Source organism: Xenopus tropicalis, chromosome 5 (genome assembly GCF_000004195.4).
Source record: "Xenopus tropicalis strain Nigerian chromosome 5, UCB_Xtro_10.0, whole genome shotgun sequence".
Lineage (NCBI taxonomy): Eukaryota > Metazoa > Chordata > Amphibia > Anura > Pipidae > Xenopus > Xenopus tropicalis.
Window position 1 is genome coordinate 108,766,256 of NC_030681.2, and position 144,179 is coordinate 108,910,434.

Consider the following 144,179-nt stretch of genomic DNA (forward strand, 5'->3'; position numbering starts at 1 on the left):
TTGACTTTCAATGGGGAAATTCAACCTGCTGCTATTCTCACAGTAATAACACCAGGGGTAAGAAAAGTGGCAGAGCCACAACAACAATCAGATTTCACCTATTGATTTTTATTGGTTTGTTGCCAGGGTTACCAAACTTTGGATAGTCAGTCACTGTGGTGACTACGCATTTAAGGTTTTTTGTATTTTTGTAAGTGGGTGGAGCCCCAACAGCCAATCAGATTTTACCTATTGACTTTAAATGGGGAAATTCAACCTGCTGCCATTCTCACAGTATTAACACCAGGGTCCCAAGCTTTTCACACTTGGTCTCTAGGAGGACTGCAGTTTTAGTTTTGAAAAGGTGGGCAGGGCTACCAACAGCCAATCAGATTTCACCTATTGAATTTTATTGGTTAGGTGCCATGGTTCACAAACTTTGCACAGTCAGTCACTGGGTGACTTCGTACTCAAGGTTAAAAAAAGTGGGAGGGGCCGCCAAAAGCAATCACATTTCTTTCATTGTTTCAGTGGGGGAATTTTAACTGCTGCCATTCTCACATGTTTAATGTCAGGGTCCCCAAACTTTGCACAGTTTGTCACTGATGACTACGCATTTCAAGTTGTTTTTGTTTTTTTTTAGAAAAGCGGGCAGAGTCACCAACAGCCAATCAGACTTACTTATTGACTTTCAATAGGGAAATCCAACCTGCTGCCATTCTCACAGTTTTAACACCAGGGTCCCCAATCTTTTCACAGTTGGTCTCTAGGGGACTGCAGTTTCAGTTTTGAAAAGTGGGCGGAGCCACCAACAGCCAATCAGATTTTACCTATTGAATTTTATTGGTTTGATGCCAGGGTTCCCAAACTTTGCACAGTCAGTCACTGGGTGATTACGTATTCAAGTTTTTTGTTTTTGTTTAAAGTGGGCAGAGCAACCAACAGCCAATCAGATTTTACCTATTGACTTTTAATGGGGAAATCCAAACCTGCTGCCATTCTCACAGTATTAACACCAGGGTCCCCAAACTTTTCACAGTTGGTCACTAGGGGGCTGCAGTGTTAGTTGGGGCGGAAGCCACCAACAGCCAATAAGATTTCACCTATTAAATTTTATTGGTTTGATGCCAGGGTTCCTGAACTTTGCACAGCGAGTCAGTGGGTGACTACGCACCAAGGTTAGAAAAAAGTAGCAAGGCCTCCATAAGCCAATCACATTTCTTTCGTTGTTTTCAGTGGGGAAATTTTAACTGCTGCCATTCTCACATGTTTAATGTCAGGGTCCCCAAACTTTGCACAATTTGTCACTGGGTGACTATGTTCCAAGTTTGGAAAAGTGGGCGGGGCCAACAAAGCCAATCAGATTTCACCTATAGACTTCATACTGTATGTTTAAATTTAAACTGCTGCCATTCTTTAAATATTAGTACTAAGGTCCCTAAACTTTGCAGAGCTTCTACCAGGTAAACTGCGGTTCCGAGGGAGCCACCAACAGCCAATCAGATTTTAACTTATGATTTTCAATGGGGAAATTCAGCCTGCTGCCATTCTCACGAGTATTAATACCAGGTCACTAGGAGTGAGGGGGGAGGGCGTGACGGTTAAGGGGGTGGGGGGAGGGTTCCGGACGGTTAAGGGGTGGGGGGAGGGCGTGACGGTTAAGGGGTGGTTGTGATGGTGAGGAGGTGGGTGGTGTGATGGTGTGGGTGCGTGTCAGTAGATGGGTGCGTATATCTATGTGGGCTTGGGTGCGTGTGTCAGTGTGGGTTGGTATGTCGGTAAGTGGGCAGGTAAATCTTCTGTGCTCTTGCTGCACTTTACATTTTGGTCACTTACCTTAATGGGTTAATCCTCTTGCTGCACTTTACATTTTGGTCACTTACCTTAATGGGTTAATCCTCTTGCTGCACTTTACATTTTGGTCACTTACCTTAATGGGTTAATCCTCTTGCTGCACTTTACATTTTGGTCACTTACCTTAATGGGTTAATCCTCTTGCTGCACTTTACATTTTGGTCACTTACCTTAGTGTTAATAATAATGGTACCTACTGGACACAGAGTCGCTTCGCTGCACAGGGAATTATAAATCCTCTCCTGCTCCAGTTGTTCCTGTAACATGAAAGCATTAGAGCTCAGTTCATACCATACAGTAAGTGAGTGTTGGTACAGTTGAAATGAGGACAGGACATGGGGCCCATCCTATAGTGCATTGGTGCTATTCTCTCAGGAAGAAACCATTCTCACATTAACAATATTTTGCCAGACAATAAAGCTTGGTTTCATGTTGCCGGAGCTAATGACCAGTTCATATTTTATATTTATGAACCACAGACAAAAGTGATGTTGCCAGTAGCAACAAATCAGCATTTAGCTTTGATCATTCCTCTAAGGGGCATCACCAAAATTTCTAATCTACTGATTGAGATTCAGCCTCTTCAGTAGTAAGAAATAGTAAATTAGACCCTGTGCCTATAATAAGTATAAGTGCCTGTTGGAGGCAGAAAGGGAAATTACAGTTGGGCTCATTTATCAACACTGGGCATGATTGCCCCTAGGCAGAAGGTAGAACTATACAAGCAATACTGCCCAGTGTTGGTAATTGCCCCTCTGCCATAGGAAGCATTTAATGCGGGGCAAGGATATAAAAGACAGAGGCCAAAGTCCTGGTATTTATTCCGTTACTATCAGTGACATGATAAGGTTGGTATATAAGGGCAGGTACCTGGGGACAGAGGGGCACAATTCTGTGGAGCCTGTCAATTCTGGGAACAAAAAGAAAGTATTTTATGATGCAGCAAATGTTATCTTTTTATGGGGACTTCCAGTGGGAAAAAGTACCCTGCATACAGTCACTGCCAAACCCTGGCTCTGTGTCTCCCAACCAGACTTACACCCAGCCCTGCCAACCAGCACTAAGATTAAAGACATCTCCAAAGCCCATTTTAGGGGAAAATTCTCCACATTCACTAAAATCAGTAAAAGAAACAACATCCCCTAGTCTGAGGGGCAACATCCAACTATTTATCCCTCTTTTTTAATCTAAAATTAGGGTTATTTGGCCAAAAATCTCTCAGAAGGGCTGTGCTCTTACCTCTCATCACAGTGGCAACCAACGGACTGAACCAACTGTCACACCCCTAAGTATGAAGTCAGCTCCCATCACATGACAAGTGCTGCTATTGAAGGGGAACCAGCCCTAAGATTAAAGGCATCTCCAAAGCCCATTTTAGGTAAAAATTCTCCAAACTCACGAAAATCAGTAAAAGAAACAACATCCCCTAGTCTGGGGGGCAACATCCAACTATTTATCCCCCTTTTTTAATCTAAAATTAGGGTTATTTGGCCAAAAATCTCTCAGAAGGGGTGTGCTCTTACCTCTCATCACAGTGGCAACCAACGGACTGAACCAACTGTCACACCCCTAAGTATGAAGTCAGCTCCCATCACATGACAAGTGCTGCTATTGAAGGGGAACCAGCCCTAAGATTAAAGGCATCTCCAAAGCCCATTTTAGGTAAAAATTCTCCAAACTCACGAAAATCAGTAAAAGAAACAACATCCCCTAGTCTGGGGGGCAACATCCAACTATTTATCCCCCTTTTTAATCTAAAATTAGGGTTATTTGGCCAAAAAATCTCTCAGAAGGGGTGTGCTCTTACCTCTCATCACAGTGGCAACCAACGGACTGAACCAACTGTCACACCCCTAAGTATGAAGTCAGCTCCCATCACATGACAAGTGCTGCTATTGAAGGGGAACCAGCCCTAAGATTAAAGGCATCTCCAAAGCCCATTTTAGGTAAAAATTCTCCAAACTCACGAAAATCAGTAAAAGAAACAACATCCCCTAGTCTGGGGGGCAACATCCAACTATTTATCCCCCTTTTTTAATCTAAAATTAGGGTTATTTGGCCAAAAATCTCTCAGAAGGGGTGTGCTTCTTACCTCTCATCACAGTGGCAACCAACGGACTGAACCAACTGTCACACCCCTAAGTATGAAGTCCAGCTCCCATCACATGACAAGTGCTGCTATTGAAGGGGAACCAGCCCTAAGATTAAAGGCATCTCCAAAGCCCATTTTAGGTAAAAATTCTCCCAAACTCACGAAAATCAGTAAAAGAAACAACATCCCCTAGTCTGGGGGGCAACATCCAACTATTTATCCCCCTTTTTAAATCTAAAATTAGGGTTATTTGGCCAAAAATCTCTCAGAAGGGGTGTGCTCTTACCTCTCATCACAGTGGCAACCAACGGACTGAACCAACTGTCACACCCCTAAGTATGAAGTCAGCTCCCATCACATGACAAGTGCTGCTATTGAAGGGGAACCAGCCCTAAGATTAAAGGCATCTCCAAAGCCCATTTTAGGTAAAAATTCTCCAAACTCACGAAAATCAGTAAAAGAAACAACATCCCCTAGTCTGGGGGCAACATCCAACTATTTATCCCCCTTTTTAAATCTAAAATTAGGGTTATTTGGCCAAAAATCTCTCAGAAGGGGTGTGCTCTTACCTCTCATCACAGTGGCAACCAACGGACTGAACCAACTGTCACACCCCTAAGTATGAAGTCAGCTCCCATCACATGACAAGTGCTGCTATTGAAGGGGAACCAGCCCTAAGATTAAAGGCATCTCCAAAGCCCATTTTAGGTAAAAATTCTCCAAACTCACGAAAATCAGTAAAAGAAACAACATCCCCTAGTCTGGGGGGCAACATCCAACTATTTATCCCCCTTTTTTAATCTAAAATTAGGGTTATTTGGCCAAAAATCTCTCAGAAGGGGTGTGCTCTTACCTCTCATCACAGTGGCAACCAACGGACTGAACCAACTGTCACACCCCTAAGTATGAAGTCAGCTCCCATCACATGACAAGTGCTGCTATTGAAGGGGAACCAGCCCTAAGATTAAAGGCATCTCCAAAGCCCATTTTAGGTAAAAATTCTCCAAACTCACGAAAATCAGTAAAAGAAACAACATCCCCTAGTCTGGGGGGCAACATCCAACTATTTATCCCCCTTTTTAATCTAAAATTAGGGTTATTTGGCCAAAAATCTCTCAGAAGGGGTGTGCTCTTACCTCTCATCACAGTGGCAACCAACGGACTGAACCAACTGTCACACCCCTAAGTATGAAGTCAGCTCCATCACATGACAAGTGCTGCTATTGAAGGGGAACCAGCCCTAAGATTAAAGGCATCTCCAAAGCCCATTTTAGGTAAAAATTCTCCAAACTCACGAAATCAGTAAAAGAAACAACATCCCCTAGTCTGGGGGGCAACATCCAACTATTTATCCCCCTTTTTAAATCTAAAATTAGGGTTATTTGGCCAAAAATCTCTCAGAAGGGGTGTGCTCTTACCTCTCATCACAGTGGCAACCAACGGACTGAACCAACTGTCACACCCCTAAGTATGAAGTCAGCTCCCATCACATGACAAGTGCTGCTATTGAAGGGGAACCAGCCCTAAGATTAAAGGCATCTCCAAAGCCCATTTTAGGTAAAAATTCTCCAAACTCACGAAAATCAGTAAAAGAAACAACATCCCCTAGTCTGGGGGGCAACATCCAACTATTTATCCCCCTTTTTAAATCTAAAATTAGGGTTATTTGGCCAAAAATCTCTCAGAAGGGGTGTGCTCTTACCTCTCATCACAGTGGCAACCAACGGACTGAACCAACTGTCACACCCCTAAGTATGAAGTCAGCTCCCATCACATGACAAGTGCTGCTATTGAAGGGAACCAGCCCTAAGATTAAAGGCATCTCCAAAGCCCATTTTAGGTAAAAATTCTCCAAACTCACGAAAATCAGTAAAAGAAACAACATCCCCTAGTCTGGGGGGCAACATCCAACTATTAATCCCCCTTTTTTAATCTAAAATTAGGGTTATTTGAGCAAAAATCTCTCAGAAGGGGTGTGCTCTTACCTCTCATCACAGTGGCAACCAACGGACTGAACCAACTGTCATACCCCTAAGTATGAAGTCAGCTCTCATCACTGAGCCAACCCATTATTATCATTCTAATTGTGTTGGGTTGAAAACCCCACAGACTGTTCTTCCACTTTGGCTTATTCTGCTTTTTCTTCTTCTGATTCTTAGCGCCCCCCATTTTCTAAATGCTACTCCTCCTACAGTTTTAGAGGTACAACACCCAAACTCCCCACACTTCTTCGCCCTATAGCGGAGCAGGTTGCTTGTGCTTTTCTAAGTGATCCGGCCCCCCGTCTTTTTGTGGCGCCGAACCCCCCAATTTTCCCATTGACTTTGACAGGGAAGATTTTCAAACTGCTGCCACAATTACAGCTTTGAAGCTACACCCCCCAAACTTGAATAGCATAATCATGGAGTCACCCCGAATGAAACAGCGACATTTGTTGGATGACCCCAAAGTGGGAGGGGCCAACAACAGTCAATGAAATTGCACCTATTGACTTTAATGGGGAAATTGAAACTGCTGCCAATCTTACAGCTTTGAGACTACACTCCCCAAACTTGAATCACATAGTCATGGGCTCAGCCTGAATGAAAATATGATGATTGCTGGATGCCCAAAAGTGGGCGGAGCTGTGAACAGCCAATCAGATTTTACCTATTGATTTGGCGGAAATTTAACCTGCTGCCATTCTCACAGTATTAACACCAGGGTCCCCAAACTTTTTACACTTAGTCACTAGGGGACTGCAGTTTTAGATTTGAAAAGTGGGTGGAGCCACCAACAGCCAATCAAATTTCACCTACTGATTTTTATTGGTTTGATGCCAGGGTTCCCAAACTTTGCACAGTGAGTCACTGGGTGACTAAGCATTCAAGTTTTTTTTTTTTTTTTTTTTTAAACCATAAAGTGGGAGGGGCCAACAATAGCCAAATTTTACCCATTGACTTTTATGGGGAAATTGAAACTGCTGCCAATCTTACAGCTTTGAGGCTACGCTCCCCAAACTTGAATCACATAGTCATGGGGTCAGCCTGAATGAAAATATGATGATTGTTGGATGCCCAAAAGTGGGCGGAGCTGTGAACAGCCAATCAGATTTTACCTATTACTTGCCATTCTCACAGTAATAACATAATCAGATTTTACCTATTGACTTTCAATGGGGAAATTCAACCTGCTGCTATTCTCACAGTAATAACACCAGGGGTAAGAAAAAGTGGGCAGAGCCACCAACAACCAATCAGATTTCACCTATTGATTTTTATTGGTTTGTTGCCAGGGTTACCAAACTTTGGATAGTCAGTCACTGGGTGACTACGCATTTAAGGTTTTTTGTATTTTTGTAAGTGGGTGGAGCCACCAACAGCCAATCAGATTTTACCTATTGACTTTAAATGGGGAAATTCAACCTGCTGCCATTCTCACAGTATTAACACCAGGGTCCCCAAGCTTTTCACACTTGGTCTCTAGAGGACTGCAGTTTTAGTTTTGAAAAGGTGGGCAGGGCTACCAACAGCCAATCAGATTTCACCTATTGAATTTTATTGGTTAGGTGCCATGGTTCACAAACTTTGCACAGTCAGTCACTGGGTGACTTCGTACTCAAGGTTAAAAAAAGTGGGAGGGGCCGCCAAAAGCCAATCACATTTCTTTCATTGTTTTCAGTGGGGGAATTTTAACTGCTGCCATTCTCACATGTTTAATGTCAGGGTCCCCAAACTTTGCACAGTTTGTCACTGGATGACTACGCATTCAAGTTTGTTTGTTTTTTTTTAAGAAAAGCGGGCAGAGTCACCAACAGCCAATCAGACTTTACTTATTGACTTTCAATAGGGAAATCCAACCTGCTGCCATTCTCACAGTATTAACACCAGGGTCCCCAATCTTTTCACAGTTGGTCTCTAGGGGACTGCAGTTTCAGTTTTGAAAAGTGGGCGGAGCCACCAACAGCCAATCAGATTTTACCTATTGAATTTTATTGGTTTGATGCCAGGGTTCCCAAACTTTGCACAGTCAGTCACTGGGTGATTACGTATTCAAGTTTTTTGTTTTTTGTTAAAGTGGGCAGAGCAACCAACAGCCAATCAGATTTTACCTATTGACTTTTAATGGGGAAATCCAACCTGCTGCCATTCTCACAGTATTAACACCAGGGTCCCCAAACTTTTCACAGTTGGTCACTAGGGGGCTGCAGTGTTAGTTGGGCGGAGCCACCAACAGCCAATAAGATTTCACCTATTAAATTTTATTGGTTTGATGCCAGGGTTCCTGAACTTTGCACAGCGAGTCAGTGGGTGACTACGCACTCAAGGTTAGAAAAAGTAGGCAGGGCCTCCATAAGCCAATCACATTTCTTTCGTTGTTTTCAGTGGGGAAAATTTTAACTGCTGCCATTCTCACATGTTTAATGTCAGGGTCCCCAAACTTTGCACAATTTGTCACTGGGTGACTATGTTCCAAGTTTGGAAAAGTGGGCGGGGCCAACAACAGCCAATCAGATTTCACCTATAGACTTCATACTGTATGTTTAAATTTAAACTGCTGCCATTCTTTAAATATTAGTACTAAGGTCCCTAAACTTTGCAGAGCTAGTCACCAGGTAACTGCGGTTCCGAGGGAGCCACCAACAGCCAATCAGATTTTAACTATTGATTTTCAATGGGGAAATTCAGCCTGCTGCCATTCTCACAGTATTAATACCAGGGTCACTAGGGGACTGCATTTTTAGGTTTTTAAAAGTGGGTGGGGCCACCAACAGCCAATCAGACTTCACCTATTGATTTTTTTTTTCTTTAAATTTAAAAAGCTGCCTTTCTCACACTATTTATGTCAGGGTTCCCAAACTTTGCACAGTCAGTCACTGGATGACTACATATTCAGGGCTACAACAAGTGGGCGGAGCCACCAACAGCCGATCCATTTCCACCCATTAAATTTCATTGGTTTGTATTTAAATTGATGCCATTTTTTAAGTATTAATTCCAGGGTTGTTAAACTTTTCAGAGTTAGTCACTGGGTATTTGCCATTCAAAGTTAGAAAAAAGTGGGTAGAGCCACCAACAGCCAATCACATTTCACCTATTTACTTTCTATGGTGAAGTGTAAAATGCTGTCAGTCTCACAATTTTTATGCCTGAGTCCCCAAACTTTGCACAGTTGGTCACTGGGGGACTGCAGTTCAAAAATAGGAAAAGTGGGTTGGGCCACTAACAGCCAATCAGCTTTCATCCATTGAATTTTATTGGTTTAAATTTAAAATGCTGCCATTCTCACACTATTTATGCCAGGGTGCCACTGTTTGTCACTGGGTGACTTCGACTCAAGGTTAGAAAAAGGGGGCACACCCACCAACCACAATTTACCTATTGACTTTTATTGGTTTAAATTTAAACTGCTGCCATTATTTAACTATTAATCCTAGAGTCCCTAAACTTTGCAGAGTTAGTCACTGGGTAACTGCAGTTCCAGGTTAGAAAAAGGGAGTGGAGCCACCAACCGCCAATCCGGTTGACTTTCCGTGGGGAAATTTAAATTGCTGCCATTCACACATATCACACACTATTAAAACCAGGGGCCCCAAACTTTGCACAGTGGTTTTTACTATATAACTGTGGTCCAAGGTTAGAAAAAGTGGGCGGAGCCAACAACAGATCAGATTTCATTCAGCGACTTCACATTCAACCCAACACGAAGTTTGTTCTCAAACTTCCCTTTCTAGTTGGGACTGTTTTTCCTTTGTGTTTTCTGAAGGATTATAAAAAGAATGCCACTTTATTATTATCCTTATTATCTATTAGATATTGCAATGACTTATAGGTGAGCCAGGTTGACCATATTTTCCAAAAGGTTTCACTCTTATTTTGTAAGATATACTGTAAAGAGTACTGTAATTCTTTATTGAATTGGGACTTTAAACTTCCAGGTATTTTGGGCTATTATACACAGAGCTAGCCCTATCGTTTCACATTACCACATAAAGACAATTTACATCAGGGGTCCCCAACCTTTTTCGCACCAAGGCCCAGTAGGAGGCCAAAAGATTTTTCCACGGACCGGGGGGTGCGGTGCTGCGAGGCACAAACTTCAGGCGCGTTATACGATGCGCTGGGGGCGGGTGCACATTATACATGCGACACACTGGGGGCAGTGGGCTTGATCGCATGGTTTTTCTGTGCTGCGGGAACTGATGTGGCCCACTGCCATGCGGTTGGGGACCCCTGATTTACATCACATTGGCACTGCACTGAAAATATATTCTGGGGAATTATGTATCAGATTGGCACTGCATCTGGTACTACTCTGTCAGCCTGGGTATAGAAACATGTAGTGGGCATGGTGCAAGCCTGCAAGTCAGTGTATTTGTGAGTCTGTTCATGAGTTAATGACCATTGCATCTGATGAACTAGCTCACCTGTTAATATGCCAAGGCACGGATTTGTTTGCAAAGTGGATAGATGGTTGTGTGGCTCATAAGCCCTACAGTCACACACACACCATTATATAATTACCTCTGCGCAGAATTTCTTTTCCACATCAGGCTACTTAAAGGAAAAGGAAAGGTAAACACTAAGTAAGCTTTATCAGAAAGGTCTATGTAAATACAGCCATAAGCACTTACGGTAATGCTGCACTGAGTCCTCTATCAGAAGAAACACAGGAATTCTTGTTTCCTTTTTTGTGAACATGTTCTTAGGGTATCAGACTTTTTTTTTTTTTTTAGAAAAAGCCTTCATTCCAGGGACCAGTCTTCCCAGTTCTCTCCTCTTTCCTGCTCCCCCCTCCCATAAGAATTAATAAAATTTACTTCCCCCACTCTTAGGAATGTGTGATCTGAGCTATAATGGCTAGACTGCAAACAGGAAGCTATGAACACCAAGCTAAAAATGGCAGCTGCAATCAGAAAAAGCTTCTATGGCGCTTTACTCAGGTTTGGTAAAGCTTTCTGTAGAATAAATATAGCAAGTGGCAAATGTATTGGTAGTAAAATGCCAAAATGACTTTCCTTCTCCTTTAACCCCATAACCAATTCATCTGTCCCATGCTCTATTTCAAGTGGATCAAATCAAGTGGATTTGTTGTATGTTGTCAGTATTACTACTGACACTTTTACCTACTTGACCCCCCCCCCATGGAAAATTTTCTGTGGACACCCATGTTTGTGCCCTTTAACTACAAATTAAAACAATACATGCAAATTAAAAAAATACAAACTGCTTCAGAAAATTATTTGGGTTGCCTTTAATACATTTGGTTGTGGGACCAAGGAGCTTCTCATTCTGCTGCTGGAGATTAACATCAAACAAGATGAGAAAAAGCATTGAAAGGTTTTTGTTTAATAAACTTTATTTTATTTGAAACAGAACCCAAGCGCACATGTATAACTTATAGTGAATATAATATTTAGGACATCACTTATTCATCAGGTGTTGCCTTGTGTCCATAATCAATCAAGTTTTTATCTAATGTCTCATAATGGTACCATGGGCCATCTCCTCTCTCCCTCATAAGACGCCGAGCTTCCAGTTTTTTCAGTCTATAGGAAGGAGGACAATAAAATTATTCTTATCAGCCTACCTGTATTTAAACTTTATTAATAAAATTAACAATAAAATTACATGAGCATAAATGGATCAATGGAAAATACACCCAATTTGGAAATAACTATTATTCAATGAATGTTAAGCAAAATATGTGCATAGTATATTCTGTGGCAAAAACATTATTTGACTAGAAGCTGCCGTTCCGCTTGTTCTGCAGAGGTGGATGAACAAAAACAGGTTTTTGTACATACGGTAAAATCCTTCCTTAGCTTACCCAAGCAGAACCCACCTGCTATACATGGGATGACCCTTGTTTTAAGGGGGACCCCATATGTAATTAAAGGCGCTAATTTTGCCAAGGAACAGTAACCCATTGCATCAAATAAGATGTTTGCTTTTTAAACAGGTGACCAGTAAATGCTACCTGTTGATTGGTTGCTATAGGGTACTGCACCTGAACAAACTTGCCTTTTATTACATAACCCCCATAAATCCTACAGCTTTAAAAATATCTATTTTTAAGTAGTTTCTTCAATAAAGGTAAATACATTTTGGATTTAATTCTCATTTTGTTCAAAGTGTTGTTGTTCAAAGTGAGAACTCTGCAAGCTCTGGAAATGTACTCTCATTTACTAACAACTAAGTGTGAAAATACTTCACTGAAATGTTCTGTTTTCCCAATAAAACCTAATAAAATATTTGTTAACTAGTCACTATTTTACAGAAGACAAATTGTCATTCCGTAGGTTTTTTTGTCCTTTAAGGACATCTTTTACTGTTTCTGTACAATGTAAATTGGGTTTACAGTTTCTAAATAAGTGTGGTCAAAAACAAAAGCACAAAGCATTCAACTGTATACAATACAGTGGGAACTATAGACATGATTTATTCTGTACCGGAAGTCAGCTTTTTCTGCTTCAATGTTGACCAAAGCCATCATTTTTTCATATTCTTTTTCAGGGGAGTCAAACAAGTTGCGGCAAAGCCACCGAGTGATTGGGTGCTAAAGAGAGAAGCATACAAGAAGCAAATCTACAACGTGGATCTAAATTAAAGACATCCTAAAATATAAAACATTACAATCCCACCTTTTAATTAAATAATAGTAGAATGGTCAGTTAAAGGAACATGGAATACTTTATGCTCTCTGAATGCATGATAAAAGTTTTAATTGGATGTAGAAAGGTGTACCTTGTAATATTCCCAATGCTCTGGCACATAACCCTCTGGAATTTCTGCTAGCTCTGCTTCACCTGATAAAATATTAACAGTATTTAGTATATTATAGAAGACAGACTATCAGAACGGATACATATCTCTGGGCTATTTATATAATACAACATAACAGCAAATATTTTCAGATACAGATATACAGGACCTGGGGTTTTCATTATAAGGGGTCTTTCCGTAATTTGGATCTCCATACCTTAAGAGTACTAAAAAATAATTTAAACATAAATTAAACCCAATAGGATTCTTTTGTCTACAATAAGGGATTATTTCTTAGTTGGGATAAAGTACAAAATAGTGTTTTATTACTACAGAAGAAAAAAAACTGAATTATTTGATTGAATTTTAGTCAATAGGAGATGTCCTTTCAGTAATTTAGAGCCTTCTGGATAACTGTTCCCTTTCCAGAAAACAAATCCCTTACCTCCTGTACGATAAAAAAAAGAAAACATTTCCTACTTAATTTTTAAAGGGGTAACAAAAGGTTAACCCTTTATGTGCAGTGTTAATGTCCTTTGGACTCATCTCTACATACCTGTTCTGGAGGAAGAGCACTTATTTAACTAGTTATTCTGCCTTACATAACAAGTTATTTGTTACAGAATATAGTTTCATCAATGATTTTGCTAGAGAGAAGGGAGCTTTGAGCAAGTGTAAGAAATGTAAATTTTTTCCACTGCGTATAAGTTTATAGCTATACATAGGATACAGGGTATTGGCCAGGCCCTGAGATTAAAGGTGGCCATACATGCACCGATATTATCGTACGAAACCTCGTTTCGTACGATAATCGGTGCGTGTATGGCATGTCAGCGAGCCGACCGATATCGCAGGAAGCTGCTGAAATCGGTCGGCTCGCCGATCGGCCAAGTTAGAAAATTTTGATCGGGCGCCATAGAAGGCGCCTGACCAAAATTCTCCCTTCAGAGCTGAATCGGCAGAAGGAGGTAGAAATCCTATTGTTTCTACCTCCTTACCTGCCGATTCAGCCCTGAATGGTGTGTGGCGGATCTGACGATGTTTCGTGCGACCGACGGTCGTACGAAACATCGTGAGATCGCCACGTGTATGGCCAGCTTTAGGGTATATTAAAGGAAAACTATATCCCCATAATTAATACTTAACCAACAGTTAGTTTTTATCATATTAAAAAATCTTGCCAAACTGGAATATATCAGTAAATATTGCCCTTTTACAGCTTTACCATTACGCCAAAATCATCAATTTGTTATGGTGTGTTTGCTCTCTCAAAACCCACCTGACAGGAAATAGTGCAGCAGGAATAAGTGTGGGAGTAATAGGCAGATCTGTCCATTAATTAGCTGTTGTGACCTTAAGGTGGCCACACACGTGGCGATCTGCGATCTTTCGTGCGACCACTAACCTTCAGGGCTGAAACGGCAGATAAGGAGGTAGAAACAATAGGATTTCTACCTCCTTCTGCCGATTCAGCCCTGACGGCAGATTTTGCTCAGGCACCCTCTATGGCGCCCGATTAAAATCTTTTGACCTGGCCGATCGGCGAGTCGACCGATATCAGCAGCCTCCTGCGATACCGGTCGACTCACCGACTTGCCATACACGCACCGAATATCATACAAAACAAGGTTTTGTACGATATTATCGGTGCGTGTATGGCCAGCTTTACATGTATGTGTGCCCTTAGTTTGTTTATGTGCACTGTATGATCCCATCGTATGATCCCAGTGGGCAGCACTTAGCATTCAGACCTACATTCTTTGGGGTATAGTTTTCCTTTAAGAAGGATCTGGGTTCTTATTCTGTCTGGGGATGAAAAGTAGGGGTGAGAGGAACCAGGTGAAGGTGACACAGCACAAGGTTTTTCTGAGCACAGGCCAGATTGTAGCCCTTGTTCAGTGGGCTACAATAATGTCTTAATTTTATTCCTTAAGAGACTTGCTTCTAATAAGACAGATGTGAAGAAGACAAAGACGTGAATGTTTATTAAAAAAAAGAAAAAATCAGTTGCAGTGGGGGCTTGTGAGCCTATTTTTCCCCACTGATTGGCTTTGCGCTGTGGCAGATATTTGCAAGCATCACTTGCAAATCATCCTTATATTAAAATGTTATGCTCTGATACTTACCAATGAAAATGTTGACAAATGTTATAAATGCAGCTGCAGGTACTGCAGTTAACAAAATATAGAATTTCTGTAGGAGGGAGAAAAAAAAAAAAGCAGTTAAAGAATATAGTTTTACTAAAACATTTCGGAGTAAAGCCAAACTATCCAAAGTGAGATTATTCTTATATAGCTCCCAAATATATGTATCAAGGGAACCCCAAAGGGCACCTATTACCAGCAACTAAAATGCTATATATCTTTACTAGTCCTTGGGTTCTTCAAGGACACCATGGATGTTGATTTTACTGAACACTGGGATGTTTTGCAGCAGTAATAAACCATATACGAGACCCACATTATATGTAAATAAAGCCATAAACATTCCCACTGGGTCCTCTATCAAAAGAAACGCAGGATTTCTTGTCTTCTTTTGTGTATACATGTTCTTCTGTCAAACTTCCTGCTCTCAAAAAAATCCTTCAGGGCATGGCACAAGTCTGCTCAGTTTGCTCCTCTCTCCCCCTCCCATCATCTATCGCTCCCTCTCCCAACTGTGCTGTGTAATCTGAGCTACCAGCAGCCATATCTGCAGCACAGAAGCTTCTGAGACCAAGCTAAACTGGCAGCTCCTATTATTAACACAATACCTTTTCCAATGCTCATAAAAATATACACCATGAAAACTTATTTTCATCATATATGTACCAAGAAACACATATTATTGAGTAACTATAAATTATTCTAAGTGAATTGAAACCAAGGCTAAACACCTCAGATGTTTTCCCAAACTTCACTAGTAGAGGAGGGATGTGGGCTATAATAAGCAATAGCATCAAAATGCCCCATGGTGCCCTGAAACAACCTGCTGCAGTAAAAATTGCTAGAGCAGATCTTTACTGGAAGAGATAATTTTTGGTTTAACAAGGTTTTAAGGCTCTAAGGTTTTTTGCTGCCCTTGGTAATGTGGGGAGCTGCCACCTAAGGCAAGGTCATCATGGCAGGAGTGCCAGGCTAGATAGATATTCATCATAAAGAAAAAAACATTGTTGAAAAGCTTGCATACACAATACTAACATGCATATGGTTAAACAGAAAAATAAATAGCTTTGTTAACATTCAATATACAGCTTCTATAGCATCCAATTTCTGTCATTTGGATAATGTTCACAGCCTACACTAAGGAATGGTGAACAAAACATCCCATTTCTTACTAAAGGACATATTTCTTACCAGCAAACGCAGAAATCTCCTGTCATAGAAATGAGAAGGCTGCATTACAAACAGTCTTTTCCCATGGCTACCAAATCGCACAGGCACTGGAAAGCAAATTTGGATACATTATGTAATGGCTGCATGAAATTAGCAAGCTAACAAGTAAGTCGGTAACAAGGATAACTGACTTTGTAATTAGATATACAGCCTTGCACCCGTGTCTACTGAGCAGAGTAGCCAGTGTCTACTGAGCAGAGTAGGCATTATGGTTGAACTTGATGGACGTATGTCTTTTTTCAACCCAACTTACTATGTTACAATGGGAAGGGAGTAGGCTTTCTGTCACTGCACTGGTCTGAAAGTGCTCTGAAGTGACCAAAATGCCTACACAGTACCCAATGGCTGCTTAGACAGCAAGAGCTCATAGCAAGAGCATCAAAGCAGAAAATAAAGTTAACTTTAAGTATGTTACAGAATGACCAATTCTTAGCAAATTTTCAAATATATGTATATATTATTATTATTTGCCCTATTAGTCCGACTCTTACTCTTTATTACTCATTTTTCTATTCTGCCACTCTACAATTCATATTCCAGTTCTTATTCAAACCAGTGGTTGGTATGGTACTTTGAACCCTAGCAACCTAATACCTACTAAAAATTCAAACTGGAGAGCTGCTGAACAAAAAGCTCAATAATTAAACCACCACAAAAATAATAAATGAAAACCAACTGCAGGCTCCTGGCATAATTGATGCTTCAGAATGGCTTTGACAGTTCATGCAATGACAGGAGAAATATTAAATACATTTAGCACGGACGTGGCACTGCACTGGAACCTACTAACACCTGTTGTAGGTGCGTTAATGTGCTCTAATTCGGGGTTATACACAATATACTTGGTTAGAGAGGTTCAGTTCCAGGAGTTTTCCTCACACCATTGTCAAGCATCACATGAGCTAGAAGTATAATGGTAATTAAAGGGGCGCCAAGTTTCCCAGTAAAGTATGCGCCTCACTTATATACACCGTATGCATTAATGCCAAGCAAGTGCCCTCTCAATTTGGACCCAGTTACGCTGCCATTAGCCTGCGTGTCCCTTCTACCAATGAAGGTGACCCTGAGCTGCTCTACATCCCGAATGTTACCGCACCCCCGGGTCATAACTTCGGTGCTTACCGCTCCCCGGCTGCGGAAGACTCTTCCTGAGAACGCACCCAGCAAACAAGCCGCGGTTAGTGAAAGGCAGGCGCCTTACAGCAGCCGCTGCCGAGGTGAGCAGGCTCATCCCCGCCATATTAGCTAAGGGCGAAACGCAGGGATTGTGGGTATTTTACAACTGGAAGACGCTGCCCCGACACCTTTAGTATGGGCACTGCCCTTCCTTTCAGCGTCTTCCTTAAATATCGTGTTTCCCAACTCTTAAATACCTTTACCAGCTGTACCCCTCACTAACAAACTGTGAGAAACTAATTAGGCTTGGCACTTTTAATGTGGTACTCTTTAGTACTGAACTACAATTCCCAGACTGTTTGTGAGTTAAAAGCTGAAAGCCCCAGCTTTATAAGGAATTCGCACGTATATCTGTCTCAGTTGTTTAATGTGTTACAATTATGTGAGTCCCAAGAAATTATTCAACTTCCAGGGACACAGAAGTCAGGTTCCGCGGCTCTTGCCTTAAAGCAGCTCAAACTTCCGGCAGCGGAGCATTGTGGGTGCGCAGCATTCAACCTTCAATATGGCTGCGTCCACAGTAGGTCGGGTGCTGTCTGGGTGCAAGCACCTTTGGGCAGGGCTAGGGGTGCAGTGGTTTGGGCGACCAGTGGGCAGAAGTCTGTGTGGATACAGTAGGTATGTGCATTTGAATTTGTGTGAAGTTGCTAAGCACATTATGCGTAACGCTGATTGGCAGTGGTTACTAAGGGAATTGGCTGGGGGTACTTTGAATGCACCGTAATAGGTGCATAGCTGCTAAGCTGGCAAATCAAATGAAGAGACTGGGTCTCTGATATGTAAGCTATTGTGGGCTCTCTAATATGTATTTCTCTGTCACAGACTGCCCCATTTTCTTATTGCTAACGTGGTGATGATAAATGAAAATAAATAATTATTGGGGTGATAACAGTTACATGGTTTTGGGATTTGGATTCTCAGCCCAAGGTGTGCATTGTTTTCAGTGTATTGTTCTTAATCATTTTATTGTCCTAAGTAAAAATGCCGGTTTTACATTTCTGCTGAACAATTCGGCTCAGGTGATTATCATTCATAAACATGGAAGTCCTTTGCTACTTGCACACTGAGATGACAAAATTCCTGTTGCACCATTTACTATAGCCCTTTAAAAAAGGCCTAATTGAAGTGGGGAAGTTAGGGCTGGGCGATATACCGTTTAATACCGAATACCGGTGTTTTTTTTTTTTTAAAACTATATTCATTTTTCAGATACCGCAATTCCAGGGTGTCAGAGTACTCACCCGTGCGGGCCGGTCTCGCGCGCCTCCTTGTGTGCACGCCCCGTTGTGCGCGTGCGTCAAAGTGCACGTACATGTCAAAGCGTGAACGTCCGTGACGCGCTGACGGCGCCGGTTCTGCGCATGCGTGGGGGGTATTTAAAGCTATCAAACTCCTCCTCCTGTGCTATGTTGTCTGCGGCCTTGCCTGGGAAACTAAGCCTGCCTGATTTACCTTACGACTTTCTGTTGCCGATCCTTCACTTGCCTGACTCTGATTTTCAATACTGCAGTAATTATTCTCTAATTTATTAGGAAATGGGGTTAACACCTAATCATGCATGGAAAAAAAAAATACCGTCAAATACCGTGACACTGATATCATTTTGAAAAATACCGTGATATAAATTTTTGGTCATACCGCCCAGCTCTAGGGGAAGTACAACGTCCATTGAACTGATGGTATTGATTATTCCTGAGGGAATAAGCATCCTTATTGCATGCATGTATTTCTTTCAGATAAATTCTTTAGGCTTTTGCTTTTCACATGGTCATAGAGAGGGCAAGTTAGGATAAAGTGAAATATAAATGTACCAGCTTGAGTTTCAGCCTCTGGCTGTAGATTTTCCTTCCACCAGTGATGCTTGTTTCTTGAATATGTGATCATCAGATCATTTCTGAAATTTAACACTTATTTACAGTTTAATTTGCAGTGGCTTGGGAAGAGACACATCAGAAAGGCAGTTACTCCAGCAGTGCACATCTTTTCACTCATCTGCAGTATGTAATGGACTTGATGAATTCTTTGATGATCCCAAGAACTGGGGGGAAAAATCGGTAAAATCTGGTCAGTAATTTTAATACTTTATTTTTATACAGTAAAAAAAAAAAAAAAAAAAAAAAAATATATATAAACTTCCAAGTAATGTGTGTGTGTGTGTGTAGACAAAATCCCTGTCACTGTACTATTGTACTTTTAACAAAACAATGTAATGTTTCCATAAAATGTGCAATTTGTTTTTGTTTGCAGGTGATGCTTGGACTGCCAAACAACTAAGAGAAAAAAACAGTGAAGATTTGCACAAACTTTGGTATGAAACTTCCACAGTGTATTTTAAGTTTAATTTCAATAGCAGTACAGCCATTAACCAATAACTGTGAAATTGTGTGGGGTCAGCTTTAGTTTTAACATGTAATTTTGTGAAAACTGGATATTTTGTGAAATCTGGATATTTTTAGTAATATGACCAGTCTATCAAACTTTTGTGAGAAACACAAATGTTTTCAAGGGAAAATATACCCCACTGTCCTTTTTGGCATACGCTCATTCAGTTAGAGTTTATGTACCTTTTCTGCATAAGCCATCTGAACTTCCAGAACAGAGATCTCTTATTCCACAGATTAAAGGACATGGAAAGGCAAAGTCACTTGGGGGTGCCAAAATGTTAGGCACCCCCAAGTGACTTTAATTGCCTACCTTTTACCCCGGGTTGGTGCCCCTGTTGGGAGAGAACAGCACCAGCCCGGGGTAGCTGCAGAGCTACCTCCTTCCTGTATTGCCGCGCACGCATGCGCAGTAGAGTGAAAAGCTGAACTTTAATAGAGAAGTCGGCTTTTCACTCTACTGCGCATGCACCTAACTCATAGTCACAGTTAGGAAGGAGGAAGCGCATCGCCCCAGGTACCCCGGGCTGGTGCTGTTTTCTCCTAACAGGGGCACCGGCCCGGGGTACAAGGTAAGCGATTAAAGTCACTTGGGGGTGCCTAACATTTTGGCACCCCCAAGTGACTTTGCCTTTCCTTGTCCTTTAAAAGGAAACCATGATATTCTGAATGTGTCCTCATTGGGACCAGTTTTTTAAAATAAGCCCAACTGAATGAACTTGAGAAAAGGGGGTGGTATGTTTTCACTTTTAAACTGTTAGCTAAAAATATGTAACTTGTATTCTGCTTTCATTAGGTATGTATTGCTCAAAGAGAAAAACATGCTCTTAACTTTGGAACAGGAGTCTAAACGGCAAAGATTACCAATGCCAAGTCCTGAGCGTCTTTCCAAGGTACAAATGTGTTCGATTTAACTTTCCCACACTGTGGACCTCTCTCAGCCAGTAGGATCCAAAGCATCGGATGAGAGAGCACTGCCTGAATGACAAATTGGATCAGATTTGGGGTGAAGCCTTATTAAACATCCTATATAACCAGAAACAATAGGTTACTGTTTAAGGAAACATAATTTCTTATTTTTTTACGAAAAAGAGAAAACCGAGGTTTTGAGGCAGATCTAATAATCTGCAGTGTGCCATGGTTTTGTGAATTCTACATTTAATTTTGCCATACACTCCCAACCAAGTCTGCATCTTATTGGGCTGAAATGAAGGCCTATCCAACCTATGTCTGATCAGGGCCTGGTCAGATATTTATAGATTGGAAAGGCTGACAAATCTGGTCAGGCAAGCACCACATGTGGCGATCTAGGCCTCTACCAAAGGTTATCCATGTCATCTTGATATTGGGTTGGGAATTATAAGATTGGCTTGGCCAGTTTGGACAAAATCAGGCCCTTATTTACCCAGCTTTGTAAATTTCATTCCTTATAAACACTAAACTGAATCGCCACTACAAATACCTACACTAATATTCTGTGTTCTGTGGGTTTTAGAAATGCCCCAGTATGATGTTCATGGAGCTACACAGGGTAAATAATATAATTATGTTTTGTATATAAATATCCAACCTTGTTGTGTGGCAAGAGAGTCCTGAACACCTTTTTTTATTCAACCATTACTTGTTAATTTCATATTCCTTTACAACTGCAGGTGGGCAAGGCAATGCAGAGAATAGACACGGTCATTACTGAAAGAGAAGATTCCCTCAGGTTGCTACAGACTGGTCAGGAAAAGCCAATACCTGGGGACTGGAGAAAAAACTGTTTTGGCGAAACATCATGGTAGGTGACCTCTCTGTTGGCATTGTCAGTCTGAATTTTTAAAAATGATTTCCCTTTTCTCTGTAATAGTTTAAACTGTGCCTTGCACTTGATCTCAACTATGCTGCATAAATCCATATTTGTGGCAAAACCACCACTATTGGGTTTTAATGTTTTAATGAATTTTAGCAGACTTAAGGCATGGTGATCCAAATTATAAAAAGGTCCCTTATCCAGAAAACCCCAGGTCCCAAGCATTCCACATAATAGATGCCTGTACAGTGAAACTACCCAGTGTAATCTAGAAATAAATACATGCATATGAATGCTTATAATTAGGATTGAGTAGTTCTTTTACTACTTGTACTAGTGATGTGTTTATAAGGCAGGAAATATTCAGGAGCAGAGGAGGAATTTACTTCGCCAGTTTGACCCAATCCCACAATGGTCACTCAAAGTTCAACCCATCAGTTTTGGGTCGGCCCGCTCCAATGTTCCCTCTAATTCCTTCTCATCTATGTGTGCAAATTTATGCGCACATTTTGAAAAACTGTGCTCCGGTCAGGATAGATTTTAAAAAATTGTGTTTTCACTGATTCCAACCAATGAGCAATTCATCTTTATCAGATTACAAGTCAGTTTAGTTGAAAACAAAGATCTGATTGGTTACCATGGGTATCTATTGTAATTTAGCACCTATGGTTCACTTATCTAAGACAGGGGTCTCCAAACTTTTTAACTTTTAGGCAATTAATCACATTGATGAGCCACATAAGTATGCAACAAATTTCTGGCGGTTCCTAAATAAGGGCCCCATGTAGAGTGCCATCCTGCAGGACTCTCAGCAATTTTCAGTGGCAATTTCTTTTACACGAACATTCTAAATTCAGTTCACTTGAATGTTCTGTAGAGTGCAAAGCTGCGTTTGAGAATCCTCCAGTGTGCCCCTTAGTATATAATAAAAGATAAACCATGACTTGAATTTAATCTGCCTGTGTCTAAAAGAATGCAGCTCTGCATAACTTTACCACGTATCATGGTGTTAAATGCTCTTTCAAGTCTCCAATACTTCCAGTGTATTATGTCATGGACTTATTTAGTCCGATACGGAATCCTGCTATTTTTCATTTCCATATAACAGTAAGTACTAGATTATTAAAACACAGATGGTTGATATGTTATCTTCTAATCACAGGTACACCTACAAAGAGTGGCCGATGCCTTGGTTTATGAACAGAGGTTACAAGAATAAAAAATTTTTTTCATTGCCCTATGTTAATCATTTCCTTAGGTAAGTGGAATAACTTTGTATCGAGTTTCTAATACAAAAGGACTAATACTATTAACTTATTTCTTTTACAATTTTGATGGTACTTTAGGTGCCCAGCAAATAACAGTTTATTTCCTTTAGGTTGAAGTTGGAAAAGAAATTGCGTAGTGCAGCAAGAAGAAATAGAGCTGAAAGAGAGAAGCAGCTGGACTTGGAAAGGAGGTTCCCACATCTAGCTAATAAGTCATAGTCATTTTGCAGAATATATGCCCAAAATAAAATTTTGTACTTAAAGATACACTGCTTATATTTCTTTTAACATACATGTATATCATACTTTGTGTAAAAGTAATGTGTATGGGGTTTTTTTTTTTTTTTAATATATACAGTGGATTAAAGGGTCAATAAATAGGACTTGTGCTGAACATACTTGTCTAAAAATCTATTGGTTTTTGTAAAATCTTGAGCTAAACAGGGACCTTAAAGCTACTTCATGTTTGGTCCTTGCAAGGTAGAAATTACATTACCAGTGCAGATACCCCCACTGTAATGGACTCACAAGGGAAGGGGGGGGGGTTATTTTATTCTAGTAATTGATTTATCTACCTTGCAATGATCAAACATGGAGGATCTTTTTGCCCTGTTTAGCCCACAAACTAGAATTTAGAACCACTTTTTTGATTAAAACAATAGCCAAATGTGCAAATTCCAGTCACTGAACTCATGATCAAGAGGGTATACTGACCATCACAAGTAGTGATCCCCAACCAGTGGCTCATGAGCAACATGTTGCTCACCAACCCCTTGGATGGTGCTCCCAGTGGCCACAAAGCAGTGAATGTGAAAGCACTTTTGCAGTCTACATTTTCTTTTATAAAATCCAGGATAGTTTTTGTAAAAAATGTACAACTGATATGAATTTAGTAAAAGAGGTTTTTTCCAACCCAGACACCATCAGGAGAACAGGTCAAAAGAAAGAAAGAACTGATGTTCTGTTTAGGCTTAGAAACCTCAGATGACTTTACTCGTATTTCCTAGACAAAGCAACGTCAGAACAGTTCTCTCTCCTGACACATTTTGCATTGTGGGCAGAAAACTAAACAGCAGGTAGCAGTGTTGGTACAAATTCCATTATTATAGAAGTATGTATTTTTGCCAATATCCTGGAATTTATTTAAAAAAAAATGTAAATTGCAAAAGTGTTTATAATAAAAACCATAAGTGATTAAATGGTAGTTTCAGAAGATGTGGTTGATAGATTCTGTTCACTGTACTTATGTGGAGGGAGAAAAGCAGCACTAAAAAGGATATACATTATATAGAGAATAAAATCTCCTATTGTTCAATATATGGCTATTGGGAGTAACAAAGGCGTTCCATGGCCATAAACAGTGCTTTTAGATAGGTCATGGAACTGCCACTTTTACAAAAAGGACATCCAGATCCTTGATCATAGGGCTGCCGTGAAATAATTCAATTTTTTGTATGTGTGTAGATAAGGGCTGTATGGCCCAATGTCTTTGATGTTAGTAGCCAGTGGGCAGAATCTGTCTTTTAAACCTTCAGGTGGCCATAACTATTAAGATCCACTTGCTAGGCAAGGTTGCCAAACTAGTGGATCGATCTCCCAATATGCCCATCTAAGGTGGGTGATTTAGGATTGTGGTGGGAATAGAAGCCATTGAGTGAGATACCAGCAACATAAGGGTGAAGAACACAGAGCAACTAGTAGCAGCTAATTGCCATGGCTACTAAAATAAATGATAATCTTTTTTACAGATACAGTGGATATAAAAAGTCTACAAAAAATTTCAGGGTCCTGTGCTGTACAAAAATGAGACAAAGATAAATCATTTTAGAACTTTTTCCACCTTTAATGTGACCTATAAACTGTACCACTCAATTGAAAAACAAACAAGTCTTTTAGGTGGAGGGAAGAAAACCAAAAAAACTAAAATAATGTGGTTGCATAAGTGTGCACACCCTCTTCTAACTGGGGATGTAGCTGTGTTCAGAATTAAGCAATCACATTCAAAATCATGTTAAATAGGAGTCAGCATACACCTGCCATTATTTAAAGTGCCTCTGATTAACCCCAAATAAAGTTCAGCTGCTCTAGTTGGTCTTTCCCAACATTTTTTTTAGTCGCATCCCACAGCAAAAGCCATGGTCCACAGAGAGCTTCCAAAGCATCAGAGGGATCTCATGTTAAACGATATCAGTCAGGAGAAGGGTACAAAAGAATTTCCAAGGCATTAGATATACCATGGAATGCAGTGAAGACAGTCATCATCAAGTGGAGAAAATATGGCACAACAGTGACATTACCAAGAACTGGACGTCCCTCCAAAATTGATGAAAAGACAAGAAGAAAACTGGTCAGGGAGGCCACCAAGAGGTCTACAGCAACATTAAAGGAGCTGCAGGAATATCTGGCAAGTACTGGCTGTGTTGTAGATGTGACAACAATCTCCCGTATTCTTCATATGTCTGGGCTATGGGGTAGAGTGGCAAGACGAAAGCCTTTTCTTACAAAGAAAAACATCAGGCTACATTTTGCAAAAACACATCTGAAGTCTCCCAAAAGCATGTGGGAAAAGGTGTTATGGTCTGATGAAACCAAGGTTGAACTTTTTGCCCATAATTGCAAAAAAATATGTTTGCATGGTGGTGGCAGCATCATGCTTTGGGGCTGTTTTTCTTCAGCTGGAACTGGGGCCTTAGTTAAGATAGAGGGAATTATGAACAGTTCCAAATACCAGTCAATATTGGCACAAAACCTTCAGGCTTCTGCTAGAAAGCTGAACATGAGGAGGAACTTCATCTTTCAGCATGACAACGACCCAAAGCATACATCCAAATCAACGAAGGAATGGCTTCACCGGAAGAAGATTTAAGTTTTGGAATGGCCCAGCCAGACCTGAGTCCGATTGAAAATCTGTGGGGTGATCTGAAGAGGGCTGTGCACAGGAGATGCCCTCGCTATATAACAGATTTGGAGCGTTTCTGCAAAGAAGAGTGGGCAAATCTTGCAAAGTCAAAATGTGCCATGCTGATAGACTCATACCCAAAAAGACAGTGCTTTAATAAAATCAAAAGGTGCTTCAACAAAAGTATTAGTTTAAGGATGTGCACACTTATGCAACCACATTATTTTAGTTTTTTTGGTTTTCTTCCCTCCACCTAAAAGATGTTGGTTTTTCAATTAAATGGTACAGTTTATACGTCACATTAAAGGTGGAAAAAGTTATGAAATTATTTCTTTGTCTCATTTTTGTACATTACAGGAACCTGACATTTTATCAGGGGTGTATAGACTTTTTATATCCACTGTAATTGATTTTAGTTGAGGCAATTTTTTATTATTGCATTTTTTGGTGTTAGTAGCTGCTACTGAGTAGCTGTGTGTTTTTGCCCTAAATAGTGTAATCAGTGTTTATTTTGTCTATAATTGTTTTGGTCTGCAACACTCATTGGTGGTGCATCAAAATTAAAGGTGTAATTCACCTTTAAATGAAAAGTTTCTAAAAACAGGAGCTTTAACCCACTAAAACTTACAGTAACTGAATTATCCCTTTAAGTATTAAATAGCGGGTCGAAGAGGTACAGTTCTTTTAAAAGGATTTAGAGCCTCATCAAGGGTGAAGACAGGACATTTAGTTGCAGAGATATTTTAAGAATCCGAACGCAGTGATTAAAAGTAGTTTGTCCCATACAACAAATTTGCATTAGTGTATGGGCCTGTGGGCTGAGATTAGTCGCCATGTTCAGACTTTCAGACAGGTTGTAGATCCAGAAAACATTTTTCATCTTTTTACTAGCAGTGATACATACAGGTGGAAGCTGCCATGTCCCCCCTTTACAAAAACAATGTTTCATCTGAGGTAGGCACTATACTGAATCCTAAATATATTTGTAAATGTAAACATGGAGCTTTCAAAAGAAAAAAAAAAAGTTTAACATCCATATCAATGTCTGATATGGCACAGCTATCAATAAGACCACAGAGAAAAAAAATGCTACTTATTTTTTTTTTTTTTCCTGCAGCAACTGCATTTATTTAATAAGAAACCTTGTGGAAGTGAGAACCTCGTGGGAGGCTTAAATAAAATGAAGGTTATTGCTTAGAAAAAGGAGACATATTGTATGCACTTGACTACTGAAAGTTAAAATGAAAATAGAAGGATAGTACTACAAAAAAAAGTCCATTTGTTTCCTGAGTATGCTAAAGCTATTTCAGAAATGGGCACAAGAAAGGAGAAGCCTTCTGAAAGGACTATGGGCATTTTCTCTCCACACATTGCTTTCCTCCTTCTTCATATTCCTGTTTTGAAATCCACATCTGCTGAAATGTCCCCTGTATAAAGAAAAATGCATAAACAAACAGATAGCTGTAACAGGCTGAACAAATGGTCCCAAAATCACAAACTGGTCAAACATTAGGCACGATAATAACTAAACTGCATCTTCACTGAAAAACATCTATCAGCGGCAGCTATAGAACAGAGGATGTTAAACTGTACTTACAAACTAACCCCAAGTGTCACTGGGATATTAATAATCGATGATCCAAACAATTACTCTGGGAGTCAGAAAGTGGACACATTTATTAATAGACAAGGGGTAGGAGCAGAAGTGGGTTTCAGGCTGGCCTGTCTAAGCCCTTGGCTCTTCCCACCTGCAATATCATATCAGCACAGTTCAGGCTTTTAGCATTCAGTCTGCAATCTTTTATTTGTATAGTGACAATGGCATCAGCATGTTGGGTCAACTTTGTCCACCTGTGCATCACTACTGGAGACCTCTAGTAGGGGGGAAATATTTAAGGTGTCATTAATTATGCTTAATTGTTTTGGGTAAAGGAGATCCCTCTTCACCGTGGTACTAATCAAAGGTGGCATATAACCTGTGGCACTTCCGAGTGAATGGAAAGCAAGAGGGATGGAATAGCAGCAGTCATTCTGCCACATGTTCCATTATGGCATAGGGGCCATAATCCAAAACCTCTTTGATCACTGACCAAAAACTGAATTATCTTTTTATAGAAAGAAATGGGGGTAAACAAACAAAACATGATTGTTATTCCTTTGTTTTACTATGCCTATACTGATTTAGGCAAGTACCACTGATCATGCCTTTACAGACAGCCAGAAACGAGTGTGTTTACTCACCAAAGAAGCAAGAATTGAGCCGCCAATCCAGGAACTAAACCGCCTTTCTACAGTTGTGTTATTTGCAATCAGTTTTAATCTCATGCTCTGGAATTTAATAAAAAAAAAAAAAAAAAAAAGTAGTAAAGTTAAAAACGTAACTAGATCTTGAAAAAAATGCAAGTAGGCTAGGGTGCTTAGCTTATAGTCAAGGATTTTAACTCACAAAACAAAACAAAAACTGTTGCGTAATCAATCTGCTTTATCAAAAATATACCCCCCACTCAAACATTCAGCACATAAATTCCCAACAGCTCACATGTATCCTTTCATGTGGTTCTTGGCTGAAACTGGACAGGGCAGTTACAGAATAAGCACTTTGAGTTTCAGCAAGTTAATGCTTACGAAATGACAAAATGGGATATATGATCATGAACACATGAAGGTGGAATTCAATCATTTTAATCCCAAAATTCACTCTACTTAAAACAGTGAAGGTGCAATACCATACAGTACAAAGGCACAGTTTACTAGGATTGTTGAATTGTAAGCAAGATGACAGTTATAGGTTTAGGAGGACATCTTCTAGCATGAACATATATTGCTTCCAATGCATGCATTTACAAATGTGGTAGTATGAATGCCTCTAATATTATTAAAATACTGTATGTATAATAGCTTTTATCTAATCGCAAAGTGAGCAGAGCACTTACTGGTGGCGTTTTCTGTGAAAGTTCTCTCGTTAACCTGTCTGTAAATCCCTGTAATAATGTATTTCCACCTGCCACAATAACACTGCCATACAAACCCTAAAAGAAAATTAATGAATTGTTACAAATAGTCCACTAAACATAGCATCATTTTCCAACACCTTCCATGCAAACAATGTTAATTTTAAGACAGCCAAAGAATGCAAATTGTCACTTTTATTCTTTTAACATTAAGTCATCATTGAAATGGTTTAAAAGAATTTTGCCAAGAATATGTGTAACTTACCGGTCTAATATCAATATCGCACATTCCAACACTTGTAGTCACAACATGGCTCACACCAAGCATGGTATTACCAGACAGCCCCTGGAAAGTAAAGCATTTGCTGACATTATGTTAAAGGGAAAGACAAACAGCTTCACCCAGGTGTAAAGAAAGTTTTGACAGTCTTGCACTAGATATTATAGTTCTAAACAAGGCATATCCAACTGGAACTTTGTAGGTTATATTACATAGTTTCCCCTTTACAACCCATTCAGCAACAAAGTACACCAATCACCTACATAGTCACATATTTTCCCATTGTACTTTCTACATGACTTTTTCAAAGCTGAAGCTGGTGACACATTAAAGTCTCTTCTCAAGGAAGCATTTTCTAGAACAACCAACAATTTGGTAATCATAAACGTCTCTGAATTCCCCAGTCAAAGTCAAGACCTTACTCCAATTCAAAATCTAAGGCAAGACCTAAAAAGTGCTGTTTGCCAACAGTCCCTTGCCTATGTAACAAGCAATTTTGCCAAGAATGGGCAAAAACATTGTAGTTTTTAAAGCTGGTAGAGACTTAAAACGAGTTACACTTGTACTACAAGTACAGAAGTGGTTCTACCAAGCGTTTATTTGGAGGGGAAAAAAAAACAAATTTCTGCTTTTTTGTCACTACCATTTCTATTACAATAAATACGATAATATGCGCCTTCAAATAATAATGTTGTGTAGATCAAATTAAAAAAAAAAAATTATCAGTATTATTATAGGTTGTAACACAAAATAATGTTGAAAAATCAAAAACGACGTATACCTGTGCAAGGCATTAGTGTCCAAACATCTGGAACTAGCACACTTGCAGCACATTTTTTTTTAAATTTTATATCAGGTTCAGATTTGGTTTAGCCAGGGTCTTCGATTTGCCTAAATCTGAATCCTGATTAAAAAAAAAAAAAAAAGGCTCAGATCTGGCCCAATCCCGGACCAAATTCGATGCAACCCAACATTATTCATCATGCAATTAAGTCTATGGACATATGGGCAAGCCAATGGCATAAACAGAGAGTGTCATTAGAAAGTAAACATCGCAGACATCGCAGAAAAAAAACAAAAAAACTAAATATTTTAAATTAAAATCAATGCCTGAAGCGACAAGCTTTTAAACTTACCTTAACATTGGAAGGATCAAATAAGCCCTCTGGAATTTTTAATCTCTCTGCTCCAAAATCACAGTTGTAACCATTGGGAAATTCATAATGAACAGTTGGCATCTGAGCAGCCACTCTGCAGAAATAAAAATTAACTGCAATTTTTAACAGTGCCAAGTTATTTTATATTATATTATTATATAATAGCAATTATTTCTAAATTAAGACTATACTGGAAAGGGTTGCTCTGCCCAAAACCGTTTTCTTTAAACAATGAAAATATAAGTAATTTCAAGCAATTTTCCAATATAAATGAACAATTTCAGTCTTCTGAAACAATGTAGCAGAAGCAGCAGATTAAAACAACTGAAGAACTGACTTCTGTTACATTGTTTAAAAAGTCAGAACCAGAACAGAAGTATTGATTTCAATAGCAATAACATTTGCAAATAACTTTAAAGCAGAACAACATTTATTGGGGATGTACCAAAATGTTGGACACCTTCTACTGAAAGTTTTTTCCATGGGCCAGTGATCCTTCTCGAAAAGTGTCAGTCAAACCAATGAAAATGTAAAAATGTTTATATTAGAAAGTTGCTTAGCAATACATTTTTTTTCATTATGCAAAGAAGAGAAATTTCAGAAATACTGTCTTGAATGTTTCACCTATTATGCTAGAATTTATGGATGTATTTCCTTGATCACAGTTTGTCTAAAGAAAGCAATAGCTAAGTGTCCCTTTCCTTTAGAAGATCTGTCTTTTTAATGTAAGTTTAAAATGAACATTTGCTGAAAATGCTGCCATTTAAGACAGCTTGCGATTACTTGATAACTTCTTTACTGAAAATTCTTACTGTTCATCATAGGTAGAGTCTGAAACTTGAAGAACGGATGCCTGGAAATCCTGGATAACACACTAGGAGAAAAATGACAGGACACTATGTAAATTTTACGCAACACATTTAAATTGTTAGACTCAGTAAATACAGTGAGGAACATAAGTATTTGAAAACCATGCGATTTTGCAAGTTCTCCCATTTAGAAATCATGAATGGGTCTGAGATTCACATTGTAGGTGCATTCCCACTGTGAGAGACAGCATTTAAAAAAAAAATAAAAAATTCAGGAAATCACAATGTATGATTTTTAAAGAATGTATTTGTTTATGTGCACTGCTGTTCATAAGTATTTGAACACCTGAGAAAAACAGTGTTAATATTTGGTACAGAAGCCTTTGTTTGCAATTACAGAGGTCAAATATTTCCTGTAGTTCTTGACCAGGTTTGCACACAATGCAAAAGGGATTTTGGCCCACTCCTCCACACAGATCTCCTCTAGATCTGTCAGGTTTCGGGGTTGTTGCTGAGCAACACAGAGTTTTAGCTCCCTCCAAAGATTTTCTATTGGATTTAGGTCTGGAGACTGGCTAGGCCACTCCAGAACCTTGATATGCCTCTTACGGAGCAACTCCTTGGTTATCCTGGCTGTGTGCTTCGGGTCATTGTCATGTTGGAAGACCCAGCCACGACACATCTTCAATGCTGAGGGAAGGAGGTTGTTGCTCAAAATCTTACAATACATGGCCCCACATTCATCCTCTCCTTAATACAGTGCAGTCGTCCTGTCCCCTTTGCAGAAAAGCACCCCCAAAGCACGATGTTACCATCCCCATGCTTCACAGTAAGGATGGTGTTCTTGGGATGCAACTCATCCTTATTTTTCCTCCAAACAGGGTGAGTGAAGTTTAGACCAAAAAGTTCTACTTTGGTCTCATCTGACCACGTGACTTTCTCCCATGCCTCCTCTGGATCATCCAGATGGCCATTGGCAAACTTCAGACGGGCCTGGACATGTGATGACTTGAGCAGGGAAACCTTCTGTGCAATTTTGAAACAATTATGGCGTAGTGTTCTACCAACAGTAACCCTTGAAACTGTGGTCCCAGCTCTCTTCATGTCATTGAACAGCACCTCCCTTGTAGTTCTGGGCTGATTCCTCACCTTTCTTATCATCAGTGATACCCCACGAGGTGAGATCTTGAATGGAGCCCCAGTCCTAGGGAGACTGACAGTCTTTAGCCTCTTCAATTTTCTAACAATTGCTCCAACAGTTGATCTATTTTCACAAAGCTTCTTGGCAATTGCCCTGTAGGCCTTTCCAGCCTTGTGGAGGTCCACAATTTTGTCTCTGGTGTCTTTTGACAGCTCTTTGGTCTTGCCCATGGTAGTAGTTGGAGTCTGACTGACTTTGGAGTGGACAGGTGTCTTTAAAGAGCTCAGACAGGTGCTACTAATTTAGATTGAGTGGAGTAGAGGTGGACTTTTTAAAGGCAGAGTAACAGATCTTTGAGAGCTAGAATTCTTGCTGATTGCCAGGTGTTCAAATACTTATGTGCACCAGTGCAATACAAATACATTCTTTGAAAATCATACAATGTGATTTCCTGATTTTTTTTTTTTTTTTTTTAAATGCTGTCTCTCACAGTGGGAATGCACCTACAATGTGAATTTCAGACCCCTCCATGATTTCTAAGTGGTAGAACTTGCAAAATCACAGGGTGTTCAAATACTTATGTTCCTCACTGTATTTTTTAATATACTCCCCCTGCTTGTTATTAGTCGGTGCATTCATGCAGCCTTTTTGCACCATAATGAATTGGACTTACGTTGCACATATAATTATGCCAAGAACGAGTGACTTGAGGTAGTTTTTCTTTTCTCTTCCAGTTGGGTGTTGCCCCTTCACGCACTGCCTCCTAGAAAAAAAAAAAATACATATCCAGGTAAATTATTCCTCCAAACAGAAAGACACACTAAGCAATGTGAATTACAAATACATCTCACCTTTGAAGCAATCATATATGGGGGAATCAGATCCACAGTCATCTCCTGAAATAACTCTCTGCACTGCATAGTAATAAAGTCCCCTGCAAGGGGTGATTTCACAATGCCTTTAAATACATAAGAAAATATGTTTTACATAACCAAAATTGGTATGAAACTGTATTGGTAGCTATTATTTGCCTATTTGCTGAAATTTGAATAGAATATTAAATTATGAAAAAGAAAGGACACTAAGGGGGAGATTTACTAATCCACGAACGCTCCGAGCGTATTTTCCGCGACTTTTTTGTACGAAAGTTTCGGATTCATTCAAGCTTCGTTATCGTGACTTTCCTTTGGCCAGGTTGGAGCTGCAGAGTGCAATTGATTCCTATGGGAGGCTTCCAAAATCATGCACAGAAGGATCAGTCGGAAAGGTTTTCCTGCATTTTACGATCATTCGGTAAAAAAATTGTGACTTTCGGATCGCCAATACGATATTATCGTGACTAATCCGAATTTATCCCATTCAGGATTCGAACTCGTGTTTTCATGAATGTGCCCCTAAGTATAACTCTTAATAAGTCATTGCTTAGTCTACATGTTGAATATGGCGAGTTTTAAGGGTACAAAAAAAAACCAAAAAAAAAAAAAAACCTGGGAGTTTAGAGAATAACAGCCAAAATAATTAAGGGCATTGATTATTCAATAATAAGGGATATATTCTCCCTTGGGGAAAAAAATTCCAGCCTAACTTACTATGCTTATACATCAGAGAGCTTTTCATACAGCAGATATTATATAAAAATTGGAAATATCAGTTACAGGCAACTAGTAGTTATCTAGATGTTGCTCTACAGGCCACAGCATCCAAAGGGCATTGTAAGTGTTGAAGTTTAACAGAAGGGCCACAGGTTGCACATCCCATGCTCCTTATTGTAAAGTGTGTTTGTCCATGCTATTACTTGCTTTTACCTTGCTGAAGTACATATCCATCATGTACTGGAATGGCAGTAGTATGTGTGGAGCCACTATCCAAGATAAGCCCTGTAGATCTGCCATTTGCAAATCTAGTTTATACTGTCAAGGATTTTTTTCTTGATATATATAGAGTAATTATGCACATGTGGTCCAAATAAAAGGTTACAGATTCCAGCAAACCTTGTGGCATTTCCACGGTTAGCCTTTTAAGGTCTTAATCTATTCGATGCTGGCCAATAGCCCCATGTGTCCTGACATTGCACATCCCTTGTCAGCCAGTGAGGTTTTTCATGGAGTAATTAACATGGATGATACAACCTGACTGCCACTCAATGACCCAGTCACCCTGCGTTAAGGACAGCTTATAGGCTTCTGGGGTGATGGCATTACATGTTTGTGCTGCTTCATCAAAATACTGTATTCATGCATCCTATGGCATATTGCTATACATCTTCTCTACTCAAGGCTTAGGCCACAGCAAAAATAATAGGTGGGTGTGCTCAACCTTGTCTTGTACTATTAACATTAAAACTCTCTGAACTAAGTTCAATTGCAAGTACTATTACCAGACATATACTCCCCTACATACCACACTGCTACTGGACCATATTAAGCTATATCATAAGCATTTTCTACTAATAATAAAATGAAAATGCACACGGGTAGCCAAAGCCTGTAATAAAAGTCATGGCAAAACAAAAGTTGTAACACCATAATACGTTTTAGCCTATAGCCTGCACATAATCTAAAACAGCATGGGTATTCCACTGTATAAAGCACATTTCAGTTTGGAAACGTATATTTTGGTGGTTTTAAAATACATGTCAAAATTAGCAACTTGGATAGAGAGATCCATTTAACAAAATTAAGCTATAAAAAGACAATATTCTAACTTGTATGCATGCATTTTTCTTTGATACTAGCAGGTAAAAGGATACGCTGTAAGAACAGCAGTTTTGCAAAGGAAGAATGCTGGAATATTGTAGTGCTCAAACATCAGCTCCGTTAATTTTTCCCGCTTCACTCTAGTATTCCACTAAAGAAAGAGAATCATGAGAACAATCAACGGCAGACAACATAACCACAAAACAGCTGCATTTTTAACAAAGAATGTTGAGCTGTGTGTTTTTGAGGGTATATATGGAAGTATACACTTCCATTTGCCTACTATAGGCCTTGTAGTAAGACACATACATCTGTAGCAAATCAGTATTACATGGTGGTACATGCAGAACTTAGCCAAAAGGGAATATGCTGCCAACCCTTAACTTAATATAAACATATTAGAGGACTGAAATGACAAAGCTTTATAAATGGTGACAGAAAATGCAAGTGTTCTAATGTGAATTTCTCAAAAAATAAGTGTTTCACAAGACTTTGCTGTACATAATTGTAAACCCATGCTACATACCTTTTGAACACAAGTGGAATTAAGATAGTATGAACAAAGTTACAGAAGTACTGCTACCCAACACTTTATGTGCAAAAGGTAAAGTAAAACATGTATCCAGTGAAACATGGCAATTTAAAAACTCAACTGGTTAAATAACATAAATAAATATTATACTTACCGCTGCCTCAGACATCAGAACTGGATGTAAATTGGTTTCAGACTTGATGTGTGTCTTGTATGTATGGTCTATAATGGCTTGAAAACTGTCCCAGTCTTCAACTGCAAGGCAAAACAATTAAATAAGACTGTACATAAACCCATGCTTTCTATTTTGTAAAAGGAATGTGACTTCACATAACAGTTCTATGGAAAGGAAGTCTATAATACAAATTCTAACCCCAGTTGTTGGAAAACGCCGTTAAAACCAAATCTTAAGATGGCCATACACAAGCAGATATAAGCTGCCGATTCAAGTCCTTTAAATCGATTTGGCAGCTTATCTGCCCGTGTATGGGGCCCCCCCAGTCGATATCTGGGCGAAAATTGGCCAGGTGTTGACCAGGCAGGTTTGATTTTCCCCTCAGGTCCAAGGTGGGACCGCATGAGCTCACTGATCAGCTCACTGAGGTGGCCCTGGGTCCAATGGTGCCTATGCCCATCTTAATTCATTTGGCCCTAGGTCCAATATCGTCAATCTTTTGGTGACCATATCGGGAGATCTGTTCGTTTGGCAACCTCACCAAACAAGGAGATCATACCGTGTATTGCCCCCTTTAAGCAATAGTCACCAGCAGCTGATTCAGTGGTTCAGCCATTTATGAAACATGAGGGTATTCTGGTCATTGTAATAGGTAGCAATAGCAAATGTCGACAATCTTACCTATGCTACCGCACAAACCCCATTATTGGTATTTACACTGTTTAAAACAGTAAGCTTTTTATGTTTTATGTTTTGTAATTATTATAAGGCATTGCTCCCTGCCAATCTAAAGCCAGACTTTAAATTAGGCTGGACAAAACAAGTAACTTACTCATTCCATTTTTAAGAGGGGAAAAAGCCTCCATATTTTCTCTTGGAACCCTGAGTGAGTTGGTATCGATGTAATACGTTGGGCTTCTTGATTTATTTTGATCTCCATCTGTCTCCATTGGTGTGCTGCCATCTTCCCTGTCAATAACCACACCTATTGTTGTGGGAAAATCTACCTGCAAGTTTAAAATTGCGTTACCATCACAATTATTTTACACGTAACCAAAAAGGTCATTATGAACCTTTCCCAAGGAACACACTTAAGGCAAATTACTACTGATACTAAATTACTGATGAATACATTTTAACAAATTTAGGCATGAGTTTAACAAAAAAACACAAAGGCATGTATTGTTTTAAAGTTATAGGAGAAGGAAAGGTTGAGATCACTAGGGAGTATGTATCCCGGGCCAGTGCTCCTGTTAGCAGAAAGCTGGCCCAGCCTAGGGTTCTCCTTAGCAAGCACAACAGAGTGATCCTTTTCCTGGTTTTTTATGTAAGTATACACAAAATGTGATAGGTACACAAAGATCCACACAGGTCACCAGCAGAATAAAAAAAAAAAAAATCTATTAGCTCCCTTGGCTGAGGGTCTGGGGCTGGTGCACTTGGACCAAATAGTCCAAATAGTATGCAGGCATGCATATGAAATAGCAAATGAATATAGGGCAAGTGAATTAATTAAAAATAAACTGTAAAATTTAAGACAGTGACCTCCAAAACAATATGCCCCTGTATGCCAGATTGCTACAATATTATATAACACATTACATTACATTTATATCTATTCCATGCACTTTAAGAATCCATAAAGACAAACGTTCTATTTAGTATTATCTACAAGTTAACAGCCATAAAATCTATTGTGTGCCCACATTACATTAAAAGGCAACTACAATTAAACAAAGAAATGGAGTAAATTAAAATATGGCATTGTAAAAATAGCATTCATTTAATATTTACCTTTGGACAGTCCTCCCCTGCGTATCCAGCACGCACAGAATATGAGCCAATGTCAAATACCAAAGCTCCAACCTCATCTAAAAGAGAAACAGAGTGGTAAGTGGCAGTGTTGAATACGTGTCTAAAAAGAAATAAAACTGAAAATACAGGATAGTGTTATGTGCTTAACAAATTTTAATTATTTCACAAAACAAATGTATGTATGTATGTATATATTTATTTATAAAGCCCTACTTATGTACGCAGCGCTGTACAGTAGAATACATTAATACAAACAGGGGGTTATTAAGATAATAATAGATAAATACAAAGTATAACAATTGCAAGTTGCAATAAGTTAAGAGTCAAAGATACAAGTGGATGGAGGTCCCTGTCCCTTAGTGCTTTCAATCTATATGGTGATGATAATAATTGGAAAAAAAGAATGTTACCCTTTTATTTAGTTTAATCTAAAAAGTCACAACATGACGATTTTGTAATATAAATGTTTTCTTTTATAATTATAATTTTAAATGTCATGGTATCATCACTGGTATTCTGGCCCAGCACTGTGGCACAATCTGTAATGAGTTTTTATGTTTTACCCATGTCTGTGTAGATTTCCTCCCACATTACAATAATATATAGGCAGGTTAGTTGGTTATGTATGAAACTGACCCTAGTGAATGGGTGTGTGAATGTGACCAGGACCTAAGATTGTAAGCTTCAGGGCAGAGACTGATGAATGATGTATAATCTCTATAAAGAGCTGCGTAAAACAATTCAGCCCTATATAAATAACATTATAAACAATATCACTTGTAGGTTTGAAGGACCCCAGAACCAATGATTAACTGATCATTAGTAGGATACCAAGACTAAGCAAAGAAGGGCATCTAATTAAAAGTTGGGCAGGAATCAATATATATATATTATCTATGTTTAACTGTCCCATATTTTTTCCAATAGAAAGTTACCCCTACCTTTTACTACAGGTTCTGCCTGTACAGTTGAATGTGGGAATGTTTAGTAAGTCCCCTCCCAGAGTAAGTATGGGGGTGAGCATGTTGAACGGGCTCTATTATCTGTACTTTCCACACCAGTCAACCCCTTAAAGACAGTTCAGACTGCAAGCTCTCCAGACAATACAATTACACCACAACCAAAATGACACTCTCTGTACAAATGAACACAGTGAATTTCAATGAATTCTGTAAAACAGTGAAGGAAGCAGGGCACTGTCAGCCTATAATATGTATTTTTTTTTTTGTTCAGTGCTGAATTTCCAGACAGCTGTAAAGCATCCCATACAGTACATTATTATCCCTTATTAATATAGCACTAACACTGACATTCTGCAGAGCATCAGATTATACAGCACTCACTGCTAGTGCTAAAGCCAATTGTGAAAATAAACTCTGGCCTTCCTGTGCTTTTATATTACTCCCTCAATAAATGATCGTTTTTACCAGCCAGGTGGTAACCTTGGTCTCTGCCCAGAAGAGCTTACAATCTAAATTTCATATTAACACACTATGGATAGTTTCATTTTGAGTTAATTAACGTGCCTGTATGTTTCTTGGGTTTATTTTTAATGCGAGAGGAAACTCAAGCACAAACTCTCTGCACATATAATGCCCTGGCCGGGATCGAACATCATACTAGCTATTGAATCGCCGTATTAACAAGTCAATCAAATGGGCCGAACTAAAGATGGCCGAATCAAAGCAAATTCTGTGTACAATATGAATCCCCAATAGCTTTCAGCTTACCTCCGCCATAGACGCCCCCGCTCATATCCAGCTTGTTACCTCACACAGTACAGTACCGGGCCTGTATTTGGATACAGACGAACCTTCACACAACCCGCCAACAATGGGAACCACGCTCTTCTTGATTGCACCCCAGCAAACCGCGTCACCTCTCTGAACTACCAATCAAACCGCACAATCCAGGGCGGCTTCAAACCCCTCCCCCTTTCATAGGCGTTTCCCCAGCCAAGGGAGCAAAGATGTTCCCGTAACAACCAAAATTGCACATCCGTATTTAATCATTAGGAGAATGAATGTTGCACAACAATGGTGGTAACTGATAATTTCAGTTTTGCTGGTCTGTAGTGAGCTCCAACGCCGATTTATTTGTCATTGTGTAAAGTTGAGGAAAACGCAATTTCACGCCGTGATTTCGGGTGTACTATTATGGCCGACTTGTAACTTCCTTTTAGTGAGGAGTAGCAATATGGCGATGACTAGGAAGTACTAGGCTCTGTTAGGGTTTGTAGCAAAGATGAGCTGGGCTTTTTGTTCCAAGGCTTCACGGAAGCCAAACGGTAATTTAGGTACAATACATTTTTGTTCATAACTTGGAAGAATCACGAAGGCACAATTTATCAGTCGTTTCCATTTCATTATCATGAGTTTAGTTATGATTTTGCATTTTTTACGCTCATTTACATTTTTTTGTTCCTCAGGACCTAAGTTTAGAATGTTAACTGTTTGGTAGGTGTTAATCTATAGCAACCAGGAAGCAGTTTTGAATGTGAAATATAATAATACAACTGAAGCCTCACAGATGAGAACCATGCAGCATTTATAGGATGCAGACTGGAAAAGTTCATAATTGCGAGGCTAATAGAATAATAATTATTCTAAATTAATAATGGGAGACCAATAGAAAAGTTGTCTGTCAAAGTATTTGATAATGTCACATTTGTTGAAATCATATTTATGCAAATCACCTGAACCCAAGGGTACACCTGCAGGTCAGGCTATTATTGCACAAAAACACTGGCTCTTGTATTTTGGATTGTTACTCAAGTACAATACAACTGAATGGGGAGCAATTTTAGAAGTTTTTATCCACACTCAGAGCATTACGAATCTGCTCATGTGCCTTTACCCCTAAAACGCATACCTCCCAACATTTGAAAAATGAAAAGAGGGACAAAAAGATTTGGCGCGCGCACGCAGCATTTTTGACCACGCCCCCTTTTGTGTCCACGCCCTTATTACCACACCCCATTTAAAAAAAATACTCCTTTTATATAGATCAAATGGCGGGAGCAGACGAAAATGTGCTATACCCTCATACTGAACGACCTAAGGAAAACAATATAGCAACTCCTACATATAAAATACAAATATAGAGAGAAGGCAGTCAGTTATAAGTGAGTTATAACTAAGTACCAGTTTGCCCCCCCATACACAGTAGCCCCCAATACACAGTGCCCCAATACACAGTAGCCTCCCATACACAGTAGCCTCCCATACACAGTAGCCCCCAATACACAGTAGCCCCCAATACACAGTAGCCCCCAATACACAGTAGCCCCCAATACACAGTAGCCCCCAATACACAGTAGCCCCCAATACACAGTGCCCCCTATACACAGTAGCCCCCAATACACAGTGCCCCCTATACACAGTAGCCCCCAATACACAGTAGCCCCCAATACACAGTGCCCCCTATACACAGTGCCCCCTATACACAGTAGCCCCCTATACACAGTTTCCACCCCACCCCGTACCTCCCATAGGCGCTTCGTCTGCTGCTTCGTTATGCCTCTCCTTGCGCTGCGCGACAGGCCCTTTTATAAGGTTGCGCCCCGTGCGTAATGACGTCACACCCACAGGCGCAACCTTATAAAAGGGCCTGTCGCGCAGCGCAAGGAGAGGCATAACGAAGCAGCCGACGAAGCATGAACATCTCCAGCCTGCGGATCCCGCTGTGCTGGATAGTTCCATGAATGTCCCGCAGCGGGACGCGCCATAAAAAGCGGGACTGTCCCGCGAAAAGCGGGACTGTCCCGCGAAAAGCGGGACAGTTGGGGGGTATGAAAACGGGATTGATTCATTGGAATAGTGTGGAGTAGGAACACCATAGAGAAAGTTCAAATGATAGTGAAATTTCTATAGGGAAATTTTGGCTATAGGGCCATACATAGCAAGAGAACCACCAGATTTCATCAGGTGTTGGTGGGACCAGGAATATAGAGAGATTGGTTAGAAGGGTAAGATGGCAAGCTACTTACATAGATAGAACAATGGGCAGCAACGTTCCCTCTAATTTTTTATAGGCTGTGTGCGCAAAAAATATCATCCGTGCGCATTTTAAAGCAAGATTAAATTTTTGTGCGCTACAGAATGTTTGTTGGAGTTCAGTTATGGGCATTTTTGCGCAGGTCTTTCAGTTTGTCTAAATCAAGTTACAAAAACACGATGTTATTTCAGTTATCAATAACACTGTTTATTCAAACAAGTTTCATTGTTAAATGCTATACCTATTAATAACGTGTAATTATATTTTATAGGTAGCATTTCGAAACTAAGAGTAATTTAGTTTTCACAGTTGTTCTCTGCGATCTTTCATATTTATCCAGTCTGAAAAAATTCTGTCAAGATCTATCGTGCCTCCATTTTGAAGGTTACTCTTAATACGCATCAGCATTTCCAAATGTTCTAACTGTAAACGGTTCCTTTGCTTCGTTTTCAGATTGTTCATTAAACTAAAACCACACTCACAATCTGCACTCGAAGCTAAGAATGTGGCACCAATGTCCATCAATTTTGCTAATTCTGCAAATTGATCATTCTGAAATGAAAATTCGCTGGGGCGAAAACTGCCTATAAGGATTTACACATTTAGAAATCAGGACAGGACTTTGTCTTTCCCCCAACCTTACCCTCACCTAGCATTCCTTCAGTGAAGGACCTTCACTATACATTGTGTGCCTATGCCACATCTCCAACTACGGTTGCCCCCTGGCTGGTAAAAATGAAGCCTGATGCCAAAGTTATTAATCCCCCATTGATTTGTTTGCTGCTGAGCCAGCACTACCAAAGCAGAATCTCCATGTTAGCTGGGATGGCAGTGTAACTGTGCTGTACATAATTGTATACACCTACCTGGTCCTCATGACGTTCCATCCAGCACTTCCCACAGCGCAATGCCTTTGGAAATAACTCGGACGTCTCCTCGGTCTCCTCGGTCTCCCGCCCTCGTTACCCTGGCAACAGGTACTTCTGGCTCCTGTCCGGTGCTGAACGTGCTCCTTGCGCGCACCCCCCCCCAGACGTCCGTCTGTGGGCAAGTACGCGCGCAGGTACGCACGGACACTCTACACATTGCACCGGACAGGAGCCAGAAGTACCTGTTGCCGGGGTAACGAGGGCGGGAGACCGAGGAGACGTCTGAGTTATTTCCAAAGGCAAAAATCATTTTAGGCAAAAATTTTATTTTTGTGCGCGCTATTTTAATTTGTGTGCGCGGGTTCGGAAAGTCATGTGCGCGCGCACACGCGTACAGCTTAGAGGGAACAGTGATGGGCAGGTGCAAAAAGGAGTCTGTTCACAGTTTAGAATCTGATGCCTTTGTTAGTGACAGCCCATGATCTCTGTTACCAGTGCACCTGAGACTTCTGCCAGTAGCTGGAACACCTCATCAGAATAAAGTACACTAGACTGGGCTGTGCGGGTCACTTAGGGTAGCCTTACCAAGGACAAATCACCTATTAACCAGAAAGTTAGAAAATGTTCATACTGTCCATCCACACATATTACTCAATAGCATCAATCCATGATTAAAAAACCTGAGCAAATGTTAGAGTGATCTGATATAATCACAGATTATTCTGTTAAAACTAAAGATATTGTTTTGGATACATGAACTAAATTGTGTCAACCCTAAAGGCAAGATGGGAAGATAGCAGCTCCCAGTAGATATCAGAATAGCACTCAATAGTAAGAAATTCAAATCTGGTTTGGGACTCCTACAGTTACATGGGAGTAGGAGAAACAATAGATTACCTCAGGGATCCCCAACCCTTTATTCCTGTGAGCCACATTTAAATGGAAAAAATGTTGGGGAGCAACACAAGCATGAAAAAGGTTCCTGGGGACCTATGCAGACTGGCAGCCTACAGAAGGGTCTGTTTGGCATCATACTTATTTTTATGCAGCCCAAACGTGCCTCCTTACCACATATACAAAAATGAGCACCTGCTTTGAGGCCACTGGGAGCAACATACATGGGGTTGGTGAGCAACATGTTGCTCACGAGCCACTGGTTGGGGATCACTGGGTTACGTGAAAGCAGTTCTAATGTGTAGTGCTGGCTCCTTCTGAAAGCTCAGAAACAATGCACTGAGATGGCTGCCTACACACCAATATTACTAAACTAAACTAAAAAGCGACCATGTTACGCCGCTGGGTATATTTACACGGATTTGTTAAAAGTATGGTTGCCTTGAAAAAGATGCCAACAGAGTCATGCTACAATAAAGGTGATATGGTTTTTTGAATCGCAATCCTGGTTGTGCTGTTTTTTTAAATGGTATATATTTTTATTTATATAGCGCTTTACAGCAAAACTATAAATTGACAAAACAAGTACAATAATAGATAAATAAATACAGAGTACAATAATGAATACAAATAAAAATTACAGTTGCATTAAAGATTCCACAGAGCTAAGAGACAAGAGGATAGGTCCCTGCCCTGTAGAGTGTACATTCTAAATGGGAGGGTAACTTACAGACACAAAGTTACAGTAGGTGACACTGCAATATAAATGCTAGTTCCCAGTTCAGGTGCTATGTGAGTGCTCCAAAAGGTAGTCTTTGAGTTTAGTTCTGAAGAGACCTCTCTGGAGGAATTCAGGGATGGCATTTCAAATATAAGAAGCAGCAAGGCAGAAGGGTTTAAAACGGGAAACAGTAGTAGTAGTGGAGGGTGCAACCAAACGATTGCTCTGAGATGAGCAGAGATGTTGGCCAAGAACATATGAAGACACAAGAGAAGAGATGTAGTGAGGTGCAGAGGAATGAATGGCATTGAAGGTTGTGAGAAGGTGTTAGTAATAGGGATTCACCGAATCCAGGATTCGTTCTTTTTCTTCAGGGTTCGGATTCGGGCGATTCCACAATCCTGGCCGAACTGAATCCCAATCCAAATTAGCATATGCTAACTTGATTACTGGATTTGGAAGGGTTAAATGTTAGGGGGAAAAAAATTTGGCCACACACTGTGCGCACGCTCATTTTTACCCCTTCCGGATCCTAATTAGCATATGCTAATTAGGATTTGGTTCGGATTTCGCCCAAATCCATCAGGATGGGTTCGGTGCATACCTAGTTCGCAAGTCTTTGTTTAATGGGAAGCCATGATAAGGACTTCAGCAGGGGAGGGGCCAGTACTCTCTTGGATGAGAGGAGGAGAATTCTGGCAGCAGTGTTTAATACAGACTGTAGGGGGAGAAGAGATGGGAGTTAGGGAAGCTAGTTAGTAGCAGGTTACAGTAGTCTAGTTGGGACAGGATAAGAGCATGCATGAGCGTCTTTGCTGTTGCAGGTGAAAGAAAGCAATGGATTTTGGCTATATTGTGTAAGAAAAAGTGACAGGTTTTGACAGTGGTGTTAATATGGTCAGAGGAGGAAAGGAGTCAAAAATCACTCCCAAACAATGTGGCAAGTTGACAGGGTTAATTAGCGTGGCATTGATAGAGATATTAAAGGAAGAGGGGTGTAAAAAAACTTGAATTGGAGTTATGGTTCGAAAACTCAAATGTCTGGTATTTATTAATTGCAAAAACCTAAAAACTCGAATGTAAAACTTTGCCATCTAAAAGCTTGCAAGTTTCTATAGAAGTTAATGGGAGTTGTCCTATGCAAAGTCAAGCCACATGTTCAATTCGAGTTTACAAGTTTTATTTGAGTTTGTCTCAAATTTGAAACTTGAAAATTTGAGTATTCAAGTTTTTTTTATTCACACGAGTTTACAACTTTAATAAACAAGCAAGCATTCAAATTAAATCAATTTGGAAAAACATACTCAAGAAAAATGATAAATAAGCCCATTAGTGTTAATGTCCACTTTTGTGGAAATAGATCCATAGGGCAGACTGAGAAAAGTTACCCTGCTGCACAGCAAGTGCAATTAATAATGCCCACAGATACATACCCTTTAAATATTTTTTTACATAATTTAAAATGTGTTATAATATCACATATCAAATTTTAGTTAGATCTGCTTTGGTTTACAAATGTAAGTTCTCCTAGATGAACACCCGAGTTCCATAGCTGTCTACATTTTACTTTTACATTTAATGAAATATAACACATCTTGCCACTTTATATGTTTCCAATATAGTAAGTCCAAAATGTAAAAAAAATACAAATAATGAAATGCAGATTTTTTTGGAGGCATGATAATTTGACTGTGAAAGGATCACCCCCACTCCAACACAAACACAAAAAATTTTTAAAAAAAAATTTCTTATGTGAGGCATTGTATATGTGTTTTAATTTTACTTTCAGATATATAATGAAATGTATGGGAAAATATAAACTAGTAGGTGGAGACTAGTATGTGTTTTTGAGAACACATGGACAGACTCCTTGCTATAGGACATCCAGGTCCATAGCAAAGATTCATCAAGAGGCACGGTGGAAAGTAGTTCAAGACACCCACTGTCGGTGCCTCATAAAAAGCAGATTTACAATAAGGAAGGGGGTGGGCAGAGCTGGAAATATTACTTCCCAGTTTTAATCATATAATTTACTGTAAAAATTTATTTCCTTTTTTTTTTTTTAAAAAAAAAGCGTCTTTTAATTTCTGTATAACTCAGCATTCAAATATTTCTTTACTCCCACCATAGTGGATACATTTATCGGATGATAATTATTTGAACTACATCTTCCAGCATCCTATGCTGAAAGGGTGGGCTGGAGTCTGTGAGCATTCATTCTACAGTCTTTCTTCATCAGCTTCCCTTACAGCAGACAGAGACAGGACAAAAGGATCTCAGCTGGAAAAAATACAATTACATGCGATCCGCGGTTCACCGTTTAGCTCGTAGGTAAGTGCTTTCATTTTATTCTTCTCTTTTGTCTGCATCTTCTGATTTGGTGCTTCTTTTGTTTCTTTATTTCCTAAATGTGTTAGATGCTAATATAATTAGCAGAACTGTGTATATATTCAGATCGATTGTCAGATGATATACAGTGTGTGAGTATTCTAGATATCCGTGTACATATATATAAATATATATATATATATATGTACCTATGTAGAGCTGGATATATATGCTGCACATTTTCATGTGTTTGCATTTGCAGACTTCTGATAGAATGAGTGTATGCGTATTAAACCAGTTGGTTGCATTTAGACATAAGGAAATGGTCCCCAGCCCCAGGGAGGGACTGCAATGTTGGATTTGATTTATGTAGCACGGGAGGATATCCTTGCAGTGGCAAGGGGAAGGGATCTTTCCTGCAGCTTATCATTTTGACACAGAGGGGACATGTAAAGATGGTCTATATTTGTGCAGCTACATCTGTTCCTGGGGGTGTGCCTTGTGTGGATGGTGCCACTTTAGGAGGCTGGAACAAATCACTGGAATGCTTATTATTTTTTACTGACAGTTTCTGATATAAAATGTCTTATGTAAGAAAGCCCGTTTTAATGGGAAAGCATTATCAATGTTATAGTAATCTCCTTTTATGTAAAAAAAAAAAAAATAAGAAATAGGAGTCATGTTTTCTTACATTGTAGTGAAGAACTGCTTTGCCATTTTCTTGAAATAAAAAAACAAGAAGTGAGAATGCTTTATATTAAGAAGAGACATGGTTATACCAGAACATTTGTTTAGTAATACTGTGCATACCAATTGCAATTAACAGGTACCCACATTTATCTGTAGTACTGCTGAAGAGGTGAATAATTACATAATATGTATTACATGTTTAAAAAGATTATATTAGTAAGAGATAATGCCAGTTCAACAGGAGTTAAACCAGCTTAAAACAGCAAAGTGGAGTTTTATATTGAGTCAGTAGCAGAGGTTTATCAGTTACAGGACTACAGCTCCCAGCATCTCATTTCCCCCACGTCATGAGTTTTGTAGTTCTGCAAAATCTGAACTCAGAGAATAGCATATAAGATGGTTTTCCCATCTGGTGGGTCACTCAGGTTCAGTATAAAAGGGCTTATTTGAGAATAAAACCACCAAAATGCCAGCAAGATTTAAACACTTGCATGTATATACATTCCTCTATACTTACTAAATGCTTCTTGCTTCTCCTTTTCTAAATGAGATGCAAGGTGTAAAGTATAGGGTGGCCTTGAGGAAGTATTACTTCTAGGATCCCATTCACATCTGCATCTACAACTACAGTATATATTAACAGAGCATTTAATGCTATGCTTGTTGGCATGCCAAAAAGATTCAAACTCCCAGTTATGAAAGCAAAGTCATGATTTACTATAGTGGATGCAAATGAGCAGGCCCAGACTGGCAATCTGTGGGTTCTGGCAAATCCCAGAGGGCTGCTGTAATGTGGGGTAGGCAGTAATGTGGGGTAGGCAGAAGAGGCACCTGCCTAGGGTGCAATGATAAGGGGTCACCAGGCAGGTACCTCTCCTGCCTGACCCTAGTCTGCACTCCCTTGTCATTGTCCCCGCTGCGGCATTGCACATTCGTACACACAAGCCGGGGGTGAGTTCAGGGTTGTTGCAGGGGGGATGTGGCCGACCAGGTTGCCTAGGGTGCCTGGTCGGCTTGACCCACCGCTGCTGGTGGGGGGCTGTATGGGGCCACTGTGTACTTGGAATGCTATGGACTATTTTGACCCCCGGTCCAGACCTGCAAATGAGAGTCTCCAGTGCACCACATGCTATTTACTTGGTGTCCTTTGTAATATATGAATATTGTACAAACTGCTGCATAAAACATGTTGAGTTGTGGGCATTTTAGCACTTTTGTAAATAGCTCTGGAGAGAGAGCTCTGTTGGTTACACCTTATTATTAAAGGCGTGGTTCACCTTCAAGTTAACTTGTATTTTATATAATTAATTATTCTAAGCAACTTTTCAATCGGTCCTTATTTTTTGTTATAGTTTTTAAATTATTTGCCTTCTTCTTCCAACTCTTTGCAGCTTTCAAATGGGGGTCACTGACCCAAGCAGCCAAAAAACTATTGCTCTGTGAGACTTCAGATTTATTGTTATTGTTACTTTTTATTATTTATCTTTTTATTTAGGCCCTCCTCTATTTAAATTTCTGTCTTTCTTTCAAACCAGTGCCTGGTTGCTAGGGTAAACTGAACACTGGCAACCAGACTGCTGCTGAAATTCCCAACTGGAGAGCTGCTGAACAAAAAGATAATTCAAAAACCGCAAATAAAAAATGAAGACCAACTGCAAATTGTCTCAGAATATTACTCTCTATATCATATTTAAAGTAAATTCAAAGGTGAGCAACCCCTTTAATGATGCTGTAAAAGTTGTATAAGTATTGGTTAGAAATAAAAAAAATGATAAGGGGGGCTGAACTTGTCAGTATTTGTCAGTATTTACCACTACTTACTAATATTCAAGCCTTTCCATAGACTTTTTATGTTAAGTGTTAGGCTGCCTGGAGGAAGTGGCATTAACTTAATGGGATTTCTCTAAAAAATTGTTAAAATTTGCTAAGGGCCAGATTTACTAACATTTGTAATATATTCGTTTTCAAGAGTTGTGGGTTTTATTGCAAAAAATCGTGCCTAAATACAAATTATCTGAAAATTCAAAAAATTGTGATTTGCTAAGTGAATGGAAACACATAAACATCAAATCTACTCCATCAAAAAGCTGTTGAGGTAATGTAGATGTCAATAGGAGCTGTCATAAGCAAATTATTACAATCTTTATTTTATTTGTGGTTTTATGTTGATGCCACACCAGGCGTATGGCATATATTTTCGGCAAGCCGAAAAACGCTTGACGAAAATATGCGACATACGCGCCACATGCCCCTACCTGTGCAGATACATGTAGCCGATATACACATAAAAACACGCGAGAATGCAAAGTCTTGCATTTCTATGCGTATAAAATTGTGTTTGGAACTAAAACAGTTTGTATCATTTTATATTTGTGTTTGGAAAAAAAAAGTAGTTTTTTTCTTTACATAATTAGTATCACATAAATCAGACTGAGAGTGGGAAACACAGCACTTGGGACCTGTTATCCAGAATGGGGTTGTCTGGATAGTGGGATCCAATAGTGTAATTTGGATCTCCCAATAGGATTCATTTGCCTCCAGTAAGGATTAATTATATCTTAGTTGGGATCATTTACAAGGTACTGTTTAATTATTAAACAGAAAAAGAAAATCATTATAAAAAATTGTAATTATTTGATTAAAATTGAGTCTATGGGAGATGGCATTGACATAATTTGAAGCTTTTTGGATAACGGAAGCAGACCCTGTGACTGCTGGCGGGAGGGCAAAATGGGTATAGGGGTCCAGTGGGACAGCCCATAATTTAAGGGGGTGTTGTAATATAAGAAATGACTAAAGTGAGTGGAGTGACTAAAAAGTTACACTACTGAGACAAATAAAACTTTTATAAAAAATAATTAGCAACGTAATGTAAGCTCTGTGGTCCATGGTGCAAAGTTTTCACCAGGCCTTTCATCTCTCACATTGTGTACTTCTTTACCAATAAATCTGTTTTGTGTTGAGAGCACCCCAGCATTATCGTAATTTCCTGGAAGGCCCCATGGGACTTACAGGCTAATTTGCCAGTTTGGCTAAATGAACAGATCTGATTTATACACCCAAGTGCATGATATTAGGGGTCTGGGAGACCCATAGGGAGACAATTATATCCACTATTTCTAGTGGTGTATTAGAGCACAGTGCATCTCATTAGCAGCAATGCGCACTGATACCCAAAGGAATCCTTACTATTTTTCAGTTACAGAGAAAGGATTTAGACAATTATTTTCCAATTATTTTCCACATTGGAATGAATTGTTTCAGTGCTGAACATAAAATGTTACATCTAAAGTGTCATCCTGTAATATAGAAATCTGTACTAATTTAAGTACATTGTACATATCAAGTACAATATTGGACATATTTTTAAGTATGACTTCATTGAATTTTTACAGTCTAAACTTTTTAGACTATTACTCTGAGCACTTTACACAGTTTACATAAATTTCCGTTTCTAAAGTATTTGCAGTTTAGACTTCTGATACCAGGCTTTTGGATCAACTGAGAATCAGCAACTTTAAGGTTAAATGTATCCAAAAAAGTGCATAGACAGTTAGGGTTGCTGGCAGTCATGGCCTTCAAAGAGAGCTGTTAAGCTGTTAAGTCTGCATAGCTGTATAAAACATTCTAAAATAGGGTTGCAACCTGGTTTTCGGAAGGGCTGTCCGGGTAAAAACTTGCTGTCTGGCAGTTAGTGACTGTTTCATAACCCGCACATGACCCGAAAATGTTGTGCAAAGGTCGTCCCAGACCTGCCTGACCCACGGGTCCCACAGGTATCGGGCCGCCCCGCACATCACTAGTGGGAGGAATGGCAGAGCTAACATTAGAAACCACCATAAATACTACTGTATATACTCGAGTATAAGCCTAGTTTTTCAGCACCCAAAATGTGCCGAAAAAGTCACCCTCGGCTTATACTCGAGTCGGGTGCCATGGGTCCCTCCAGACTAGCACCCTCTGTCCTTTGTGTGCAAATTAGGCCACCTGCAACCAGACCCTCCAGTGCCCTGGCCCACTCCCAGTCGCAATACTTATTTCCCCTTACGTGTCCTCTGGGATCAGGACTGCCGCCAGTTTGCCAATGTGCAATAGCATGGGGTAGTACTCATATTGTTTTTGTTGACCCTCTTCTCCACTTACAGAGCTAGTTTACTGTTTTTCTTTGAAATAAATATTGAAAAATATATACCCAACTGATGCCTCAATTAATTTAATTAATTTTATTGGTATTTATTTTGATTACTGAAACTTAGCAGTAGCTGCTGCATTTCCCACCCTAGGCTTATATTCGAGTCAATAAGTTTTTCCAGTTTTCTTAGGTAAAATTAGGTACCTCGGCTTATACTCGGATCGGCTTATACTCGAGTATATACGGTATATTTAAATATTCAATGGTAATGTTGCTTATCTTACAATTGAAAGGGCAAGTTTGGGTGCACGAGACTTGGTTAAACTACTGTATATACATTTAAACTTTCTCAGCATGCCAGAAATATAAAATAAAATAAATGCATGCAAAGAAAAAAGTTAATTAACAACCCTACAGGCATTGAGGGAAAATACCTGTTCAAATGTTTCTATATGTTGAAAACACACCCCTAATTATATATAAACTTTGCAGGATTGTAATCCTTGTCAAGGCATCTTTTTTGTATTAGAAGATTCTCTCCTGGTTTGTCATTAACATGTATCAAAAATCTGATATTCTTTCATCCGGATAACCCCTCGCTCTGAACCTGCCATCTGAAATGTGTGTTTATTGTCACTGCTAATTATTACACGTTTTGCTGGTATGAATTGTATAGATGCCAATGACTGATTCAGATGGTGATGATGAAAGCTCTCAAAATGAAGTAGGGAATTTTTTTGTGTCCTTTGTAAATATATCAGTTTATAACTTGTAGTTTCCTCTTTGTAGAAATACATCTAATAAACTTACTGCATTTGTGGTGTATTTCAGCGTCAATTTCAGAGATTCGAAAATTTTGATATTTTGTAGAAATGTCATTAATGACATTAAGACTGCAGTATGTTTTGCATTTCACCAGTAAACAGTAACTACTGATTTCATGTTATGGGTTATATAATTTAAGCTTGGTCTTACACTAATCCCCGTACTCTATGGCGTAGTTCTGTGGCGTAGTGTCAGAAGACATCACAGCTGTTGAGAATCACATTTACACTGTATTTGCCCTATTTTAAGGTTACCATCAGTCTCCATTTTAGAGGGACTGACCCGAATGCAGTTACTGCAGACTGAGCTACTGAAACTCATTCCTTGCACCACTATGATGAGCTGATCAATGATTGGCTGATCACCGTGTAATTTACTTGAGAGTCCTGTCTGGATTTGCTCATTTGGAAATCTGGACAGGCAGATTTTGCCTAGACAGCTCTTCCAAGAAGGGGGCTGTCTGGGTCAAAACCAGATGGGTGGCAAACCTAGGAGTATGACAATGTGGGCATACCATATAAAATTATTGTGTTTTGCACACCATATGCCCCTTCCTGTCCCCGGATTTCACTTTGGAAATCTGGCAACCTTACCCCATTTACACCTACTTTATGTTGTTTTGGGTGTATATTTAGATTGGGTGATTGGATGCAGCTCTGAGAGTGTTATATGGGAAGCACATAGTTTAGGTGCTATATATACCTTTTGTATAATGTGATGAATATTAAATAAAAGTGGTGCAAGAAATGAGTTTCAGTAGCTCAGTCTGCTGCAACTCCTATTCATATAGAGACAACATAATATTATTCCTTTTCTTTACAGAGTGTCTCATAGTGACTTAGCTTCCTAATCACAAAACTATTTGGTACATTAATATGGCCTTATAAATGTGCTATTACAGATGGCTTTGCTTATCTTGCTATACATTTAGTTAAAGAAAAATAGACAATCATATTTATTAACAGATATTTTTCCCATTTAAGGATCTACATTTTTGGAATATCTGTGTTTTAAATGTCTAACAGCCTTCTTCATTATCCATTAAAACAGAATATATGGCATTTAGATAAAGCCAGATTTGCAGAATCTACAGCAAATGGTTTCTATCTCACACACAGAAAAAAAACAGGTAATTTAAATTCAGACTGGGTAGCTTCTCTGGGCCGAAGAGCTATTTTTAGATTCAGCTGTTGCTTAATTTAGATACTGAACATTTGGAGTTCTATTTTTTCTCCTTTTTATTGTACGTGTCCAAATGAAAAGAAAAATGTAGTGCATTTTAGGTCTCCACACTCCACAAGCAAGCATTGAATAAGCTCACTGCATGTTGGGGATTACACTTATTACACTTACTATCTACTACTTGTTACCTTATCTAGAAAAAATCATTAATGATGTCCTACATTTCGCATTCTGCTCAGGTAAATATATGACATAAAGGGGCAGATAGGCCAAACGGGGGTACCTGGGGCCCAACAGATAACCTCATCCCAAGGGTCCCCCAAATACTTCCACATTTCAGAGAAACATTTTTAAATTATACTTAGATATGTAAGGTATACTGGTGTCGGACATTAAATTACAATTATGACCTTATATGCCTGCAAACATTATTGGTATACCTGTGTAAATGTTTATATGACCTCCACAGAACTTGCACCTCAACAGATTTGTATTTGTGACAAATATTCCATCTTCTGCATGGCTGCTCTTTCACTTTAAAACCACCCAGCTAGCTAGTATCTGTTGTGTGTGTGGTTCATGTAGATAAAAGCATTATAATGTCCCCAGATCAGTGAGCATACCTGCATCTAACATGTCACTTTTTGAGTGGCACTTTTGAGGTTTTCAGAGTTAGTTAAAGAGAGATATTAAACACTATAATAATGAGACAATCTCTTGTGTCTCAGGCATATGCCATAGCTAAGAAGCACCCAAAACCATACCTCCCAAGATCTGAAAAATTCAAAGAGGGACAAAAAGAAATGCTGCGCGTAGTGAAAATTATTTCACCACGCCCATTTTTGCAACCACGTCTGCTAAATACCACTCCCATTTTACAAATTTTGGCAGGTTATTTAAAGACTGAACACAGTTCTGGGGGTTTTGGGGTCTTGTTTTATGTGTTATTACAGTTTTACAAAAAAAAAGGTGAAAATGCCCTTTAGGGCTCTGGCACACGGGGAGATTAGTCGCCCGCGACAAAACTCCCTGTTCGCGGTCGACTAATCTCCCCGAGTTGCCTTCACCTGCCATCCCACCGGCGACAATGTAAGTCGCCGGTGGGATGGCACACGCGACGGCGCGATTTGCGCGAAATCGCGCCGCCGCGTAATAATCCGCGTAATAATCCGGGGCTGCAGGCTGAGCTTTCAAAATTGCGACTATCCTGCAAAAATCGGGACAGTTGGGATGTATGCCAAAACAGAGGCTTAGATGGTGCAATGGCCTTGACCAGTTTATTAAAGGCTTCTCCAAAGATGAATAAACAAAACAGAACACAGAAAATAAAATCCTAAACCTGTCCAGCTCTACCAAATACACAGGTGGCTTCCCTGTCTATCATGGGATGAGAGCAGTTTGCCTGAGCCCCCAACACACAGAAACCATACAGCCTTGTGGCTTTTCTTCTCACATTAAAGCAGAGCTGTCCCTCTTTCAAAAGAAGAGCCCATAGATGTGGGAGCACACCCCTTCTACCTGCAGCAGCACCTCTGCTACCTTTCCCTTAAGTCTACTAAAAAATTATTTAAACATTAAATAACCTCAACAGGACTATTCTGACCCAGTAAGGATTAATTATATGTTAGTTAGGATCAAATAAAAGGTACTGTTTAATTACTACAGAGATGGCCTTAACGGAATTTGGAGCTTTTTGGATAACAATGTTTTTGATCTCATGCTTGTACTACCTTTCAGAAGCATTATGAGTGTGATACTGTAAACTCATATTCTTAAAATGTCCCCCCCCCAAATGATATGTTCTCATATTTTAATAACCAAGCTGCCCCTTATAACTGCCTTTGTATCTCTTGTTTAGTTGCCAAATCTCCATAAATGCAGGGTGCTGTGGAATCACACTTCCTATGGCGTTAATTAGGAGGTACTAATAATAGCACTACATATACACAGAATACAAAATGTAATGTGCTTTTATCCACTGAGAGAAAGGCCACAGATTTGCTGACTTAAATCACATATCCATATATGTATTAGGTTATTTATAAAGCACAGCTGGATCACAGAGTTGTTCATAGTTGAGCAATGCAATGCAGGAAATAAATATATACAGTAAAGTAAACAAATTTACAATTAATATAGTAACTGAGGTTAAAAAAATAATAAAAGTCTGTTAAATTCAGCCAAATCAAAATAAAGGGTCATTGAAACATAAGCCAATTTAGCCACTGGGGAGAAATACATTTGTTCATAATCCCAGCAACTTTCAGTTCCAAAAATATTCATTAACATATTCCTAAATTATTCAATGTATAAGGCCTCATTTGCAAACACAGACACAACGTGCAAAGTGCATTTTGATGAATTATGCGCCTATGAAGTCAAAAGTGAGCAGGTCATTCTGATTAATTCTGATACCTGTGTACATATGAGCAGCAAAGGAGGCGCAGAAGTTAGAGAGCGGAATTGTGCAATGCGGCCTCCCTGGACCCCTTCTGGTGCTGTAAGGGTAAGCGCCTCAAGCAGCTCAAGGGCCAGAAATGCCCTTGCTTGTACTTTTCACCTAAAGATTCTTGTGTTTTGGTTCTGGTATGCGAGTATGCTCTTTGTGAAAGCATTTGATGAATGGAATTGTGTATGCATTTTTTTAAATTTTTGTTTTAGACATAAACAATAGTGCGAAATCATCAAGGCTTTTATTAACTTATATACAGGTCTTGCTTGCAAATAGTGGTTGATTCAAGGTTCACTACAGCTACAGTAGGGTGTCTATTTAGAATTTTACAGGGTAATGATTTATGACTTTAATGTTTTGTTGGTTGAAAGCAGACAGATAGGAGGAAATGAGAAAATGGTCTTAATGGATCTCCTGTTTGTGTCTGGATAATATATTTATCCTCAGTGATCTCTTAATGATACATTTCTTACTGATATTTCAATAACAGTTACTTAAAAATACTAAAATTCAGTTGCTGTTACGTATACTTCCCATACCCATTTTATGGCACAAATTGACCTTACTGAACCAACACGAAAATGGCATAGGTGCACTGCATTGTGAGAATTTGGGCACTTGTTGTTGTATTTGCTTTAACTCAAGATGGTAGCAGCGCTGCTGGTTAACAGCAGAATTCTGGCTCAGCAGAATAGGCTTACATGGGCAGACTTATGAAAACTAGAATTGAAATGCAAGGTGCTGTGAATAATGGATTTGGTTGTATTTCCAAAAATTCATGACAGTTTTAAGACTGCTTTTGATAGTGGGATAGTGGGGATTTTCATGGTAAATATGAAAAAAAAAACATTACATTTCCTCTGTGGCACTTTTATTTCTGTTTTTTTTAAATTCACCTGACCTACTCTTTTTGTTTTCCCTAAAGCCCTTCTTTTGTTATTTACACATTTTGCCTTTTTCCCTCTTGTTCAAGGGGTAGTTCACATTTGAGTTAACATTAAGTATGGGAAAGAATGCCCTATTTTTAGAAATTTTCCAGTTTTCATTTTTGCAATAGAGTCAGACGCAACTCCCTATTTTTGCTGCAATTATGCATGGGAATTGTGTCGAAAATTGCAAACTGTACTTGTGTAAGTGAATGCTCTTTATTTTTCTTTATGCTATTTACAGTTACGTTTATTCATTTTTATATTTTTAATCTGACTCTTGATTTATAAATATTAAGATTTATATTACAGAGAAAACTAAAATGCCTGGTTAATGAGTGTCCCTTTCCCCGAGTTGGACTGGCATGACAGAGGACAAAAAGATTTCTGTGTGGGCTCATGTTTTTCCATGCTCAAGCCTACTTTCTGTCTTTTCTCATATGTATTTTAAGCTTATATAACAGCTATAATATTTAGAACTGTCTATATCTAATTGTGAGTCTAAAGCTGGCCAAACACGTTCAGATTTTAGTCTTCCTCCGACGAACGTTTGGATATCGATTGTACGTTTAACTAACATTCAGACTGAACTTGTCTTGTATGAACTTGGGACTTCCATTGTAGGTCCCCCAAGGATATTGTTACATATACAATATGTGTGCTGATTTTATCATTATCTGACCTAATTTTCTAGCTAAATAACTGATCGCCATGGTATGAAAATTATCAGGATGATAGTTCAGAGTTCACACGTGGTCTTCGTAAGATTTTATTGGTGTGTGTATGGCCATCTTAAGGCCTGGTTCTCTAGTGAGCCCCTCCATAGACTTCTTGGCTTACATAGCTCTTTTTTGTGCTTTGTTTTGATGTAGGCCAAAAATATTGTGTTAAAGTACCTGTACCAATTTACCCTTGTACCAATGGTGTACCACAAACTTGTTGTGCGGTGGGAGTTGATAGGAGTTCTAAGTGCATCTGAGATTTTTTATCATTAATCCTAGTTGTGCAGGAGGCCTTAATTTCCCTATTCAATCTATTGTTGGGTTGCCACCTTTCCTTTTCTGCAAGTCCTGGCAGGGGGCTGGCCAGATGATGTAATGGGGGCAGGATGAGTGACATCAGCAGGCAGGGTGGGTGACATCAGGGGGTGTGATTATGATGCGGTAATGATTGTTTAATCCCTTTGCCAATTTCCTAATTTGAAAGCCCGGACAGGCACTTTTGACCCAGAAAGCCCTTGCAAATATCGGGCTGTCTGGGTCAAAACCAGACGGGTGGAAACCCTAATGTAGTAGCAAATTTATCAAAGGCTTGGAAAAAGTTCCTTCTTTCATCTGTAAAATTTTCTATATTTATTATTCTTTAGTGTTTTTTTACTAAGGATCAGATTTAGCATTGGTTGGAAAAAATGTATTTTCAGATTTTACTATGAGTAAAAAATGTTGGTCAGGAAATGTATCATCTTCCATTGTTTTTTTCCTGAGTGAAAGGATGTCAAATACATTGTATTGAGTTGCAGAACTTTTCCCATAAATTTGCATTCTGATACATACAAATACTTTTTTCACTGATTTGTAACTGACTTTAAGGGCGAGGGGAGACAAAGCGTATATCCGTTTCTTTCAGCCCTGCGCTTTTCTGCCTGGCTGAGAGAAGTGGATCCGCTTCCATAGTTACATAGTTACATAGGGTTGAAAAAAGACCATTGTCCATCAAGTTCAACCCATCCGAGTAAACCCAGCACACAACCTATACTAACCAATCTATACACTCACATACATAAACTATATATATACAACCAGTAATACTAACTGTAGATATTAGTATCACAATAGCCTTGGATATTCTGCTTGTTCAAAAACTCATCCAGGCCCCTCTTAAAGGCATTAACAGAGTATGCCATTACCACATCTCTAGGAAGGGCATTCCACATCCTCACTGCCCTCACCGTGAAAAACCACCTACGCTGCTTCAAATGGAAGCTCTGTTCCTCTAATCTAAAGGGGTGACCTCTGGTGCGTTGATTGTTTTTATGGGAAAAAAGAACATCCCCCAACTGCCTATAATCCCCTCTAATGTACTTGTACAGAGTAATCATGTCCCCTCGCAAGCGCCTCTTTTCCAGAGAAAACAACCCCAACCTCGACAGTCTAACCTCATAGCTTAAATCTTCCATCCCCTTTACCAGTTTAGTTGCACGTCTCTGCACTCTCTCCAGCTCATTAATATCCCTCTTAAGGACTGGAGCTTCCGTATGCCGCTGTGTGCCTGCACTGAAGGCTATGGCAATTGCCAGAGTGCAGAGATAAGTGGATATACGCTTTGTCTGCCCTTGCCCTCAGGCTAATGCCACATGGGGTGGATTCTCGGCCAGCGTATAAGCGCAGGCCAAGAATCTTCCCCTACACTAAGTAGAATCAGCACAAAACTGCTTATGCAGGCAGTTTGGGCCAAATTCCGCTTTTTGAGCCTACACCTGGGCCTGCAATGGCTCCAGGTGCAGGCACAACAATTAGATTTTTGAAGCATAGGGGTGAATTCTCAGATAAGTGCAGCCGGGAATCCACCCATATGACATTTTTACATCTTTTTATATGCTTAAAGGGACACTAAAACCTGCTGCCCAGCACCTCTCAACCAAGCATTTACTCAGCTGTTACTGGACTACATATCCCAAAATGTAATGTAACATATAATGAAGGGTGAGGCATGCTGGGAGCTGTAGTCCAGCAACATCAGGGTAAATATTGCACAATAAAACTTTTCTAGCACTCCAGTGCCTGTGGCAGCATTGAAATGCAAAAGAATCCTCCAATGAGAATCCCAGCTGATGGGATTTGTTCCTGCAACTGGAGTTGGGAGCATTAAGCACAGTTTCCTAGCACTGAACAAGTCTGTCCTTTATCCCCATGTCTGATTCCTGTGTTATATAATGAAGGGAAAAAAGGACATAATTATCTCTATATGTAAGATAACTGGAAGATGCCCGTCATAGTGCTGAGAATCAGCATTCTCATTGGTCAATTCTCCTGCATCTATAATTAAGTTTTGGGTCAGTAGAATTTGCGCAGTGGCAGTATCATAGCCAATGAGGTCAAACCTAGGCGTGATTATTGCTAATTGTGATGGGCTGTGTTCCTATTAGGGAAGAGCTGCTGACTTATTTTTTGTCGGGGGCTTCGCACATGCTCATTATGCCTAATCATGCTTCACTTCCTTGCCACAGCCATTAGGCGGGCGGGAGGTACTTTTCTTTTATTCCTGCCAGCTGGAGCCTTACCAAGGCGATTAATGGCATTGCACCCGTACACTTCTGCACCCTTTTTGTGTTTGATTTGTGCACCCTGGATAGGTGTCATAGTCCTCTGGGCTTGACCCTAGGCCAAGACTTGGTGGTTTTCAGCCTAGCTTCGGCGAAGGTGGATCTGCCCGCACATGCTGTTCATTGGTGAAAGCCTTGGACACATGAGCATTGGAGCCCATACCTTTGGGTAGGACTCACAGGCGATGACTCAGCATCGTCAGTAGAATTCTCATTAGTGAAATGTTTTCAATGTGTAATTAAGTTCTATAGAGAACTAGGGGGCACAGTGGGACAGCTTTACGGTTGGATTTAGTGTCCCTTTAAAGGAGAAGGAAAGGCTAAGTCACTTGGGGGTTCCAAAATGTTAGGCACCCCCAAGTGACTTAAATCGCCTACCTTGTACCCCGGGCTGGTGCGCTACAGGTACCCCGGGCTGGTGCTGTTTTCTCCTAACAGGGGCCCCAGCCCGGGGTACAAGATAAGCGATTAAAGTCACTTGGGGGTGCCTAACATTTTGGCACCTCCAAGTGACTTAGCCTTTCCTTGTCCTTTAAAGTGGATGGTTTCCTGAAAAAATATTGGGGAAAAGTAGATAAAAGTGTGATTAAACTTCACGACATATTAAATTTTGAATGAATTACAGGAGAGAGAAGCTTTATACATGGTGAAAAAATTTTAAAAAGCATGAAAAATTTAAACTGTGACCAGGAAAAGCAATTTAAAAGGAAGAGTAACACCATGAGGGCAGCCATTCAGTCTGAAAAAGGAGAAAAGACCCTGTTAAATACAATTATTCAATTCCTGTGCCATTTAGGCTTACTAGGAGATATATCACCTGTGGTTATTACTGGTTCTTTGTCTTCCTCACGAAAAAACTTTGTATGACTTTAAAAAATTAAGCACCACGTATGCTTTACCACTGGCAATTTACTTTATAACCAATGGGAAAGCAGTTGGGAAGATTTGACGCCCATGATAGCACATAATCAACCACAGGCAACAAATGTGCCTTTAGCCTTAAGGTGGCCATACTTGGGCAGATTTAAGCTGCTGATTCGGGCCCTTCAGACTGATTTGGCAGCTTATCTGCCCCCACGAGCCTACCTGACTGAAGTCTGGCCTAACATTGGCTCTAGGGGCAAACAATTAAATTAGAACAGCAGGCAACATCAGGCCAAGGACCGCATCAATGAGCCCTTGCAGACCCCCTTCCAACAGGAAAATGAAACGTGCCTGATATCGATCAGGGAGGCCCATCGGGGGCCCCATACACAAGCAGATAAGCTGCCGAATAGGTTTAAAGAACTCAAATCTGCCCGTGTATAGGCACCTTTAGGTGGGCATTTCAGGAGAAGATACGTTCTTTTGGGAAACTTGCCAAACAAGCAGATCTTGTGTATTGTCACCTTTAGCCATATTTTGACTTGAATGGCTGCCCCCAAGGGTACACATTAGCATATTTATATAAACTATAGTAGTGTTTCTGAATTAAACACACCAGTGCTGAGCAACAGTACATTATATTTAAAGTACTTTCAAATACTTTGATTTTTTATGTCAGATTTTTCCAGTGAGGTTATAAAATATAGGTTAATTTTAATAACTATGTGGTTATGACTATATGGAATTTTCCATTTTTTATATCTGTACATTTTGTTTGTCTTTTAAATACTTTTGAATTTAGACTCAAAGGACACTTCAGTATTTGGAAATTCAAGTTAAGGGGTAATTCACCTTATAGTTTTAGTTAGTATAGTTTGGATATTCTAAGACAATTTTCAACTAGTACAGGTATAGGACCCATTATCCAGAATGCTCGGGACCAAGGGTATTCCGGATAAGGGGTCTTTCCGTAATTTGGATCTCAATACCTTAAGTCTACTAAAAAATCAATAAAACATTAATTAAACCCAATAGGATTGTTTTGCATCCAATAAGGATTATTTATATGTTAATTGGGATCCATTACAAGGTACTGTTTTATTTCTACATAGAAAAAGGAAATCTGTTTTAAAATTCTGAATTATTTGCTTATAATGGAGTCTATGGGAGACAGGCTTTCCGTAATTCGGAGCTTTCTGGATAACGGGTTTCCGGATAAGGGGTCCGATACCTGTATATTGTTGCTAGGGCTTAATGACCCTAGCAACCTGGCAGTTTGATAGATAAAATGGATGATCAATAGAAAAAGCCCTGAAACGATAGATAAATAAATTAAAAGGAAAAATTACCATCAAATTTATCATGGTTAGTAAACCCTGATCAGATAGAACCAGATAGAATTTGCAGTCACATACTTGAAATAGGCAGAATTTTAATAATATTTCAAAAACCAAAAATATGAAGACCAACTGAAAAGCATAGGTACATTTTTAACAAACTAAAAGTTAATAAATAGAAAAAAATGGTAAGCTTCCCTTTTATTTAGTGACAAAAATAGCTTTGTTAAAGGGGCGCTACAATGACATCAGTTGTTCTTTTGTTACAAATAAACTTACATTACCAAGTCCTGGAGTGCCCCAGGAGTCTACATTAAATGGTACTGAATACGATGGGATTGGTGGCCAGGAAGAATAAATTGCTGAGTGCATAACAATTGCATGAAAAAATTACATTATATATATCCTTTCATGTATGGTCTAAGCTTTACGCTTCCATTAACTAAGTGGTACAGTAAAAGCATGCTGTAGGTCAGTAAAAACAGGCACTTCTGTAAGTGCATGCTGTTTTTCTGTTGTTCAGATGAAATCACATTTAAAAAAAATATTTCTCTACATTAACAAATTTTAGAAAGCCAATCAAAATGATAAGTAATTTTGCCCAGTGTGAACTATATGGGGCACGGTATGCCAGGGAGAGTGACTACCTGACACCAAGTAAGTTCTGCCTAATTATAGTAAAGTAATAAATACTGTTTGGTAACCCTCGGGGAAGAAAATTGCCAACCTTCAAAAAACAGATTCAAATAGCTGTCAAACTATGCATACCCCTGTGTGGCTTCTGTGTTAGAGACACATGGGCGGGAAAAAAGGGGCAGAAATAAAGCGTATTATAAATTTACACACAAATACATACAAAACCTTGTATCTGACAACAATATCTGTGCGCACACGCCCCCCCAACAAAAACATCTAGAGAAAGAAAGAGCTCATAAAATGGATCAGCACACCGTTCTGTATTGTTTATCCAGTCAACATAATAGTATCCATGTTCCAACATTTCTCTTTCTATATACAGTATATTCTATTACATTGGAATATATAATGAAATCCAACCGTTTTTACATATGGAAGGGTAATTACTGTATGATTCTTCCTACCCTGGGCAATCTTACTTGCCTTTTTATCAATGTGTATGCACATGAATTATATGTGAGTGCAAGTTTGCAGACCATGGAAATGTTCTGATAATAATTCAAGCCCCTACCAGATGTAGAGCATTGTGGCATAGCATAAAATAATCTCTATGCAGAATCCCTGAAACAGGAATTACAGGGAACCCATATATATCTATATATATTTTTTTTCTGATTATCATTTCTTTCCGCAGTGCTCTGGGCCCCATAGGAACTGATGACTTCCAGTTCACTCTGAGGAAGTGAACTGGTTAAGTTTCCTTTTTTTTTTTTTTTTTTTCTGACGCAGGCCTAGGAATCCCATGGCAACTGTCTGTCATGTGGGCTCAGTCTGTGTGCAAGGGAAGAAGCTTCCTGCTGCTGGGAGTTGCTAGGCTTCGGTGTTAGTAAGTAGCATGGAAAACAGAAGGAATCTTGGGATGCATGGAAAGTGCTCTCAGCTGTTAAGACGGCTATGCTGCATTTTAGACGGCTGTGCTGCATTTTAGATGGCTGTGCTGCATTTTGTCTGTTTAAGGGCCACAGATAGGGTTGCCACCTTTTTTGTAAAAAAAAAAGTACCAGCCATCCTATATTTTATCTATTTTTTCCCTATTAATAATATTGGAATCAAGCATCATTTATACCAGCAAGGCTGGTAAAATGCCAGCTAGGTGGCAACCCTAGCCACAGGCCCAACTTGCACTGTTACTGAAACAAGCCTATTCCAAGCCAGGTTCTGCACAAAAATAAAAGCTTTATGTACACTTTTATAATTAAATAATTATATATAGAGAATAATGTACCCACTGTCAGGTATCAGCTGAGATTCAAAATAGGCCCCGGCATTTCAAAAGTACAAACAGGCCCCAACAGCTGCTTACAGGATCAATAGTGACTGTTTATGGCATCATACCAGGATCTACAGATTGCCAGTCAGTGCCTCCCAGGGTCGGATTGGGCTGCCGGGACACCAGGAAAAATCCCAGTGGGCCCTGGCCCTCCCCCTGCCCAACCGTTCCTCCCCTGACGCATTAAACTTACGCACGCTCAGGGGAGGGCATCAGGTGGGGTACCCTGTGGGGGGGTTAGGGGATGCGGCCAGCGGGGGCTCCTGCAGGGCCCCTGGGGTGGGAGCCCCGGTGGGCCCTGCACCCCCCAGTCCGACCCTGGTGCCTCCCTCCTATTGTAAAATGTAAGGATAATAGAAGTCAATAAACCTGGCCATACATGTACCATTAACGACTATTGGTCGCAGGAAAGATCGTTCGTTCCCTCCACTGATGTTCAGGGCTAAATCATCAGATATGGAGGTAGAAACAATAGGGATTCTACCTCCACCTGACATTTCAGCCTAGACGCAGATTTTGCTCAGGCGCCTTTAAAAAGTGCCATACACACACTGATTATTGTACGAAAATAGGTTTTGTGTGATACTATTATTGTGTATCAGCTTTAGGCGTTCCAGGACCATGTAAAGTTGCCATATAAAAGTAGAAACCTTTATATGGCTATGGAATTCTCAGTGACTTCAAATATCCAGTCCTAGATTTGTGGAAAGGCTTTCCTGGCTCAGGCCTAGGGCAGTGCCAAACTCCTGCTTAAGCAGAAAGCATGCATCCTCAGAGGAGCGAGTTTCAGCAGAATGTATGTGTTTTTGGCGGGGGTTCAGAACCGTAAATTTATCATTCCTAATATCCTTTTATTTTACAACTGAGGGTACAATATTAATCTCAGTGAGTCATTTGACACCACAAAGCAGCCGTTATAACTTATAACATCACATTATGGTTCTTGTATATTACTATGGTATACAGTAGGTCTTATGATGAGGATGGTCTAATATGTTGCTAGGGGCTCCAACCCGTGATTATCCTGCTCTTACTAATGCATCCACAAAATACTGGCAGTAGAAAGCAGTATGAAATTGGCGTTCAACACAACGAGACGCGCTCACTTCTATTTATACGCGTCACCACACCGCGCTATTGTTGTTCCAGAACTACAGTTCCCAGCAGCCCAGCAAAGTCGTGCGTAGCGAATTGTTGACGAGAAACACCTGCGGAACCGTATAACAATTCCTCTACACTATTTATTCACGTAAATGGCAGCTATTAAAATCACCCATTTTTTATTACTATTATTCACGTCTGCTTTCACGATTTTTACGTATGTTGATACAAAACGAATGCGTACATTTTAGAACACCGCAGCCACACTGTTTCCACAATGGTGCGTTTCACAATGCTTTATTTTCCGAATTGTACTCTAGCTATCTGGCAGGGCAGGATGATTACAAAAAGGAAGCTTTGTCAAATGCAGCTGTCTCCTCCCCTTATCATCGCATCACTTGGTAGGGTCCTTGCTCCTTCTGTGGGCTGTGCCATTAAGCTCCGGGGGGTGTTTCGGGAAGCGAGACTTAGTGGTAACGTTCCACAGTCGTTGTTCCCGCCGTGTATCTGAGGCGACTGCTCCGTCCGACCCTACTAAAGGTACTGGGGATGTGCATCATAACGAGTGTTTGCTGAGACTGGATTTTAGGAGCTGTGACGGGCGCCCCTGTTCACCCTGCTGTTGTTGGTTGAAGTCTGGGTGTGGCGGATCTTAGGGCCGTGTGATCTGAGCTGCAGGGAGGCCGCGCCTTCTAACGGGATCCGGGGAGCCCGAGGCATCGGCGATCTAGGGAAACGGAGCCGGGGGCCACGAGGTAGGAAGTGGGAATGGGAAGCGGCACACCCCGGGCCTGGAGCCGGGAACCGCCAGAGGCCTCACACGGCCATTATCCTGTGCGAGAACTGGGCCAGCTCACCCCTCCTGCTCCTCCTCAGCGTTTCCTTCTCCCTGCCTCCTTCCCAGTCTCTCTGCTGCAGCATTACCGCTTCTTCTGAGCCCGGGCTTCTCCTCACACCTTATTTCCATTTGTTTCTCACCCATTAGCCTCTCTGCTTCCTTCTCCCTCACATCATTCTTCCCCATTTCTCATAGAGCTGCGCCCTCTTGTCACTGTGCCCCATCATAGTCTCTTCTGCCGCAGCTGGCCAACTAGATCTTCTATTGTTACCCCCATATTGTTATTCCTCACGGATGCCTCTCCAGTCATACTGTCACCCCTTATATAGAAACAATGAAAAGTACATGTACTGTCACCCCTCTCTGATGCCCTCCCTGTCATACTGTCACCCCTCTCTGATGCCCTCCCAGTCATACTGTCACCCCTCTCTGATGCCCTCCCAATCATACTGTCACCCCTCTCTGATGCCCTCCCAATCATACTGTCACCCCTCTCTGATGCCCTCCCAGTCATACTGTCGCCCCTCTCTGATACCCTCCCAATCATACTGTCACCCCTCTCTGATACCCTCCCAGTCATACTGTCGCCCCTCTCTGATGCCCTCCCAGTCATACTGTCGCCCCTCTCTGATGCCCTCCCAGTCATACTGTCACCCCTCTCTGATGCCCTCCCAATCATACTGTCGCCCCTCTCTGATACCCTCCCAATCATACTGTCACCCCTCTCTGATACCCTCCCAGTCATACTGTCGCCCCTCTCTGATGCCCTCCCAATCATACTGTCACCCCTCTCTGATACCCTCCCAGTCATACTGTCACCCCTCTCTGATGCCCTCCCAGTCATACTGTCACCCCTCTCTGATGCCCTCCCAGTCATACCGTCACCCCTCTCTGATGCCCTCCCAGTAATACTGTCGCCCCTCTCTGATGCCCTCCCAGTCATACCGTCACCCCTCTCTGATACCCTCCCAGTCATACTGTCGCCCCTCTCCGATGCCCTATGATGGGGCAGATGTAGGTAGCATTATTTTATATCCTTGCTGTAGTCCCCATCCCACTATTCTCGCTCCCATCCTTTGTATTATAGTTGCATTGTTTTTAAAATGGGCCATGTTTTACAGCATCAAAATTATACTATGGCAGAGGTAAACTAGATGTTTAATTGGAAAATAAATAATCTCTATGTTACTATACACAGCACTACCAATGTTGTTCAATATATTGAAGGCACTAGTAGTTACCATTACATGATAGGTTAAAGCAGGGCTGTTCAGCTGAGGGCCTGTGGGCTGGATGCAACTCCATACTACAGTGCATCCAAGGCCCAAAGCCATAATGCATTGGCATGTTTTTGAGCACTAGTAGTGTCTATGAGGCAGTCCAGACATTTACGATTTAATGAATGGGAAGCAATCTGGGGCGATTTGCAGCAAGCAAAGCTCCACATGTTTGTATAATGAAAGAAAATATAATTCCAGGCAAATTTCCAATATATATTATAAATCTGTAATTATTTTAAAGTTATTTGTAAAATGTTTTGCTCTTGAAAGCAGTTTCTGTTTTTCCTTTAGTGCCAGAGTACAGAAACAATGTTTTGTTGATTGTCACTTACCTGATACCTTGGTCCATGTTCCTGGTCACTGAAAACTGCACTGGCTCAGGGTACATCGGTAGGAGCAGTGTGTGGTCTTCATTTGCTTCTTCTCTTCTAGGCCGGTGCATGTGCAGTAGAGAAAAAAGCTGATATTTAAGCAAAAAGACTGCTTTTTCACTCTACCACACATTCGTTGTCTGGGGCCAAGGAAGAATGAAGAAGAGGAAGAAGATAATTGCTTCATGGTGCTCCTACATTAATACCTTGACCCGGTGCAGTTTTCAGCTACCAGGAACACCAACCCAGGGTATTAGTTAAGTGATTACAATCACTGGGGGGTTGTCTAACATTTGGCACTTTTCCTTCTCCTTTAAACATTGCAGCAGAAGTCTGCTACATTGTTTAAAAAGTCAGAACCGATGAGGCAGGTTATAGAAGGGGACAGACATGCTGCTTTCAGTAGCAGTATGTACCTAGGGTATTCCATCCAAAATGTGCTGTTTAATCTGGTGATCTTTACCACAAAGGACTTTTATAAAAATGCCCAAAGCTTTATCTGGAAACTTGTATCCAGAAAGCTCCGAATTACAGGAAGGCCATCCCCTAGAGCCCATTATGGGCAAATAAATTTCATTTTTTAAAAAATGATTTCCCTTTTCTCTATAATTTAACAGGACCTTCTTGTACTTGTTCCCAGCTAAATTACATAAATTCATATTGGTGGCAAAACAATCCCTTTGGGTCTGTTTAATGTTTAAATGTTTTTTTTAGTGGACTTGATGTTTGAAGATCCCAATTATGGAAAGGCCACTTATCTAGAAAGCCCCAAGTCCCAAACATTCTAGATAATAGATCCCATACCTGTATTTAAAGGAGAACTAAACTCTAAAATGAACATTACAAAGGCAGTAATGATCTAGGCCATTAAAGTTGTCACAGGAGTTCCCTATCTTGGATTTTGTTAGTGTCAGTGACACTACACATGCTCAGTGTGTTTTGTGCAGCTGTTAAACCAAGATTAGGGATTGTTGAAAATTATCAAGCAGAAAATTAGATTTGCCTGTCATAAACTGGTGCTACATGGCTGATTATTCAATTCTGATACTAACTGCACTGGTTTTAAAGCTGCTTTGTACTAATAATCTAAATTATTTACTAATCAGCTTTGCGTTGTGATTTATATTCTATATATACAGTATACTGTGAGTGGGTCTCTAAACTCTCTAACTGACAGCAGCACAGACCATGTGCAGTGAATTATCAGAAAACAAGATGGGAAATTACTGGGACATCTTCAGAGGCACAGATCTTCATTGCTTGGGCTGATACAGGAGCCCAAAATATAATTTCAGCCTATTTTATTGGTTAATAAGGAATACTGTCATGGGGGAACCATGTTTAATTCAAAACATATCAGTTAATAAAGCTTCTCCAGCAGAATCCTGCATTGAAATCTGTTTTTCAAAAAACAAATTTTTAATATTTAATTTTAAATTTTCACATGGGGTTAGCCATATTCTTCATTTCCCAGGGTGCCACAACCATGTAACCTGTGCTCTGATAAACGTCAGTCACACTTTACTGCTGAGCTGCAAGTTGGATAGATATCACCCTCCTCTCTGCAGCCGATCAGCAGAACAATGGAAGGGTAGAAAGATAGTAGCTCCCAGTAGATATCAGAATAGCACTCAATAGTAAGAAATCCAAGTCCGGCTTGGGACTGCTCAAGTTACAGAACCAATAGGTTACCTGAAAGCAGCTCTGATGTCTGAAGGCTCAGGCACAATGCACTGAGATGGCTGCCTACACACCAATATTACAACTAAAAAATAGATTTTTTTGGTTCAAGAATAACATTTTAAATGGCAGAGTGAATTACTTGCTATGTAAACAGTATAATTTAGTAATAAAAAGTATACCATAAAAATCATGACAGTATCCCTTTAAGCTTTTGTTTACCTTTAAATTACATTGTGTTCATTATATGCATGTAATATAGTGGAGTTACTTATATAATTTATGCATAACAAGAATACTCTATATTATCTATCATAAAAGTGCCTTTGTATCCAATATAGAAGCAATGAGCAAAACATTAATACCCTTCCTAATGCAGTGGTAAGACTGGCTACATACAAGAATTCTTGAGAAAATCAGAACACATACTGGTCACCAGTCTAGTTCCCTTTGCAATGTCGCATCTCTGTAAATGTATTCTACACTAAAAGTTTTAGTGTAGAAGAGAATATTTCTGAAAATAAGATAGTATTGCACTATTCATAAAATATTCTATACTGTGAAAGCTGTGCCAGCGTTGGGTAAAACTAGCTGGCATTTCCTTTCCCCTCGTGCTATCCAAGCTGTGGTCGCTCAATATTGACATCATGCCTGACGCGTTTCACTGTTGTCAGCTTCTTCTGGGACATGAGTCACTGTTGCCTGTTCACTTCCTTTTACAGCATTCGTGTCCATCTTAAAGGTATCAGTTTAGCCTTGGCATAGCAATGCTTCTTTGCAAAATATCTATTATTTTATAATCTCTTAATCATTCTCCACCTTGCTTGAAATTGCAGTACACACTTGCCATCCCAGTAACACCGCTCCTTAAAAGACGATCATTATGGCAGCGTGCCATAATGAATGCGTGAATGAATATTTGGTTGTTTGCTGTAAAAGCTATTAGTTCTAGTTTTTATGACATTTTTTTACTTCACATATCCTTTTAGAAACTAATTACATAAAAAAACACAGAAACAAGAAAGTATCTGGATTTTGAGATGTAGATATTTATAACGAACAAGTTGAATATTGATATAAATTTTAATGTTTTTATGATAATCGTTTTTAATTTACTGGAGCATGATGAAAAGTTAAGTGAGAAATAATTCACATTTCTCTAACAGTGTATAGAAAGGAGTGAGTTGCTATGGCAACATGAAACTGGTCCCTTTAAGAATGGATATGGATGCTGTAAAAACAATTAAACATGCAACTATAACTCATGCCTCTGAGGAAGATGACATCAATAAAAGGCATCAGGCAGGGCATTTGTACAAAGCAACTTAAACCTGCATCCCATGAGGGAGAGGAAACCTAGGCTAGATTTACCCAACCTTTGACTACATATACAGGTATGGGACCTGTTATCCAGATTGCTTGGAACCTGGGGTTTTCTGGATAAGGGATCTTTCCCTACTTTCATTCCCTCCCCCCTCCCCTCTGCCAGATCCGCTTCTGATTGGCTGGTGGGCATGTGTAGCTCAGAACAGCAGACAGGATCAAGTTGCACACATGCTCAGAGAATAGGAAGGCTGCCGCTGGCACCTACAGTAAGGGGAGAGAGATTTAAGTGATGTCACTGTAGTCTTCACACTGCTGTAGGCTGCCAGCACCATATCTCAGAGAAGCAAGCAGGGATCTGGGAATTAAGATATGCAGTAAGTACCGTATATACTCGAGTATAAGCCGATCCGAATAAAAGCCGAGGTACCTAATTTTACCTAAGAAAACTGGAAAAACTTATTGACTCGAGTATAAGCCTAGGGTGGGAAATGCAGCAGCTACTGCTAAGTTTTAACAATCAAAATAAATACCAATAAAATTACATTAATTGAGGCATCAGTGGGGTATATGTTTTTCAATATTTATGTCAAAGAAAAACAGTAAACTAGCTCTGTAAGTGGAGAACAAAAATAATATGAGTACTACCCCACACTCATTGCGCATTGGCAAACTGGCAGCAGACCCGGTCCCGGAGGAGATGTAAGGGGAAATAAGTATTGCTAGTGGGAGCCTAGGCCAGGGCACTGGAGGGTCTGGTTGCGGGGGGCCTAATTTGCACACAAAGGAGAGAGGGTACTAGTCTAGAGGGTCCCATGGCACCCGACTCGAGTATAAGCCGAGGGTGACTTTTTTCAGCACATTTTGGGTGCTGAAAAACTAGGCTTATACTAGAGTATATACAGTACTTAAAAAGAATGCCTTTAGACTTACTTTTAATTTATATTAACCTTTCATTGTCCTTTAAACTTGAAATAAACCCAATAGGATTGTTTTGCTGCCAGTAAGGCAAGGGAGATTTGTCGCGCAGCGACTCTCTTAGCTTTCACCGCTTGTTGTGAATCCAGCTGACAACTGGCAAAAGATTGGCAGGGGATCCAACTACCCCACTCGCCAAGTGAGCGGATCTTCACTCCCACGGGTGGGTGATATTGGGCTAATCAAATTAAAATGGCGGGCATCTGTGCCGTCGGTTTGGGCGCTGCATCAATGAGCTGATGTAATCCATGAAATAACAAAAAAAAACCGAAACCTGCCCGATCGAGATCTGGCCAATTTCAGGCCAGATGTCTGTCGGACAGACCAGTCGTTCATGCCCATACATGGGCAGATAATCAACCCGAAATGGTCTAAAGGACCGATATCGGCAGGATATAACATAGTTAACATAGTTAAGTCAGTATATAAGGTATAATGTATAGGTCTGTTTCAAAAGACGTTAGTATTTGTTCTACAATTCTGTATCTTCTGCATTTGAAACAGACCATCAAGCATCTGAAGTAGTTCAGAAGGCTTAGCACAAACACATATTCAGTGGCTGACACATTACGTGATCCTGATATACTTAATCAAAATTATATATCTTAAACAAACAAAATAATGTATTTATTAAATAGACTTTATTAGACATCTACTGCAGTTTAGTGGATGTTTAAAAAGCAACAGTCCCCCTTTAAAATAATATAGCTAAGCTTTTTGAACCCTTTATATTACTTTGATAAATTCCTTATATTTGCTATGTCTAAGAATATGATCACAAAATCTTTTAATTATTATGGCTATTACTTTAGTCGCCATTATAATCTCTACAGTTTATCATAGGGACTCGCCCTAAGCAGCATAGTGAGTAGTGATGCACAGATTGACCAAAACCTGCAGGTCAGATGAAGTTAAGCCGATAAAACTTCTTCTAGATGTGACTTTGGGCAGGTTGCAACCTAAACTCTCTGATGATATGATCACCGATATCCCACCCTTCTGACATTATCAAAGGGGCCTTGGCAGACACAGGTTTTTAAAACTTTTAAGCAGGTTAGGTGCAGGTCAGGAAATTCCCTTAGGTTACAGCTTCTGATTTTATGGTTGTAATTCGTCTTGCCTTAAATTAGCGTTCTCATTTCCTTAAAGGGGGTGGTTCACCTTTAAGTTAACGTCTATGTTACAGAATGACCAGTTCTAAGCAACTTTTCCATTGGCCTTCATTATTTATTTATTTTTTTATTATTTGCCTCCTCTGACTCTTTCCAACTTTCAAATGGGGGTCACTGACCCTGGAAGCCATAAAAACAATTTTATTTAATTATCATTACTTTTTATTCGAGATCCTCTCCTATCAATATATCAGTCTCTCTTTCAAACCACTCCATGGTAGCTTAGATAATTTGAACCCTAGCAACCAGTTAACTGCTGAAATTCCAAACTGAAAGTTTGTTGATATAATAAAAAAAAAAAACCAAAAAAAAAACCCCAAATAATAAAAAATGAAGACCAATTGCAAGTTGTCTCGGAATATTACTCACTACATCATACTAAAAGTTAACTCGAACCTCCTTACCCACCAGTATTTATAATATCTTACCTTATACCTTGCATCGGCCTGAAGTACTTCTCAGCACCACTGAGTAAGTAATACTTACTAGCATTCACATTGGGGTTCCAAGGGATCCTTGATAATAGTACCTTCTACTTGATCCTAACTAGGATATAATTAATCCTGACCTATCCTATTAGATTTATTTAATGTGTAAACTATTTTTAGTTGATCCATATTACAAAAAGATCCCTTATCAGGAAAACCCCAAGTTCCAAGCATTCTGAATAACAGGTCCCGTACCTGTATTAACAACAGTAGAAAAATACATAAATAAAAGCTGTTTGTGAAACAGTGATTTCTTGTACAGCCACTACAGTTTAATGAATGTTTATATTAGTGAGGGTTCCCCTGTTATTGGGGAAAGGGGAACTGGCATGGCCACACCTGGATGATAAGTGTAAGGAAAGATCGGGGGTCTGGAAGCTTTATGGGGCCCCACGTTCGTTTAGCAATATCCTTGAGGAAAAGTATGTGATGCTTTAATTTAGTAAATGCTGGCACCTCCTACAGCAGCAATAGTTTCACCAACGTTTCCTGTTTATTTGAACTGTTGTTCAGTGTTTCCAAGGAACTGTGTTGCCATGAAATTTCAGTAGGGTTGTGTTGAGACTTTTAAAGTTTTAATCCAAAATATAAAAGTCCTGTAATTCTACAGAATACCACATAAACAGTATTTGGCTGTGGTCACAGAGCAGTTCAATGTCAACCAGGTTGCTCCATGTTACACACTATAGTGTATAGTGTTCTGCAGCACGAAATTCAGGAAAAGCTGGTGCAGCTTAGGTGATTGTGAAGGATCACTATTTGGCGGCATCCATTCCTGGACAGTTTGCCCAGTGAGCTGCTGTGTAGCAGGATGCCAGTCACAAGCATGCATACTCAGCTGAAAGAACAGTCCAGCTCTGGGTGCTGCCAAGTAGCCCTGAGCTATAGTAACATCACCATGCTTCAGACTGCCATTGTATACGTCCTAGGCCATACTAAAAAGCAGGTTTATACTTCAACAGTATCCTCTGCTACAGCAGAGCAGTCAGGTTCCCAAACATGCTTATTGTATGTTTTGTGCACATATGCTGCCTGTATTTATATAAAGTCATAACCTACAGCCCAGTAGGTGAACCCTATATAGAGCTATCTTGTTTTGTATTGTGAGGTAGTTATCTGGTTATCCTGGCTGCTGAATACTGTTGGGCAAGGACCACATTTCGTTGCAGATGCTATCCTCTTGTCATAGGTTTGTGTGGACCCATCTTGTGACCCAGTTGTTGTTCCTGGGGCCAAATGATTTGGGAAGCTTACTTTAGCGTACCTCCTGGTTGGTGAGATTGGGGCAAAGATCTGATTGTTCAAGTTCCTTTTTTTTGGGTTTACTTTAAAAAAAAAAAAAAACACATGGCACTTTTTCCCTGTGCATTTATATATATTTATTGATTATATCACTTGTCCTCCCTGTGTGTAATTTTGTAAGATTGTACAGCGCTGTGTACCCTTGTGGCGCTTTATAAATAAAGTTATACATACACACATACATACAAGTAAATACAGAATACTAGGAACTTGGGATTTTTCTGTACTTTGGATCTCCATACATTAGGTCTGCTAAAAAAAATTATTCAAACGTTAATTGTTTTGACTTCAATAAGGATTAATTATATCTTAAGGTACCAATTAAAGGGGTAGTTCACCTTTAAGTTAACTTTAAGTATGTTATAGAAAGGCCAGTTTTTTGCAACTTTTTATTTGGTCTACATTTTTTATTTTATATAGTTTCTCGTTATTTGCCACCTTCCTCTGACTCTTTAAAGCACAATGAAAGGTTAATATAAATTAAAAGTAAGTCTAAAGTCATTCTTTTTAAGTACTTACTGCATTTCTAAATTCCCAGATCCCTGCTTGCTTCTCTGAGATATGGTGCTGGCAGCCTACAGCAGTGTGAAGCCTACAGTGACATCACTGAAATCTCTCTCCCCTTCCTGTAGGCTGCCAGCGGCTGCCTTCCTATTCTCTGAGCATGTGTGTAACTTGATCCTGTCTCCTGTTCTGAGCTACACATGCCCACCAGCCAATCAGAAGTGGATCTGGCAGAGGGGAGGGGGGGAGGGAATGAAACACATGTGCAGTGTGAAGCAAGGAAGGGGGGGGGGGATAGAAAGGAAGGGAGAATACCTTTTTAGAGATGGCTGCCTGTTCTAGAAAATGTGAAGTAAGTGTGACTGAGTAAATATTTGATTAGGTGAGACAAAAGTGTGGCGTTTTTACTAAACAATAGGAGGACTTTTGGGCAGTATGCTTTTTAAATTTTGACTTGCATTCTCCTTTAAGCTTCCAAATGAGGGTCACTGACCCCAGCAGCCAAAAACTATTGCCCTGTGATATATAATTTATTGTTGCTTACCTTTCTATTCAGGCCTCACCTATTCATATTCCAGTCTCTCCTTCAAACCACTGCCTAGTTGCTAGGGTAATTTGGAACATAGCAACCAGCTGCTGAAATTCCAAATTGAAGAGTTGCTGCTCAAAAAGCTAAATGATAATAAAAAAAAAAAACACATAATAAAAAATGAAGACCAGTTGCAGATTGTCTTAAAATAGTGCTCTCTTTATCATAGTTAAATTTATTTTTGAGATGAACAAGCCCTTTAATTATTACAGAGAAAAAGGAAATCATATTTAAAAATTTGAATGATTTAATTAAAATGGAGTCTATGGGAGATGGCCTTCCCATAATTTAAAGCTTTCTGGATAACTGGTTTCCAGATAGCTGATCCTATTGCTGTAAAAATATTATTTCCAAATTCTAATTTTTAAAAATGATTTCCTTTTTCCTCTGTAATAAAACTATATCTTGATCCTAATTAAAGGGAAACTATACTCACCCAAACAATGTAGATCTCTCTAAAAATATATTGCATAAACAAGCCTGCTTCATCTAAATAAACCATTTTCATAAAAATATACTTTTTAATAGTATGTGCTATTGGGTACTCCTAAATAGAAAATTGCCATTTTAAGAATTAAGGGCCGCCTCCTCGGATCAAATGATTCACGGTGCACACAAACAAGCCAAGGCACACATACATGCTAGGCCACATCAGCCAATAAATGGACAGAATGCAGGGGAGCTAGGGGCTCTCAGTACACTGCACTGTAGGATAGGAACCAATCAGCAGCTAGACTGACCTGATAGGGAACTGAAGCCTATCTTTTCTGCATGGTTCACACCTCCGATTCAGACTGTAATTCCCCTGTATTGTTTAAACATGTAATGCCCTGTGTCGTTCACACCTTTTAATCTCTGCATTAACACCTCAGGCACAGACTGTAATCACCCACATTGTTCCCCTATTCACATCTCAGAATGTAGGAGCAGTGTGTCACTGTATGGCACACACAGGCAGTATAGGGCAGGCAGAGCATGGCATACATAGGCAGCATAGAGCAGGCAGAGTATGGCAAACACAGCAGGGTAGGGCAGGTAGATTAGGGCACACAGGGGCATCAGAGGGCAGGCAGAGTATGGCAGACACAGGCAGCATAGGGCAGGCAGAGTACTGCCTGTGTGCCATACTCTGCCTGCCCTACCCTGCCTGTGTGCCATACTCTGCCTGCCCTACCCTGCCTGTGTGCCATACTCTGCCTGCCCTATGTTGCCTGTGTTTGCCATACTCTCCCTGCCCTACCCTGCTTGTGTGTGCTATACTCTGCCTGCCCTATGCTGCCTGTGGGAGGTGAACCTGGCAGGGGTTTGTTCTGGGAGTGTGTTAGCAGTTGGAAATAGCCATTAAATGTTCCCTAAAATGTGTAATTATGTGCTGGGGGTTGCTATGCTATCCACAGGGGAGGAGGCATATGGATTTATGGGTGTGTCTTAATATGACATAAATAATTCTTTCACATATGAATGATGGTTGATATCCCCACAGTGAGCACCAAGAATTTGGGGTTTTGCTGCGCTACCACCATTAATGTGGGCATGGTCTTGTGATAACATGGGTGTGGTTTAAAAAGGGGAGTGGTCAAAACTGACTTCCATTAGGGGCCCTCCACTATGCATGCTAGAGAAATTCCGGCCCTCGGCACCACAGAAATTGGACAGCACTGCCATATATTATTCATAATTCCCTACAAAATTGGGGTTTTTCCCGTTTATCCAATATGTCTCCTTCAATAGGTCACTTAGTTTATATTATGTTATCTGTTGGTTAAGTATTCATTCTGGGGGTTGAATGAAAGTCTTCCTTTAAATCCATATTGGTGGCAAAACCATCTTATTGGGTTTATTTTATATGTAAATGTTTTTTTTAGCAGAGGTATGAATTAGGGAAAGATCCCTTTTCTGGAAAACCCCATGTCCCAATCATTCTGAATAATAGATCTTATGCATGTACCTGTTTATTTGTATTTGTCCGGTGGAATGGCACGGTGTACATAAATTCCAGCAGGAGGTATAAATAGTGCTGCGATGTAACAAAGCTGCTAGTTTGCAAGAGGCCAAACATTTTCTTAATGGACAACCACGGCCGCCTCTCCATAGGCAACTGCATGGCAGTTATTAGTGCTGCGAATGTGTATTCTTCAGACTCTCTTTGCAATGGATCACCTAGTACCCTTTTATTTTCCAGTGGAATATCACAGACACCTATTAGAAAGTAAGGAATATGGCACTTCTTCCTGAAGCTAATTACTGACCGTGTAAACCATTTTTATCAGATCCAAGGGGAGGGGGGGAAGGGGAACTAAAATGGTGCACTCTGCCGATCATGTAACTTAATAAATAATTTTAATACATATAAATATGTTATGCTTTGTTGAGCTGAGCTCATGTTAATGTTAGTCACAAATAAAAAAAAAAAATGTAATAATTGGACATTAATGTTAAGCATTGGATTCTCAATAAGTGTTTGTTATAAAATTAGTTAAGCCATAATAATGAAGTATATTGTAAGGCATTAAAGGGATACTTTTTTTTTTTAATTTAATCATGGTTAAAGAAAGCTTTGCAGAATGTCTGTTACCTTTTATCTCAGATGCCTCCTTGCAGTAGTGCAGAATACCACAAGGTCCACTTGACACCTTCCAGACTGGCACACACAGACCAGTACCATACCACATTCCTGTTGGGCACGCATAACAAGATCACAAGTGGATGACTTTCAAAGTGGCCCTTCAGATTTATCACTTGAATTGTGCTTAGCTCTTGTGACCTAGTTTTGTGGTATCCTTCTGTCCAAACAATAAGCACAGTTTTTCAATTGCAGTTATGCCTTGTAGCTGTGAATATAATGTTATAAATAAAGTACTATAAATACTGCTGTGGTAGAGTCTCTGCTACTTTTATTGCAGTTTCAGGCTTGCATAAGCAATCATTGTTCTCAGTTAAAAAGTACCTTTATAGAAATATTAGGAAATTACTTTTTTTTTTATTATTCAATTAGGCAAATACAGAATTGAAGGTATAGTGGATTTTTAATAATAGTAATCTGCAGGTTAGTATTGGTAAGTACCCATGAGCCACATTCAAATGTCAGGAGTTGGGGAGCAACACAAGCATGCACAATTTAACTGGGGGTACCAAATAAGGGCTGTGGTTGGATATTTAGTAGCCCTTTTGTAGACTGGCAGCCCACAGGAGGTTCTGTTTGTCAATGCACCTGGTTTTTATGCCTAAACGTGCCTGTAAGCCAGGATTACAAAAATAAGCACCTTCTTTGAGGCCACTGGAAGAAACATCCAAAGGGTTGGTGAGCAACATGTTGCTCAGGCGCCTTCAACTTTTAACCTACCCGATCAGCGAGACAACCGATATCCACAGCATTTGCAATATCGGTCGTCTTTTTGGGCACAAAGCGAGGTTTCCTATGGCCAGCTACTAAGGGGTTTGAGGGCTGAAGCAGGAAGTAGTGTTTTGGTTATTATGTAGATTACATTTTTGCCTAACTATATTTACAAATATTTATTTTGTGCAAACTATTCATTTTATCCAGTTTCATTTTCTGAACTGTTCCATTAAGGGTAAGGCCAGATTGGCAGGAGATACAATGAAGCTGTACATAAAGCTGTGTGATTTTGATACTCTACATGTAGCCTTTATCTGTCCTTGACCATAGCTAGGAACACACACAGCAATGGTTTTTAGACAATGTAGTAAATTTTGTGTATTACTGTGGTACTGCATAAATGAGGCCATCTCTGCTGTTGTAATTAGCCTGGGGCAGCACTTTCCATTCTATTGGGGGGAGTCATGCAACTGCTGCACTACTGTCATGCTGTGTGCAGATCCAGGGCAGTAGGGCTATGCCACACATTGTGTGTTCTCCCATTTTTTATTTTTTTTTTTTTTTTTTTTTTTTTATCTCTTGTGGGAAAAATAGCCACCAATACTGTTCTGAACCACCCTGTGTCTGTTAGCAGTGACATGAATGGTGTCTGCCCGTTAACCAGAATTCTCTGCTGGAAATGAGAAGATGCCACGTGTGACAGTTGTGCTCATTGGACCCCTACATCCCAGGGAGACACAAAGTGATTTTGGCAAATATGATGGGAAAGGGCCTCACTTTTGCCCCTCATGGGGTTATGGTATTCTTTTTATGGGTTGTTGCATCTGGGCAAACGCTATGCTTTTTATTACATATGGCGGTTAGAAAGGGAGAGTAATGCTGGGGAAAAGTATGGGGAGGCAGATCATGACATGGCTTCAATTTGGCATTCAGCTAAACCTCTCTTGGTTAATTAGCAGGCAGCAGCAAAATAAATGGTGAAGTTATTTTTCTAGGTGATTTTTATTAGTTTACCGTATATATTCGAGTATAAGCCGATCCGAATAATCCGAGGTACCTAATTTTAAGAAAACTGGAAAAACTTATTGACTCGAGTATAAGCCTAGGGTGGGAAATGCAGCAGTACTGCTAAGTTTTAATAATCAAAATAAATACCAATAAAATTACATTAATTGAGGCATCAGTGGGGTATATGTTATTCAATATTTATTTCAAAGAAAAACAGTAAACTAGCTCTGTAAGCGGAGAAGAGGGTCAACAAAAACAATATAAGTACTACCCCACGCTCATTGCACATTAGCAAACTGGCAGCAGACCTAGTCCCGGAGGGATGTAAGGGGAAATAAGTATTGCTAGTGGGAGCCTAGGCCAGGGCACTGGAGGGTCTGGTTGCAGGTGGCCTAATTTGCACACAAAGGAGAGAGGGTGCTAGTCTAGAGGGACCCATGGCACCCGACTTGAGTATAAGCCGAGGGTGCCTTTTTTCAGCACATTTTGGGTGCTGAAAAACTAGGCTTATACTCTAGTATATACAGTAGATGGTGGATATTTACAAAATATATTTCAGACTGATATAGAGGAAAATGTATATATTTCTATAAAAAGCTGGATAATCAAATACTGGTAAGGATGGCATGATGTGCACTGGCTGCCAAGTACCGCTACTCAGAGGAACTGGTCTTCTGCTGTAAATAAATAATGATACAGTGACTTGTTCTACTGGCATTTTCTACTGTAGGGAGTTACTGTGAGCTCAGGTTTGCTTGTGAGAAGTGGAGCTTTTCTATACAAGTGTGTGTGTGTGTCACTTTTAAGCTTCCAGTTTCCAGCGTACATTTTGTAGCTGGGCAGTGAGCCCATGAGTTCTTCCCCATAGTGCATGTTCTGCAACTAACCAAGTCATGACTTAGATATGTATTAGTCACACGCTACTGGCCACGTATGATTTATATATATTTTGCATCTTTAGCTGCTTACCAGGTGGCGCCTGGATGGTCCTTAACTACCTCGCTGCCAGAAAAACCCAATAAAACACAGTGCGAAGTGTAATGTTGTCGCTTCCCCGTGGCAGTGGAGGTGTTACCTAACATCTTCCTGAACAGAGGCGCGGCAGGCTGTTTCCTGTTTTTGTATGAGGCATCTGATGGAGGTACCTCTGTTTCAAACACTTCCAGAGCTGCGAAGGGGTGAAACAATAGCTTAATGACCTCAGATCAAGGTTGCACCCAAGTTCCTTTCCTGTTTTGCCTCCACTTTATGATGGTCTTAAGTGTGTGTTAGTTACTCATAAGCAGCATGCAGGAAGGTAGCCTTGCCATTAATTAAGAAACATAACCATATCATGGCTAAATATATCTGTCTGGCACATCTTTTTGGAAAGTGCAGATTAGTACAGGTAAAGGATCTGTTATCTGGAAACCTGTTATCCAGAAAGCTCCGAATTAGGGGAAGGCCACCTCCCAAAAACTGCATTTTATTCTAATCATTCACATTTTTAAAAATGATTTTCTTTTTCTATGAAATAGTAAAACAGTAGCTTGTTTTTGATTCTAACTAAGATATAAATAATTTTTAATGGATGCAAAACAATCTTGTGGGGTTTTATTTTTAGTTTTTGAGCAGATTTGCGTTGGGGTGAAGACACATGGAGCTACTTAGTAGCAGCTACTTGTAATGGCTACTAAAATAGTCAGTGTTGATCATTTATTGATAATTGTCTCTGCATGTTTTTTAGCAGAGGCAATTAGCTGCTACTAAGTAGCTCTGTGTGTGTCTTCACCCTAAGGGCAGTGGCACATGGGGAAATAACTTGCCCGCAATAAATCTTCATTATTGTGGGTGAATAATCTCCCCGACATGCCATCCCACCGGCAAGAATGTAAATTGCTTGTGGGTAAAATGGGTAGGATGGTAAAATCGCCATTGAGATGGCATATATGTCGCTGCAATGTCCCGCAGTCGCCCGGTTTTCTCTGAATACAACTTCGGGCGTCTGCTGGACATTGCAGCGATGCGTATGCCACCCCACCGGCGATTTACATTCTAGCCGATGGGATGGCATTGTGGGGAGATTAGTCGCCTGCGACAATGGAGATTTTGTCACCACGCGACAAATCTCCCCATGTACCCCTGCCCTAAGAGATTCAAAATTTGGGACGATTTCTTAACTGGAAAACACCAGGTCCTGAGCATTCTGTATCTGATACCTGTAGCAGATAACTGTATCTGCCTAGAAATATTAATATTTTATTTTTTATCTATGGGGCAGATAAACCCCAATTTTAATAGCAGTTGTAAAAAATCGTGGTGGCTAGTTATGAGCTAACTAGAATTACATTCTAGCCGGTGGGAGCTAGCTAGAATGAAGGTGGCTAGTACCCATGCAGATGTAGTGATTTGCATAGCTGACTATGGATCTTGCTGTCGCTGTGATTGGGATTTTTAAAAATCACGGCCACGGCCCATCGCCATATTACATAAAACACAAAAGTGTGCTCTCACTCGGCATAGAGGCAGGGCAGACAGTTACTTTCACTTTGAATTCAGAACTTCTTAGATGTTGCTGCACTCCTCACATTCCCCCTCCCTCCTCACCATCTAATTTTGTAACCAATGCATAGGCATGAGAATCGGGTCCCCCCATACTGGCACAAAAACAAGATATTGGCAAGTTACAAAGGTTGCTGTAATAACAGTGTTCACAAAATGGCGACTGTCTTCTTGCTGCAATTGTGAATTCCAAGGCTAAAGAAAATAAGATTAAAATAATTTTTATAGTGTAAGTGAAGGTTATTTTACTTGACAAACACAATAGAAAACAATTTGGAATTATTTCTTAGGGTGACAGGTCCCCTTTAAACTGAAGTAACAGTGGTAAGCATGTCTCTTGCTGGCTATCCACAACATCCTTACCTCCTATAGCCCCTATTGTGTTAATCATGGTAGGGAAAATTAGGAGGACTGTTAAACTTTTAAACAAATTATTCTTCATTACAGAGTACAGTTTTGCTAAGAATGCAGGCGGGCCTTTTACTTTTCATTCCTCCTGTTTACCCATACTACTTTTAGAATTGTGGGTAAGTTTTGCTTCAAATTTATAAGGTCTTAAAAGACAGTTGGCTCTTTCTTTTCCAGGTAAAATACACAATAAATGCTGTGCACTGGCAATAATTGTCTTGCCTAGTATGGGCAGATATAGGTGAATGTTGAGCACTAGCTCAACCATTATAGGTGAATCTTGAGCACTAGCTCAACCATTCTTTTTCCTTCCCAGTCAATATCCTATGGCAGCCATACAAATATACATTGCACATGAACATAGTTGGGATCGACCATTGAAACCTGTACAAAACTTTATTTTGTAGGATATTATTGGCTCATGAATGGCAAGTTTTATTGGGGCTTGCTGAGATATTCATTATACTGGGTAATAAATCTTGTTGTTCTGGCATCAAATTGGGTTGATGTTGCAATTGGCAGCTCTGCACAAAACCCTTTTGTGATCTGATTGTTTTTCTGGAACCAAATAATTATATCAGCCAAATAGGCCACCAAATATGCTGGTTTTATGGCCAGATTTATGCAGTGGAGGTGTGATAGATTGCCCCACAAATAGTCCTTATTATTATTGTCCTTACTATTTTTATGTAGTTGGCGTATTTGTTTTCTTGGAAACCTCCCCCTAACATTTTTTTTTTTTTTTGCTGCCAACAAAGAAATTGTACCAGTCATTAGATTGGGTAGCACGTATGTCAGTTGGTAATTTGTGTTCTAGCCAACTCAGTTTACATGCAAAAGATAAAATTTTTAGGCTCAGGAAGCATAGAGAAACCCACATTTGGTATCTGAAAAAGTATCAAAAATTAGCCTGTTTCTGAAATATAAATCTAAATCTTGTCAGTTTCACCTCAAAAACATGCTCGCTTTCAACCTTTCCTCACTCATGTGACTGCCAAAATTCTCATCCACACCCTTGTCATATCTCGTTAACACTACTGTAACTCACTGCTCTGTGGGCTTCCCCTTTCTAAACTGACCCCACTCCAATCTATCATGAACAGTGCTGCCAGACTCCATCACCCCTCCTGCTGTTCCACAAGTGCCGCCCCTCTCTGCCAGTCCCTGCACTGGCTACCTGTCATGTACAGGATTCAGTTTAAGATTCTTATACTCTCCTACAAAGCACTCCCTGAAGCCGCACCCCTCTATATAACCACCCTAATTTCCTAGTACACCCCCAGATGCAACCTTCGCTCTACACACTCTCCCCTCCTCACTCATCTCCACCTCTCACTCTCGCATCCAGGATTTCTCACGTGCTGCACCCATCCTCTGGAACACTATTCCCCGTCCCATTAGACACTGCCAGAGTCTCCAGGCTTTTAAATGGTCTCTTAAAACTCACCTTTTTATTCAAGCCTAAAACTGAAACCCTCAGAAATGTGATTACCCACTGAACACCCCTAATCTTTTCTCATACGCCCACTAACCATTGGTTTTCACCTCCTACTCTGCAGTTACTGTCACTGGCAGAAAGGAAAGACAAATGAAATTCATGAGCCAATTGCAGTTTCACTTTTTAATTGTTATAGACAACTGAAACAATCTGCAAGTTGTCTTTTTATTTAGTTTTCGGCAGCTCTTGTTGACCATCTCGGCAGACCACTTGGTTGTAAAAACTGGTAAAGTTTACTGGAATGACAAGGTGTGAATATAATTTAAATTACATATCTTATGATACTCCTGCCTTCATATATGTTCATGTTGAACTATTGCTTTTAACACTGAACTTGAACAGCAGTGCAGGTTAATTACACACAGCCTTGGATGTCAGGCCTTCAGCCATTACATTCCATGCACTTAGCAAATAATAAAATAGAAATTTAATCTACGATGCAAATAATATGTTACTAAAGAAATTTGTTTCGTTTCCCCTTTAGATCTGTTCTCTTTTGTTTTGTGGCCACGGTGCAAGTTCGTTCCAGGTTTCCAGAATGAGTGAACTGGAACAGTTACGGCAAGAAGCAGAGCAACTGCGGAATCAAATTCGAGTAAGATCTGATTATTAGATATCACTTCTATAGGCTCTTATTTTAAACCTGATTAGCAACTATATACTACACTAGCTCTGCACTACAATTGTACGCTACACTAACAACTATACAGTAGATTTTTTCCCTTGCATTTCTGCTTTCACCAATCTTCTCTGTACTCTCTAGTGTCATGGAGCAGGGCTTTTATTGTGCATTGCTAGTCCTGTTTGCTGGAATTCTTGAGAGCACATTGAAAACTAAATATAGCAAAAATGCCGTTAGATTAAAGGGGCTTTTTGAGGCACTTGTGTTGGAAAACAGATCAGTCCCAAACTTAAGGAGGCCATACATGGGCCGATTTCAGCTGCCGATATCTGTCCTTTAGACCAATTCAGCAGCTTATCTGCCCAACACTGATGGGCCTCCCCGACTGACATCTGACCTGAAATTGCGGATCTGTTGCATCGGGAACCTCATTGGCTCCTTGATGGGGTCCCCAAACTGGCAACGCCTATGCCTTCTGTTCTAATTTGCTTGGCCCTACCTTGATATCTCCCACCTGTAGGTATGGCCAGCTTAACACTTACAGCTACAGGTCTCTGCAAATATTACTGTTTATACTTGGGTTACCAGATTACTTCAAAATTAAGGGACACTTTTTAGAACTTAAAAATGCATGTTGCAAGACTGCACTAATTGCATTTAAATTTTATTGCAATCGGTGAAGCCCTGTCGGCTGAATTTTTTTAGATGTGTCCCTGAATTTAAGTGATCTGGTAACCCTGTTACTTCTGTTATTTCTCATATAGCTCCATAGGAAGCACAGGCAGGTAGGGTTAATTTGGCCCAGGGGTGTTGCTGCCATGAGGTGAGAAACTTGCCTCAGACAGCAGTGGCCCACAAGTCACCAGGGGCAGCAAAAATCCACTCCTGCTAACTTTAAAGAGCTGAAATTCTTCTACTCTTTTAGTGCACAGAGCACTGTTGCACTTGTATGGTGTCTGGTAGAGAGGAAAAAACTTGGTTTTTTTTTCTTTTTTTGTTAGGATGCCCGGAAAGCTTGCAGTGACACAACGCTTGTTCAGGTAATAACGTTGCCTGGTGCAGACTGTGCTATCCCACCCTTCACCCTCTCACAATTGCCTCTAAATGGACTCCCATTTATCTTTCACAGATCACAGCAAGTTTGGACTCTGTAGGTCGAATTCAAATGCGAACGCGTCGCACACTGAGGGGCCACCTAGCAAAAATCTATGCTATGCACTGGGGATCAGACTCCAGGTAAGAGCACAGTAGGAAGAAAACTCTGCACATTCTGGACACTGTTGTACATTGTTCTTTAAGGGTAAGGGGTTTTTTTGCTGGGCTAAACTGATCTGGCAAATTAGTCCAATTGGAAATGAGTATATTCAGATCTTGCTAGAATTATAAATCTTCCATTTTTACACTTAATATCATGTTTTCTGATTTTAGGCTATTGGTCAGTGCATCACAAGATGGAAAGTTAATTATTTGGGACAGTTACACAACAAATAAGGTAACGCCACATATGCTTTTTCATCTTGTTTTCCTTAAACCTGATTGTGTGCTGTATTTGCTGTTCAGCATGATACTACCCCTCTGCACAGTGACCTAAGCAAATAGCAGTATGAAACCTGTTATCAGAATCCTTTTTTCTGTAATCATAAAACCGTACCTTGTACTTGATCCCAGCTAAAATATAATGAATCTTTATTGGAGGCAAAACAATCCTTTTGGGTTTAATTAATGCTTAAATTATTTTCTAGAAGACTGAAATTATAGAGATCAAAATAACTTGCATTCTGGATAACAGGTCCCATAACTGTGGTGCATATTCATATTTTTTTAAAAATGATAATAAGTTAGACCCTGTCTCTGTCCTGTGCTCATTGTGCTAATAAATGCCAGTTTGCCAACTGTTTTGCACCAGGTGTACAGCCTTGGAGTCTCTAGAGAGCACCATAATAATTTATATAAATATAGTGTATTATATAGCTCCATACTACACACTAATAAACCGTTACAAATATAGATATACATGTTACATTGCTCAGCTATGAATTTGGGAAGCATTGCATGCTTTGTATAAATCTTTTTGGTACACCAATATCCTGTTAGAGGTTTATCTTCAAGACATGCAAGAAATATACTATTTTTCATGACAATTTTGCCCACTAGTGGACACCATTTCATTATTGTTTGGAGGTGGTTTCCTTGTTAGAGTAATTGTAGCAGCCCTGTTAGGAATAACTGATGTGAATGCAGTTATCTCATGCAGCATTACGTTAGCTTGACTCTACACCCTGTTAATAATTGGGGCATATTTCACCAAATGTACCTTTTCAAATATACAACTAAACATAATGATGTTTTTCTACTTATTAAAAATGAATTTTTCATTTTCCTCCCTCAGTTGACCTCTTTCTCATGATATGATCTTACTTTTTTTTTAAAGGGGATGTATACCCAAAAAACCCCAAATTTATGCACCCTTACTTAGGGTGCTTTCTCTGAGCAGTCTAGCATCACTCTCTGTGCAGCTACACAATGATGAGATCATCCCAAAGGAACCCAAAAGTATGCATTTTTGGGCCTATCTCCACTCTGGCTGACGCTGTGCAGATGCGCTTCTCTCCCCCGCCAACAAACACAGTCAGAGAGAATCGTACAGTACCCCACATGTGGCTGTGGCCGTAGACTTACATTTTTACCTGTGAGGTTGACAAGCCAAACAGAAACTGAAATGACTTGTTTTGCAATTTCCTAGTTCTTGTGAGCATTTGTTGGAGGAGGAAAAGGTAGTCAACCAGAATACCAGTGCCTAAATAGGCGTGGGCAGAAGGAAGGGGTTGCTGGCCCACAGCTCCTTATTTCTATTTAAAGGGCCAGTAACTCCACAGTGTAATGTTTTTCCAGTGCTTGTGCCTCATTCTGCACCTACAGATAAACTTTTTCTTGACGACATGTCCTATTTTATATGAGCCCATCATGCTACAGCTCTATAGCAAGCCATAGTTGACATTTGACACCAATATTTTTTGTGCAAAAATTAAAACCCTTTGAGGGATATGTAATTAAAGGCACTAAGTTTGCTCTGGAGCAGTAACCCATCGCAGAATTTACTGGTAACCTATTTGAAAGCAAACCTCTTATGAGTTACTGCTCCTGGGCAAACTTAATGCCTCTCATTGCTTATGGTAGTTTATTTCTTACACAGCTTCTGTTATTAACTATATAAATGTGTATGGCCCAATTTCAGCTTCAGTGATTCTGAAACAAACAATAGTGGAAGAGTGTGTTATATTTAAATGCATACATTAATCTTAGTTTATTACAGTAGGGAAATACAGAATAAGTAAGAACAAAACAATGATGAGTTTTGATATTTAAAAAAAAAAAAAAATTGTTTGTTTTTTTTGCATTGAAGAATATACAGAATACATTAACAGCATACATTCTAAAAGTGAGTGTATACTGGCCCTTGAGCCAGTCATTGCAATACGTCTTCTGTATCAATCTGCATGAAAGTGATGTATTTGTCATGAGATAGTATGGAACTATAAAACTAGTGCTTAATGGGTGAAGTACTTTCCAAAGTCCTGACGTTGAGTTGTGTCTTTAAAGATGCATGCCATCCCTCTGCGATCCTCCTGGGTTATGACTTGTGCATATGCTCCATCTGGAAATTATGTTGCTTGTGGGGGATTAGACAACATCTGCTCCATCTACAACCTAAAAACGAGAGAAGGCAACGTACGAGTGAGCAGAGAGTTACCTGGCCACACAGGTAAGATATCCTAGATTTGTGTTGGGAGGACACTGCAAGTATGCCTCCTAGTTATGTGTACCAATTTAGATGCTAAATAACTTTTTTGGCATTGAATGGAGCTTTGAAAAATCCTGAATCTCCTCTCCCACGTGACGGCCATTTTTTGTGTGCGTAGATGATGTGGTCATGTCATCTTTGTAGTTATGTTTTGGGTGTTCCTTGGGGCTCGTTAGCCTTGTTCATTTTAACTGCACTTTTTTTTTTTTTTACCAAATATCTTTATTGAACAACAAGACATACAAAAATAGCATTGGTATAAGATGAAAGTCGGTGATAATAAGAGTCCGAACCCTGAGCAGTCCTGTATGGTTGAGAGCCTTGGAGATTTTACTGGGGGGCAGTAGCTGTCGGTGGGGGGTCACCTGGGGAGAAGGGGACTGGGGTACCAAGGCAGTCTGTCCAGTGTCGCCAGATTTGCATATAGGTGAGTATTTCCCCTCTTTTGTCCAGTATTGTCCGTTCTAGGGCTGCAGTTTTGTCCATGGCCTTTTTCCATTCTTGAGATTTTGGGGGTATCCTGTCTTTCCAGTGCAGAGTAAGTATTCTCCTGGCATGGAACATCACTTTCAGGATAAACATTTTTGCATTGCTGTCAAGATTTTCGTTTAAGTCAACCGTCAGTAGACAATTTCTGGCTGTACCTGTTCCCCAGCCCGGAATAGCAACTGTGAGCCAGCCTATTATGTCACCCCAGTTTTGTTTTAAGCTCGGGCAACTCCATAAGGTGTGTATTAGTGTGGCGACCTCAGAGCCACATCTCAGGCACAAGGGTGAAGTAAGTACTTTCATAGCGTACAGTCTTTGCACAGTATAGTAAGCTCTATGGATTAGGTACAATTGTAAGAGGCTATGCTTGTATGCGAATGATACCAATTTTGGGATGGTAAGTATCCATTCCCACTAAATATCGAGAAGGGCACCCAAATCGCCTTCCCATGCATCCCGTACTCGCAACTCAGGGTATATGTGCTGTGGTTTGTATAATTGTTTGTAGAGGTTCGAAATCTTGCCCTTGTGGGCTGGTATTGACAGGGTATCAATAATTGGAGAGTTGGCTACCATGGTACTGGAGCGAGCGGATTGGGAGGTAAGGGCCCTTTCCAGTTTATAGTGTGTTAACCATTGCGTGGAAGGGAGATGTCTGCTATTGCATAGTTGTTACAGAGGTATGACTTGGTTGTGGGCCCAGACATCACCAATCGTGGTGAGGTTGAGAGTGTACCAGATTCTGGGAGGGTTGCGTGTTGCCAGTTGAGGAAAATCTAGGTTGTGCCAGAGGGGAGTTTGGGGTGGGTATTGCTCCAGTTTGACTAACTTATGCCTGACCTGTAGTATTCTGTTTTGGATTACCAATATAGGTGAGGCATTCTTAGGTCATTTTTTGGTCAGTAGTGAGGGCCAGGGAGATCCCTGATTACTAGATACCAAAGCCCATATCCGGGAGTGCCAGTCCCACCCATCTCTGGGCTTCATGAGAGTGATTAGGCGTAGACGGGGTCTGGAGGTGCCCCAGATAAATTTGCTAAACAATGAGTTTAGCTGGGTAAATACTTTCTTTGGGATATATATTGGGGAGTGCCATAACGCACAGAGGACCTTTGGTAGCAGAAACATTTTGATCAATTGGATTTTCCCCACTGGTCCCACTGGCAACGTTTTCCAGGCTTTGAATTTGTTTTGCGCCCATTGGAGAAGGGTCTCTGTTGAGGTTATGGTATTGGTATATCGGGAGAGCTATCTGTATACCCAGGTACGTAAATTTGTTAAAAATCTGCAGTGGGCATGAATCAAGGGGTTCGTTGGGTTGTTGCTTATCCACCAGGAATAGTACCGATTTAGCGGTGCTAGTTTGCAGCCCTGAAATCTTACCGAACGCACTTGCATTTTTAAGTGCCGTGTCCTATGTCAACCACTTATTATTTCTTTAGGCAAAGCCTTTAGTAAAACTGTGTTGTGAGTGTAGCCTACCTGCAGAATACATGCAAAGCTGTCTGGTTTGGGGTTGTAAGGCCTTGAATTTCCAACCATGGGGGCACCATGCTCTGGTACTTGGCATGGTGTGGGACTATAATTCTGAAATGATGTCACTTCTGGAGGCAAGGTGGGGCTGGGTCAAACTGCATTATTAACAGGGCCATGTTGTGTGATATGTTGTTGGTGTCAGTAGGGGATTCGGTGTGGGTCCTAAATTCTACTGGCACTGGTGTGTATAACACGCTTGAGTAGCAAATGTTAGATGGATATCTAAAGGAAGTTAATAAGTGGCTGCCTTACTTCTTTGACTCGTGTACCCACTTGTCCTGTGGTATTCTAAGCTCTGTGTGCTCTTTATAATCTTTTGTTCTTTACTGTTTTTATTGGCCTGAATATACTTTGTATTGCAATATCCAGGCTAAATAACAGGATGGAGGAGGATGCTGGTAGGGCCACAGTTTGATGACTCAATTTTTTTAATTTAATAGGTTACTTATCATGCTGCCGCTTCCTTGATGATAATGAAATTGTTACAAGCTCAGGAGACACAACCTGGTAAGTAAAATTCTATGCCTGGTGGGGGTATCTCGTGTAGTGGCTGCTTGGATGCAGCAAATTCCTGATGAAGTGCTTAGAGGGCACAGACCAGCTAGAGCAGTAAGGGTCATTCCTAAACCTCTGCTGCTCTATTGAACTGAGCTTTGTTACTCGGATATAGAAAGCTTATCTGGTTTCATAGATTTATTAATGCCAAAGAGTTTATCTGTTCAGGGAAGTGGGTTGTCTATAGTTTTCTATTTCTGCCATGCACTGATTCACCTCTCTGACCTCACACTAGTGCTCTTTGGGACATAGAAACTGGCCAACAGACAACAACTTTCACAGGACACACTGGAGATGTTATGAGTCTGTCTTTGAGCCCTGACATGAGAACTTTTGTTTCTGGTGCTTGTGATGCTTCATCTAAGCTTTGGGACATCCGAGATGGGATGTGCAGGCAGTCATTCACTGGACACGTATCTGATATTAATGCAGTATGCGTAAGTATTACGGAAGGGGCACAGGGGGCTAAGTATTTGCGTATTTGTCTATGTAAATTTTGGTTATTAATTCCCTTTCCATAGAAAAAATTCATAGCTTAATATACATTTGCTCTGCTTATCAGCCTGGCTAATGAAATCATAAAGAGCCTGTAAGGGTAAAGACACACAGTGCTTCTAGTAGGAACTACTTGTCACAGCTGGCAATGCTGTTCTTCTACTGATTATTGTTTCTGTGTGTTTTAGCAGAGGCAATTTTTATTATTGTCTATGGCAGGGTATTTTATGGCGTTTAGTAGCTGCTACTAAGTAGCTCCATGTGTCTTCACCCTAAGACAAGAAAAATAAAAGATAATTTATTTTAATTGAGATACCAGGCATTTCTTGTCACTGTAAAAAAAAAAAAAAAAAAAAAAGTTTGAAGCAAAATTTTTAACTAAAAAAAAATTTCTATTACTGGGTGAAGGCTGATGGTAATCATAGCGCTTTTAAGCCCTGCACATCACACCCAACACTGCCTCCTGTGGCCCCCAATTCATTTGAAAGCCAAAATTTTGCTAAGTTACTATTAATTGCTAAGTCTGCTATATCCCTTACATTTACATTATTTTATGATCTTTTATGTATTCTGGTGTATCAATGTTCCATGTGTATGGATTTTCTGCCCTATGCTTATGTGGACTAACACTAAAGGCTTTGTGGAGGCCCTGTTTGGTTCAGCAGCTAGTACAATACATATCATATATTTTTCAATGCTCTTGCTGACCCCTCTCCTGCTGCAAAATGAGGAATCCCCAATCTACGGCCTTCCCTCTACTGAACTCCCATAACTGTCTTGCAAATAAGGATCAATTCTAGGTTACCAGGTCTAGGTTTCAATGAATGTGCCATCTAGTGGCAAATATCCAACAAAGCATGGATATATCATTTTAGCAAGATTATAGATGCCAGAAAAAAATTATATCTATTGGTATCCCTTTTAATGGCTTGCTTGTAACTGTAATTTTTTAGCTACAAAAGTTGAGTTGGTCATCCTCCATTACAATGAAAACCTGTTAAAAGGAAATTGACACTAAAATAAAAAATGCACTTCACCATATTGTAAGACTTTCCTGTAACAGTGACCCAATGGCCTGTCCTTCATTTTATTGATTCTTTAGAATATCTTCTTCAAAAAATGTGTGAATATTGAATCCAAAAATCAGTTTGTGCATAAGCAAAAAAGGGCTTTCTTACACCTCAAGCCGAAATGAGCAGCTTTTTGACTGCAGTTTTTAAGTGAACTAAAAAAGGGACCGGCTGTGTTCCACACTATGTGGAAAGCAATGACATGTTGTATGTAAAGGCTGCTCACAGCATTTGGCCGCAAGTCACACTTCAGTGCTTATTTTTCAGTTCTTTCCCAATGGACACGCGTTTGCGACTGGCTCTGATGATGCTACCTGTAGACTGTTTGACCTGCGCGCCGACCAGGAACTGATGATGTATTCTCACGACAATATCATTTGCGGTATCACTTCAGTAGCATTCTCCAAAAGCGGGCGTCTGTTACTAGCTGGATATGATGACTTCAATTGTAATGTGTGGGACACCTTGAAGGGAGAAAGAGCAGGTTAGTTCACAATACAGTGTTTCATGCTTTAAACTCAGGCTTTATCTCAAAGGGTTCCTCTGGTTTTCTGGGCGTAACTTCTAATTTAAAGCAAATACTTTACATTACTCAGTCTATATAAATATTTTGCTTATTAATAAAAAATGTGAAATTTTATTTCATGCAATGAATAAATAACCTGGCATTAGACCACCCTGGAACAGGCAAGATCCCTTATCTTTGTTTTAGTTTTGCAGCTAATTGTATACAGCAAGTCAAGTAGGGGATGGTATTTAGTGGAAGATAAGCAGCAAAGTAATGAATCTCTGTGCTTATTGGGGGGCAGGGCTGCTAAACCTAGTTACCTGATTGCATTTGAAATTCCGTCTAGATGAGAGTGATTAGGAGGCAATTGAGAATAGACCAACTGTATACTTGCTAAGACTCTTTCCTTTTTAAAAGTTATATTTAAACTGAAAATTTTTTTTTTATATTGTTGTAAATGTGAGAGATTTGGCTAAGGTGGCAGTGTGAACCACTTTTTCCATGTAGTCGATACATGTCACTGCATTCCTGGTGAGTTATAAGGCAGGACAACATAGTTGGTGAGAAGTAACTCTTGCCTTTTGTCCCCACAGGAGTCCTTGCTGGCCACGACAACCGCGTAAGCTGTTTAGGTGTAACCGATGATGGCATGGCTGTAGCTACAGGGTCTTGGGACAGTTTCCTCAGAATCTGGAATTAACTGGGAGGAAGATTACCGGTCTTGTACATTCTCCACCAAGATCTGGAGAGATCAATGCTGCAGCCTATAGCTGTGAAATAACATTTCTACCTTGTATTTGCAGGTGAAGTTTTTTCTATTCACTGATTATTATTACACAAAAAGGCTTTCTTTTCAACTAGTAAAAATCAAGTGAAGTCATAACGGTTTAAAGGGGAAAAGAGCATTGATGACTATTTAAAAGGGGCTAGCACACAGGATCATGGTGACCAAGAATCTAGGAGCCAGTCTTTGTTTGTGGTTTGGTTAAGTTGTTTAACCCTTTTGCTGCTAGAAAAGTCAGTCTGCAATTGGGGGCCTTTCCAGCAGCTATATGGTTAAAGGATTTCTGCTTTGTGCTCAAAGTCTGCTGAGTCTGTACTTTTTTTATTATTATTATTTTTTGTACATAACTGAATGTACACACTATAGCAGCCGATCATGTATGGTTTGTATGTAAAAGAAAAAAAACAAAAAAAAGAAAAAAATGCCTTTTTTATTTAAAGAAAAGGAATTGTAGCTTTGAACGCCACAATAGTTTAGTGATAAATAGACTTGATCGTTTTATTATTCTTATTTTTCTTTTTAATTTTTGTGAACTTGCTGTGGATGAAATGGTCATTTGCAATGTATATGTATCAGTATAACTGTAGTATAGCTTCACTTTCGAGACAGGCCAACTCTTTTCCTTTAAGGTTATTCCTTCCTTCATTCCTTCCCCAAGTGATGGCTGGGTGTACTCTCTTCCGTGTTTGCCTACACACAATGGAACCGTGCCACATCTAGCTGTACTGTGATACTGAGCACCCTTCCGCCACATTGTATGCTCACAGGTTCTGTCCCACCCCCAATGCACTAATGTAAATTGCTAACTACCCCCCATCTGCCTGCACTGACTTGAAAATACATGATCCCCCCCACCCCAGTGGTTTTATTTTAAAGCATTTGTTTCCTTCCACCAAAACAGCCATCAAATTGAGCAGCATTTTTCCACTCTTAGAAAAGGAAATGAAATGGCTTTTTTAGCACTAACGGAATGTTATTTTGGCTTTTTTTCTGCCTCAGTATCCCCAGTGTGTGTGGTTTTATACTAGCCTTGCCCATGCTAATCATGATTTGTATAGAAAATGATTAAACCAAAATCTCATTTAAACACACACTTGGCCCTATGTCTTGGGTTATCTTACCTTGTGCATATTGCAATGTATTAGAAATCCCTCTCCCAATGGCCAATCATGTTTAGTGCCAAAACCTCTCTTTTTATGACTTGAGTAGCTTTATTGCAGCCGATGTTCCAGTGCACATTGAGACCTGAATTCTGCTTCTAATTGTCGTGCCTCTTGTCATGTTTACACTCCTCTATGTGCCAATAAATGCCACTCGCACCAAACCAACAAGTATTCTAGCACATCAGTGCCATATAAAGGACCAAACTGAGACAGGGACAGGTTTTCTAACTAGTTCATGGTTTTGCTCCAAGGAATGTGTGATGGTGATGAAGTAACTATTGTGGCAGTGAAGGCAAGTCAGATAATGTGTGTGTATTTATAGAATCTAACTGATTCCAGGACCTGGTCTGGCCACCCTCTCTATGTAGATATGGAAGAACATGTAACCGAGTTGCAGTGGCTGCTGTTGTCCTGCTATCTGATATTCAAATCATGCAGCTTCCAAAAGAAGAATAGAATTGTGGGTGGAGTTAGTGGGGGGTCTGGAAATACCAACTTTCCACGATCGGGTTTATCTATGGCTATTTAAGCAGACAGGGCACTATGTATTACTTTGATGACTGGGGTTTTGAGTTTATGTTGGGTGATTTACATATGTTTTCTGGTTTGTGCTTAAAGTGAAACTGCACATGAACATGTGACCTCCTCCTTCTGGCAGTCGGTACCAGTGGTATTTCTCAGTTGATGAATACACTAACTATAGCAGCATATGTTGGCTATTGTGGCTTCAGTAGCTTGTTGTACGTAGCCAGTCACCGGGATACCTTCGTACTACTGTTGTGGTCTGAAAGCCAACCAATTGTCCTGTCACATTAAATCTCTCTTGGGATGCCAGAGAGCTGTGCACTCTCATACACATAAGTTTCCTTCTTTTTTGTGCCAAGCCATGTTTATAATGCCACCTACAATTAATGGTGATGGGAGAAGCCAAATCTTCCTGCCTTCCCTGTACACCTTTAGTGCAAGGCATGCAAAGGCTGCCAACAGGCTGCTGGGAGTTGTTCTGTAACGTCTGGGAAGCCTTTGGTTCATCGCCCCCAATGCTCACATAGACAGGGTAAGCGTTTCCCACCCACCCCCTACATTCCTATATAATGTGCCAACTGTTTATCTGCTGGGTAACTCATATGGTACCAATACATGTGCACTAGTTGTCACCTGGCCACCATCTCTCTTGGCTAACTATTGGGGCTCCTGTTCCCTGGATATCCAGCCAGGCATTGCCATACAATAAATACCAAACCATAGGAACAGCACTTACCTTTTGCCATTCACATATGCCAATAAGCCATTTATTAAGTCACAGAGTGGCTTGTGCAGACAGTCAGTGTTTGGGGGAATACCCCTCTTATTTGCCAGCACCAAGCTTTGATTGTCAGTGTGTGACTAAATAAATGGCCAAGCGCCGTTCCTATTCTTTATCATAAGGTGTCTCAAGTGCCACTGTGCTTAGCCAATCGGGATTGTAGCTGGGTGGCAGTCAGTCTGTGCAGGGTGAATACTGGGCTTACACATTGCCTGTGCATCTTTCCCTTATGAAATATACATTTTGTGTTATTTTAATCTTTTAAAACATTCCATCACTTTACTAAGAAAGATGGCAGGCTCTGGTTTAGAGGTCTTCAGTACTGTCATTTCAGAGCAGCATTGCTATCTTAGCTGGGAATTATTGCTTGAGTGACTAAGTAACGGCGCACAGGTTAACAACGGTGCACCTATAGTCTGGCATTCACGCTGGTGATGTATCTTCCTGATGTTTGAAGGCTCCCATGGCGAATGGTAGCACAGTGCTGCGTGCCACTCTATGTACAAACAGTGTTAGTGACTGAGACATTCCCCTGTGCCTCACCCACAGTTCTGCCATGCATTATAATGCCCACCTCAGCCTTTTATTGCTTTCTTTACATAGTGGTGCTTATTCCCTGCGTGTTTCCCCATTCTGGGTGGAAAAAGGGCAAAAAAGAAAAAAAAAATCCCCCTCTACCATGAGTAACTCCCATTTCCCCCATAGCCTTGGGGCCTGTAGTTGCTTCCCAGGGTGCGCTGTTTTGTTGCTGTACAATAACACTTTCAGAGAATGCTCGCACATTCATTTTCTACCATTTCTACTCATGTCTTGCCGACTTCTGCCAAAAGGCTTTATAAATAGAAAGTCCAGACCCCGCACTGCCTTTTGGCTCGTGTCTGTATGAAGAACTGTCTCTTACCGGTTTTACGCTAATGAATAAAACCAGGGACACACCATGCTTTTTTTTTTCTTTTAACCGTTGCTGTTGTATAAAGAGATTTCCCTGTGAAATAATCACTCGCTAGAAACGTTCTGTTTATATTTTTCCACAATTGATTTTTTTTTCTTTGTATTTGTACAGTGGCTCAGTGAAACAAATATGTTGCCATGAATTGATATTGTAATCAATAAACAAGTGCTTTTAACCAGATATTGCTTTGTTTGTGTATATTCATTTCTGTTGCTCAATGGCATCTCTCTCTGCCCAGGGAGTAAGTGCCAGCCTTTGTGCAACCAAGAACTGACACCTATAGCAATGAACTCTCTATAAGTAACACATAGGCAGAAGCCCATCCTGTGCAAGGTTTATCTGCACACTAGTAATCTAATGATCTGCCTCACAAGGACCAGGAAGTTGGAAACATGTAGCTTCTTAGTGTGCCCTTGTCTGCAACAGTTTCAAGTGTAAATCATGCCATATGGGAATTACACGAGATTAGTGCCTGAGATAAATACCCTCTGTGGTGGGCGACTGATCTCCTGCAAATGCTTTCCCACTGAGAATAATATAGATTGCTGGTATGAAAAGCATGCATGCAAGGTAAGTCGCCCCAAGGACAACTTAGCAACATGTTTTCCCACGAGCGATTTATTCATTCATTAATTATTGCCAGTGGGAAAGCATTTGCAGATTAGTCGTGGTAGAGGACATTTATTGCAGATAAGCAATCACCTAGTGTGTCATTGCCCGTAGGGCATAACGGAACCTAAACCATGTTTTATACCACTGCCCTAAAGCAAAACATGGCTGTTCAGGAAGGAAAGCAGGTGTTTAACTGGGAACTACTTGTATGTGTGATGGCCCTGTAATTAAGTGCCCAGTTTATATCGTGCCTTGTTCCCATTCTAAATATATTTAAAAAAATCAATGTGCCAAAACTAGTGGCTGCCATAAGAACCATGGCTGTCTTGCTACTGTCATTGTGTAACTCATTTGTGCTGATTACATGATTATCAGTGGGAACATACTTATTAAAGGTAAGTGCTATAAACTTGAAATGCCCTTTACAGTGACAATTTTGTGCTAAGGCACTTTCAACAAAACTGGGGCTCATTTATCAACACTGGGCAAATTTGCCCGTTGGCTGTAACCCATAGCAACCAATCAGTGATTTTTTCAGTGTTTTGGCTTTTTCCTGCCAGCTGCAGGTAGAAAAATGAGTTCAATGATTTGATTGGTTGCCATTGGTTACTGCTTGTGGGCAAATTTGCCCAGTGTTGATTAATGGGCAATGACTGCAATATGTGTCTTCTTTATCTCGTTATTTGGGTACAGATTCCTAAGCTTCGAACTTGACCATGGGCCATTGTGATATATAACACAACATTTGTTTTGATTAAAGTAGAACTGAAGCTTAACTAAAGAAATTGGCTAGATATGTTGTACGTTATGTTTTGGGCTTCTGTACCAGCCCAAGGCAACCACAGCCCTTTAGCAGGGAAGATTTGTGCCCCCAAAGATGCCCCAGTAGCCCCCCATCTTCTTTTCTGCTGATTCATTGCACATGCTCTGTGCTGCTGTCACACTTACCTATAGAATATAAATATCACAGAATTAGACTGATTATTAGTAATTTATTTAGATTCACATTACATGGCAGCTCGTAAACCAGTGCAATTAGCATCAGAATTATCAACCCTATACACCGCCTTATATGACAGGCCAACCTCATTTTCTGCTCAGTTTGCGATGACTGAGCATGTTAGTGCCACTGAATCTTTTAACAAAGATGGGGAGCTCCCATCTGATAACTTAGAAGACCTGGATCATTACTACTATAGAAATGCTGAACCTTTAGGCTGGTGCAGTATAAAATATTGCATTCTAGCCATATTCACTGTTAGGTTTTAGTTCTTCTTTAAGCCTCCTGGTTGCTGGTCAGTTTTTTTTTTTTTTACCACGCGCCTGGGCAATTTGGAGAGAATAGAGTACTGTCCTGGTGTTCAAAATTTATAATTATCTTTGTACCTCCATATTATACAGCCGCTTTCTTTGCATTGTTGTGTCACAAAGGAGACTCCCAGTGCTAGTAAGCTAGCCCCCACTTCTAACGATTTTGCAGTACCCATTACCTGCTAGCAGCATATATAATCTAAGTTGTTTGCACTAAAGGTTAGAGTGCCGGATGTTGTACATTCTGCTTTTCCACGGTTTTGTTCACTTGGGACTATGGGAGGCTGCACATTTTGAGGCAACCAGGCCTGGATTTGTGGAGAGGCCACAAAGGGCCGGGCTTAGAGCGGCACAAATTTGGGGATGGAATGCTGGGATATCCAAGGGGTCTTGACACACAATTTACAGGTCACTAAGTCACCTTATCCTACAGAAGTACAGATAAGGGAAATACTTGTGGGGTTATACATAACTGCAGGTAAAGTGTAGACTCGAAATTAACTTTTTGGAAAATATAATTAAGTAACTTTCCAATATGCATTCATTAAAAATATGTTATGATGTTATTCTTAAAGGAGAACTAAACCCTAAAGATGAATTTGGTAAATATGCCATATTTTATATACTGAACTTTTTGCACCAGCCTAAAGTTTTAGAATCTTTATAGCAGCAATGATCCAGAACTTCAAACTTGTCAGGGGGTCGCCATGTGGAAAATGTCTGTGACACTTACATGCTCAGTGGGCTCTGGGCAGCTTCTGGGAGGTTAAGCTTAGGGGTCATTGCAAATTACTTTGGCCTGCCATATAAACTGGACGCTATAGGGCTGATAATTAGATTCTGATGCTAATTGCACTGGTTCAAGAATTGCCATGTAGTAATTATTAATCAGCCTTATGTTGTGACACATTCTGTATATACAGTATATTGTTAGTCCCTAAGCTCAGTAAGTGACAGCAGCACAGAGCATGTGCATCTTTGGGGGCACAGATCTTCCCTTCTAAAAGGCTGTGGTTGCCTTGGGCTGGTACTGAAGCTCAAAACCTACACAATTTCTAGCATATTTCTTTAATTACGCTTTAGTTCTTTTTTGTATTTAGCTATGGCTTTCAGAGGCTCCTGGTTCTTACTCTTCTCTGAAAGTATATAGCCAGGAGAGGTTTATTAAACTGCTGGCTTCAAGCTACACTAAACTTCACAACCACTAGCATAGAGTAAGGCAAAGGAGATTCTACTTGCAATTACATTTACAAATACTGAGACACCACACTAAATCTGGAATTAATGTATGTTATGTGGCTTGGAATTTCAATTTTGCGTAATAAATAAATATTTTGGGGTTTCCATTACATTTAAAGCCACTACTGTAAAACATAACAGGATACAAAGTATGTATGTGCTATGGTTTTGCTACAGGTTTCCCTATAAATATCTTTTTGTTTTAACCCATGAAGGGTCATGGGCCTTCCTTTGATGACAAAGCATGACTATCATGAAACAGTGAATCAGACTTTTATTATTTATAAATGCTGTTTAAAAATGATCATATTCCAATAAAATATATAAAAGAGCTTTAACCATTTCCAAACCATGCTCACAGATTTATTATTACAAATAGAAATCGTTTATGTAAGAACTCATAAATAGGCGAATAGGTCAGCGCCATATAAATATCAATAACCTGAGTCTTGCATGCCAGTCATTAAATATGCAGAGGACAGGCTGGAACTGCATTTTCTCATTGCTTTAAATTGCATGCTCTTAAGAATATTAGTGGTTCTGTGCTGGAGAGGGGATTTTGCAGAAATTCATGAAATAACTAAAACAGCTGTCAGGGAATATATGCCAATCATGTCCCTGACTGCATTGGATTCATATCACACTACACTTCTCAGCAATCCACTAAATATATGTGTGTGTGTGTGTGTGTGTGTGTGTGTGTGTGTGTGTGTATGTATGTATGTATATATATATTTTTTTTTTTTTCCCTACTGATCCTTCATTCCTATTGGACAGCCAGCAACAGATACTGGTTATTGGGCCCGTTTGTTTCCTTCATTGTACCACATGACAGCAGGCGATTGGTTAGTGAGGTGTCAGTGTGTGGCATTGACTGCTATTAATTCCCATTATGGTATTCACCTCAACTATGCCCGTACAAAGTCCAACCAGAGTAATAGAACTTTGCAAAAGAAATACTTTTCCCATTGGATTTATTTTTTTCACTTTGAATGAAGACCAGGCACTTACCCAAAGCAGCTGAAGAGATGGGCAACAGGGAGAGGGATAGGCAGCAAGGATGGAGAGGCGCTAAGTGTTCCTGCACATACCTGGGCTTCCTCATTTATTTGCAGTTAAAAACATGCGCATGTGGCTTGTTCCATAGACAGGACTGCAGGAGAGCTATCATATGCCAGTATCCACTAATAGCAGTCAGGGCCTTCTCCAAAGGAGAGAGGTAGAATTTTAATCTGCTAGATTATCATGCGAAATAAAACCACAGCATTTAGCAAGGAGAAACTAATGTAGTGTAATGTCTCAGAAGAGGTAATGAAAAGTAACTCCTAACACTCCAAAACACAAATGGTTGCAAAACCAAGGTGCGGGGCAGGACCCCAGTTATAATAGTGCTCTCCAGCCTGTAGCTCCTAACAGGCAAAGATAAATAGGTCTGAACATTATGCCATTTCCCATTCTGCCAGCAGCACCCTACCTGTACAATATAGCAGCCTCTGGCACTGTCAGAACCTAACACACATTGATAAGCTGAAGGGCTTCCCAAGCAGTGGCACAGAACATAATACAATGCCAGTAATATACTTTTATAGTATAAAGGTTTCACTTCTATAAATTTTCATTTTTTGCTTAAAACAGAGCTGTTCGTCTGTTGCCTATACACAAAAATACATTTTTATTTGCCAAAATATAAATATATAAATTCCTCTTTTGCATTAACACTTAATGACAGCAAAGTGTCCAAGTCTGTACAATATCCACTCTTTGGGGAGGCAGTTTCTGCTGAATGGATACCATCATCTGTACAAAGATCCACAGGATTACTTATTCTGAGGTAGAAAGCTCTTTGCAAAATTTCTCAGTTCTCCTTCAATTCGTGATGCTCTGTTTCTGTAAAAGCCACACAATAACAGAAAAAAACAAAGTTACTTCCATCCGCACCTTCACTGACAGCCAATACTAAATAGGAGCTCATGAAGGTCACCTGGCTTGGTCAAAGACATCTTAAGGTGGTCTATGTGTGGGGGTGATACCGGGCTAATTTGGTTGTTTCGGGGAGTGCATCAACGAGCCGATGTGATCCCTGATCTGATGGAAAGATCAAACTTGCCCGAACAAGATATACAGATTTACGTACAAAGCTGGCAGTAACTGATATAACAGGAAAAAGTGTGCTTACAATCTAGCTTGTTTTGTTCCCTTAAATGGTTGTTCCGTTCAGGAACATGGGCAGATGTTAAGAGGATGGCAGCCAATGGGAAAGGTGTGTGCCTTTTCCGGATGGGAAATGGAGGGTGCATCTAGGAGTAGTCAGTGCTTGTGGGAAGATATGCAGCTGCTCTTGAAAGAGGAGCTCAGGATTGTTATGAAATTGAAAAAATGTACAGTGGAGTGGTGTCTTCTGCTTCAAGTCTAATACAAGATAATATATATATAATGCCAATAAATTAGCACCACATGGACCATAATGTCATCTGGCTGCTCAGTCTCTTTAGCACAAATATTCTTACTTAAAGGAGGCCATACATGGGCCGATTCTAGCTGCTGATATCAGTCCTTTAGACAGGAACAACGGGCCTGCCCAACCGACATTTGGAGTGATATTGGGCATATTCAATGTATACGCACATTTATTGTACAGCGCAGCAGATTATGCTGGCGCTTTCTATATATGTGATATTATTAGCAGGCAATATGCGCTGCAGTACCTGAGTGCTTTGGAGTTACTCTGGATTTGCTCTAGCTGATGTATTTCTTCAGACAGTTTGTCTATTGACTCTGCTAGGTCTCTTTCCGTTACATCTACTTGCTGACATAATCGTTTAAAAGTGTTGTCCAGCTCCCTAGTGAAAAATAAAAGACACAAGGAAAATGGGTTTAAGAAGTATGTTTTATCCTGCTATAATTCTGAGATAAAGAAAAAAACTACTGAGGATGAATAAGTATCACTTTGCAGCTCTCTATAAGCACTTGCCCTATTGGCAGTAGCTCTCCTCTAGCTAAGCTGCAATTCCCACAATGCCTTGCATGTTCTGTCATTAACAGACCTATAAAAAAAGCCTGCACAAAGAAGCAAGGTATTCTTCACATCACTCACTTCTGAACTTGCTGACTGCAGTTGGCACTGGTGAAGCTGACGATCAACTTCAGTTTTTGAGCAGCATAATTCACAAACTGCTTTTTAAAGGCTCTCTCTTTTGCTCTTGTTGTCCATGTCAGACGTTCATACAGGTATAAACCACCATAGGCCAACATCATTCCAGAGATCAACCTCCAACCAACAGTCCTCCAGATCTGAAACAAGACAAATGCATTTAAAAGCACGGTATTACTTTATATAGTCTTACTGACTGTATTTATGTTACACAGATTATAATTATAATAATATACACACATACATACAGGTATAGGACCCATTATCCAGAATGCTCAGGACCAAGGGTATTCCGGATAAGGGATCTTTACGTAATTTGGATCTCAATACCTTAAGTCTACTAAAAAATCTATAAAACAGTAATTAAACCCAATAGGATTGTTTTGCATTCAATAAGGATTATTTATATCTTAGTTGGGATCAATTACAAGGTACTGTTTTATTTCTACATAGAAAAAGGAAATCAGTTTTACAATTCTGAATCATTTGATTAAAATGGAGTCTATGGGAGACGGGCTTCCCGTAATTCGGAGCTTTCTGGATAACGGGTTTCCGGATAAGGGGTCCGAAGTAAGGTTATGTATTCTAAGTAATACGTTACTAGAAAAACATATCCCTGACCTCTACCCTCTCTTGTCTGGGTAACATACTGTGTTATGGCTAATGGGCTTATTTAGCATTTTACAACCTCTAAGTGAAAGGGTTTAATTCAGCGATGCCTCACATTTAGCCTCTGACTAAGCAGAGAAATTTAGAAATGTATAAGACAGTAAACCACATATCATAAGACACTCACCACTCCCCCAACTATGATGACACTCATTGAACCCCTTGATGTTAGAGATGCCAATCCGGACATGACAGAAAGCATGAGTTCCTCTTGAGATGCAGGTTGAGGGGGTAAAACTGGATTCCCTGTTGCTGAAGGGGTACTTACAGGCCGGGGAATCTGACAACCAGAAATAATAAATAAGACAGGAACCATTTACCAAGTAAAGTCATAGTAGGGCCACAATAAAATAAACAAATGGCAATGCATAGTGGGACAAATTATTATGCTTAAGACATGAATTATTACCTGAATAACATTGATAAAACAGAAGACACTGCATTTCCCAATAATATAGTCAGTTATATATTAAATGTTACCCTTCCATTACAAAAAGCAATTTAACCCATATAATTTTTGATTGGGGCTGAAAATGCGATGCTCTCTGTTAAGCAAAATCAAATAGGGACAACAGTCCCTTATATTTACTGATATGGTGTAAAATTATTACTGCACTATCTTACCTGAAACATTGGTTCTGCAAAGCCTAATAAAAGGTGGCTGGTTTTACAGCCAAGGAACCGATTAGCAAGTGACGTCAAACCAAAAGAAAAGCGAAACTCAACGTCTTCCTGGAAATCACTGCACAGCTTTTCACAGTTGATGTTGTAGCTAAGGTCAAACTTTTTACATGGCAGAGATATAGTAGTCTGATCTTGGACAGAGGGCGGCAGTAAAGGCATCAGCTTGTCTGTTAGAGTTCAGATAAAGCAGACAACATGGCATAAACAAATGAAGCAAAAGGAAACCTAGAATTCTTCTGGTAAGAAGGAAATTCCTGGATCATTTAGTAACCAATATGACAACTTGATCATCATATCCACCACTAAAAGGCTATATCTACACCAGTATGATAAGTATTAGGGAAACCCAGGAAGAAAATGCGAGTTAGATTTTACCTATGATGTCTTCTTGTGCTTTCTGGATGGACATGTTCACTGCATTGGAACAGCGATCGGCCAGTTTTCTGCCCATGCCATTTTCTATGTGCAAATTCAGTTCCTGGTAATTAAAGAACACCCAGTTTTAGTGAGGCTTTTAAACAGCAATGCAGTTCTGCTTCCTGTATCATTAAAGCAGTTATATGGCCTATCCTGGGCTTTTCTGGATAAGGGATCTCAACAAACTGTGGTCCAAATTATGTAAAGGCAGCGAAAACATTTGAACATAAAAAAAAAGAAAAACCACCAGGATTGTTCTATCAATCCAAAATGGATTTATGCAGTACAGGGTACTGTTTTATTACTACAGGGAAAAATCTAATTGTTTATAAAAATTCTAATTATTTTAAGATCTTACTAGATAATGGGTTGCAGGATAATAAAAGTCTGTGTGTTAAGGCAATAATATGTTTTGCCTTCTTATGGGAAACACTTTGGAAATTCTGATCTACTATATACAGTATATAGAATGGCTTTGTGTAATAAAAAACATTCCATTTACCTTTGCTGGTTAAAAAAATGGTTGTTGCAGTTTCTTACTTGCCCTTGGTTTTGATACATGAATTTGTGTTATTAATGTTACAACTTGAACTTAAGAAACAGAGTAGAGCTTACGTTCTTGTAAAGCTTCAGAACGGACAGAGATGGGTGGAACTCAGCGTCAAACTTGTCAACCAGAAGGGAAAGATGATATATCTCATCCATCATGGCACTAGAGACCTGTCCACATCCATAGAAGAACAGGTTAATATTATACTCTGTTTCTATGTCTTGGGCAGTAATCAGAGTTAACTGGTATTGCGGTTGTTGTAACATATCATGAAGATTTACTGGATGCTGAAGCATGGTAGGAGTTTGAGTGGGCTTAGTGGAACGCTGAAAGTCTATGAGTATCTCAAAGCATAACAAAAAAGTAGAGTAGGATGCTATACATTATGTTTTGGGCTTCTGTACCAACCCAAGACAACCACAGCCCTATAGCAGGGAAGATCTGTGCCTCCAAAGAAGGTACCCCCAGTAGCTACCAATCTTGTTTTCTGCCGATTCCCTGCACAAGCTCTGTGCATGATATTCAGTGTTTTTACACTACTAATATCACAAATGTGTAACAGGAGCATCTTCTGCTGTTCTGTCTGGGTGGGAACAAGACATAATGCTGAAAGTTAAAGTTACTGATACAGGAAGCATTTTCTGATGCTTCCCTGCTCAGTTCTATCTCATCAAGCTGTAGAGCTGAGCTGAGAAGGGATGCTTCCTGGATCAGTAAATTAAGCTTTGGCACTTCTATCTGGGAACTCCTATTACACACTTATTATATTATTTTAGAACTCTAAATAAATAAAAAAAAAAAAAAAGTCTGTCTTTCTGAGGCTGGTCAGGAGACAGTATTTGTAAGGGCAAAAGTAACACAATTAAAGTGGCAATACCTAACTTGGATCATTTCCTATTCACACACATTTTAGAGTTCTTGGTTATAATTGCCCATGATGTGGGACCTGACCAATTCATCTTCGTGTAAATAGGAAGCAGCAGGAAGTTAGCATTTTGATCAGCACCAGCAGTACCAGCAATCACAATGCTATGTGTACAGTAGCCTGGAAGGGCAATATTTATGTTCTCATATTTTTTATTATAAATTTGATTATAACAGCCATAAAAACTAACACTAATTCACATGTAGCACATTTTAGTCAGCAAGCTAACCTGTTCATTCACTTCCTTTGTGATATGCAGAATCCTTTTCTCAATTTCCTCCGTTAGGATCAGCATTTGTGTCTTCACATACTCAAGCCTGTCATTCTGATTCTCTCTTTCTACCATACACCGTACCCTGAAATTACCCACATCTAGAAGTCAGATGCATTCGTTTGCAAGAAAAAGAAATGAAATATAAAGGCCTGGATTGTCCCCCTTATCAGTGTAATAACGATCAACAGGACATCCCTTTGTTGTTCTACACCTTATCTTGGGAACTGCAGCTAAATTGTGGCCTGGCACACTGGCCCCTTCTACTCCAGGGAGCTTAATATAAGCATTGTGGCACATACAGTAAGGAAATCTTATATGGATACATAGTCAGATGAATTCTTGTAGATCCATGACATCACCAATGCTGCAGCTGAAGGGAAGGGGCTTGATGTACATGAAACTAAACATTAAGCAATTTGTTGTAAGGAAAACTGTAATAGCATTTTTGCTGCTGCCACATTGGCCTGAACATCCACATACAAATACATGTAAGATATGTGGGACTTTAAATATTATTGTTTGAAAAGTCAATTAAATCCTGCTCAGGAAACTTGGAAAAAAAAGCAGTCTATATGCCTTCCCACTGGCGATTCACTTTATTGCCAGTGGGAAGGCATTTTGGGAGATCAGTCACCTGTGGTAGCAGAGATCTAACTGCAGGTAACTAATCTTCCCTGTGTGCCACCGCTCTTACTGGTAGTACTGCACAGACATTGATAGCCATCTTTAAATTATTTAAAATGTAACAAAAAAGGAATCAATCTTCAGTTGTATGGTCCTACCTTTTGTCTGCAGCCTTGATGTTTATAGCATCCATAATAGCTTTGACGGTATCAGTAATTTGTTTAGCTGTGATAGTGTGCTGCTCAAACTTTGTTTTCACTGCTGACTGCGAGATACATTCCTGTGGGGCCACAACACATTACTGTGATTCCACACAAAGCCAGTCAGGAATTACATGAGGCAAGTGGCACCAAGTAGTGCCCAAAAGAAACACTTGCTGCTGCCAAAATACATAACTATAAGCAGAAAACATGATAATAAATGTAAAACAAAAAAAAAAATAATAATATAAGGAAGCAGCAGGAATGTGTCTCTTGTACCCCATTGTCTCTACCTCAGTAATGTGAAACTCTCATCAACAGAAAGCAAACAGTGTAAACAAAGAAATATTTTAAAGTAACTGATAAAGGGCAAATATAACAAAATCTATAAAAAAAAAACATTTTAAACGGTTAAGAGCTATGGGCAGAAAGTTCTGAGCTCCTAAAATGAGAATGTCATCATGTTGGGGCCATCCCATCCATTGATTAATAAATACACAATTGCAAAAATGTCCATCTCCTATCCCAGCACATTAAGGTTGCCACCTCACCCCTTTAATAGCTGCCACCTAACCTGCATGGCTAATTACCAATTAATTTAAATGCATGCTGCAGACAGAACTGATTTATGTGAAGCCCTACAGCAGACATCTAAATGAATTGCTAACTAGCCATGCAGGATAAGGAATCAATAGGTGGTGAGGTGGCCTACAGCACACCTACAAAGCTAAATGCTACTGATGCAGTAATCCAGGAATCAAACATATGGCAATAAAAAATAGAATAGAAAATGACATTAAATTATTATAGTATATGACATAATACATTACTTATTGCACCTTACTAGATAGGGTAATATACTGCAGTAGCAGAAATGAATGCTAAGCCATAACACAGTTATGTGTTCTGCATTCTTGATCTCTCCCAATTACATGCCTTAAGGTGGCCGTACACGAGCAGATGTCGCCAAGCGAGCGGATCTTCCCCCGATATCCCCACCTACGGGTGGGCGATATCGGGGACCATTTAGGTAAAAAAAATAATAATCCGATCGTTTGGCCCTGGGGCCAGACGATCGGATTATGTGGGCGGCAATGGGGCAGTGGGATCGGGGACCGCATCAACGAGCCGATGCGGTCCCCGATCCGACCAGATTTTCTAACCTGGCCGATCGAGATCTGGCCAATTTCAGGCCAGATATCGGTCGGCCAGGCCGATCTGCTCTCCCCATACACGGGCCGATTAGCTGCCGAATCGGTCCAAGGGACCGATATCGGCAGCTATAGTCGGCCCGTGTATGGCCACCTTTAGTAATTCTAGAAGTGGAGGGCACTGCATGAAATACAACCACTTTGTACTGGTTAATAATGAAAGTTGATATATCTTTATATATAAAAAAAAAAATATATAAACCAAATACACTATACACTTTAAAAAATAAATAAATCAAGCTTTGGGTCAGGTCCTTATTTGCAGTCAAGGTTTACCTTCAGTTCTCAGTCATGCTATAGCTCTCTGCAGCCCTCTACAAAAGTATTAAATGCTTATACATGCAACCTAGTGGCCATAGCATTGGTGATGAGGGTTTTAAATAAAAACAAAAAAAGGAAAAAAAATAATGAAGAAAAAGAGAGAGTGAATAAAAAAAATACTGAAGGTTTTGTTCCCCAGAGAAGTAAATCTAGAGGTCAGCAATGATGAACAAGAGGTTGCATAGAAGCCACACACTGTTACAGCTTGGCTAGGCTGCAAGAGGAAAGAGCTGAAACAGGTGAGAGGTTAGTGTGAGCAATAGCATACATTCATTTATTAACATTACCACAGAATGATTAAAAATGGTAATGGCTGGCAAACTGACAAGTGAAAAACAAGCACCAATTAACAAGTTGATCAAACTTCGTTTCAAACTCCTTGGAGCTCATTTATAAACACTGGGCAAATTTGCCCTTGAGAAGTAATCTATGGCAACCAATCAAATGTTTGCCATCATTGTTCAACCTGCTAATTGTTTATAAATGAGCCCCCTTGACTATTTTTTTGATAGTTCATCAACATCACAGTGGCCAGTAGGGGCTGCGCTATAGAGCATTTGAAAACCAGTAAAGTGGAAAGTACACTAATATTAAATTGCAGTCAAGGAATCATAAGATATTTGTATTCATTACACTTAAAATCCTCTCTGGTTCCCTCAATTCAATTGCATTGACATTTTTTTTAAAAACATGCAGTGACTAGCGGTGGTCCCTGACCAACTGAATACAGACTACAGTCAGATTACCTGCTTAGTGAACCAGTTCCCCAAACACTAGGTGCAACAGCACAGTATAAACAATGCCTAAATTAAAGCGTCACAAAATATCTCCCACTTTGTTCTTATCTAGGGCAGCTTCACACTAAGCAGAATGCCCTGTGTGCCTAGCTTAAAGTCCTCATATCACAACAGGTCTAAGTGCCATTTTTTAACTGCAAAATACTTACTGAATGGTAAGGAACAGCAAGAATACCTGATTACTAGCATCAGCACATGGATACCAAGTGAGTTACATTTAAATACAAACAAAATGCAATATGACACAGTAATGGGATAAGGGGAAACAGTGAAAAGAAAATGGTATATTACCTCAAATAGCTTTTCAAATTTCTGGAATTCCAAGAATCTGGTGTGAAACCCTTCAGCAAGCGCAGCACCTGCACAAGTTACAAGATACTTTAGTGTAGTGGCTTGATAAATGTGACCATCGATACACTTTGGATCACAAACAGCAAGTTTGCTTTGCATCATTTTTGCATCTCCAACTCTCTCTAGATGCTCTAATTCACATGCTTTTCTACTGCTACTGTGAAGAAATGTTTTTCCCTCAGCAAGCTAAAATCAGCTTTGGAAATCTAGGCTTTACTACTATAATCTAGATCATCTTTGGAAATCTAGGCTATACTACTATAATCTAGATCATCTTTGGAAATCTAGGCTATACTACTATAATCTAGATCATACCCACCGGCTTCTGGCATCCCTTGTGCCTTGTGCATTCTGGCATTCAGGACTTCCTTAGCTGAAACAAAAAAGATGCGCTTTTGTGCCTCTAAGGAATCCACTACTTTCAGTTCATCCACAAGAAACGACTGGCAACGTTCCATGTGTTGTTTACGTACCTATATGCACAAATAGGAGAGATGGGTTTGAATCTATCCTTGACTTCTTACTTTCTGCCATTTCCACGTGGGCATTAGGTGGCAAATTCTGTTGCTTAGTGCAAGTTCCTCAGAAGTAAAATGTGTGCATCCCTAAAGAAGTGGCAGTAAGTGACAAATCTTTGGGACCAAATTTAAGACTAATTTCCCCTTTAGAGAAACCCATGGAAACCCATATACTGGAGAGAGAAAGTGTGGTGGACTACTATACAAGGATAGGATTTAATTCACAATGGAGTGCCACTCTCCATATATATTTTGAATTGGCAGCTAACCTGATGGGTACAAACTGATGGGTAGAGCATTTTAGAAGATTTCACTTGCTGGATAACTAAGTCACCTTGCATTAATTATTGTATATATCAAAACCAACAAGCTACTCACATCTTCCATATACTCTGGTTCAGACGCAGAGGCATCCCAGCGATTATTAAGGATGAATATATTAGGCTTAGAAAGTTTCTCATTGACCTTATAGAAAAAATGTTTCTCCTAAAACCAGAGATGGAGAAAGGTTTAGCAGAATTATTTTGTTAATATATTTAGTTTTTCATCAATTTATTGTAACATAACTATTTTCCCAGTCATGGTTAGATTTTCTTTCCCAATGTGTGTGTTTTTGGAAGATCTCTACAAAACATCTCTTGTTGAAAAAAATTGGAATACCTAGTAATAATCACTTTTAAATATTTTTAACATTAAGGAAGAGTAAACCAAAAAAAAAAAAGTGTATCAAAGTGATTAAAATATTATATACTGTTGTCCTGCGCTGAGAAAATTTGTGTGTTTGCTTCAGATACCCTACTATAATTTATATAAACAAAGCTGCTGTGTAGCCCTTGGGGGCAGCTAATAAAATTAAAAAACGCACATTACAATAAACCCAGAGCGATGAAAAAACATCACACGCATTACTCCACCAGACTCTAAATTGCCTCCATATTCCAAATGCTTGCCCAAAACCCACAGATTTGAATTTTAAAATAATCACAGGATAAAATATTTTAAATAAATAAATGTACAGAATGCCTATATTCTCACCGTGTTCATGAGAGTAGACTCTGAATTTGCTACCAGAACAAAGACATCGGCGTCCAAGCAGAATTTATCAATCCAGCTGTCTAGCTCTGTTGTCACATCTGTTCCTGGACTGCACAAATAATATATTATTCATTATATGAAACACATAAAATGTGAAATGTTACCAATATTTGTTTATTAATATTACTAAATCACAGATGTAAAACACATTCCTTAGCTTATGTTAGTTACTGGCAAACTGCAATATAAATATGTGTTTGTAGCTATATTTTTAGCCAGCATTACACAGAATAAAGCAGTATAAGAACCATAGGAGGTGAAAGTCTAGTGTGTGTTACAAAGCCATCTCAGCATCTACATGGGGAAGCATGGAGAGATTATTTTACCTGTCTACAAGGACTAAGTCATCTCGAAGCAGAGCACATTTTGCTTTTGGCCAGAACACATGAACAAGACAGCCAGCTCCCAAGTCTTTGTCCATGTGCAGAGCATGTGCAAGCTGATTAACAGTCTGCAAAAAGAAAAAAACAAAGCAAGTTGCATTTCATCAATAGTTGTGAGGCCTGAGGAGGCACATTCTGTATTACAAATAAGTGTAATGAATAGTAAATGTAAATATATTGGTTAGACACACAGCACGGTGGGAGATATCATACAGTGAATGTTTGTAATATACATCTGCAGTTATACCTTTACACTTTTCTTTTCCTCTGAACCCTCTGTCATCAGATAGGCCTTGTCTCCTTCTGTACCTTCCACGCTAAGGAAGCAGTTGGTAGTGTGTCCAATACCACTGGGCAGCACTTTGTCCCACAGCATAGAGTTTATCACTGTGCTCTTGCCACTACTTGTTCTGCAGGGATGGATAAAAACATCACGGTTCATTCAAATTATGGTTAGCATGCAATATGAACATAAAACTCAGGAAGAGTTAATTATTCAACATTTAAAGTTCAAAACTTAAGAATAACAATGTATAAGACAAATACATATGAATTATCTCTATACTGGTATTCAGAGTAAATCCAATTAGTCAGTGGGTCAAACTTCTTGCCATCTGATCAACAGAAGAAAGCTGGCAGTAATGTGAATCGGTGGTGGAAGAGCATATGTATTGCAAAGTAGTGGATGATTCATGTGCCATTGCCCTTACTGTTAGCAGATATTTCTCATTTCTGAATCATGTTTCCATATATATATAATGTTTGAATTACTATACTGACTTCTTGTAATATAAATACCAGAGGGTTCAAGCATAAAATGTATACTTTATTATATATTTTATATGTTTGTTTGCAGCTTAAAATGCAGTTATCACAAATCACATATCCTTAAATTGTGATGAAAGCTCTTACCTGCCAAAAAAAGCCACCTTCATATTCCTGCGGGCGAGAACCTCCCCAATGCCAGCTAGTTTAGTCTTAGATGCCTTAACCTTATTAACATCATCCTCTGTACTCACATTCTTTAGCTCTGGGTTCTGGAATGTTTCTATGCCGAAATAAAGGAACATAATGGTTAAAGTTTAAGCAAGCACAGTCTTCCATCTGCTGCTCTTCCACTACTATGTCTAAGTGCAGTTTGTTGCCCTGGAATGTAATGCACAGGTATAGGATCTGTTATCCGGAAACCCGGTATTGAGGTTATGGGAAGGACATCTCCCATAGACTCTATCATAATCAAATAATGTATATTTGTAAAAAGCATTCCTTTTTTTTCTCTGTAATTAAACATAACCTTGTACTTAATCCTAGCTAAAATAAAATGAATCCTTATTGGGGGCAAAACAATCATATTGCGTTTATTAATTATTAAAATGTTTTTCAAGTAGACACTTAGGGGCTGATTTACTAATCCACGAATCTGAATAAGAAAAATTCGGATTGGAAAATGAACATTTTGCGACTTTTTGTATTTTTTGCGACTTTTTCGTAGCCGTTACGACTTTCGCGAATTGTCGTGACTTTTCATAGCCATTATGCCTTTCGTGAATTGTCGCGACTTTTTCATTGCCATTACAAATTTCGTGAATTGTCGCGACTTTTTCATTGCCATTACAAATTTCGTGAATTGTCGCGACTTTTTCATAGCCATTATGACTTTCGTGAATTGTCGCGACTTTCGTATTGAGCGCTCGAAAACGTTGCAAAATACCGATCATTACGAAAAAAAAGGAATTTGGACACTTTTTGGACGTTCGTGGATTAGTAAATGTGCCCCTTAGTATGGAGATCCAAATTACGGAAAGATTGCTTATCCAGAAAACCCCAGGTCCAGAGCATTTTGGATAACAGGTCCCATACCTGTGATAAGGAGCACACACACGAAAAATCCTGCAGGCAGATGGGAAGCGCTTTATAATAAATTGTGAGAAGATTAACCAAAAATATTGATCTTTTTTATTTAATAAAAACAGGCAGAATATATTATCATTGTGTTGATGTGTAAATAATAGGTTTTAGATAAAATCTCTTACTGTTATAGACATAAAAAAAATCTCAGATCTCAGCCATAAATCATATAGCACAGGAAGACTTCCATGCTTTAGTTTAATGGGACACAGGCATTTGGATCACTGTTGCCCTTCAGTGAAGAACGAGTCTTACACTGTGGTGGTCAGAGGCAATTTGACAGCCATTGTTTTCACAAGACAGCAGCAGTGATCAAAACTTTTACTCTAAATCTTTAAAGGGATACTGTCATGATTTTCATGGTATACTTTTTATTTCTAAATTACACTGTTTACATAGCAAATAGTGTATTCTATCATTTTAAATGTTATTCTTGAACCAACAAATTAATTTTTTTTGCTGTAATATTGGTGTGTCGGTGCCATCTCATGCATTGTGCCTGAGTCTAAAATTTCAGGAGGAGCCAGCGCTACATTAGTACTGCTTTCAGATAACCTAGTGTTTTTCCTACTGCAGTGTAACTGGAGGAGTCCCAAGCCTGACTTGGATTTCTTACTATTGAGTGCTATTCTGATATCTACTGGGAGCTGCTATCCTGCTACCTTTCCATTGTTCTGCTGATCGGCTGCCGGGAGGGGGGTGATATCACTCCAACTTGCAGCTCAGCAGTAAAGTGTGACTGGAAAATGAAGGACATGGCACCCCATGTGAAATTTAAAAATGAAAAATCTGTGTTTTTGAAAAATGGATTTCAATGCAAGATTTCTCTGGAGAAGCTCTTTCAATTCGATTATTATTTATCAGAAAACAGTTACACTACATGGAGAATGTAGTAAAATATGCAGAACTTGCCCTATATCTACTGATTCATAGTAGTTTCTCAGCTATTTTCTCAACTATTCACTATTTTAATTGCTGTAAACTAGTAAGTGCTTAATAGTTGCTGTGGGTTATTAGACCTTGAACAAAATTGCACCTGTTACTACATCCCACGGTTAGTCTTAAAATGTGCAATGCTATATTACAGAAAATGAAAGATACCTTCTACAAAGGTTACGCCTTCACTGACATACTCCACCAACTGGTCAAAGATAGACGTAATGCTCTTCTTGGCTAGCACAAAGTGCTTTAGGGGAGAGACACTTGCTTCTTCCATGACTTATCTGCTTGAAAAGAAAATGGCAGTTTTAAGTGCCAAGAAAATTGCCAATCCAGACAGTACAAAGAAGCAATAAAAATGAAAGATGACCACACGTCTATTATAAGAAAAAAAAAAAAAAGCAAGAACTTGCACTAATAACTGCTTTTAGATCAGATAATCATTCTGGTGAGAACATCTTATCTCTGTTTATCTTATCTCTACAAAAGGGCTGCAGGATATGGAATATATATAAAATAAATGAAAGAAAATGTAGATAAAATAAACCACTAAAGTACTATATTATACAGGGCCAACATCATGGGGAACGAGGTGCTGCAATCAGGGATCCCATAGCAGGCCCTAAGAGAGGTAAAAGTGCAATTCACAGGTTGCGGAGGGCTTAATGACAAGTCATGGATCTGCAAGTCTTTTTTTTTTTCCATTGGGGAATGGCACACAGCCCAAGGGCCCAGGCGACCAGTGGGTTAATAAATGGGGTCCCGTGGGGGGCAATTCTTTTTTTTTTTTGTTCAAATCACAAAATTCACACATGTTAAACAAAGAGTTATATGGATCTTTTGAAATAAAAATGATTAAAATACCTTATATAAATAATAACATAGTCCACATTATAAGCATTAGAAAATGTCACCAAAGCTACAATTAATATGTAAAATGTATATTTAATTAATATTTAAAAAACACAAGTTTTAACCTGAATGCACTTGTTGCTAATTTCTATAGAAAGTGAGTATCCTAGTATGAAGGACACCAAAGGTGAGCGTGTATAATAAAGTTCCGAACATATGTGTGCTTGGACTGTACTGCAAGGAGTTCATTTACAAGTAGACTCAAATGGGTAAATACATATTATATATACAGACACACATACGTACATATACATTATATACACAGTAACACGTCAGTGAGTGTATAACATGCTACAAAATGACAGGGGGGGGGGGGGGGGCGACTAATCCAAGTAAATGCATACTGCCCAAAAATCGGGCTTTCTGCAGGACGCTCACGATTGGCCTATCGCAGCCCGCAGTCCCGCATCCCTATGCCCTACTTACACCTCCCGCACAGCAGCTAAGTGCAAATTCCTTGCCTCCTGTCCTACACACAATCCCCGCACCGCCACTCTCATCACGCGAGATCCCGTCCTGCGCAGTGACACGTTACGTAGCGCATTGGGGGAGGGGCGAGCGGAGACGGCGTAGCTCAGAACCATTCCGTGGGAAGTAGTTGTGTAGTTCTTTTCTGCCCGTACCGCTTACTATTGTAACAAAAGGCGATAAGCTGCCAACACGGTCCTCCTAAAATTTTCTAGAATCTTATTGTACAAAGCATGAGTAAAAATGGCTTAGAATGTATAGCCTTTGCAAAGGATGCAGCTCAAGTCATTGGACTAAGAACGTGGGAGTAAAGTTATGTGTAGGCATTAGTGGGTGTATTAGTACAACAGAGTGACCATTGATTCATGGTAATAAAAATGTTAGATGAAAATGTAAAGGTATGAACTGACAGGCATTATATACTGTCATAAACCCCCCTTTTTATATTTGTTGTGCAGCTTGCAGACTTCGAATTGTGTTGGGTTGAAAACCCCACAGACTGTTCTTCCACTTCAGCTTATTCTTCCGCTTCTTCTTCTCAGCGCCCCCCATTTTCTAAACGCTACTCCTCCTACAGTTTTAGGGGTACAACACCCAAACTCTCCACACTCCTTCGCCCTATATTCATGGAACTATCCGGGACAGCGGGAGGCGCCATAAAAAGCGGGACTGTCCCGCGAAAAGCGGGACAGTTGGGGGGTATGCTATTGCTTTTTATTGGTTTGTTGCCAGGCTTCCCAAACTTTGCACAGTCAGTCACTGGGTGACTTTGTACTCAAGGTTAGAAAAAGTGGGCGTGGCTGCCAACAGCCAATAACATTTCACCTATTTACTTTCAATGGTGAAGTGTAAAATGCTGTCAGCTTCACAATAAATGCTTGATTCCCCAAAATTTGCAAAGTTGGTCACTGGGGGACTTCAGTTCAAAAATAGGAAAAGTAGGTTGGGCCACTAACAGCCAATCAGATTTCATCCATTGAATTTTATTGGTTTAAATTTAAAATGCTGCCATTCTCAAACTATTTATGCCAGGGTGCCACTGTTTGTCACTGGGTGACTTCGACTCAAGGTTAGAAAAAGTGGGCGGAGCCACCAATCACAATTCACCTATTGACTTTTATTGGTTTAAATTTTAATTGCTGCCGTTCTTTAACTATTAATCCTAGGGTCCCTAAACTTCATATTTAGTCACTGGGTAACTGCAGTTCTAGGTTAGAAAAAGGGGGTGGAGCCACCATCCGCCAATCAGATGGCGTTGACTTTCCGTGGGGAAATTTAAATTGCTGCCATTCAGACACTATTAAAACCAGGGCCCCCAAAATTTGCACAGTGGTTTTTACTGTATAACTGTGCTCCAAGGTTAGAGAAAGTGGGCGGAGCCCATTCAGTGACCATGTTTTTCAACCCAACATGAAGTTTGTTCTCAAATTTAGCCTGTTATCTGTTTCTGAAATGCTGTCTTCTGGGTGAATTCTTTCCCTTGGCAGCCTCCTGGGTTCCATTAGTGTTACAGCTACTGAATTGTAAGCTCTGTCCGGCATAAACCTCCTTCCTCCTGTATTTCTTAGCACATGGCTCTTTTTAGTTTTCAAAATAAAATTGTAAAAAAGATTTAAATAATAACACTGGTATAGCATCGGTTGTCTGAAACACTTGTGGCATTGGGTTTTCCATAATCTGGATGCCCATACCTTAAGTCTGATAAACTTATTGTCACGGTCGGCACCCAATACCAGAACAAGTGCCAAGCACCCTGGTCTCGGCTCGTGCTTCACCAGTAGCGTGACCGCCTTTGGCTTTGGGAGGAGCCCTCAGCTACTCGGATGCCACCTGGACTTATACGAGAGGTGCAGAGCAGGAGTTCTGGCTAGCAATGGGGCATGACTGTAGAAAGTCTTAAGGCCAATGGTCACGGTACAGAAAGGAGTAGGCAAATACGTGGTCAGACAGGCTGGGTCGAGGCGGGCAGATAATTAGGATCGTCAGGCAGGCAATGGGTCAAAACCGCATAATCAATCAGAAGGATGAGGCAAAACGGTAGTCAAGGACAGGCACGGATCAGGATACAGATAATCAGAATCGTCAAAGCCAGGCAGGGTCAAAAACAGGAACAAACAAAAGCTTTAAGCACAAATTCAGGCACCAGGAATAAACCTATCACGGGCAATGAGAAACAAAGGAAAGGCCCTTTAAATAATTCAAATTTGGCGCCATTGCGCGCTGACGTCATGCGCCATGCGTCATGACGTCATGCGTCAGCGCGCCTGCGCCCTTAAATAGAATGAAGGCGCGCGGGGCGCGCACACTGGGAAGCCGGCAAGACGAGCGGCGCGGCGGGCGTCCCCGCCGATGGCAGCGCGGCGAGCGTCCCCGCCGCACCGGTAATTTTATTACACTTATTTAAACATTAAATAAACCCAATTAGATTGTTTTCCCACCAATATGGATTCCTACACCTGTACTTACAGAATGTAGGAAGATTAATATGGTGGCTACACCCCCCACTAACATACTTCTTGTGTTCTCTCAAAGCTATACACTTGGTTGTAACTTGAAGTACAGATAAATCACGCTGCAGCATTGTGAATCAATGAAAAGGTTTTATTTGTGCCAGAGATCACTTTTTTTTTTTTTTTTTAAATAATCAAAATCAAACCCTATAGTATGACATTTAAACCCTCTTCATTACCACCTATGACTAATTAGTAATAGGTATTATTTTAAATGGATAGCTAGCTACAATGTAATTGTCTCTCTTGTCTCACAGTGGAAAATGGACATCATAAGGACAAGGCCCTAATGCAGGCTTCACCTCCTGATACTCCCTAACTTGTATGGCTAAATAATGTGCAAGTTAGGGAGCAGGTGGGGGGCTACATGCTTCTCCCAGCTGCCTGTCTTGGCTGTCAGGACACCAGGAAAAAACCCAGTAGTTCCAAAACATCATAGGCCAGGCTGACCTATACCCAATTCCTGTCTGCCCCCACTACTGTCCCTCCCCTGATTGTGGCAAAAGTAAGTATAAAGTGTGAATTGGGTGTAAGGGGCTGGTGGTAGGTTTGCAGGTGGGCCTCCCACTCCAGTGTCGATTGTGCCTAGGGAGTCAGTTCCCACCGCCTTAGGCTGTATCGATGTATGTGTGATGCCAGGACCCATTGCTTTTCACTGTTAAGGTCCCCATACACGGGCCAATAGTAGCTGCTGATATCGGCCCGTGCAGCTAATCGGCCCGTGTATGGGCACTTCCGTCAGGCCTGCCTGACCGATATCTGGCCTGAAATCGCCCACATCACCAAGCGAGCGGATCTGCCAGTGTATGGGGAGCTTTAATAAGGTGCCTTGTGTGTCAGACATTTTAAGGTAGGAGGGGACATTTAAAGTGGGCATGGCTTGATATTTTAGCAGGCCACATATCGCCTTTCCCAAGGCCCCTATACCAAACACCAAGTGCTGCCTATGGCTCCTGATAGGATGGTGCAACAAGGGAAATTGGTGGTACTCATAGCATTACAGTGGCAGAACTCCCTGCAGAAATAGTAACACACGATGTTTAGACTAAACCTCTCTATCAACAACACCAGTTTTACTCCTGTAGCATTTTGATCACCTCCCAGAAGTATACATAACCCCCGTTACACAATTGCTTAACTAAATCTGTTGGAATCACAGGATTTATTAAAATAAATAGCTATAAATAAAAGAGGGTTGTACATTCTCTTATGCCAGCTGCGACTCCCAAACATGGCTCAACCAAAGGGCAGGGATTGGGTAGTGCGCCCACGGGAAACCTACCTTCTCCCTCTCCCTGCCCTTTAGTGTGCAAATATGGCTCTAGCCCCGCCCTAGGGGTGAACCGATACCTTCTGGCTAGGCCTGCACGATGGAAGGAGCTGAATTGATGCCAGGAGCAGCAGCTGGCTGGAATGCACAGGGCCCTAAACAAACAATGATCCAGAGAAAGGCAAAAAACCATCCACTGCGGGGCCAATCTGCAGTAAATGGGAAAAATTCCTTTCTGACTCCAAATGGCAATCGGTTTTACACCCTGAATCATTGGTATGTGTAGCAAAGAAACACAAAGAAACATAAAAACACAAGCAATAATTGGGGGTGGGAGACAGGGTGAGGGATCAGGGAGGAGGGTCAGGGAGGAGGGTTAGGGAGGCAGAGAGTTTTAGACATGGGGAAATAAACCTGTAATGGCTCTTCTGGTGGAACGCTGAAAATAAAAGAAAAAACTGGTTTAAATATTTAAAAAGAGAATTACAGACATGCATTTATTTTTTTAGGATATTAAAAGCTTAGTCTGGGTCTACAGCTCCTTCCTAGAGGATGGGGCAATGGCACTAAAACTCAGCCCACTTTATAATCCTGTCATTTATTATGGGTGGTAGCACATAATGATATTACTGAGATATTGAAGGAAAACTAATATTTTAGAAAATCCATTTCAAAATTTAGATATCCAAGTCACAGAGCTGCTAAAAAGCTAAAGCAGCCCTGTCAGAGTTAATATACCTCTCCCCAAACTGAGCAATTACATCTATAATCTCAGTTTGGGCAGAACTCTGTTCTAAGCCAGCAACCTCATACAACCTTATGCCAGCAAGCAGCAAGCCAATGCCAGCAAGCCAATGTCAGCAAGTAGTGTGCCTAGTGCCAAACTTCTTTCCTGGTGCCTGCCCTGTTATGTCACAGGAGCGTCAAACTTAGCACCTTTTATTACGTAAGGGGGTTAGTCTTCATGATTATGCAATCCTGAGGGGATCACTTGGTATAATTAAGGTTGTCTAAAAGGTAATATCTTTAAATAGATCCGTTACCCAAATCCTGTTGAAATTCTTGGCTATGGCTTTCATAAGCCTCCTCCTGGTGCTGAGCCTGGGCACCTCCACCACAGGGGGTTCTTCTGTTTCCTCTTCTTTGATTCTGATAAAAAATGTAAAAATCAGCAAGTGTTTTATTCTGTTTCAAAAGGTTTCATAATAAAAACATTATTAATGATGGCATTATATAATTTTAGCCATTCAGCACGATACTACTATTATACCTGCAACAAAACTGTGTCCACTGTGCAAAGGTGGGTAACTACTGAGCTGAATTTGCTATAAGTTACAAGCTCTGCTGTAGGGAAATTTTAAAACTCCAGTTACAGGGTTGTTCTATTACTGCCTACTTCAGAATTCTGGCCACAAAGATGACAATTTTATTGCAATACAGGTGGTTAGCAAAAAGCAGGACTAAGTAAATGTCACATGTATAATACTTACTTAGCAGCTTCTTCCAGCTCCTTCTGCCTTGCCACGATGCTATTGTGCAAGGCTTCAAGCTTTGGTCCCAAAACCTGTAAGCAGGAAAAAAAGGGGGAAAGAAAAATACAGCATTACATAATGCATGCATACTGTATGTGGTGAGGTTCCTGCATTACCTTGCAATGAACAGTATTGGGGAAATTGGTATACAGTATATGCCTGCATTATAATTTACCCTTTGAAAATTTTTGGCAGGCTGAGGGCCAAAAAACACCCCAGGTACTTGATGCCCATCAGCTTTGATAACTTTGGATAATAGGTATCAGATAACTGAACCCATACCAGTATGCAAAACTGGACTGGAATGGAGTGTTTGTCCATAATATGTAATTAGCAGTTTGTTATGGCACTACCCTTATCTACAATATTCCCCTGCGTAGAAGTACAAAATGCCCATTTTTTAACACAAAATACTACACAGTGGTCCCTATAGCCTGAGTGTGCCCTGCAGAGTTCAGCAACAATCACCTAGGAAAATCTTTTGGGACAGTAACAGTGATTAAGGAACTTACTCTTCGAGCTTGCTGCGTCTTCTCGTATTGGAAGAGGATATGGTCCACCTCGTGCTCCTCCTGTGGCAGAAGAGACTCTATATTAAACAAGGGCCTGAATTGTACCAATTTCATTAATGTGCCCCTGTGGGCAAAACTGCTAACAAGAGACATGTAATTTAGAGACACATATATAATGGCAGTTGTTTGGGATATGGTGAGTAATAGATCTTCAAAATAATAAGGGAAAAGGTGATACAGTATATAATAACCTCACTAATAATAATATAGATAACAATAAAAGCACTTACTTCCGATAAAGCCAGGACTTTGTGGATGCTGTATAGGGTAGTCTCCAGTTCTTCAAGTTGTTTCTGTAACATAAAGGAATGTGCCAATGTAAGAAAAGAATCTAATAATCAGAGATTATCACACAGACCCATGTAGTTTATAGATCCTGACTGGTTGGCCAGAGGAAAAGGAAAGTTGCAGTAGCAGGAATATGACACAATGCCACTCTGAAATTTCTATTCTGCTTCACTTATTTGCAGATTTTATTTGTAGGGGGCCTTCTGCACTTTATTGCTATTCCAGGGCACAGAAGACAAAACTCATGTATGTTCCCCTTTTATTGGTTTCTGCCTACACATATTAGCTTTACATACACTGACACATGGGTCTAGTTAACCGCATTATTATTTTAACTGGATAATGGGAACAGTTTTAGTTGTATTCAGTGCAGCTCTGGGTGTACTTATCTAATATAATTTCTTAAGCCTTTTGCCATTTCATCATATGGACAAAGATGCACATTTACAGGTGCCAGAGCTGGCAATCTGAAATGCTTTTCTCTATTCCTTACCCGATAGGCATCCATAACAATGAAGTGGGCCATGTTCCGCAGATGCTCCACATCGTTGTCAATATAGTATTGACTGATGAAGTCTTCCCTAAAAAGTAAAATCCCAATGAAGCATTAATGGCACTTACTATCCACTATATTTCTACTGTACAATATGGGCAAGCATAAAATGTCCCACAAAGCATTGGGGGGGCGGTTCTGGAGCAAAATATTATATTTGGCTCCCTGTTTGGGTGTTGATTATTGTTTTTAATCCACACTCACCAGCACACCCTGGCCTTACCACGTATCTTCCACCTGGTGCACAATAGTTAGAGAGGTGTAACCCTGAAATGTTATACAGTTTGCAACTAATAAAATAGCAGGGTTTATTCTGCTTAGATAAGCCCTGTTGTGCCAGTATTTTTGCACATTTTGAATTATCGTTTTTAACCAGGTTTGAATAATCCAAATATAAATCATCTAAGAAGAATTCATTTTTTTAGAAAATAATATTTTTATAAGTAGCTAAAGAAGGAATATTCGGCTAGAATGGGACAATTTGCTTGTGCTGAGCTTCCCAAACTTCTTACAATCTAATGAGGGAAAGATAATTGATAAGATGATTTTCATGATACTTACATTTCGTCGGTGGCTTCTCGTTTCCAGATGTAGTGATGTTCTGCAAGGAAAATACATTGCCATTAAACAATAAGCAAACAGAGGGAAACTATTCACATATAATTTTCTCTAAAGAAAAATGCCCCAAAGACAACAGATCACAAGTAGATAGCAGTTAGTATCACTTCCAGACATAATCCATCAGTACTAAGACATCAATTACTTCTGCTTTAATTCTGTTGTCCAATAAAAAACATAGCAGCATTCTGTAGTAATTACACCATTATGTCCCCTGCCCCAGCCATCCCGCCATTTGCCTGAAAGTCCTGAACAGCATAAAGCTCACTGAAATGTTTGTGGGGTTAATAAACTTCATGGGTGTGGCTGGGTGCAATGGAGTGTTACTAGAAGTTCAGCCATATTATATACCATAGTAGTCGAGAATGGCCTCATCAAACGTCGTCTCCTTTACGTAGTCCTCCAGGACAGCGAATAGCACCTGTAAGTGAATGGAAAGAGCATTAAGGACTCAATTCTAGACACATCTGAATGCTGCCGGGGCAGAGACTGTACCTGTGGGTTAGTGTGTATAGTATAGCATAAGGGTGTTACGGAAGGGGCTGAATCTGTGGCATAATGTGCATTATAAATGAATGATTGCATGAGGAAAAGCAGTGTAACCCAAAACCTGGAGTGGTGTTAGTACTGTATGTACATAAATACAATCAGTGCCTGCAATGAACTCATGGTTGTATTGTATGGAAATAACGAGTATTATGCTGTACTGGTTATTGAGGGAAATACTGGCAGATGAAGTAAATTGTTTGACAAATTTAAAGACAAACTTCTTTAAAGCAGCTTGAAAATTGTGCAGTTTGTCTACCTGAAATGGTTTCTGTGAGGTACAGAGAATCACAAGGCAAGATGGTGTCAGGCAAATGGGTTGTAACTGTGGCATAATAAGTCAAAATGGTATAAAGGAGAGAGTTGTGCATTATAAGGTATGATGGCTAGGGGTAGTTAACTGTGGAACAGTGGGTATAATAAGGCAAGTTGATGCCAGGGGAAGGGACTGCACCAAGTATAGAGTAAATCATCAGGTAAAATTTGTCAGGGAAAAAAGATGCATCATTAGTATAGTTTGTATAATAAGCAAAGATGTTCTTAAAGGAAGGTTTACCTGTGGCATAGGGTGTAAAGTAAGGCAAGAGAGTTTGGGATGAGGTGTCTGTACTGAGATAGAAAGTATAGTAAGGCAAGTGTGGTAAAGTGTTTAAAGTAAGGCAAGAAAATGTCAGGGGAAGGAAAGTAGGATGGTGTGTATAGTAAGAAGAAAGTGATTCCTTACCATAACGTCTAGCATTCTGCTGTTGCTAAGTACAGCCACCTAAAGGCAAGAGATACAAAGGGGCATTATATTGGCAGAACAGACACAGGTAGACTCAACAATACAATGTGTGTGTTTATAGCTTTCTATTCTCAGTCACATTTTGCATCTTTTTTTCTTATGTATGTAAGTATATTTTTATTGATTATGTGCTACCTATGTATGCAGCACTTTACAGCAGAATAATATATCAATTAATCTATATAATAATAGAGTAACAGAACAAACAGGGGTCAATACAAGGTTTCTACCCCCAGGCTATCAGCAGAGCTGGAGGAACTGGGCCCAATTTGCAAGCCTCCCCTTTTGAATGTGGGGTAGATTTGATAATAAAAGCCCCCATAATATCAGGAAGATTACCTCTTAAAAGAAGTGAGCTAGACGGTGCTGTTGGAACCAGAAGTGCCAGATGGTTAATTGTTCTGGTTCGGGTATTGAGGGGTTCCTCACACTTGAGGGCCGGCACAAGGCCAGGGAACCCAAGGGAGACCCTCAGTAGATAGTGGCTTTCCCCAAGCTCAGATCAGAATGGAAATGATTGAACTTAAGGGGAAGCCAGAAAATCGCTCACAAATCGCTTGTAAAAGCACTCGGTAGCACAGACTGCAATAGGTTCAGCATGAACAGCACTATAGCAATCTGTAAATAGAGACAAAAGAATATAAGAGGAAATAAAACTTCAGAGACAGTGCATTTAGTACATAAATATATAGAATACTGAGTAGAGACGTGGCTATTTTCCCTTATTGAATTGTATGAGGCCTATTAAATATAAGAAACAAGAATACTAAAAGTTTTAATTTACTTAAAGGTCACAGGTTTTCAGACTTTTCCATTTAAAGAATCCCCCCTTTGTGAGGTGCAGTTCAGAGCCCCAACTATAACAGGGTTACTGATATATATTCATAACATCAAACCTTGAGCCATTCTCGGCCTGGATTTATAAACATAGGTGCTAAATTAAACGGATGGATCACAGCTGGGCAGCAATTTGGGGGTACAGGGAGTACAACCCTAAGGGGCCCATCATTTCTAAAAACAATTAAAACAGTCTAGTATACTATATATAAATATATATATAATTAGCATATTTTGTATTTTATGGAGAAAAAAGTGTGTTTTTGAAGGCAGCCCTGCCTAACTGCCAAATACCTGTGTCTCTCATTCAGCGCCAGCATTAAAGTGATCCCCAAAGCCCATTTTTAGAAAAAAATGCCCTAATAAACTAAAAGCCAGTTCCTGCTAGTCTTAGGGGTACAGCAGTATCACAATTTCCCCCATTTTTTAAATAAAATAAGGATTACAATGCCAACCAACTGTGTAGTAAGTGTAGTAAGTTGGAGAGAGGCAAAAAAGGGGAAAATACAAACTGGGCCTGGATTTATAAACATAGGTGCTAAATTAAACGATCACAGTTACCTATAGCAATCAATTAGATCTTTGCTTTTATTTTATTGTATTGCTGGGTAAACATAAGGAGAAGCAGTTTTTTCTGTCACTTCAACAATTTAATTCAGTACAGCTCCCAACATGCACGCTACAGCCCCCCCACTGCGCCCAAGGCAATTTTGTACAATATTTTAATGTAATATAATAACAGTGTATTAAACAGGGCTATGGCTAAATAAGTGTAATTCTGTTTGAAATAATATCCAATTTAGATTACTGCCTTAATATTACTTTGCTTTAGGAAACCGTTAATGGATCAGAGCTGGGCAACCATTTGGGGGTACAGGGAGTCCAAGCCTAATGGGCCCATCATTTCTAAAAACAATAATTAAATACAGTCTAGTATACTATAGATAAATATATATATATTTAGCATATTTTGTATTTTACGGAGAAAAAAGTGTGTTTTCGGTTGCAGCCTTGCCTAACTGCCAAATACCTGTGTCTCTCAGTCAGAGCCGGCATTAAAGTCATCTCCAAAGCACATTTTTAGAAAAAAAAATGCCCTAATGAACTAAAAGCCAGTTCCTGTTAGTCTTAGGGGTACAGCAGTATCACAATTCCCTCCATGTTTTAAATAAAATAAGGATTACAATGCCAACCAACTGTGTAGTAAGTGTAGTAAGTTGGAGAGAGGCAAAAAAGGAGAAAATACACTCTGGGCCTGGATTTATAAACATAGGTGCTAAATTGAACCATCACAGTTACCTATAGCAATCAATTCGATCTTTGCTTTCATCTTATTGTACTTTTGTTACTAAATGATTGCTTTTCCCAACTGCCCTTGTAAAATTTAGCACCTATACTTTTAATCAACCCTTTCAGCATCAGAAAAGGGGGTAAAGAAACAGCCACAAACCCCAAATCTAATAAATTTTAGGAGAAAATATGTGTGTAGTTGATGGCAGCCCTGCCCAACTGTCAAAGATCTGTGTCTCTCAGATGAGGCCAGCATTAAAGTCTCCAAAATCTCCAAAGCCCATTTTAGCAGAAAATTAACTCACAGAACTAAAGGCCAGTTCCTGCTAGTCTCAGGGGTACAGCACTATCACTATAGCCTCTCTTTTTTTTAATAAAATAAGTGTTATTTGGCAAATAATCTCTCTGAAGGGAAGATCACTTACCTCTCACCACAATGCTCACCAACTGAATAACTGCTAAAGCCAGCGCTTTGGCAGTTATTCAGTTGGTGAGCAGTGATGTCACAGAGTGAAATGTACCCTGTTCATGAGTGAGGTTTATATGCCATTAGTTTGCCCTTATATGTGCAGAACCTACACAGCTTATTGTGTACACAGAACATTGGAACAATGCTTTGTATGTGTGACGGTTTGAGTCACTATATTTACTGTTCTGTTGGAAGGATCCATTAATTCATCAGCCATGGGTTATCTACCTGCTGCTGCTAAATCTGGTGTAACCAGGGCTCCTTAGCACGAATAGTGGGCAAAGATGGGGGTTATACTCACCCAAAAGTAGGAAGGGGTTTGGCCTCAGATAATAAAATATTATATACAAGTTATGTATGGGGGGGGGTCAGTTTCCTTCTTGCAAGGGTGCCGGTGGGGGTAGGAACAGTGCAGCTCATTGATTATTCTGACCAGGCCGCTTCATAGTTGGTCATTAACCCTTTTACTGCCAGCCATTTTGGTCAAAGCGGAACTTGTATTGCCAGACAGTTTTTGAACATTTTGCACTGTTTCACTTTAGGGGCCTTTCCTCGGGGGGACTTTTAGTTTACCAAGGAAAACAATATATCGTTTTTTTCAGAACAACCTAAGCTTTCAAAATATGGTAGAATTTTTGTGTAATTCCAATTCTGTAACAAGATATAGGCTTCTAAATGTCTAAAAATGCAAAAAAAATCAAATTTTCCATAATATAATCACACATACTAGAAACAAAAATTATTTTATGCACGAATATACAACTGATTTGGAAAGTCCCATGTCTCCTGAACGTGCCAATACCAAATATATATAGTTTTATGGAGATTTCTCACTTGTATAGGTCAAAAACTCCCAGCAGTACACTACCAAATTCCCAAAGCACTGCTCCAAAAAAACTGCATACTTTGGATTTCAAGGCCAAAATTCCACTAACAGAAGGTTTATCCCAGAAAATTGTACATTTTTGGAAAGAACAGATTCTGGGGAATACAGAATAGGCACAACTGTCTGTCTACTCCAAACTATCAAGTCGCAATGCTTTCCTAAAGTTATTGGTTTTTATCAAAATTTGTGATTTTTTTTAAAAATCGCTTCAAAGCTTCTAGTCTATAGTATCTTATCTCCTACAGGTCATAAAGTAACCAAATAAAACACCCTAAATATGAATGCCTGGGGTCCACTGAACAGTTTGATGCCCAATATGTATAGGTTTACCTAAGTATGTGGCATGTAGGGGCCCCAATGTGAACATACCCCATATGAACTGTCATTTCTGTCATTTCAGCTTCTGCAAAATCAACACATTTACATCATTATATGTGGGATGAAGCTAGTAAAAAGTACGCTCACCCCAGAAAGTCATATATTTTTGGAAAGTACACATTCCCCCGAATCTAAAATTGGTACCCATGCCTTTCTACTCCAAAGTACCAAGCCGCACAGCTTTTCTAAAGTTAGCAATTTTGATGACATTTCCAAAAATCCCCTCAAAGCTTCCACTTTGAAGCATCTTATCTCCCACATAGCATTAGGTACCAAGATAAAACACCCTGAATTTGAACGCCAGGGGTCCACTGAACAGTTTGATGCCCAATATGTATAGGTTTACCTAAGTATGTGGCATGTAGGGGCCCCAATGTGAACATACCCCCATATGAACTGTCATTTCTGTCATTTCAGCTCCTGCAAAATCAACACATTTACATTATTATATGTGGGATAAAGCTACAAAAAAGTACGCTCACCCCAGAAAGTCATATATTTTTGGAAAGTACACATTCCCCCGAATCTAAAATGGGTACCCATGTCTTTCTACTCCAAAGTACCAAGCCGCACAGCTTTTCTAAAGTTAGCAATTTTGATGACATTTCCAAAAATCCCCTCAAAGCTTCCAATTTGAAGCATCTTATCTCCCACATAGCATTAGGTACCAAGATAAAACACCCTGAATTTGAACACCAGGGGTCCACTGAACAGTTTGATGCCCAATATGTATAGGTTTACCCAAGTATGTGGCATGTAGGGGCCCGAATGTGAACATACCCCCATATATACTGTCATTTCTGTCATTTCAGCTTCTGCAAAATCAACACATTTACATCATTATATGTGGGATAAAGCTAGTAAAAAGTATGCTCACCCCAGAAAGTCATATATTTTTGGAAAGTACACATTCCCCCGAATCTAAAATGGGTACCTATGTCTTTCTACTCCAAAGTACCAAGCCGCACAGCTTTTCTAAAGTTAGCAATTTTGATGACATTTCCAAAAATCCCCTCAAAGCTTCCACTTTGAAGCATCTTATCTCCCACATAGCATTAGGTACCAAGATAAAACACCCTGAATTTGAACGCCAGGGGTCCACTAAACAGTTTGATGCCCAATATGTATAGGTTTACCTAAGTATGTGGCATGTAGGGGCCCCAATGTGAACATACCCCCATATGAACTGTCATTTCTGTCATTTCAGCTCCTGCAAAATCAACACATTTACATTATTATATGTGGGATAAAGCTACAAAAAAGTACGCTCACCCCAGAAAGTCATATATTTTTGGAAAGTACACATTCCCCCGAATCTAAAATGGGTACCCATGTCTTTCTACTCCAAAGTACCAAGCCGCACAGCTTTTCTAAAGTTAGCAATTTTGATGACATTTCCAAAAATCCCCTCAAAGCTTCCACTTTGAAGCATCTTATCTCCCACATAGCATTAGGTACCAAGATAAAACACCCTGAATTTGAACACCAGGGGTCCACTGAACAGTTTGATGCCCAATATGTATAGGTTTACCCAAGTATGTGGCATGTAGGGGCCCGAATGTGAACATACCCCCATATATACTGTCATTTCTGTCATTTCAGCTCCTGCAAAATCAACACATTTACATCATTATATGTGAGATAAAGCTACAAAAAAGTACGCTCACCCCAGAAAGCCATATATTTTTGGAAAGTACACATTCCCCCGAATCTAAAATGGGTACCCATGTCTTTCTACTCCAAAGTACCAAGCCGCACAGCTTTTCTAAAGTTAGCAATTTTGATGACATTTCCAAAAATCCCCTCAAAGCTTCCATTTTGAAGCATCTTATCTCCCACATAGCATTAGGTACCAAGATAAAACACCCTGAATTTGAACGCCAGGGGTCCACTGAACAGTTTGATGCCCAATATGTATAGGTTTACCTAAGTATGTGGCATGTAGGGGCCCCAATGTGAACATACCCCCATATATACTGTCATTTCTGTCATTTCAGCTCCTGCAAAATCAACACATTTACATCATTATATGTGGGATAAAGCTACAAAAAAGTACGCTCACCCCAGAAAGTCATATATTTTTGGAAAGTACACATTCCCCCGAATCTAAAATGGGTACCCATGTCTTTCTACTCCAAAGTACCAAGCCGCACAGCTTTTCTAAAGTTAGCAATTTTGATGACATTTCCAAAAATCCCCTCAAAGCTTCCACTTTGCAGCATCTTATCTCCCACATAGCATTAGGTACCAAGATAAAACACCCTGAATTTGAACACCAGGGGTCCACTGAACAGTTTGATGCCCAATATGTATAGGTTTACCCAAGTATGTGGCATGTAGGGGCCCGAATGTGAACATACCCCCATATATACTGTCATTTCTGTCATTTCAGCTCCTGCAAAATCAACACATTTACATCATTATATGTGAGATAAAGCTACAAAAAAGTACGCTCACCCCAGAAAGCCATATATTTTTGGAAAGTACACATTCCCCCGAATCTAAAATGGGTACCCATGTCTTTCTACTCCAAAGTACCAAGCCGCACAGCTTTTCTAAAGTTAGCAATTTTGATGACATTTCCAAAAATCCCCTCAAAGCTTCCATTTTGAAGCATCTTATCTCCCACATAGCATTAGGTACCAAGATAAAACACCCTGAATTTGAACGCCAGGGGTCCACTGAACAGTTTGATGCCCAATATGTATAGGTTTACCTAAGTATGTGGCATGTAGGGGCCCCAATGTGAACATACCCCCATATATACTGTCATTTCTGTCATTTCAGCTCATGCAAAATCAACACATTTACATCATTATATGTGGGATAAAGCTACAAAAAAGTACGCTCACCCCAGAAAGTCATATATTTTTGGAAAGTACACATTCCCCCGAATCTAAAATGGGTACCCATGTCTTTCTACTCCAAAGTACCAAGCCGCACAGCTTTTCTAAAGTTAGCAATTTTGATGACATTTCCAAAAATCCCCTCAAAGCTTCCACTTTGCAGCATCTTATCTCCCACATAGTGTTAGGTACCAAGATAAAACACCCTAAATTTGAACGCCAGGGGTCCACTGAACAGTTTGATGCCCAATATGTATAGGTTTACCTAAGTATGTGGCATGTAGGGGCCCCAATGGGAACATACCCCCATATGATCTATCATTTCAGCTCCTGCAAAATCAACACATTTACATCCTTTATGTGGGATAATGCTACAAAAAAAGTACATTCACCCCAGAAAGCCATATATTTTTGGAAAATACACATCCCCCCGAATCTATAATGGGTAAATATTTCTTATTGCTACAAAGTACCAAGCTGTAAAGCTTTCCTAAGTTTGCAGATTTATATGACATTTTCGAAAATCGCATAAAAATGTTGCAATTTGCCGCATTTATCTCTCACAATTTCTTGATAAAGATCAGATAAAGACAAATCACCCCAAAAAGGAACACCGGAGGTCTACTGAACAGTTTGATGCCCAATATGCATAGATATACCAAAGTCTGCGGTATGTACTGAACCCAAAATGAAAATAGCGCATAAGGATTTCTCGCCTGCCAGCTCAGCTTTTGCACACAGAGCCCCCTGTCAGTGTATTATGTGCCAAAACTTCCCCTAACCATACAGTGACCCCCACAAAACCATATATTTTTGGAAAGTACACATTCTGACAAATCCAACAAGGGTAAAGAGTCCTTTCTACACCAAAGTACCAATCTGCAGAGCTTTCCTAAAGTTATTGGTTTTTATGACATTTCAGAAAATCGCCTAAAAATGTTGCAATTTGTCGCATTTATCTCACACAATTTCTTGCGTACAAAGGCAAGTCACCCCAAATAGGAACACCAGAGGCCTACTGAACAGTTTGATGCCCAATATGCATAGATATACCAAAGTCTGCAGTATGTACTGAACCCTAAATGAAAATAGCGCATAAGGATTTCTCGCCTGCCAGCTCAGCTTTTGCACACAGAGCCCCCTGTCAGTGTATTATGTGCCAAAACTTCCCCTAACTATACAGAGACCCCCACAAAACCATATATTTTTGGAAAGTACACATTCTGACAAATCCAACAAAGGTAAAGAGTCCTTTCTTGTATATATATATATATATATAAAATAATTATCTGTGGCCAGCACACCCTTCAATGTTTCATCAAAAAATTTTTTATTGTAGATATATTGTTAAAACCAATGTTTCGGTCCTTATTAGGACCTTTCTCAAGGAAATCCTTGAGAAAGGTCCTAATAAGGACCGAAACGTTGGTTTTAACAATATATCTACAATAAAAATTTCTTTGATGAAACATTGAAGGGTGTGCTGGCCACAGATAATTATTTTCTATACAGACATAATTTTGGCTATGCACCCCGCAGAATATTGAGCCTTGGAGTGTGGACACCATTTGGATTGATATATATATATATATATATATATATATATATATATATAAAGCAGGGCACTCACAGGATTTAAAAGTGTGGTGAAAAAGAAATTTGTTAACAAATAAAGTTTTTTTTTTCCCACCATACTTTTTTTAAGTCCTGTGGTTGCCCTGCTTTACATGACAGTCTATATTTATTCTCTCTAATAAGTAAATGCAGCTATTTTTTGCATTTGTGCAATAACATTTTTAAATAAAATAAGGATTACAATGCCAACCAACTGTGTAGTAAGTGTAGTAAGTTGGAGAGAGGCAAAAAAGGGGAAAATACACTCTGGGCCTGGATTTATAAACATGGGTGCTAAATTAAACGATCACAGTTACCTATAGCAATCAATTAGATCTTTGCTTTCATCTTATTGTATTGCTGGGTAACCATAAGGAGAAGCAGTTTTTTCTGTCACTTCAACAATTTTATTCAGTACAGCTCCCAACATGCAAGCTACAGCCCCCCCACTGCGCCCCAAGGCAATTTTGTACAATATTTTAATGTAATATAATAACAGTGTATTAAACAGGGCTATGGCTAAATAAGTGTAATTCATAATAAATATATAATAAATAATATCCAATTTAGATTACTGCCTTAATATTACTTTGCTTTAGGAAACCGTTAATGGATCAGAGCTGGGCAGCCATTTGGGGGTACAGGGAGTCCAAGCCTAATGGGCCCATCATTTCTAAAAACAATAATTAAATACAGTCTAGTATACTATATATAAATATATATATATTTAGCATATTTTGTATTTTACGGAGAAAAAAGTGTGTTTTCGATGGCAGCCCTGCCTATCTGCCAAATACCTGTGTCTCTCAGTCAGAGCCAGCATTAAAGTCATCTCCAAAGTACATTTTTAGAAAAAAAATTATTTTCATAATACAATATCTACAGAAGATTCAATTCCTATAGATTATGAGGCCAGGCCTATGGCAGAGTTTTGTACAAACTGAACAAGCGCTTACTCCAGGGAACAACACCACCTTTCCAATTACAGAAAGTTGAAGGTTCTAGTTCATCTACATTATCCAGATTCACTGCACACCCCACTATTCATATCTAGAGCTCCCCTGTTTGTCTTAAATAAGCCCTGCTATGTATAATTGCATTTTCCTGCATCTGCTAGGTGTCTGTGTATTTGTACTATGCATATTGTTATGTTGGGTTGAAAACCGCGACACACTGTTCTTCTACTTTGGCTTATTCTTCCGCTTCTTCTTCTTCTTCTTCTTATTCTTAGCGCCCCCCATTTTCTAAACGCTACTCCTCCTACAGTTTTAGGGGTACAACACCCAAACTCCCCACACTTCTTCGCCCTATAGCGGACCAGGTTGCTTGTGCTTTTCAAAGCGATTGTGCCCCCCGTCTTTTTGTGGCGCTGCTCCGAACCCCCCAATTTTTCCATTGACTTTGGCAGGGAAGATTTTCAAACTGCTGCCGCACTTGCAGCTTTCAAGCTACACCCCCCAAACTTGAATAACATAATAATGGGGTCACCCCGAATGAAACAGCAATATTTGTTGGATGACCCCAATGTGGGAGAGGCCAACAACAGCCAATCAAATTTCACCCATTGACTTTTATGGGGAAATTGAAACTGCTGCCAATCTTACAGCTTTGAGGCTACACTCCCCAAACTTGAATCACATAATCATGGGCTCAGCCTGAATGAAAATATGATGATTGTTGGATGCCCAAAAGTGGGCAGAGCTGTGAACAGCCAATCAGATTTTACCTATTGATTTGACGGAAATCCAACCTGCTGCCATTCTCACAGTAATAACACCGGGGTCCCCAAACTTTTTACACTTGGTCACTAGGGGACTGCAGTTTTAGTTTTGAAAAGTGGGTGGAGCCACCAACAGCCAATCAAATTTCACCTATTGCTTTTTATTGGTTTGATGCCAGGGTTTCCAAACTTTGCACAGTCAGTCACTGGGTGACTACGCATTCAAGTTTAAAAAAAAAAAAAAAATTTGCAAAGTGGGAGGGGCCAACAACAGTCAATCAAATTTTACCCAATGACTTTCATGGTAAAAATGGAACTGCTGCTAATCTTGCAGCTTTGAGGCTACACTCCCCAAACTTGAATCACACAGTCATGAGCTCAGCCTGAATGAAAATATGCTGATTGTTGGACACCTAAAAGTGGGAGGAGCTGTGAACAGCCAATAAGATCTTACCTATTGACTTGGTGGAAATCCAACCTGCTGCCATTCTCACAGTAATAACACCGGGGTCCCCAAACTTTGCATGGTTAGGCACCAGGTAACTGTGGTACAAGGTAAGAAAAAGTGGGTGGAGCCACCAACAGCCAATCAGAGTTTACCTATTGACTTTCAATGGGGAAATTCAATCTGCTGCCATTCTGAAAGTATTAACACCAGGGTCCCCAAACTTTTCACAGTTGGTCACTAGGGGACTGCAGCTTTAGTTTTGAAAAAGTGGGCGGGGCCACCAACAGCCAATCAGATTTTGCCTATTGACTCTAAATTGGGAAATTCAACCTGCTACCATTCTCACAGTATTAACACCAGGGTCCCCAAACTTTTCACAGTTGGTCACTAGGATACTGCAGTTTTAGTTTTGAAAAAGTTGTCGGGGCCACCAACAGCCAATCAGATTTCACCTATTGAATTTTATTGGTTTGATGCTAGGGTTCGCAAAATTTCCACAGTCACTGCGTGACTTCATACTCAAGGTTAGAAAAAGTGGGCGGGGCTGCCAAAAGCCAATCACATTTCTATCATTGTTTTCAGCGGGGAAATTTTAACTGCTGCCATTCTCACGTTTTAAGTCAGGGTCCCCAAACTTTGCACAGTTTGTCACTGGGTGACTATGTTTCATGTTTAGAAAAGTGGGTGGGGCCAACAACAACCAATCAGATTTCACCTATATACTTCATATGTTTAAATTTAAACTGCGGCCATTCTTTAAATATTAATACTAAGGTCTCCAAACTTTGCAGAGCAGGTAACTGCGGTTCAGAGTTAGAAAAAGTGGGTGGAGCCACCAACAGCCAATCAGATTTTAACTATTGATTTTCAATGGGGAAATTCAACCTGCTGCCATTCTCACGGTATTAACACCAGGGTCACTAGGGGACTGCATTTTTAGGTTTTAAAAAGTGGGTGGAGCCACCAACAGCCAATCAGACTTCACCTATTTTTTTTTTTTTTGTCTAAATTTAAAATGCTGCTTTTCTCACACTATTTATGTCAGGGTTCCCAAACTTTGCACAGTCAGTCACTGGATGACTACATATTGAGGGTTAGAACAAGTGGGAGGAGCCACCAACAGCAAATCCATTTCCACCTATTAGATTTCATTGGTTTATATTTAAACTGATGCCATTATTTAAATATTAATTCCAGGGTTGTTAAAGTTTCCAGAGTTAGTCACTGGGTATTTGCTGTTCAAAGTTTGAAAAAAAAAAAAAAAAATCACAATCACATTTCACCTATTTACTTTCAATGGTGAAGTGTATAATGCTGTCAGTCTCACAATTTTTATGCCTGAGTCCCAAAAATTTGCAAAGTTGGTCACTGGGGGACTGCAGTTAAAAAATAGGAAAAGTGGGTTGGGCCACTAACAGCGAAACAGATTTCATCCATTGAATTTTATTGGTTTAAATTTAAAATGCTGCCATTCTCACACTATTTATGCCAGGGTGCCCACTGTTTGTCACTGGGTGACTTCAACTCAAGGTTAGAAAAGGTGGGCGGAGCCACCAACCCCCAATCACAATTCACCTATTGACTTTTATTGGTTTAAGTTTAAACTGCTGCCGTTCTTTAACTATAAATCCTAGGGTCCCTAAACTTTGCAGAATTAGTCACTGGGTAACTGCAGTTCCAGGTTAGAAAAAGGGGGTGGAGCCACCAACCGCCAATCAGATGTCACTCGTTGACTTTGAGTGGGGAAATTTAAGTTGCTGCCATTCAGACACTATTAAAACCAGGGTCCCCAAACTTTGCACAGTGGTTTTTACTGTATTACTGTGCTCCAAGGTTAGAGAAAGTGGGCAGAGCCCATTCAGTGACGTCATGTTTTTCAACCCAACATGAAGTTTGTTCTCAAACTTCCCTTTCTAGTTTTAAATGTTATCTAATTGCTAGGGCTCAACCAACACTAGGCAGCAGTTTGGAAGTAAAAATAGGAAAGTGCAAAATATAAACCAAAGCAATAAAAAATAAGAACTATAAACCTGCAGCCTCAAAACCAGTGTGTGTGTGTCACCCTGATAACCATATAACATTGTCAGTTGGAAGAAGGCACAATGGGGGCGGTCTAATAAGGCAAATATTATAAAAAATGATGAGAAAAAAGTGAAAATTTGCTCATAATAGTTAGATCTGTAAACATAATAAAACTTTAAGAATTAACTGCCCCCTCTACTGCAAAGAGTCAGCAACCTGGCATGCAATGCTCTCTTAAGGTGGCCATATGCGCACACAGACAAACATTATTATCTGTGTGTATAATAGGCCACTAATCACAAGCAACATCCACATACTATGGATATGGATATAAAGCAGGTTCCACTTCTGCTGGAAGTGGAGTCAGGCTTATAGAATGCGTGGCTCATTGTATGCAATCCTTCCATTCATATGGGCCAATAGGCTGGAGAACGTAGACAATCAACCCATGTATGGCAATCATTTGAGTAGGAGGAAATTCATTTAACTACACACAGTTTAGAAAAAGTGTAAGAAGTAGAACTGACAACAGTATTTATTTTTGCTGTACTATTAGAAACAATAAGTTTTCTGAAAATTAACTACTCCAGTAATACTAGGCATGTGCCAGAGGAAAGGGGCTAGTGCTGGGTTTAACTCATTGCCTGCCAAATTCCTACATGCTGGCAGATAAAAGCACAAACTATAAAGAACATATCTGCCAGTGCAGAGGGTTAGGAGTAATGACAGCCCATGGGCGACAACAACCCAAGTGGGCTATCATGATGGTCCTGTGATGACTGTCATGACAGAACAGATCCAATTGCATGTCTGCTATTTGTGCTGTGCAGCACTCTGCAGACCCCCAGGACCCCTCTAGCAATGACAGTGTCCCTTCTGCTTCAGAAAGTAGCCTTCATTTACATACTTCCATGCTCAACACACATTTTAGTTTTTTTTTTTTTGTTGCATTTATTTTTTACACCGTCACAACTTTTCAAAGCGTACACACGTGTATACACAAACACTCACAAAAGGGTTTTTTACTTTTTTCATTTTACCATTTTGTATGTTGTTTTTCACCTAAAATGTGATTATTTGGCAGCGAAACTTCAGCAAAAATCCGTCATGAAACTTTTTGCCCAACAAATGTGTTTCATGTTTTTTTTGCCATTTTGCTAATTTTCCTATCATTTTGCAAATTTTTAGGTAAGTGTAAAGGGACAGATTTGCTCATCACTCATACCACATAATTAGGTAAACAGAATGGGGTATGTCAATGACATGTTAGAAATAAAATGCTGCAATGTGGAAGCTTTGATGTGATTTTCAGAAATTATAAAAGCTGCCAACTTTAGCCTGGTACTTTTAGTAAATCTCTGGCATCCATATTTAGGGCTATTTTCTTTGTAAAAAATTGTGCATGATAAATGCAGCAAACTGCAACGTTTTTAGGCAATTTTCAGAAATAGCATAAGTCGCTAACTCTCTACATGCCACATATTTAGGTAAACCTATGCACAAAGAAGACCAGTAGACCCCTGGCATGTATACGTAGGATTGTTTATGTTAGTCCTAATGACCTGCAAAAGATAAGATCCTGTGATATACAATCAAAAATATGTATATATTTAAAAAAAAAAAAAAATTGAAAGCTATTTTGGATTTGTGCAGAATGTGTAGATCCCAAAAATGTATAGTTTCCTTGGGTAAACCTAGCATTAGAGGACTTTGAAATCTAAAGTATGCAGATTTCTTGAGTGATGCTTTGTATATTTTGTGGTGGAGTGCTGGGAGTGTTTGACCTATACAAGTTAGAAATGTCCACAAAACTATATATATATTTGGTAGTGGCGCATTTGGGAGACATGAGACTTTCCCATATCAGTTGGGTTTTTTGTGCATAAAATGACTGATATATAAAAATGATTTTTTTCTCTCTTTATAGATACTAGCAGATTTTGAAAGTGAAAGAGTACAAAATGTTCAAAAACTGTCTGGCAAATAAAAGTGCCACTAGTAACCAATTTGTCTGGCAGTGAAAGGATAAGTTGTAGTATTGCAGTGCCAAGTCACTAATAAACAAGGAACCTCGTTCCTTTGGGGCGACAGTTTCAAAAACATTCTGCTTGTTAAGTTTTAGCATTAGTTTGCGGAGCTTAGTTCATACATAGTCAGCATGGGCTTCTCTTTCATTTAGAGCTTAACGATTTTGCATATCATTAGTTCAAACACAACAACCAAAGAAAATCTATCATAGCCAAGGCTTATTCTTTAAAACCTGTTTATCAGATCTGCATTGCAATCATACACAATATCAAACAGTTGGCTTGTTTGCAAATCAAATCCACTGATAATACAAAGTAGATCAGTATTATCCATAAATACAATCACAAAATGCTTTTTTTTTTTAATTTTACGTTTCTTACCTTACTTAAGCTATTTAAACAACTAAAAAGACAGGAGTGTTTACAACCGGATACTGTTTATCATTACACTTCCAAGGGAAGTCAGACAAATGAACACAATGACATTCAGTTTTTTGCTTGGAATAAGAACTACAATACACCAAGGACACTGGCTTGAATACCAGTGGCAGGTTTTAAGATAGATTTAAATATAGATACATGTGCACAAGAATGCATCTTTAGCTGACTCCAGAAACCATTACTTTGGAGCAGCAGTTCCATCAAAGGAGCATATCCTTAGACAATTAATCTTTTTCATGAGACAGAAGATGACTATTAAGTTTTTCTTCTGATCCAAACCTCAGTAGGCATTTCCTGCATTTATGGGGCATATCTGTAGAATGCCTGAAATCTAAGTGAGTTTTCAGATCTTCAAGTTGACCAGTCGAATACTCACAATACTGGCACAAATAGACCCCTTCAGAGGAATGCAAATTTAAATGCTGACTGTATTCTAACATGCCAGAAAAGCCTTTCCCACAATCATCACAAACATGAGGGAAAAATCGTGTGTGTTCAATCGCTACATGCCTATTCACATTAGTATGGAGCCGACTGCTGAACCCACACACTTGGCAAACAAAAAAGTTTTTGGATTTATCAAAGCTAATTTTGTTTAAAAGGCTGAACTGCCCATGTTCTCCGTTGTTATAGGCGTCGCTCAGTTCTATTAGCCGGCACGTGTGTTCATTAACAACATGGCTGTGCAGATCTTCTGGATCATTGGTCTCATGCTCACAGAACTGACACAAGTATTGTTCGTCACAGCTATGCTCTTGGAAGTGAAGGTAAAGTTCACTACTTGTACAAAACTGCAAGTCACATTGCTCACACCAGTACAGGAAGTCATTGAAGTGAGCATCTGCCACATGCTGATTAAGGCTTTCAAAGGAACTGGTCTTGTAGTCGCAGTGTTTACAGACTAACTCCTCCTCCTCCTCATGCAGCTTCCCATGTTCCAGTAGTAACTCCTCACTCAAGAAGGTTTGCTTGCACACCTTGCAGATGTGAGACTCTGCGCACTTGTGTTTCAAAATCATGTGCTGCTTTAAATCAGAGAAATACTTGCTGTTGTAATCACACTGCTCACATCGAAATAGGCCGCTACTGTTGGCCCTCAGTAAGGGCCACTTTTGTGGAGTGGTCAGATTGGAAGATGGACTGTTTTCAGGACTTTCATTCATCTGAAGTGGGATATCTTTTATTTCCTCTTCAATGGCAGGTGATGGAACACTCTCTGCCTCTTCTGTGAGAACCTCTACAATTACATCTTCATGAACTGGCTGAGGTATTATTGTTGGGGAATCACAAACATCTGTGATGTCTCCATTAACACTGAGTTCTTCTGTAATGCAAACAGAATGACAAAATAAATAAACACGTCCTGCAAAACCAGACCTGAAAGCAAGCAAACCCGTACTTGGCTTTAACATGAAACTGCATTTGTCTTTTACACTGACAAAAGCATTCCTGTCATGTTTTTTTAATCTTAAAAGTGCAGTTACTGTTCTGGCCACCTGTGTAATGCACACTCACTTGGCAGTGGTTGAACTTATGATATATAAGGGAGCAGCGATTACAAGCAAGACTTTGTTCATTGTGTTTTGTGCTCTCGACAACAAACTAGGGTACAATCTCACTTTCTTAGAAAGAAAAAAAAATGCTACAATGGTTGGCTCAAATAATACAATGATTTTTGCCTTTATATTAACTTTTAGTTTTACTATCTGCTTGTTGGGGGGGTCAATCAGTTATCTGAATCAGTTATTCTTATTAGTGCTTAGGTTTAACTACATAAGTCTTCTTTATTTGCTTTATAAGGCAGAAGTTCTGTGTCTGTTTATAACTAGGATTTTACGAAGTGCTACATTGCACCAAACTAGCTCATTATAGCAATCATTAGATCTATGTTCCAGCTATGTACCGAACACTAATTTACATATGTAAATTAGGCCATGGAAAGGTTACATTTTCAACTTCCGCATTTACTTGACAAAAAGTCATGTGATTTTAAGGATTCGGATACGGTTCTGACAGGATTGTGGATCCGACTGAATCCTGCTAAAAAAGGCCAAATCTTGTCCGAATCCTGGATTATAAACTAAATGTCTGCTGAAAAGTAGTCCCTGACTGGTTGTTGTTGGTTAACTGCCGAATGAAATTTAACAAGGTTAGTAAATCAACCACCCTATATGATATTTTTGAATCCTGAACAGGAATAATTACAATTATTAACATAGGAATGCTTACCAAGTAAACAGGAAAACAACCCTACAGAAATTATAAAGAATTTATTTATGAAAGTTATGCATAATACATTTTTAGCGAATAATTTTCAAATTGGAAAATTTAGGATAATTGTATCCCTTTAAGATGGGTTAGGGTGGAGCTTTCTGTTTGCCAGCCAAACAACAAAATATCCTCTTCTCACTTATCAGCAAAAAACAGCCGAGACAAAATATATGGGACTTACCTTCAATCTCTTGAGGTTTGGGATCCACTTGTACTATTGGACAGACACTGTAACAGTGGTCAAAGAATATTCCATTGTTTTCTGTAGTTTTCACCGGACCAGCAACATCTGTAACCAAAGGGGGAAAATAATTTGATTTAGATTCTCAACACATATTAAATACTGTGCATTTTTACTCAAACACACATTTTAAAATATTTGAGTGCAACTGTAATGTACACCAATCTCATTTGCAATATCTTAGACATCAGCTCCTCCATCTAATGACTATCCACAAAGTAAGACAAGTTAGGTAACCTACCAGCATATACTGTTACTGATACAGGATACTTATGACTATATCACGTACATAAAGCTCATTTAATTACTTAGAAAGTAGGTAAATACTGAGCCTGTGAGGGGTACTCTATGTTCCCAGGTTTGTAGAAATCTGCAATGCATTACCACAAAACGTGAATTTTGTTTTTTTAAATGTGCAACTTGTGCCTCAGTAGCTAGGGTGCAGGCACATGGAGCAAATTTTGGCCCAGAAACACGTACACATTTTTGTATCAAAATCCATTCCACCGGGTAAACTTAACCTGCTTAAAATGGTATTTCTCCCTAAATTTAACTACACCTTTTTAGTCCCCGGTAATCCCCAGAGCCTAATGGTTTAATCACCTTAATAAAATAATTCTGGGATTTCTCTGAGCTAGTGCACATCCCCGCCTCAATATAAAAATCTTACAGGCGCCCAGAACCAAAGGCGGGCTGGCATTGCCAGATTTTAAACTGTATTTTTGGGCCAGTCAGCTTGTTTATGCACACTGGTGGTTCACGCCAGCAGCAGACAACCCAGCTGTCATGCTTGAAGCCACGGCCCTTTAGTTCTTTAGAAGCTCTAACTAAACTCCCCTACCGAGGCCCCTCACGCTACTACCGCACCACTACCCCAATGCTCACTGTGATTACGATCTTTCTAAGATCTCTCCAACAAACACAGAAATCCCCTCAGATTTGGTCTCCTCAAACTCCTTTATGGGGCAATCCAACACTGGACCATTTTGACTATGCCCGAGATTAGTCAATGGGCAAGTAAAGGCATCAAGACAGCTTGAGTTTCAGCTCCCCTCTGCCATGTATTTCCGCTACCTACAACTCAGGCATGCCTTTTACGCCCAGTTCCCTATTAGACGATATAGGTGACGGATAC

General features: G+C 39.8%; 6 protein-coding genes across 13 annotated transcripts in view; 2 read left to right on the top strand and 4 right to left on the bottom strand.

The window, feature by feature from the left end:
• Positions 1–11,245: 11,245 nt before the first annotated feature.
• Positions 11,246–17,288, bottom strand: ndufb5 (NADH:ubiquinone oxidoreductase subunit B5). Its single transcript, NM_001017303.2, has 6 exons — positions 17,166–17,288; positions 16,005–16,090; positions 14,796–14,862; positions 12,652–12,713; positions 12,357–12,463; positions 11,246–11,453 (listed from the first exon to the last, which is right to left on the bottom strand). Exons 1-6 carry the CDS (start codon positions 17,281–17,283, stop codon positions 11,333–11,335), a joined length of 561 nt encoding a protein of 186 aa, NP_001017303.1. The 5' UTR covers positions 17,284–17,288; the 3' UTR covers positions 11,246–11,332.
• A 404-nt stretch (positions 17,289–17,692) lies between these two features.
• Positions 17,693–23,057, top strand: mrpl47 (mitochondrial ribosomal protein L47). Its single transcript, NM_001114063.2, has 7 exons — positions 17,693–17,837; positions 19,138–19,283; positions 19,467–19,527; positions 20,397–20,493; positions 21,253–21,383; positions 22,558–22,653; positions 22,774–23,057. Exons 1-7 carry the CDS (start codon positions 17,725–17,727, stop codon positions 22,880–22,882), a joined length of 753 nt encoding a protein of 250 aa, NP_001107535.2. The 5' UTR covers positions 17,693–17,724; the 3' UTR covers positions 22,883–23,057.
• Positions 23,058–26,658: 3,601 nt separating this feature from the next.
• Positions 26,659–38,913, bottom strand: actl6a (actin like 6A). Its single transcript, NM_204006.1, has 14 exons — positions 38,849–38,913; positions 37,098–37,174; positions 36,136–36,310; positions 35,283–35,383; positions 34,650–34,747; positions 33,706–33,800; positions 32,752–32,858; positions 32,574–32,663; positions 30,763–30,824; positions 29,930–30,044; positions 28,779–28,859; positions 28,496–28,591; positions 27,804–27,890; positions 26,659–26,989 (listed from the first exon to the last, which is right to left on the bottom strand). The coding sequence occupies exons 1-14, from the start codon at positions 38,871–38,873 to the stop codon at positions 26,909–26,911; spliced, it is 1,290 nt and encodes a 429-aa protein (NP_989337.1). The 5' UTR covers positions 38,874–38,913; the 3' UTR covers positions 26,659–26,908.
• A 6,586-nt stretch (positions 38,914–45,499) lies between these two features.
• On the top strand, positions 45,500–94,307 carry gnb4 (guanine nucleotide binding protein (G protein), beta polypeptide 4). 3 transcript variants are annotated; one of them, XM_012963049.3, is made up of 10 exons: positions 45,500–45,929; positions 84,525–84,635; positions 85,664–85,702; positions 85,792–85,898; positions 86,091–86,154; positions 88,263–88,425; positions 90,930–90,996; positions 91,280–91,481; positions 92,877–93,093; positions 93,711–94,306. In XM_012963049.3, the coding sequence occupies exons 2-10, from the start codon at positions 84,579–84,581 to the stop codon at positions 93,815–93,817; spliced, it is 1,023 nt and encodes a 340-aa protein (XP_012818503.1). In that variant the 5' UTR covers positions 45,500–45,929; positions 84,525–84,578; the 3' UTR covers positions 93,818–94,306. The 3 variants fall into 3 exon arrangements, with proteins under 3 accessions (XP_012818503.1, XP_012818502.1, NP_001016952.1); XM_012963048.3 differs by lacking the exon at positions 45,500–45,929 and adding an exon at positions 65,100–65,263; NM_001016952.1 differs by lacking the exon at positions 45,500–45,929 and adding an exon at positions 65,435–65,478 and having other exon boundaries at positions 93,711–94,307.
• A 6,434-nt stretch (positions 94,308–100,741) lies between these two features.
• Positions 100,742–116,966, bottom strand: mfn1 (mitofusin 1). Of its 4 annotated transcripts, none has more exons than XM_012962973.3 (18): positions 116,875–116,966; positions 115,664–115,785; positions 113,567–113,702; positions 112,902–113,064; positions 112,598–112,722; positions 112,212–112,320; positions 111,555–111,662; positions 110,978–111,131; positions 110,599–110,666; positions 107,937–108,058; positions 107,110–107,236; positions 106,021–106,125; positions 105,364–105,466; positions 104,929–105,155; positions 104,432–104,584; positions 103,579–103,775; positions 103,190–103,324; positions 100,742–102,371 (listed from the first exon to the last, which is right to left on the bottom strand). In XM_012962973.3, exons 2-18 carry the CDS (start codon positions 115,776–115,778, stop codon positions 102,302–102,304), a joined length of 2,217 nt encoding a protein of 738 aa, XP_012818427.1. In that variant the 5' UTR covers positions 115,779–115,785; positions 116,875–116,966; the 3' UTR covers positions 100,742–102,301. The 4 variants fall into 4 exon arrangements, with proteins under 4 accessions (XP_012818427.1, XP_012818426.1, XP_012818424.1 ...); XM_012962972.3 differs by having other exon boundaries at positions 115,664–115,788; positions 116,840–116,962; XM_012962970.3 differs by having other exon boundaries at positions 116,840–116,961.
• A 23,344-nt stretch (positions 116,967–140,310) lies between these two features.
• znf639 (zinc finger protein 639) overlaps positions 140,311–144,179 on the bottom strand; it is a 10,182-nt gene continuing 6,313 nt past the window's right edge. For 2 of the 3 annotated variants that reach the window (XM_012962889.2, XM_012962888.2), the window contains 2 exons: positions 142,985–143,092; positions 140,311–141,856 (listed from right to left, as the gene is read on the bottom strand). In XM_012962889.2, coding sequence (XP_012818343.1) covers positions 140,757–141,856; positions 142,985–143,092 — 1,208 coding nt within the window. In that variant the 3' untranslated portion in view covers positions 140,311–140,756. 3 annotated transcript variants of the gene reach the window in all.

What these genes read in the sequence shown, in the direction of transcription:
- actl6a (NM_204006.1), bottom strand. Translation starts at nt 38,873, where the DNA reads ATGAGCGGGGGCGTCTATGGCGGAG. An exon ending in TGGATATGTACTTCAGCAAG is followed by an intron (nt 32,859 to 33,705) that starts GTAAAAGCAAGT and finishes ATGTATTTAAAG; the next exon opens with GCATTGTGAAATCACCCCTT. An exon ending in GGCATAATTATATGTGCAAC is followed by an intron (nt 30,825 to 32,573) that starts GTAAGTCCAATT and finishes TTTTTCTCCTAG; the next exon opens with TGTGTTATCCAGGATTTCCA.
- mrpl47 (NM_001114063.2), top strand. Translation starts at nt 17,725, where the DNA reads ATGGCTGCGTCCACAGTAGGTCGGGTGCTGTCTGGGTGCAAGCACCTT. An exon ending in AGTCTGTGTGGATACAGTAG is followed by an intron (nt 17,838 to 19,137) that starts GTATGTGCATTT and finishes ACTTATTTACAG; the next exon opens with TTTAATTTGCAGTGGCTTGG. An exon ending in GGAAAAATCGGTAAAATCTG is followed by an intron (nt 19,284 to 19,466) that starts GTCAGTAATTTT and finishes TTTTGTTTGCAG; the next exon opens with GTGATGCTTGGACTGCCAAA.
- ndufb5 (NM_001017303.2), bottom strand. Translation starts at nt 17,283, where the DNA reads ATGGCGGGGATGAGCCTGCTCACCTCGGCAGCGGCTGCTGTAAGGCGC. An exon ending in TCTTCCGCAGCCGGGGAGCG is followed by an intron (nt 16,091 to 17,165) that starts GTAAGCACCGAA and finishes TTTGCTTTCCAG; the next exon opens with TGCCTGTGCGATTTGGTAGC. An exon ending in ATTTGTCAACATTTTCATTG is followed by an intron (nt 12,714 to 14,795) that starts GTAAGTATCAGA and finishes ATATTTTATCAG; the next exon opens with GTGAAGCAGAGCTAGCAGAA.
- mfn1 (XM_012962973.3), bottom strand. Translation starts at nt 115,778, where the DNA reads ATGGAAGAAGCAAGTGTCTCTCCCCTAAAGCACTTTGTGCTAGCCAAG. An exon ending in AACCAGAGTATATGGAAGAT is followed by an intron (nt 111,132 to 111,554) that starts GTGAGTAGCTTG and finishes TTGTGCATATAG; the next exon opens with GTACGTAAACAACACATGGA. An exon ending in TCATCATAGTTGGGGGAGTG is followed by an intron (nt 103,776 to 104,431) that starts GTGAGTGTCTTA and finishes GTCTTGTTTCAG; the next exon opens with ATCTGGAGGACTGTTGGTTG.
- gnb4 (XM_012963049.3), top strand. Translation starts at nt 84,579, where the DNA reads ATGAGTGAACTGGAACAGTTACGGCAAGAAGCAGAGCAACTGCGGAAT. An exon ending in AACTGCGGAATCAAATTCGA is followed by an intron (nt 84,636 to 85,663) that starts GTAAGATCTGAT and finishes TTTTTTTGTTAG; the next exon opens with GATGCCCGGAAAGCTTGCAG. An exon ending in CACTGGGGATCAGACTCCAG is followed by an intron (nt 85,899 to 86,090) that starts GTAAGAGCACAG and finishes TTCTGATTTTAG; the next exon opens with GCTATTGGTCAGTGCATCAC.